Source organism: Palaemon carinicauda, unplaced genomic scaffold (assembly GCF_036898095.1).
Source record: "Palaemon carinicauda isolate YSFRI2023 unplaced genomic scaffold, ASM3689809v2 scaffold234, whole genome shotgun sequence".
Classification (NCBI taxonomy): Eukaryota; Metazoa; Arthropoda; class Malacostraca; order Decapoda; family Palaemonidae; genus Palaemon; species Palaemon carinicauda.
The window spans coordinates 95,022-210,000 of NW_027169965.1; the positions used below are offsets into that span (position 1 = coordinate 95,022).

Genomic DNA, 114,979 nt, shown 5'->3' on the forward strand with positions numbered 1-114,979 from the left:
CTTATGTCAGCTTATTCATCATAAAAACATTTGCTACAAGTTTAATAATTTGAAGTAGTGGGAGAAGAGTCACTAAGAAGGGACTGATACATAGGTAATAAAAGTACACATCCTTCAAATCTACTGAAAGCAAGAAGTCTTCCTCTGATAGAATTCTTTGAGTGTGATCCACTCCAACATTCCTCCTCCCTTTGTCTGAAAGGCCAGGGTCCTCGATGTTTAAAAAATGGATAAGTACTCTATATCCAAGATGGGGGGGGGGGAAGCAAAGGCCTGAAAATGTTGGTAAGTAACTATCCTGAAGGAATCACACAACCCAATGCTTCTGCTGGATTGTCCAAGGAAATACAAGGAATTCCCCAACTCTTGGATGTAAGATGGGGGAGAATGCTGCAAAGCGTAACCCTCTTCTTCACTTCTTCAGCCGCCCCACTGCCTGGAAGAAACAGGTAGGGTAACACAAAGAGCTGCATGCCCCAGTTCCTTCCAAGAAGTTGCGGGTGGTTCCACCAGTCTGGTACCTAGGCCCCCGGGGAGGGGCAATCACTGCAGACATCATCGGGGACACACTGACTACGTCCTTCACTACTATCGGCGCCAATGGAGACAATGAAAGACCTAAGGACGTCAATACTTTCCTTCATTCACACTTGTCATCAGCAGTAGCACAAATGGAGAAGAGCCTCCAACCTCCAATGGGGTGTGACAAAAACAAGAGGAACCCGACATCCACCGGGAAAGATCGCCAACTTAGGACAGAGGGCGACTTGCTCCTGACACATACTCCCAGGGGATTGAGCAGGAAAAGTAAGCACGGGAGTAGCGATAGCAATTGCACCTAACGAACGAAAGGAAGAAGCAAAGCTCTCTTTCTTCCCCCTAAAGCATACGCCTGACACCACAAAGGAGGCCAGGACCTATAGCCGGAAACCAAAGACGATTGCAATCAATCCTCCCCCTAGCAGGAGCAGTGAGAATGTTTATATATAGCCGGTTAAGTTCATCCTCTCATGATTGAGTGTCTTGCTTCACCTTCTAAGGATCAACAGCCAGAATGCACTTTCTGAAAAAGAAAATGAAAAGTTCTCTTACGGGTACACTAGTATTACTGTACTTGATGTGGCCAAAAACATAAGTGAAGAGACTTTGATAGGTAAGGAGGCAGGGCTCCACACCCTCGCTTTCACCCTTGGCTTAACTGCTTGTTAAATTATTCAACGGCCGTCAAGCTTTGCGCTGAAAACATACTGCCTCCCTAAAGGACTCTTAAGTTTGTATTCGCATAGGAACAAACACTCCCGATGAGTAGCTATGATCCAAGATTAAAACTTGCAAATTCCTGACTAAATAATTTTACAATGGTTGCAAAGGAGTTTGGAAATAGCAAGAGAATTTGAGAGATTTTGACTTCTTAAACTTAATAACTATCAAAATGACATGTTATTTTCATTAGTAAAATAAATTTTTGAATATACTTACCCGATGATCATGTAGCTGTCAACTCTGTTGCCCGACAGAAATCTACGGTCGGGATACGCCAGCGATCGCTATACAGGTGGGGGTGTACACAACAGCGCCATCTGTGAGCAGGTACTCAAGTACTTCTTGTCAACAAGAACTCAATTTTTTCCTCGGTCCACTGGTTCTCTATGGGGAGGAAGGGCGGGTCCTTAAATTCATGATCATCGGGTAAGTATATTCAAAAATTTATTTTACTAATGAAAATAACATTTTTCAATATTAATCTTACCCGATGATCATGTAGCTGATTCACACCCAGGGTGGTGGGTGGAGACCAGCATACATGTTAACAAAGAAGCTAAGTATCCCGTATTTCATTTTATTAGTTATTCAAAAATAACATAAAATAAATAAGTACCTGGTAAGGAAGACGACTTGAACCATTACTCTGCCTTTATTAAGTACGTCTTCCTTACTGAGCGTAGCGGTCCTCTTAGGATGCTGAACGACTCTTAGGTGCTGAAGTATAAAGGGCTGCAACCCATACTAAAGGACCTCATCACAACCTCTAACCTCGGCGCTTCTCAAGAAAGAATTGACCACCCGCCAAATCAACAAGGATGCGGAAGGCTTCTTAGCCGACCGTACAACCCATAAAAAGTATTCAAGAGAAAGGTTAAAAAGGTTATGGGATTATGTGAATGTAGTGGCTGAGCCCTCACCTACTACTGCACTCGCTGCTACGAATGGTCCCAGGGTGTAGCAGTTCTCGTAAAGAGACTGGACATCTTTGAGATAGAATGATGCGAACACTGACTTGCTTCTCCAATAGGTTGCATCCATAACACTCTGCAGAGAACGGTTCTGTTTGAAGGCCACTGAAGTAGCCACAGCTCTCACTTCATGTGTCCTTACCTTCAGCAAAGCAAGGTCTTCTTCCTTCAGATGAGAATGTGCTTCCCTAATCAGAAGCCTGATGTAGTAAGAAACTGAGTTCTTAGACATTGGAAGAGAAGGCTTCTTGATAGCACACCATAAGGCTTCTGATTGTCCTCGTAAAGGTTTTGACCTTTTTAGATAGTACCTAAGAGCTCTAACTGGGCAAAGTACTCTCTCCAGTTCGTTCCCCACCAAGTTGGACAGGCTTGGGATCTCGAACGACTTAGGCCAAGGACGTGAAGGAAGCTCGTTTTTAGCAAAAAACCGAGCTGCAAGGAACATGTAGCCGTTTCAGATGTGAAAACTATGTTCCTGCTGAAGGCGTGGATCTCACTTACTCTTTTAGCTGTTGCCAAGCACACGAGGAAAAGAGTTTTTAATGTGAGGTCCTTAAAAGAGGCTGATTGGAGAGGTTCAAATCTTGATGACATAAGGAACCTTAGGACCACGTCTAGATTCCAGCCTGGAGTGGACAACCGACGTTCCTTTGAGGTCTCAAAAGACCTAAGGAGGTCCTGTAGATCTTTGTTGGTGGAAAGATCCAAGCCTCTGTGGCGGAAAACCGCTGCCAACATACTTCTGTAACCCTTGATCGTAGGAGCTGAAAGGGATCTTACGTTCCTTAGATGTAACAGGAAGTCAGCAATCTGGGTTACAGTGGTACTGGTTGAGGAAACTGCATTGGCCTTGCACCAGCTTCGGAAGACTTCCCATTTAGACTGATAGACTCTGAGAGTGGATGTCCTCCTTGCTCTGGCAATCGCTCTGGCTGCCTCCTTCGAAAAGCCTCTAGCTCTTGAGAGTCTTTCGATAGTCTGAAGGCAGTCAGACGAAGAGCGTGGAGGTTTGGGTGTACCTTCTTTACGTGAGGTTGACGTAGAAGGTCCACTCTTAGAGGAAGAGTCCTGGGAACGTCGACCAGCCATTGCAGTACCTCTGTGAACCATTCTCTCGCGGGCCAGAGGGGAGCAACCAACGTCAGCCGTGTCCCTTTGTGAGAGGCGAACTTCTGAAGTACCCTGTTGACAATCTTGAACGGCGGGAATGCATACAGGTCGAGATGGGACCAATCCAGCAGAAAAGCATCCACGTGAACTGCTGCTGGGTCTGGAATCGGAGAACAATACAACGGGAGCCTCTAGGTCATCGAGGTAGCAAACAGATCTATGGTTGGCTGACCCCACAGGGCCCAAAGTCTGCTGCAAACATTCTTGTGAAGGGTCCACTCTGTGGGGATGACCTGACCCTTCCGGCTGAGGCGATCTGCCATGACATTCATATCGCCCTGAATGAACCTCGTTACCAGCGTGAGCTTTCGATCTTTTGACCAGATGAGGAGGTCCCTTGCGATCTCGAACAACTTCCTCGAATGAGTCCCTCCCTGCTTGGAGATGTAAGCCAAGGCTGTGGTGTTGTCGGAGTTCACCTCCACCACCTTGTTTAGCTGGAGGGACTTGAAGTTTATCAAGGCCAGATGAACCGCCAACAACTCCTTGCAATTGATGTGAAGTGTCCTTTGCTCCTGATTCCATGTTCCCGAGCATTCCTGTCCGTCCAATGTCGCACCCCAGCCCGTGTCTGATGCGTCCGAGAAGAGACGGCGGACGGGGTTCTGAACAGCCAAAGGTAGACCTTCCTTGAGAAGAAAGCTGTTCTTCCACCACGTTAGAGTAGACCTCATCTCTTCGGAAACAGGAACTGAGACCGTCTCTAGCGTCATGTCCTTTATCCAGTGAGCAGCTAGATGATACTGAAGGGGGCGGAGGTGGAGTCTCCCTAACTCGATGAACAGGGCCAGCGATGAAAGTGTCCCTGTTAGACTCATCCACTGCCTGACTGAGCATCGGTTCCTTCTCAGCATGCTCTGGATGCATTCTAGGGCTTGGTTGATCCTTGGGGCCGACGGAAAAGCCCGAAAAGCTCGACTCTGAATCTCCATACCCAGGTAGACAAAGGTCTGGGATGGGACGAGCTGGGACTTCTCTAAATTGACCAGGAGGCCCAGTTCCTTGGTCAGATCCATAGTCCATCTGAGATTCTCCAGACAGCGACGACTTGTGGGAGCTCTTAAAAGCCAGTCGTCTGACGGAGCCGGACACAAGATCATGGTACTGCTGCACAGTCTGTGAACTGTCAACCATGGGGAAGCGAGGAAGTACAGCGACAACCCGAAACTGTCTAGACTGTCTGGGTAGTACAGACAACTCCTTATCGGGTTGCTGAGGTTGCCGCACTGCGTCACAACAAGTCACCTCTGCTGGTTGTTGAACGTCTTCCCAGTGACACACTGACTCCGTAAAAAAATCCTCTATCAAGGACTAAGCTTGGACTGCATGTCTTGCAACAAAGCTCAAGGTCTATGGGAGCAGGTGTGGCAACAGACGGGGTTAGCGACTGAAGCGGAACCATTTACCCTCCCTGGAAGCATGTTATGCTTAAATAAAAGTCCATAGGAGGCTAAGCAGCTTAAGGCTCCTCTCCAAATGACAGAGTCCTCAAGGGAATATCAGAAGGAGGGAGAACAGCACTTTCTCATCTACAGGAACCATATCCGAGAAAAGCTAAGTTCTCTCAGTGAGGGTTTCACTGGTGCAAAAGCAGCAGACCAGAAGGCAACGTTATGAAACTGCTTGACAGTCTGTGAACTGTCAAAAACTGAACTGTCAACCACAACAGGAGCGTGAGGACATACAGCACTGGTGTATAAGTAGCAGACCAGAAGGCAACGTCATGTAACTGCTTGACAGTTTGTGAGTTGGCAACAACCAAAGTTGTGTGGGGAAGCCTCAACTCCTGCCTGACTAGTTTGCTGCTGGCGAGTGGCGGTAACCACAGTGTGTTGCGGAGGCTGACACACCGTGTCAAAACACGGCAGCTTGTGGTAGCTCCCGCACGGCAACGGAGTGCTCTGTGTGTGGGAGTCATCATACATCTGGCAGGGTTGACTGTGCATGGGTGGAGGAGCTCTCACAACAAGAGTGTGAGAGCAGGAAGCCATGCCGGGCGCACAACCGTGGGAGGTGTAGGCCCACGGGTGCATCGTCAACCTTCTCCGCAGTCGGAGTGTGGGAGCTGGCAACAACATAAGCAGAGTGCTGGTGAGTGGGAGGGGCTGCGGTGGGTTGAGGAGCATGCGGTATGGTATGCAGAGCATGCTGTAAGGTATGCAGAGCATGCTGTAAGGTATGCAGAGCATGCTGTAAGGTATGCAGAGCATGCTGTAAGGAATGCAGAGCATGCTGTAAGGTATGCAGAGCATGCTGTAAGGTATGCAGAGCATGCTGTAAGGTATGCAGAGCATGCTGCATGGGCTGCGGAGAATGCCGCATAGTGCTGGAACCCGGCAGCTCTACAGAACCTTCCCACTGCTGATGCGGTAGCTCACGCATGTTAGCAGATGGTGCAGCAAGAACATGCGTCTGGCAGGGTGGACTGCGCATCGGTGGTGGAGCTCTCACAGGTGGAGGGTGGGAGCAGGCAGCCGCAGTATCTGCTGAGCGCACAACCTCGGCGGGTTGTAGGTTAACAGGCTGCATTGTCAACCTTCCAGCATGATACTCCTGCATGAAGGAGCAAGCTGAGACTGTATAGTCTGCAGCATGGACCACTAGGGTCTATGAAAGACAACAACAAACGGAGCTACTGTCCGTTGTGACTGAGGGTCTAAAACAGCTGGTGCGGCAACAGACGGAGTTACTGCCTGTTGCGGTACCACCTAGCCTCTTAGGAGGTGTGCAGTTGTCGTACTGCAGCGAGTCCGAACTGACCCAGTGGCTACACCTAGGCCGTTGGACTTGCGCGGAAGGGACCGACTTGCACTTAAAAGCTGCAAGATTTGGTCCATGGTTTCTGCGAGAAACCTCTTCCGCAGACGAGGAATAAATGGGCTCTCTCGTCTTTGTGTGGGTGGGGTGATCACGTCGGCAACGTGTGTAGATACACCCGAAACCACAGAGGGAAACGTCTGTTCGTCGATCAAGGCCTGAGGAACCCATAAGTCCTTCGACATTACTTCTCCCCTGGGCTTGGGAGCTTGTAAGAGGTATCGGACTAGGTGAACAACTGGCACGAACAGACGAACCCTCGAACGCAACACTGTAACACTTTGCGCATATCACTTTATCACTTTTGATTTTCTGTTTGCACTTATTTCACTGAACTCGAAACTTTAAGTGGTTTGTACCTGAAACACGCAATCCTATCCTTCATTAAAAGGTAGTAATTGCGAAAACAGTATTACAATGTAACAGAAAAATATAATGAAAGATAAAGAATTCAGTGGCTGGAAAAGAGACTAAACACTAGATCAAATAAACTACGTTTAAAATCTCTCACCGCATAAAGCCTGGGAACAAGAATAAAACTCTAGAAACGTTTTACCTTCTTCCCCTATATCGACTAGGGAGAAGAGCAAAAAAAACGAGAACAACGTTACCTGCTTGAACGAAACGTTTATCCTCCTCTCTCTCCCTCCGTCTCTATCTCTCTCTCTCTCTCTCTTGACTTAGAACCTGAGAGATGAGCCCAATTATATATATCGTTAAAACATATTATTTGTTAAAGGAAAAAAACTGAAAGGTTTCCCAAATAAAAAGTTCCTTTATAGAATTAAAACCATTTAAGCTAAGAAAGAATGAACGAAACGCTAGAATCGGTTTACTCTTACTGCAACGTGAAACCGTGAAATACTCTCTCTCTATCGTAACGATAGAGCGCAAGTTGAACGTTCTGAACGTCAACAACTGCGGAGACTAAACAAAACGTTAGTTCAACTTTGAAAACAGTACGAGACTTATCAAAGAAATTCTTTCAAAAACATTAAAATTAAAATAGCATAAATTCTTAACAGGAAAAACGATATGACGAGCTCAATGTTAATTAACTTCGGTTCCAAGTAAGGACCGCCTACTATTAGGAAAGGTCGCATATAAACAAACATAAAAAAAAATAATTTTTATAAGTTTATAATAAAAGGAAAGTTAATCGAAGAGGCCTATAAATGGCGGAGAGATATAAAATAAAAAATGAAAGAGAGTCTATACTCTCTTCGACACCAACACTTCCGTCTAAGGGAAGGGTCGGCCATTTAAAAGTGAAAGAGAGTCCATACTCTCTTCGTCACCATAATTAAATCAAATTAATTCCAAAAGCTTGCTAAGCTAATGATAAAGCTTCCTGAATAGCGAAGGCTAAACTCTAGAGCAAATACATCACCAAATCGTGAACAATAACTCCAGAATCAACAGCGTATCCAAGTAGGTCTAGCCGGAGGCACGACAGAGGAAAAATTGAGTTTTTGTTGACAAGAAGTACTTGAGTACCTGCTCACAGATGGCGCTGTTGTGTACACCCCCACCTGTATAGCGATCGCTGGCGTATCCCGACCGTAGATTTCTGTCGGGCAACAGAGTTGACAGCTACATGATCATCGGGTAAGATTAATATTGAAAAATTGTAATTTCAACAAATGTTCACCTAACTTTTTTGTTAATACATGAAATTATGCTATGCAAAAGGAAACTCCCACCCATAAATATGTTATTTTCCTTAGTAAAATAAATTTTTGAATATACTTACCCGTTGATCATGTAGCTGCAGCTCTGCTGCCCGACAGAAAAAACCTACGGGCGGAATACGCCAGCGATCGCTATACAGGTGGGGGTGTACATCAACAGCGCCATCTGTCTAGTAGGTACTCAAGTACTTCTTGTCAACAAAGAACCAATTTTCTCCTCGGTCCACTGGGTCTCTATGGGGAGGAAGGGCGGGTCCTTTAATTCATGATCAACGGGTAAGTATATTCAAAAATTTATTTTACTAAGGAAAATAACATTTTTCAATATTAATCTTACCCGTTGATCATGTAGCTGATTCACACCCAGGGGGGTGGGTGGAGACCAGCATACATGTTAACATTAGAAGCTAAGTATTCCGTATTTCATTTTAGCAGTTATTCAAAATAACAAACATAAAATTAATAAGTACCTGGTAAGGAAGTCGACTTGAACAATTACTCTGCCTTTTTAAGTACGTCTTCCTTACTGAGCCTCGCGATCCTCTTAGGATGCTGAGCGACTCCTAGGTGCTGAAGTATGAAGGGCTGCAACCCATACTAAAGGACCTCATCACAACCTCTAATCTAGGCGCTTCTCAAGAAAAGAATTTGACCACCCGCCAAATCAACCAGGATGCGAAAGGCTTCTTAGCCTTCCGTACAACCCAAAAACAACAATAAAAAGCATTTCAAGAGAAAGATTAAAAAAGGTTATGGGATTATGGGAATGTAGTGGTTGAGCCCTCACCTACTACTGCACTCGCTGCTACGAATGGTCCCAGGGTGTAGCAGTTCTCGTAAAGAGACTGGACATCTTTAAGGTAAAATGATGCGAACACTGACTTGCTTCTCCAATAGGTTGCATCCATTACACTCTGCAGAGATCTGTTTTGTTTGAAGGCCACTGAAGTTGCGACAGCTCTAACTTCATGTGTCCTTACCTTCAGCAAAGCATGGTCTTCCTCATTCAGATGAGAATGAGCTTCTCTAATCAAAAGTCTGATGTAATAAGAAACTGCGTTCTTCGACATCGGTAAAGCAGGTTTCTTAATAGAGCACCATAAAGCTTCTGATTGTCCTCGTAATGGCTTCGTACGTCTTAAATAGTACTTAAGAGCTCTTACTGGGCATAGTACTCTCTCTTGTTCGTTTCCAACCAAACTGGACAGACTTGGAATCTCGAACGATTTGGGCCAAGGACGAGAAGGGAGTTCGTTTTTAGCTAAAAAAACCAAGCTGTAAGGAACATGTAGGCCGTTTCAGATGTAAATCCTATGTTCCTGCTGAAGGCGTGTATCTCACTGACTCTTTTAGCTGTTGCTAAGCAGACGAGGAAAAGAGTCTTTAAAGTGAGATCTTTAAAAGAGGCTGATTGAAGCGGTTCGAACCTTGCTGACATCAGGAACCTTAAAACCACGTCTAAGTTCCAACCTGGTGTGGCCAACCGACGTTCCTTCGAGGTCTCAAAAGACTTAAGGAGGTCCTGTAGATCTTTGTTGTTGGAAAGATCTAAGCCTCTGTGGCGGAAGACTGCTGCCAACATGCTTCTGTAACCTTTGATCGTAGGAGCTGAAAGGGATCTTACCTTCCTTAGGTCTAAAAGGAAGTCAGCTATCTGAGTTACAGAGGTACTGGTTGAGGATACTGAATTCGCCTTGCACCAGCTTCGGAAGACTTCCCATTTTGACTGGTAGACCTTGAGAGTGGATGTCCTCCTTGCTCTGGCAATCGCTCTGGCTGCCTCCTTCGAAAGCCTCTAGCTCTTGAGAGTCTTTCGATAGTCTGAAGGCAGTCAGACGAAGAGCGTGGAGGCTTGGGTGTACCTTCTTTACATGCGGCTGACGCAGAAGGTCCACTCTTAGAGGAAGAGTCCTGGGAACGTCTACTAGCCATTGCAGTACCCTCGGTGAACCATTCTCTCGCGGGCCAGAGGGGAGCAACCAACGTCAACCTTGTCCCTTCGTGAGAGGCGAACTTCTGCAGTACCTTGTTGACAATCTTGAACGGGGGGAACGCATAAAGGTCTAGATGGGACCAATCCAGAAGAAAGGCATCTATGTGAACTGCTGCTGGGTCCGGAATCGGTGAGCAATAAATTGGGAGCCTCTTGGTCATCGAGGTAGCGAACAGATCTATGGTGGGCTGACCCCACAAGGCCCAAAGTCTGCTGCAAACATTCTTGTGAAGGGTCCATTCTGTTGGGATGATCTGACCCTTCCGGCTGAGGCGGTCTGCCATGACATTCATGTCGCCTTGAATGAACCTCGTTACTAGAGATATTTTTCGATCTCTTGACCAGGTGAGGAGGTCCCTTGCGATCTCGAACAACGTCATCGAATGAGTCCCTCCTTGCTTGGAGATGTACGCCAAGGCTGTGGTGTTGTCGGAATTCACTTCCACCACCTTGCCTAGAAGGAGGGACTTGAAGCTTCTCAAGGCCAGATGAACTGCCAGTAGCTCCTTGCAGTTGATGTGCAGTGCTCTTTGATCCGAATTCCACGTGCCCGAGCATTCCCGACCGTCCAGTGTCCGCACCCCAGCCCGTGTCCGATGCGTCCGAGAAGAGAAGGTGGTCGGGGGTCTGAACAGCCAGTGGTAGACCTTCCCTGAGCAGAATGTTGTTCTTCCACCAAGTCAGTGCAGACTTCATCTTCTCGGAGATAGGAACTGAGACCGCTTCTAACGTCATGTCCTTTCTCCAGTGAGCAGCCAGGTGATACTGAAGGAGTTGGAGGTGGAGTCTCCCTAACGCGATGAACTGGTCCAGCGATGAAAGCGTCCCTATCAGACTCATCCACTGTCTGACTGAACATCGGTTCCTCTTCAGCATGCTCTGGATGCATTCTTGGGCTTGACTGATTCTGGGGGCCGACGGAAAAGCCCGAAAAGCTTGACTCTGAATCTCCATACCTAGATATACTATAGTTTGGGATGGGACGAGTTGGGACTTTTCCATATTGACCAGGAGACCCAATTCCTTGGTCAGATCCAAAGTCCATTTGAGATTCTCCAGACAGCGACGACTTGACGCAGCTCTTAAAAGCCAGTCGTCCAAATAGAGGGAGGCTCTAATGTCTGCTAAATGCAGGAATTTGGCAATATTCCTCATCAGTTTGGTAAAAAACTAGAGGTGCCGTGCTTAGGCCAAAGCACAGGGCTTGGAACTGGTATACCTCCTTCCCGAAAACGAACCTTAGAAAAGGTTGGGAATCTGGGTGGATGGGGACGTGAAAGTACGCGTCCTTTAGGTCTAACGAGACCATCCAGTCTTCCTTCCTGACCGATGCTAGAACCGACTTCGTCGTCTCCATGGTGAACGTCTGCTTGGTGACAAAGACATTCAGAGCACTGACGTCTAGCACCGGTCTCCACCCTCCTGTCTTCTTCGCCACTAAGAAGAGACGGTTGTAGAAGCCCGGGGATTGATGGTCCCGGACTATGACTACCGCTCCCTTTTGTAGCAAGAGAGACACCTCTTGCTGTAAAGCTAGCCTCTTGTCCTCCTCTCTGTACCTGGGAGAGAGGTCGATGGGAGTTGTTGCTAGAGGGGGCTTGCGCAAGAATGGAATCCTGTACCCCTCTCTGAGTAACTTCACAGACTGTGCGTCTGCACCCCTGTTCTCCCAGGCCTGCCAGTAGTTCTTGAGCCTGGCTCCCACTGCTGTCTGAAGAAGGTGGCAGTCAGACTCTGCCTTTTGAGGACTTGGAACCCTTCTTCTTGTTGCCACGTTGACTAACGGCACGAGTACCTCCTCTGCTGGAGGTTCTGCCACGAAAGGGCGGAATGAACCTAGACGCTGGTGTGTCCATCCTAGGTCTAGGCACGGAAGGTAAAGCTGTGACTTTACGTGCGGATGACGCCACCAGGTCATGAGTGTCTTTCTGGATCAACGAGGCAGCAATCCCCTTGATCAGCTCTTCAGGAAAGAGACACTTCGATAGCGGAGCAAACATCAGTTCTGACTTCTGACATGGGGTGACTCCCGCCGACAAGAAGGAGCAAAGGTGATCCCGCTTCTTGATAACTCCAGACACGAAAGAAGCCGCAAGCTCGCCAGACCCATCCCGTATGGCTTTGTCCATGCAGGACATGATGAGCATGGCAGAGTCCTTATCCGAAGGTGAGGTCTTCCTGCTCAAGGCTCCCAAACACCAGTCCAGGAAGTTAAAGATCTCGAACGCACGGAAAACTCCCTTCAAAAGATGGTCCATGTCCGAAGAGGTCCAGCAAATCTTGGAGCGTCTCATAGCCAGTCTGCGGGGAGAGTCTACCAGACTTGAGAAGTCGCCCTGGGCAGAGGCAGGAACTCCCAAGCCGAGAACTTCTCCCGTGGCATACCAGACGCTAGATTTGGAAGCAAGCTTGGTCGGGGGAAACATGAAGGATGTCTTCCCAAGTTGCTTCTTGGCCTGCAACCACTCTCCCAGTACCCTTAAAGCTCTCTTAGATGAGCGAGCGAGTACGAGCTTCGTAAAGGCAGGAGCTGCTGACTGCATGCCTAAAGCGAACTCAGAGGGAGGTGAGCGTGGAGCTGCAGACACAAACTGGTCCGGATACAACTCCTTAAACAGGGCAAGGACTTTCCTAAAGTCTAAGGAGGGAGGCGTAGTCTTGGGTTCATCTATGTCGGAGTGTTGATCGTCCAAATGCGCAGCTTCGTTGTCATCAGAGATTCCTTCATCCGAATGCTGAGGAGGAAGTGGCAAAGGAGGAGAAGAAAGCTGAACGGCTGAATCCGGCAGCACGGGTGCATGCGTAGCTGCACTGGATCCAACGTCATGCCGCTGTTGGTCAGTCTGAGAGCTGGCAACAACCAAAGCGGAGTGGTGGTGCGTGGTGGGGACTGCCGTGGGTTGCGGAGACTGACGCATCGCGTCAAAACACGGCAGCTTGACTCCACCTTCCTGCTGATGCGGTAGCTCACGCATGTCAACGGAAGGTGCCGCACGTCGGCTAACGTCAACATGCGTCTGGCAGGGTCGACTGCGCATCGGTGGTGGAGCTCTCACAGCCGGAGTGTGGGAGCAGGCAGCCGCAGTGTCAGCTGAGCGCACAACCGTGGCAGGTTGTAGGTTAACGGGTGCAGCGTCAACCTTCTCAGCACGATACTCCTGCATGAAGGAAGCTAGCTGAGTCTGCATAGACTGCAGCAAAGACCACTTAGGGTCTACAGCGGTTGGTGCGGCAACAGACGGAGTGATTGCCTGCTGCGGAACCACTCTACCTCTCTTGGGAGGTGTGCAGTCTTCGGAAGACTGCGGCGAGTCCGAACTGACCCAGTGGCTACACCTGGGCCGTTGGACTCGCTCGGAAGGGACCTTGCGCTTGAGAGGTCGTGAGACCTTGGTCCAGCGTTTCTGTCGAGAAACCTCTTCCGCAGACGAGGAATGAATGGGCTCACTCGTCTGTTTGTGGGTGGGACGATCTCTGCAAGATACGTCCTCAACCACGGAGGGTACGTCTGTACGCTGATCAAGGCCTGTCGAACCCTTTGGTCGTACGACATTGCTTCTCCCCTGGGCTTGGGAGCTTGCAAGAGGTCCCGGACTGGGAGGACGACAGGCACGAACAGACGCACCCTCATGCGTGACACTGACACTTTTCACTGCACTGACACTCACTACACTTCCCACTGCACTTTTCTCCTTCAACTCTTTGACGTCAGCCAAGAGTTGATTGCGGTCATTCGCTAATGACTCAACTCTGTCACCAAGAGCCTGAATGGCACGCATCATATCCGCCATCGAAGGTTGATGAGAGCTAGTAGAAGGGTCGGGTGTAACCACTACAGGGGAAGGAATAGGTTGTGGGGCATGGGGAGAGGAAAAATCAAAAGAGCGAGACGAACTCCTCCTGATCCTATCCTTCTCTAGCCTACGTGCATTCTTAAGGAATTCTTGAAAATCGAATTCCGAAAGCCCAGCGCATTCCTCACATCGATCTTCCAATTGACAGGCTTTACCCCTACAATTGGAACAAACGGTGTGAGGATTTATAGAGGCCTTCGGAAGACGCCTAGAACAGTCCCTAGCGCTACACTGCCTGTACTTGGGGACTTGAGTAGGGTCAGACATCTTGAATTAGTCAAAGGGGGAAATCCAAAATCTATCCAAGTCGTCAACAAATAATCCAAAATCTAATCAATGAAAGTGATAAAGTATTGATGATAACTTCTGTACAGCGAAAGCTAATAACTAGAGAGAATACTTCACCAAATAGCGTGAAAATCAACTCCAGAAACAACAGCGTATCAAGTAGGTCTTGCCGGTGGCACGACAGAGAGAAAATTGGTTCTTTGTTGACAAGAAGTACTTGAGTACCTACTAGACAGATGGCGCTGTTGATGTACACCCCCACCTGTATAGCGATCGCTGGCGTATTCCGCCCGTAGGTTTTTTCTGTCGGGCAGCAGAGCTGCAGCTACATGATCAACGGGTAAGATTAATATTGAAAAAGTAAAGTTAATTCTTTAAAATTCTACAAAATTAAGCGTAAAGTAAAAATGAAATGTATACCCAAGTTTCTATAGATGTATCTCAAAAAATGCTTAATGTTCCCAACATCATATCTTTTTTAGCATCTGTTTGAAAGATAGATAATGTTGCATAAACTAAAATTAAAATACGTTTATCTTAGTTAATAGAAAAAACAATATCTATGCAGGAGCAATGCTGAGAATGTGCAAGAACTCTAGTTACTGCAAGGAACATAAAAAACTACCTAAATTTCAAGCATCGAGCAGAAGCAAAAAACGTATTTAGTCAATGAAATATGAAATGATTCACTGAAATAAGAGGAGCTGGATTTAGGGAACAAATCTAACTGCAGATGAACTAAAAATATTTAAGAATTGTAAACCTTGAAGAGTCAATTACCACAGTTACAACTAACCAAGTCAAGAGATCTCGCTACATAAAAAGTAAGAAGCCCAATAAGAACTATCAAACAGCACTTTGGCAACCATACCAAAACTAACTTATCCCAAGAGATTAAATATGCATGGCATTATCATTCAGATTATGATACAATAATCTATTTTTGTACTCTAAACTATTAGTGACCGACAATTGATTTAAATTTAAGTGAATATCCTTCACTGAAGCAGTGATAAGAAGAAATACAAAACGTAATAGATTTTACAAAAGTAATTTCCGTGACCGTGAAAATCTGTTTGGAAACCTGAAGGGTTCTCAACTACACATAGTAAAGGAGGAAGCTCCATGTTAATAATCCTTGCACTGATAACCCTAAAGGGAAGCCTTTCTGACTTACAGGGCCCGGGTGATACCTGTACCTACACGGAAACTATTAAAATCAAACGCATTATCAATCGCAATCATGAATTCTTAGAAAACGTACCCTCTATAACTGTCATGAAATCTTAAACTATTCAATTCTCCATCAAATAATAAGGGGCAGTAATGTCTTCTACCTGTTTCCTCCATAAACTAAACAAGAAAAAACAGTCATAACATAAACATCAAGAGCTGACATAAAGAATATTGTGCAGTAAAAGCCACAATGCATGATTTATCTTAATCCTGTTTAAAATAAAACTGAAGGACTCAGCCCGTAACTATTTCCTAGAATTGTTTACAGAAATAACCTGTCAAACACGATAATGGAAACAGACAACAATACTAATACAGTATCAAAATAATCGAATACTGTCGGGCAAAAATAGGACCTACTTTTCTTTTAAATAACAAAGTGATGATGATATGTGTCATATGAAACCAATTCTACCACTTAATTTACATTAAGGAACATCCTGTACTGTACAGCATATCATTAACCTTGACCTGATATCTAAAATTAGAATTTTAATGATAAAATCTGTTATTTCTATACTCATCTGATGTTCATATTACTTCTCCGGAAGCCAGGGTTTATCAACACTTAGCCGTAAAATCTTTAAACTATTAACATTTTTCCTTTTTTTTCAAACAATACATGACCCTAACAAAGGAACAGAGACCCCTAATATAAGGATAGGATTAGAAAATTTTGGCCTCAAGCCAAGCACTGGGGCATCAAAGGCCATTCAGCGCTATATGATACAAATTAATGAACTGTATCTCTGTCGCACATAATTTCTCAGGAACAAGGCAAACTGCGGATGACGTTTCATAAAGACACACTGTAAAAAGAAAAAAGAGGCAAGTAAAAAGAATATAATATAATATAAACAATTAAACAAAAGAAGGTAAATGAAAAAAAGCATGTTAATGATGATATCTTTCAGCAAATACTTATTCTTTCTCCCACACATACGCTCACACACATGCGCCTACATGCATCACATAAGTATTGCAGTTCAACCTAGCTTAATTAAGCGAGTATCTTGAAGATTAATTCTCTATTCCAGACTCAATTTCAAATAGCACTTTAATTAAAAATTTAAAACTGCAGTTTCCAATACATGTAATGTACATTTAAATTTTGAAAATCACAAATTCTTAAAGATATAATTCTCTGTTCCAGATTCAATTTCAATTACAATTTAAAATTAAAAAATATTTAAAATTTGTGAATACAGTACCAGTAGTGTACTGTACCTTTAAATTTCAATTAGCATTGGAAATTAATACATTTAAAACTCCAATTTCTAGTACTGTACGTTTAAATTTTGAAAAATCACAAATTTTAAAAGATGTAATTCTGTTCCAGATAAAATTTTATTTAACATTGGAAGTTTTAAAATACTTGAAACTGCAATTTCCGGTAGAACATTTAAATAGTGAAAAATCACAATTTTTTAAAGATGTAATTCTGTTCCAGATAAAATTCTAATCAGCATTGGAAATTAAATTTTAAAATACTTAAAACTGCGATTTGTGCACTACTGTACTATACGTTTCTATAAAAAATTACAAATTTGTAAAGTAATTTATATTTTTCCTTACTATACCAACCTGAGCCCTTCAATAGGAGTATAATATCAGCAAAGATAGATGCGGCTATTATTAACGAGGTGGCGGTAGTTAGCTGGAGGGTGAAGGGTAAGCCCCGCCCACCTCATAGTCTAATTAGTTCCCACTTTGACCTTAAACCTAGGACTCGCAACTCGCAAGGTGGTTAAAGGATCCAAGTTTGTATACTTAGGAACAAGTAAAAAGAGCAACCAGAGATTTCAGACTTTCGCCAATGAAGATTGTCAACATTTTACTCACGTTTACAACCCAAGCTCTTCCTCTTCCATATGGTGACTGTGAATTAATCTACTGTATATTAGCAATCATGAATCCGGATGCAAAAATCTAATCAATTCTAAGCTAGGCCATTTCTGACATATACAATTTTCATCAAAATTCAGTTGTAACTTTTTGGGTCAGGCTGGCAACAAACAGACATAGGTAAAATCACAAATTACTTCAAACTTTGTGATTTGTTCCTACACAAATGCAAACCTTCCTTTAATAGGAGATTTAATCTTAGGAGGGAAAAACTCCCTATAACCAAATTAACTGATTTACTTTCCTTGGAAATATCAAAGTAGTTCAATCATGTACAAGAGCGAAATTCAAGACTCCTGTTCCATGAAGTCATGAAGAAACAGTATGCTTTCTGTAGGGAAGAGATGAAGATGCACTTGAACTCACGGACAGCTGGCTTTTAGGTATTTACCCCGAACCTATGAAGATAATATATCCTCAAGAATGACATATGACACAGGCCAAAATATGCAATCTCCTACCTACTTAGTCAAGGCTAAGATAGTCATGAGGCAAGAAGTCTTATCTACCGCTCATCACCTGGGCTCGAGAAGGATAGATTGAGGAGCTTCCCTGGTGGAGGAAAGAAAAAAGCTGATCTGGATGACATCGGTAAGTGGCCGGTCGGAAAAGATCAGTCATGCTAAGCTTCAATGTTGTTTACCAAATGCTGAGTAATCGGCAAAACAGGAAAATTGGCACAAAGGAGTAAACGTCTAGAATTCCAATGGATGTTGGATGGCATCCTTAAATGCTGCCGACAAACGGAGACTGGGGAATACGGGAAAATGTTATTTTCATTAGTAAAATAAATTTTTGAGTATACTTACCCGGTGATCATATAGCTGTCAGCTCTGCTGCCCGACAGAAAAAACCTACGGACGAAATACGCCAGCGATCGCTATACAGGTGGGGGTGTACATCAACAGCGCCATCTGTCGAGCAGGTACTCAAGTACTCCATGTCAACACAGAACCAATTTTCTCCTCGGCCCACTGGGTCTCTATTGGGGAGGAAGGGTGGGTCCTTTAATTTATGATCACCGGGTAAGTATATTCAAAAATTTATTTTACTAATGAAAATAACATTTTTCAATATTAAACTTACCCGGTGATCATATAGCTGATTCACACCCAGGGGGGTGGGTAGAGACCAGCATATATGTTAACAATAAGAGCTAAGTATTTCGTATTTCATTTTAGCAGTTATTCAAAATAACAAACATAAAATTAATAAGTACCTGGTAAGGAAGTCGACTTGAACAATTACTCTGCCTTTTTTAAGTACGTCTTCCTTACTGAGCCTCGCAATCCTCATAGGATGCTGAGCGACTCCTAGGAGCTGAAGTATGAAGGGTTGCAACCCATACTAAAGGACCTCATCAAAACCTCTAATCTAGCCGCTTCTCAAGAAAGAATTTGACCACCCGCCAAATCAACCAGGATGCGAAAGGCTTCTTAGCCTTCCGGACAACCCAAAAAACAACAATAAAAAGCATTTCAAGAGAAAGATTAAAAAGGTTATGGAATTAGGGGAATGTAGTGGTTGAGCCCTCACCCACTACTGCACTCGCTGCTACGAATGGTCCCAGGGTGTAGCAGTTCTCGTAAAGAGACTGGACATCTTTAAGGTAAAATGATGCGAACACTGACTTGCTTCTCCAATAGGTTGCATCCATTACACTCTGCAGAGATCTGTTTTGTTTGAAGGCCACTGAAGTCGCGACAGCTCTAACTTCATGTGTCCTTACCTTCAGCAAAGCATGGTCCTCCTCATTCAGATGGGAATGAGCTTCTCGAATCAAAAGTCTGATATAATAAGAAACTGCATTCTTCGACATGGGTAAAGAAGGTTTCTTAATGGCGCACCATAAAGCTTCTGAATGTCCACGTAATGGCTTAGTACGTCTCAAATAGTACTTAAGAGCTCTTACAGGGCATAGTACTCTTTCTTGTTCATTTCCAACCAAATTAGCAAGGCTTGGAATATCGAACGATTTGGGCCAAGGATGAGAAGGAAGTTCGTTTTTGGCTAAAAAACCAAGCTGTAAGGAACATGTAGCCGTTTCAGATGTAAATCCAATGTTCCTGCTGAAGGCGTGTATCTCACTGACTCTTTTAGCTGTTGCTAAGCAGACGAGGAAAAGAGTTTTCAAAGTGAGATCTTTAAAAGAGGCTGATTGAAGTGGTTCGAACCTTGCTGACATAAGGAATCTTAGTACCACGTCTAAGTTCCAACCTGGTGTGGCCAACCGACGCTCCTTCGTGGTCTCAAAAGACTTAAGGAGGTCTTGTAGATCCTTGTTGTTGGACAGATCTAAGCCTCTGTGACGGAAGACTGCTGCCAACATGCTTCTGTAACCCTTGATCGTGGGAGCTGAAAGGGATCTTTCCTTCCTTAGGTATAAAAGGAAGTCAGCTATCTGAGTTACAGAGGTACTGGTTGAGGATACTGATTTCGACTTGCACCAGCTTCGGAAGACTTCCCACTTCGACTGGTAGACTTTGAGAGTGGATGTCCTCCTTGCTCTAGCAATCGCTCTGGCTGCCTCCTTCGAAAAGCCTCTAGCTCTCGAGAGTCTTTCGATAGTCTGAAGGCAGTCAGACGAAGAGCGTGGAGGCTTGGGTGTACCTTCTTTACATGCGGCTGACGCAGAAGGTCCACTCTTAGAGGAAGTGTTCTGGGAACGTCTACTAGCCATTGCAGTACCTCGGTGAACCATTCTCTCGCGGGCCAGAGGGGAGCAACCAACGTCAACCTTGTCCCTTCGTGAGAGGCGAACTTCTGCAGTACCTTGTTGACAATCTTGAACGGGGGGAACGCATAAAGGTCTAGATGGGACCAATCCAGAAGAAAGGCATCTATGTGAACTGCTGCTGGGTCCGGAATCGGTGAGCAATAAATTGGGAGCCTCTTGGTCATCGAGGTTGCGAACAGATCTATGGTAGGCTGACCCCACAAGGCCCATAGTCTGTTGCATACATTCTTGTGAAGGGTCCACTCTGTTGGGATGATTTGACCCTTCCGGCTGAGGCGGTCTGCCATGACATTCATGTCGCCTTGAATGAACCTCGTTACTAGGGATACGTTTCGATCTCTTGACCAGGTGAGGAGGTCCCTTGCGATCTCGTACAACGTCATCGAATGAGTCCCTCCTTGCTTGGAGATGTACGCCAAGGCTGTGGTGTTGTCGGAGTTCACCTCCACCACCTTGCCTAGAAGGAGGGACTTGAAGCTTCTCAAGGCCAGATGAACTGCCAGTAGCTCCTTGCAGTTGATGTGCAACGTTCTTTGATCCGTATTCCACGTGCCCGAGCATTCCCGACCGTCCAATGTCGCACCCCAGCCCGTGTCCGATGCGTCCGAGAAGAGAAGGTGGTCGGGGGTCTGAACAGCCAGTGGCAGACCCTCCCTGAGCAGAATGTTGTTCTTCCACCAAGTCAGTGAAGACTTCATCTTCTCGGAAATAGGAACCGAGACCGCTTCTAGCGTCTTGTCCTTTCTCCAGTGAACAGCTAGGTGAAATTGAAGGGGTCGGAGGTGGAGTCTCCCTAACGCGATGAACTGGTCCAGTGATGAAAGCGTCCCTATCAGACTCATCCACTGTCTGACTGAACATCGGTCCTTCTTCAGCATGTTCTGGATGCATTCTTGGGCTTGACTGATTCTGGGGGCCGACGGAAAAGCCCGAAAAGCTTGACTCTGAATCTCCATTCCTAGGTATACTATAGTTTGGGATGGGACGAGTTGGGACTTTTCCATATTGACCAGGAGACCCAATTCCTCGGTCAGATCCAGAGTCCACTTGAGATTCTCCAGACAGCGACGACTTGACGCAGCTCTTAAAAGCCAGTCGTCCAAATAGAGGGAGGCTCTGATGTCTGCTAAATGCAGGAATTTGGCAATATTCCTCATCAGTTTGGTAAAAACTAGAGGTGCCGTGCTTAGGCCAAAGCACAGGGCTTGGAACTGGTATACAACCTTCCCGAAAACGAACCTTAGAAAAGGTTGGGAATCTGGGTGGATGGGGACGTGAAAGTAAGCGTCCTTTAGGTCTAACGAGACCATCCAGTCTTCCTTCCTGACCGATGCTAGAACCGACTTTGTCGTCTCCATGGTGAACGTCTGCTTTGTGACAAAGACATTCAGAGCACTGACGTCTAGCACCGGTCTCCACCCTCCTGTCTTCTTCGCCACTAGGAAGAGACGGTTGTAGAAGCCCGGGGATTGATGGTCCCGGACTATGACTACCGCTCCCTTTTGAAGTAAGAGAGACACCTCTTGCTGTAAAGCTAGCCTCTTGTCCTCCTCTCTGTACCTGGGAGAGAGGTCGATGGGAGTTGTTACTAGAGGGGGCTTGCGCAAGAATGGAATCCTGTACCCCTCTCTGAGTAACTTCACAGACTGTGCGTCTGCACCCCTGTTCTCCCAGGCCTGCCAGTAGTTCTTGAGCCTGGCTCCCACTGCTGCCTGAAGAAGGTGGCAGTCAGACTCTGCCTCTAGAGGACTTGGAACCCTTCTTCTTGCTCCCACGTTGTCTTTCGGCACGAGCACCTCCTCTGCTGGAGGCTCTGCCACGAAAGGGCGGAATGAACCTTGACGCTGGAGTGTCCATCCTGGGTCTAGGCACGGATGGCAAAGGGGTGGCTTTGCGTGCGGATGACGCCACCAGGTCATGAGTGTCTTTCTGGATCAAGGAGGCGGCAATCTCCTTGATCAACTCTTCAGGGAAGAGACACTTCGAGAGCGGAGCAAACATAAGTTCCGACTTTTGACATGGGGTGACTCCAGTAGACAAGAAGGAGCAAAGGTGATCCCGCTTCTTGAGGACCCCGGACACGAAAGAAGCCGCAAGCTCACTAGAACCATCCCGTATGGCTTTGTCCATGCAGGACATAATGAGCATGGAAGTTTCCTTATCAGAAGGTGAGGTCTTCCTGCTCAACGCTCCCAAACACCAGTCCAAGAAGTTAAAGACTTCGAAAGCACGGAAAACTCCTTTCATAAGATGGTCCATATCCGAAGGAGTCCAGCAAATCTTGGAGCGTCTCATAGCCAGCCTGCGGGGAGAGTCTACCAGACTTGAGAAGTCGCCCTGGGCAGAGGCAGGAACTCCCAAGCCGAGAACTTCTCCCGTGGCATACCAGACGCTAGATCTGGAAGCAATCTTGGCCGGGGGAAACATGAAGGTTGTCTTCCCAAGTTGCTTTTTGGACTGCAACCACTCTCCCAGTACCCTGAAAGCTCTCTTGGACGAGCGAGCGAGTACGAGCTTCGTAAAGGCAGGTGCTGCTGACTGCATGCCTAAAGCGAACTCAGAGGGAGGCGAGCGTGGTGCTGCAGACACAAACTGATCCGGATATAAATCCTTGAACAGCGCAAGCACTTTCCTAAAGTCTAAGGAGGGAGGCGTGGTCTTGGGTTCGTCGATGTCCGAGTGTTGGTCGTCAAGATGTGCAGCTTCGTCATCATCAGAGAGTCCATCGTCTGAATGTTGAGGAGGAAGCGGCAAAGGAGTAGGTAAAAGCTGGACGGCTGAGTCCGGCAGCAGGGGTGCATGCGTGGCTGCACTGGACCCAACGTCATGGAACCGTTGGTCAGTCTGAGAACTGGCCACAACCATAGCTGAGTGGGGACGCAAAGCATCTACTCCTGACTGTGGTCGGATAGCGGAGACCACCGTGGGTTGCGGAGGCTGACGCACCGCGTCAAAACACGGCAACTGAACTCCACACTCCTGTTGTTGTGGTAGCACACGCACGTCAACGGAGGGTTCCGTGCGTCTGTGAACGTCAACATGCGTCTGGCAGGGTCGACTGCGCATGGGTGGTGGAGCTCTCACAGCTGGAGTGTGGGAGCACGCAGCCTCATCGTCTGCTGGGCGCACAACCGTGGTTGGTTGTAGGCTAACGGGTGCAGCGTCAACCTTCTCCGCACGATACTCCTGCATAAAGGAAGCTAACTGAGTCTGCATAGACTGTAGCAAAGACCACTTAGGGTCTACAGCAGCTGGTGCGGCAACAGACGGAGTTACTGCCTGTTGCGGTACCACTTTGCCTCTCTTAGGAGGTGTGCAGTCGTCGGAGGACTGCAGCAAGTCCGAACTGACCCAGTGGCTACACCTGGGCCGTTGGACTTGCTCGGAAGGGACCTTGCGTTTAAGAGGCCGTGAGACCTTGGTCCATCGTTTCTGGCGAGAAACCTCTTCCGCAGACGAGGAATGAACGGGCTCACTCGTCTTCTTGTGGGTGGGACGATCTAGGCAAGATACGTCCGAAACCACGGAGGGAACGTCTGTCCGCTGATTAAAGCCTGTCGAACCCTTTGGTCGTACGACATTGCTTCTCCCCTGGGCTTGGGAGCTTGCAAGAGGTCCCGGACTGGGAGGACGACAGGCACGAACAGACGCACCCTCATGCGTAACACTGACACTTTTCACTGCACTAACACTCACTTCACTTCCCACTGCACTCTTACCTTTCAACTCCCTGACGTCAGCCATGAGTTGATTGCGGTCATTCGCCAATGACTCGACTCTCTCACCTAGAGCCTGGATGGCACGCATCATATCTGCCATCGAAGGTTGATGAGAGCTAGCAGGGGGGTCGGGTGCAACCACTACAGGGGAAGGAATAGGTTGAGGGGCATGGGGAGAGGAAAAATCTACTGAGCGAGACGAACTCCTCCTGATTCTATCCTTCTCTAGCCTACGTGCATATTTCAGGAATTCTTGAAAATCGAATTCCGAAAGCCCAACGCATTCCTCACATCGATCTTCCAATTGACAGGCTTTACCCCTACAATTGGAACAAACGGTGTGCGGATCGATAGAGGCCTTCGGAAGACGCCTTGAACAGTCCCTAGCGCTACACTTCCTGTACTTGGGGACTTGAGAAGGGTCAGACATCTTGAATTAGTCAAAGGGGGGAATTCAAAATCTATCCAAGTCGTCAACAAATAATCCAAAATTCTACAAAAGAATGCAAGGAAGTATTGAAGATAACTTCTGCACAGCGATAGCTAATAACCAGAAATGAATACTTCACCAAATAACGTGAAAATCAATCCAGAAAACAACAGCGTATTTAGTAGGTCTTGCCGGTGGCACGACAGAGAGAAAATTGGTTCTGTGTTGACATGGAGTACTTGAGTACCTGCTCGACAGATGGCGCTGTTGATGTACACCCCCACCTGTATAGCGATCGCTGGCGTATTTCGTCCGTAGGTTTTTTCTGTCGGGCAGCAGAGCTGACAGCTATATGATCACCGGGTAAGTTTAATATTGAAAATTTCTTTTTCAGCTGAATGGCAAGCCGAACGATCGATGGTGAAGACCTAACGTAAGAAGCCTCTCTGCCACACAGTGATGTAGGAATCACAACTAACTAACTAACTGGGATTGACATAATAAAATCAAGTATGTACTGTATGTGTCTCTGGAAATGTTAAAATAAAAAGAAATTATATGAACTTGGGGAAATCATTTTTAAAACCCAAAAATGGCCCTTCAACTAACACTTGAACTTAAAAAACTACCAAAAACAAGCTGTTTGTACATACGCTTTTCTGTTGACCACGTTGATATGTATAGTTCTATATTGTATATATGACTAATATACTTTAAATGTTGTTACTGATCTTAAAACATCAATTATATCCAGCTGATTTTTCCCTCTTGGACGTGAGGCATTTTGCCAGGGTTGTACCTTGCCTAGACTCTTCCACCACAGACTAGGACTTAACAGCCACATCAGGCATAAGCACCCACCCCACAGATAGGAGGCTGATGGCTAACGACAGAACCCAATACTCGGACACGAGTGGGCGCCGACGACGAGTAGTAATAATGAATAATGATATTGACAGAACAGTTTAGGTCAAACAGACTTAGATCTTTGGAAAGGAAGAATAAATTAATATCGAACATATAAATGCACCTATCAATCAATAGTGGCTGTCTGCTAAAGAAGGTGATGAATGCAAGAGTTGATGGGAGAAGTACAAGAGGAAGGCCAAGGTTTGGGTGGATGGATGGTGTGAAGAAAGCTCTGGGTGATAGGAGGATAGATGTGAGAGAGGCAAGAGAGCGTGCTAGAAATAGGAATGAATGGCGAGAGATTGTGACGCAGTTCCGGTAGGCCCTGCTGCTTCCTCCGGTGCCTTAGATGACCGCGGAGGTAGCAGCAGTAGGGGACTCAGCAGTATGAAGCTTCATCTGTGGTGGAAATGTGGGAGGTTGGGCTGTGGCACCCTAGCAGTACCAGCTGAACTCGGTTGAGTCCCTGGTTAGGCTGGAGGAACGTAGAGACTAGAGGTCCCCTTTTTTGTTTTGTTTCTTGTTGATGTCGGCTACCCCCCAAAATTGGGGGAAGTGCCTTTGGTATATGTATGTATGTATGTATCAATCAATATCAAGACCCAGTTCAGTTAATACACCCACTCAGTCACTGAGAAGCATGAGACCACTTTCAAGTAAGAACGTATAAATTCCTCAACATAATCATCGATCATCAGTGAACTAACTAACATTCAGACGATCATGCATCGATCATACACATATAAATTACAGAATTAGTCGTTATAATGTGCCAAAAAGCAATGGCGTTCCTTGTAAACGAGCAGTAGTTATTTCCATGAAACAATTCTTCAGCGGTGAACTTCGTGCGGAAGTCAATACTGTAATCTGAAAAAGAAAATTAAATATTCTAATCATGTTTTTGAAAACATTTTAAAATAGATATGGGAAATTTTTGTAATAAGCATCTCTATGAACCTCCCTGGAAATTTATATTGTTTTATAAATATTTTTGTTATTGTTGCTGTATCAGCTAAAGATGGCCGATTGAATCACATTCCAGATAATAAAAGTAAGTGTTAGTATTTACCCAAAGTAAATAAGTAATGAGCTACTAACTGAGCTTGCAAGCGAGCAGAAATGTAGTCATCCGGAACATGATGCAATCACCAATACATAACCAACAATTAACCCTTTTACCCCCAGGCTCTTTGGAAATTTCCAACCCTTAACCCCCAGGGGATTATTTTTTTCCCCAGCACATTTTGCAGTATATTTTTTTTAAATTGCTCTAACAGCCTTAATTTTTGTCATAGAGAGGTCAGGTTGGTCTCATTCTCTTGGAAAATGCCTGAATTTTTTCAAAAAATTATCAAAAATATGACAAAAAAAATTTTTAAAGCATTTTTTTGCAAGGACGTACTGGTACGTCCATGGGGGTAAAGGGATGGGTTTTGTGAAACGTACCAGTACGTCCTTTGGGGGTAAAAGGGTTAAAATATTTATAAAGCATTATGAACATCAGGTGAGTATAGAAATTTCAAATTTTATCATTAAAATTGTTTTTTTAAATCTCTCAAGTTCCATTCAAGACTTTTATTTTATAAATGAATAAGCAATATGCATTACTTAACTTGTCTATCTTCCACATATTATCTCGATTATTTACGAAGCCTATCTGTATAATTCATCTTCAAAAAACAGATTATCTAAACTTTTAAAGTTTATCTCGCTAGCTATTCCCTCTTTAATTAACATGAAATCTATCGTGTGAGGCATTTTAAAGTCCGGAAATAATAACAACACTTGAAATAATAATTTTCTGGAACTAAGCAATACATTCCCAAATCAAAGGTAATACTATCCTACGAAGTCCATTACACTTCTCTGTATCTTTGATATGATATTTTGTAATAAAGTCATAATGATTTTAATAACATACAGCAATAATAATAAAATAGTGTTTCATATCATAAAAACCATTTTCTTCGTGTGTGTTTAGTCAATAATAGTTAGGACGAAAACACATGACAAGAATTATAAGCTAATATATACCCAACCAAATTGGGATGAATACAAATAAGGCCTGAGCAAGAACTTCAGATGCCAATCTGAAGTGGGTCTGACTGAAAAGCTTGAATAACTGTGGGAGTTCCCTAATGGAAAGATATAAAAGGGATTTTGACATAGGAAAAATCTATTTTTGGGTGAGATAGCCATGTCGTCCTGATGGAAGTTCCCTCCAGTAACTTTCTACTGTATAATATTTCTGCGATTGATATTAAAAGAGAATTACCGTCAGGTATCACAGGGTTCTAACCCCCGGAACCACTATCTGAAGATATCGTGCATAATCAGGGACGTATCCTAAGATAACCATAGGTATCTGTACCCCTAATAAACCTTTCCCTGTCTAATCCTCTAACGGGAAGGATAAGTGAGGAGCCATTACATATCTTATCACTTTTCAGTGCTCCCATACGACCCTGCCGCTTCATTCCTTCTCCGCAACTTGTTTGCTTCTGTGTGATATTTTGTGTCTGCTCTTTTCACCTTTTTTCGTAGATTTTCTTTGTATGTCGGCTTCCTCCTCACAAACATTTTTAGGGTGAAATGAAGTAACTATGGCAAACTTTTCATAGAGGGGAAACTCCCTCCATCCTGCTAGATTAAGAAGAGGTTCCTGTTATAACACCTATGACTAATCCGAACAAGAACTTCGCAATGCTTAATGTATGGACTTTGGTGAAGCAATTACTGTACTTGGAGGAAAGACCTCCTTGTCTATCACTACTTTAGATATGGGAAACTATTTTGCATTTACCTTACACAAATCTTCAGCAACACCTTACAAAATGATATAATGCTCTATTCCCCCCCTCCCCCCACGAACAAAACCGCATATGAATCGTCTAACATGAAGCTAGCATTAGTTCATATCCTGGAGAACTTTAATCCACTTTTTACACCAATGAATTCATGGTTATTTATGTGGAATTTCTATTTCTGTTCCATCTCAGTTCCCAATATCATCTTGCACTCGTGGCAGCTTCCTGGTAGCCTGGCAAATATATGTTCACCTTACTTCTGATGACAAAATTTCCAAAGGTATTACTTTTGAGAAACATATAAGGTCTGTGTCTTCTTCAATTGCACAAAAAATAGGCTTACTGAGAAAGTCTAAAGATTTTTGGTGATCAATCTATTCTGAAGAATTGTTTTAATTCTTTTACTCTACTTTGTTTTGAGTATTGTTCTCCTATCTGGTCTTCAGCTATTGATTCTCATCTTAATTTGTTGGACAGAAACTTACGGTCTATTAAATTTCTTATTCCTGATCTAGATATTAATCTCTGGCACCGTCATTCAATTAGTTCATTATGCATGTTGCATAAGATTTTTCATAACTCTGACCATCCTTTACATTCAGATCTCCCAGGACAATTCTATCCTGTTCGTAATACTAGGCAGGCAAACAGTTCTAATAGCCAGGCCTTCTCCATCATGAGGCTCAATACTACACAGTATTCTAGAAGTTTTATTCCAGCTGTTACCAAGTTGTGGAATGATCTTCCTAATCGGGTGGTTGAATCAGTAGAACTTCAAAAGTTCAAAGTTGGAGCAAATTCTTTTTTGTTGACCAGGCGGACATGAGTCTTTTATAGTTTATTTATGACATATTTGTTTTTTATGTTGTTAATAGTTTATATATGACATGTCTGTTTTGACGTTGTTACTTATTTTAGAATAATTTATTGTTAATTTGTTCTCTTCATTTATTTATTTCCTTATTTCCTTTCCTCACTGGGCTATTTTTCCCTGTTGGAGCCCCTAGGCTTGTAGCATCTTGCTTTTCCAACTAGGGTTGTAGCTTGGATAGTAATAATAATAATAATGATGAAAGGTTTACTAGAACTTTTCACCATGACTTCTCCTCTGTAAACTTTATTAAGAATAAAACATATTTACACTACTTACCAGGAGATATTGAAATTCTGATGAACTGCAAGTCCATATATTCAATTTGGCTCTCTTCAAATCTAACCAAAGTTCTGTGGATAAAAAGGACTCCATAAATCTATGCTCATGTATAAAGTAAAGTCCAAAATCAAATAAGGTAAAAAAATAATAATACAAAACAAGTCCAGTAAATCGATGCTACACAGGTTAGAAAATATTACAAAACACTTTACACGTTTTCAGAGATGAAAATCCTGAGAACAATAATGCACAAAACAAGAAGAGATAGAATAAGAAATGTAGATTTTAGAAGGATGGTAGGGGTATCTCCTATGTTGAACAAGATTGAGAAGGGACAGGTGAGATGGCTGGGACATTTAATGAGAATGGATGGAAATAGAATTGCAAGGAAGAGATGGGACTGGACGCCTGGTGGGAGGAGATCAAGAGGTAGACCACGTAAATGCTGGAGGGATGGAATTGAAGAGATTTTGACAAAGAACAACATGCCAACAATTGAACAGCAGAGAAGAGAGGGAATTTTTTAAAACAGAATTGAGTGGAGAAGACAACTGATTCCACTGACAGGCTGAAAGCCTACCTGGGAGTGGAAGTAAAGTGAAGTGAATGATTATGAAAGCAATTAGGAAAACTCGCACATCTTCAAGTAATTTGCTTTTTTCTTTACAAACCTGAGTATTATAATAGGAGTGTGGTTTCAGTGGAGCTGGATACGGCCATTAAAAACTTAACGAGAGAGCGTTTGTGAGTTAGCGGGATCACGGGTAAGCCCCGCCCACCTGCCAGCACACTGAGCTCTTACTTTAACCTTAAAGCTATGGGGTTGCAGGTAAGCCCCGCCCACTAGACAGGCCGCTGAGGTCCCACTTGGACTTTGAACCTAGGACTTTCGGAGTGGTTGAGACAGGAGAGTTGATGTGGGAAATGTAACTTAACCCTTTTACCTCCAGGCTCTTTGGAAATTTCAAACTCTTAACCCCCAAGGGGTTATTTTTTCCCCCAACACATTTTGCAGTATATTTTTTTAAAATTGCTCTAACAGCCTTAATTTTTGTCATAGAGAGGTCAGGTTGGTCTCATTCTCTTGGAAAATGCCTGAATTTTCTCAAAAAATTATCAAAAATATAAAAAAAAAATATTATAGAATTTTTTTGTAAGGACATACCGGTACGTCCATGGGGGTAAAGGGATGAGTTTTGTGAAACGTACCAGTAAGTCCTTTTGCGGGTAAAAGGGTTAAAAGAACTAAGCTCTGTATAGTGAGGATAAATGCAAATGACTTCAAAAGAAGCATTGCTATTCATCACTAATACCGAGCACTTTGCCAAACTCCTTTGGAAAACTTTCAAAGTAGCAACAGGTAGGTTAAAAAGCAGGTGAGTTTCTTCTGTGTATCATATCCCACAGACGGATTGGATACTCAGGTGGGCGTCCCATACCTCCCCGATACGTCTATGGATAACAGATTTCCCCAAGGTGAGGAGTTCCCAAGTTGAGGATCGTTATGCAGCTATCAGGGTAGATCATTTATTTATTTATTTTCATGGTAGAATCACTGTACAGTTTTCAATTCCACATAGTTTCAGGTTCCGAGTTAGTAAGCAGGCTAACAATTATCCTGATACTGTACTGGAAAAACGGTTATGGCATTCAAGCACTTACCCACGCTAGTTCATTTAGGTTTCCAACACACACAAGATGCTGAACTTAAGACGACTTTATTCAGACAAGTCCAGGGCACTTACAAATACTGATGGGGGCATTAGCATGTTGCAAATACACTCTAATTAGTTAAAAACAGTCGACAACTGCAAATAAGGTTGAACAATTTACAAGAGTGACACTCTTGGAGTTGCTTCCGTGAGCTCGTGACTCCAACTGACTTCCTAACTTGCAGCTCGAACCTCAACATATTTTTGTTTAAATTTTACAAGTGTTTGATTTGAAAAGAAATCACATTCAGAATCACTTCCATGATATTAAATCGTAAAAAATAAAATCACTTCTATGAAATTAAATCGTAAAAAATAAAATCACTTCCATGAAATTAAATCATAAAAAATAAACACTTACACATAAAATAAAAATTTCCTTTCCTCTTTAAAATTTTCATAATTATATTTGTAATTTTAACTGAAACTACGAATTCTCTACATCCAGTATTCTTGTTCCAATGGAGCCAGAATAAAAGGGAATGCTAGTTGCTGGATAATAATACCCTGCAGTCCCATTCTGTGGTGGTATGCTCAGTCTGTAAGTTGTGAGAACAGATGTTTTTTCCCATTATGGGACAACTCTCAACCTTCACTACTGGCACTAAACCAAGCACAAGAAATTGGTGTGAAAACACCTCCACCGAGTATCCAGACACTTCTTAATGTTGTGTAAACCAATGTTTTTTCCCGCCATTAGACAACACTTAGAACTCACTCAAGAAGGGAGGTTTCTGAAACTACTGCAACCAGCAATGTCTCTCCAACAGGAGAGAAACGGTAGGGCATAACTCCTGTTGGTCGGACTTCCTGGACTACTTCTACTCGTTTTCCTTCAGAATTACGGCAAATACTCAGCAAAGATGACACGGGAGAAGGGAGAACTTGAAGACCTTCTCTGAATCGTGCAAGCTGATAATAACACACTCACAGGGGAGAGGCCACAACAGCACAATGACACCGAAAAGTACGTCTTAATCTTCAGTGGCTTAAGTCAAAGCAAATGTTATGCTACCTTGGGGGTGGCCTACTCGCCACCCGCCAACTACAACAGTATTACCTCGTTAGAAGTTTAACCGGCCGTTTCCAGCCTTGCCGAAGTCGAACGTTTGTATTGTGTGTAGGAATAAAAAAGGGTTTATGAAGCACAAAATATTCAAAGCTTTTTGAAAACTAACAAAAGATTAGAAAACAGAAAAGGGAACACAGTGTTTGCTTACGGCTTGTTTAAGTCATATCCACACTACTTACCACAGCATATTCATCTGAATATGATTTTTGTTGTCCATTGGGATTTCCATTGGTAATCTCTTATAGAGTGGACAGCTGCTCGATTAAGGATGACAATTTGATCCCGCCATTATGTCAGTTGAACCAATTCCTCTTCTGTATCGATGACCATTCCCAGGTACTTGGCTCTCATCACAGGTACTGTGATTCAGGGCTGCTTGACAAAAAGGGACACTAGGCTAGAATGTTGTTTAAGCTCTTCCAACTGTTTCATCTCTTATCAGCCAGTCACGTTGTATATTAAGGGCCTCAATAAACCTGGGCCCCCACGCTGCCACTGGCACAAAGTTATTTTGGAAGGGAAAATGAGTGTGGAACAGCCATGGGCTGGTCATACCCTTTGCTATTCTTCCATCAGCTGAGATAACAGTGGCCATGAGTAGATTGAACTCAAGAGTTGGCAGAGTTGTACTTATCTTGGCATGAGAGAAAACCATTCTCATTTTGGGGCTTAGGATCAAAGACCGCTGCTCATCAACCTCAGCTTCCTGTTCACGCAAATGGTTATTCTTTGCTTGTAGAAATCTGGAATTAAAAAAAGAATAATTAAAATAATTAAAATATGCTCTGAATGCTCAAGTAAAGCAAGCATTGAATTTTCCTTTCAAAAGGAATTAGTATTAGCTATTGATTACATTTGCAAGTTTAGACTTTTACCGAGCCCTCAGTTAGTCTTATCAAAGCTATGCAAACTAGTTTTGAACAGATGAATAAAAAAACTAAAGAATTGAAAACAAGACCAAAAATTCAGGGGATATAATTTACAATCTCAGTATTAGTAACCCAAATATGAAAGAAAATTAATAACTACGCAATACTGTATTCCAACTGATACAAAAAAAGAAATATAAATTTTTTTTAAAAAGTATTATGTATTTTTCCTAACCTGAGACCTGAGACCTTTAATAGAAACATAGCATCAGCTAGCACAACTTGTCTCCTAGATGATAGCACGAGTGCTAATATAGGACCTGAGATGTCGCCTGTTCTAACCCTCATTGCTCAAACAAGCGTGTTAACCCTTTTACCCCCAAGCTATTTGGAAATTTTCAACCCTTAACCCCCAGGGGGTTATTTTTTTCCAGGCACATTTTGCAGTATATTTTTTTTAAATTGCTCTAACAGCCCTAATTTTTGTCATAGAGAGGTCAGGTTGGTCTCATTCTCTTGGAAAATGCCTGAATTTTCTCAAAAAATTATCAAAAATTTGAAAAAACAAAATTTTATTGCATTTTTTTGCAAGGACGTACCGGTACGTCCATGGGGGTAAAGGGATGGCTTTTGTGAAACGTACCAGAACGTCCTTTGGGGGTAACAGGGTTAAGATCTCATGTCCCGGAATGGACTCTGAGCGCAGGAAGATCTAGTTCGGGAAACGTTCTCAGCGCATCCAAAGACCTAGAGTTGGAAGATCTCTGGACTGGGAGCACTGGGAAGAAACAGATAAGTGGAGACCAGTGCATTTGTTCTCTGGCGACTCAAGGTAATTTTCACCTTAACCCTTTTACACCCAGGCTCTTTGGAAATTTCCAACCCTTAACCCCCAGGGGGTTATTTTTTTCCAGGTACATTTTGCAGTATATATTTTTTTAAATTGCTCTAACAACCTTAATTTTTGTCATAGAGAGGTCAGGTTGGTCTCATTCTCTTGGAAAATGCCTAAATTTTCTCAAAAAAAAATATCAAAAATTTGAAAAATAAATAAATTTTTATAGCATTTTTTTGCAAGGACGTACCGGTACGTCCATGGGGGTAAGGGGATGGCTTTTGTGAAACGTACCAGTACGTCCTTTGGGGGTAAAAGGGTTAAGATCTCACATCCCGGGCTGGACTCTGAGCGCAGGAAGATCTACAGTAGTACGGGAAACGTCCTCAGCGCATCCAAAGATCTCAAAAGGTGGAAGATCTCTGGACTGGGAGCACTGGGAAGGAACAGATAAGTGGAGACCAGTTTGTTCTCTGGCGACTCAAAGTAACTTTCACTTGAAGAATGAGCATAAATTCCGTTCATGTGGCTTTAAGTACTGTGGTTTCAAATTGCAAGGCCTTCAATCATGTTTTCAAATCATGTGGTTTAAAATTGCAAGGTTTTCAATTTCTCTTCTTGTTTTGTTAAAGTTTTTTTATAGTTTATATAGGAAATATTTATTCTAATATTACTGTTCTTAAAATATTTTACTTTTCCTTGTTTCCTTTCCTCACTGGGCTATTTTCCCTGTTGGAGCCCCTCTGCTTATAGCATCCTGCTTGTCCAACTAGGGTTGTAGCTTAGAAATTAATAATAATAATAATAATAATAATAATAATAATAATAATAATCGTGTTACTGCTGATACGTTCCCGATCGCTGTATGAGGTCAATCCCATGGCAAACGACGATCACAGAGAAAAAGCGTAAGGAATCCTGTCTTGAGGGGAGAGAACGCAGACAGAACGTTCTTATGAAGACAGGATACTGTACACAGGAAAAACTATAAGGAAACCTAGGCGCTTGTGATGGGAAAATCTTGTATTCCGTACAAGCAATGAAAACGATCATAGGTTTTTCTTTCAACGATATCATAGAATGGAAATTCTAGAAAGAAGCAGTAATCAGAATGTACAAAGATTTTCTTGGTAATCCCGGTGATTCTCTCGACGTTCTTCTAAACGTTGGCGTCACCGAAGTGTCCTGGGAATCTTCTGGGGTAGGTAAGGAACGAGGAGGTCCTAAATAAGGGATTTTGACGTAGGAAAAATCTATTTCTGGGCGAGGGACCTGTGCCGCCCAGTGAATAAGCTCCATTTAAGCACTTATTCTTAGGTAATTTACTGCTAAATATACCAGAGAAAAAATGTAAAGGAGTGCTAGGTTAACTAGCTCGCTCACCTATTGGTGTCGGTATAAAATTGGGCGTATATTCCAGAGGTCCCGCACTATTTAGATTAATCCACGACAGAGAACCCCAATAGAGGAGAGCCGTTCAACCTCACTCGGTACTACTACAATGCATCCGCTCAGAACCCAACTCCTTAGCACCCAAAGTTTGGGGACTCCAAGGGAGAGGAGCTGGGAGGGTTCACTGGGCGGCACAGGTCCCTCGCCCAGAAATAGATTTTTCCTACGTCAAAATCCCTTTTCTGGGCTCGAACCTGTGCCGCCCAGTGAATCTATACAAGAGAAAAATGTCACCAAACTTGCAAAATAAAGGAAAAAACATAAGCGTAAGAGAAATACAGGATGCTTTAATCAGAGATGAGTACCAAAAAACAATTATAAGGGTATCTTAAATATGAACATAAATCCAATAAGGTAGGTATAATAATGCCGTGAGTGATAATATATACAGATACTCAGGAGCATAAAAATTTACAAATATAATAACAGTATTCAGGTGCGAGACCAACGAATACAATAGGGTATAAATGAGGCAGGTAAGAGGGAGAGATAAAGAGTCAAGGCATTAACCTGTGAGTTACTCGGGAGTAACTACGCTCCCTGCGGCTACTGTAGAAAATTTTAGGGCTTCCAAATGTTTAAGGTAGTGTTTCTTGAACACTGACGGTGATTTCCACCCTGTATACCTGGAAAGGTCTGTAAAATTCATGTGGTGAAAGAAGTTCACCGAGGTGGCAACCGCCCTGATATCATGTGCAAGAGGAAAAGAGTCAGGGTTAGCTTGTTTAATAAAATACAAAATTTGTTGCCTGATCCCTTTAATAGTAATGGTACCGCCTTGTTCTCTAACGAATAGAGGCCCCGAGGAGTTAGAGGAGGTCCGGGATAGATAAGACCTAAGAGTAGTGACAGGGCACAGCGACGGATCTTGCGTGAGGGGAACAATTTTCCAGGAGGTCCATCTGTTTTGAGGGTCTTCATTCTTAGCCAAAAAGAATTTGTTAGGAGAAAGAAGGACCTCTCCTGAAGGCAGAAAGTCAATATGACCCGGGTCTCTCGACAAGGCTGCCAATTCAGAAATTCTTGCCCCGGAAGCCAAGCTCACTAGGAAAAGTGTTTTCCTGAGAAGGGGCATGTAATCACAAGAACTGTTAATGGTATCAGAAGCCAATTTGAGTACGTCATTAAGGAACCAGGTCACCGGGGTAGGACGAGTAACCGGTTTCAGTCTGGCACAAGCTTTCGGAATTGAAGCTAACAAAGAGTCGGTTAAGTCTATGTTAAAACCCACTAGGAAGATCTTTTTCAGAGCCGATTTAATAGTGGTGATAGTATTGGCTGCCAGACCTGATTCTAATAAAGATCTAAAGAAAGTGACTGTAAGGTTCAAGTTCATACAGTTCACGTCTGAGTCTATTAAAAATTTTGCCAACTTTTTAACTGCAGAGTCATACTGACGGATGGTGGAATCCCGTTTATCTGATTCTAGGAACAAGGTGTTTTGAGGATCAATATTGGCACCATGCATAGCCGCAAACTTCATAAAGTCCATAAAGTTAGGGCGCTCTGAATGTTTGAGAAAGCGTACACAACGCGTGTTTGTACTATCTGAGACAGAACCGGATTGGGTATCGGGTGAGGGTATAGTCTCAACTCCCGCAGGAGAGGATACCAGTTGCTCTTGGGCCAGTTGGGTGCGACCAAGGCTACTTGTCCCTTGAAGGATCTCAGTTTGTCTAGAACTTTCAGCAAAAGATTCACCGGGGGAAAGAGATAAATCTTTTCCCAGTTGTCCCAATTCTGTGACATGGCGTCTGTGGCGTAAGCCTGAGGGTCTAGATTGGGAGCCACATATACTCTCAATTTGTGGTTGGATTCCGTGGCGAAGAGGTCCACTTGGAGACCGGGAACCTGAGAGAGAATCCACCGAAATGACTTTAGATCGAGTGACCATTCCGATTCTAGAGGGGAGGTCCGGGACAGGGCGTCTGCCACTACATTCCGGACTCCCGCCAGGTGGACAGCTGAAAGATGCCAACGGTTCGAGGCTGCTAGGGAGAATATGGCTATTAGAACATGGTTCAGAGGCCCTGACTTTGACCCGCCTCTGTTGAGGCAGCGGACCACCACTTCGCTGTCGAGGACCAGACGAAGGTGTTGTTTCTTGGGAAGAGCGAGACGTTTCAGGGTTAGAAGAACTGCCATGGCCTCTAGCACATTGATGTGAAAATGGCGGAACAAGGGAGTCCAAAGACCTTGAACTTTCTTGAGCTGAGAATAGCCGCCCCAACCTGATAGGGATGCGTCTGTGTGAATGATTAATTCCGGGGGCGGAAATCGAAGGGGAACTGACTTTGACAGACTGTTTGCTCTTGTCCAAGGAAGAAGTCTTTCCCGTAGAATGGGAGGAAGGCGGACTTTCCTGTCCCGGAGCTTCCGGTTCGCCCTCGAACGCCAGACACGATTGATATCTTTCAATTTTGCCTTCAGAAGAAGATCCGTCACTGAGGCAAACTGAAGGGAACCCAGAATCTTCTCTTGAAGCCGTCTGGAACTTACTTTGTCTTTGAGAAAGCGTTTGGTGTTTCTTGCAATCTCTAACCTCTTGGGTCTGGGAAGACACAGAGTATGAGATATAAGATCCCATTGCAGGCCGAGCCATTGGAACTTCGATTTTGGAAGAAGACGGGACTTCTTGAAGTTGATCTGGAAGCCTAGAGATTGAAGATAATGGATGACTTTGTGAGTGGCTTTTAGGCAATTTTGGGAGGTGTCTGACCAAATGAGCCAGTCGTCCAGATAGGCTACTACTTGAATCCCTTGATTCCTGAGTTCCTGAACAGCGACTTCTGCTAGCTTTGTGAAGATCCTTGGGGCAATGTTGAGCCCGAAAGGCATCACCTTGAAGGAGTAACTTTTGTCCCCTAAGCGAAAGCCTAGGTACGGACGGAAGTGTCTCGCTATCGGGACGTGATAGTAGGCGTCTGTAAGATCGATAGAGGTGGTGACGGCCCCACGGGGAAGTAAGGTCCGCACCTGCGAGACGGTAAGCATTCGAAACTTGTCGCATTGAATGGACAAGTTGAGAAGGGATAGATCTAGAATCACTCTTCTCTTGTCTGAATCCTTCTTCGGAACACTGAACAGCCGACCTTGAAACTTCAGATGTTTCGTTTCTTGTATGGCATTCTTTTGTAAAAGTTCCTGGACAAATTCGACCAGGTCCGGAGTGGAATGTTGACGAAATTTGTTCGGAGGAGGAGGTCCTTGAATCCAACTCCACCCTAGTCCCTTGGAGATGATACTGAACGCCCAGGGACTGAACCTCCATTTGTTGCGGAAGGCATAGAGCCTCCCCCCTACCTGCTGCACCTCAGTATTGGTTTGAGGAGTTGCCTCCACGTCCGCCTCGGAAGTTCTTTCCTCTGCGAAAGGCTCTTCCCCTGCCTTTGTTCTGGTTAGAGCCACGGTGGTAGCCTCTACCTCTACCATAACTCTGGGAAGAGCTATGAGCCTCGTAGGACTGGTTAAAGGCAGGGGAAGTGGCGGAGGCACCAGAAAGCTGGCTCTTAGGTAGCAGAACGGTGACATAGTCATCCGAAGGAGCCCGAGAGGTGGAAGGCTGTGCAGGGGCAACAGAAGATGGAAGAAGAGGCAGCCGGAAGTTGGATGAAGCACTCTGTTGTTGCCTGAACTGGGTGGAGGTATATGGTCTAAGCTTCTTCCTACCCCGGGCTTGATAATTTGCGGGGTCATACTTGCGTTTAGGGGTCAAACCCCAACGGGCTTTAAGGCTCTGATTAACCCTAGTGGCCTCCGCCAAGACTTCCTCTACGAGATCCTCGGGGAAGAGATTTGAACCCCAACAGGAGGACCGGATGAGTTTATTAGGTTCATGCCTAATCGTCGCCTCAGCTAGAACATGCTTGCGACATCTGCGTTTAGCAGTAGCAAAGTCATATAAGTCATAATATAACGACTGTAGCGTAGCCTTGTTGAGAGACTTAAAAATACTCTCCGTATCGTAAGTCAAGGCTATCGACTCCGTGGATGTGGCCAGGTTTAGAGTACGGCCCACACGTAGGCGGGAATCATATTCCTGTTTAATGAGAGATTCCGGGAGACGGGGAAGCTTCTCACTAAACAAGACTGAGGCACAGTCTGCTGCAAGCTTGCCGGAGGTAAAGGTGGTATGGACGTTGTCCCAACACTCAATACCTGAGGGAAGAAGGAGGGAGATTGGATCCACCTCTCGGATGGGAGGCAAGGGCTTCTCCTCCAGAGCATATTGAAAGGCAAGCTCTGCCACCTTATTGACGCATGGAGTCAAGGTGTTCTTGTCCATTAAGAACATCGTAAAGGAGCTTTTATGAGGCGTCAGCATGGTGTTAGTGCAGCCGATGTCATTCAAAAATCTGGCCCAAACAGATTGGGCTTGCTCCTTCGGGAAGATGACCGTCTCTTTGGGGACCTTGTCTAATCGGACTAAAGCTTCCTCGGTAAGTCTGGCATAACCATGAAATGGAAATGCCAGACCCGGAGGAAAGAATTCAAAGTCCTCTAGAGGGCGAGTGCCAAGGCCCTCCAGAGTCAACATTCCGTCTGAGAACGGGGAATGAAGAGCCATCCGCCAGGGGTTGTTCTTGGCAAACGGCGGGAGCTTAGAGGCATCCGGTATGAGAGAGCTTTGGACTCTCTCCGGAGCTCCTTGCTCTAAAGCCCCAATTCTCTGACCGAAGTTAGAGAACATCGTGTCCATCCTCGACTGCATCTCCGAAACCAACTTTTCCTGCATCTCCGACACGATGCGAAGCATAGCTGATTCGGAAAGGCCCGGGCTAGCAGCAGGAGGGGCGGAAGGAACTCCCGGGTCGTGAGACTTAGAGGAGGAACCAGAGGTCTTTGAAGACGGGTTTGTACCAGGTTTAGAGCCATGAGAAGTCTTGTGAGGCTTGCGAGCTTTGGGTAAGGTCCTTGAAGTAGACTTATCCTTAGGGGGAACCGGGTATGAACGTTGAGACGAATCACGGTCCCCAGAAAATCCAAGAAAGGAAGAGCGATCAGAAGAAGAAGAAAGAGCGGGGCTGAGGATAGGAATCTCAGCGCCGGACACACCTGCCTCACTTACCACCCTACCTGTATCCGGCTCGTCTAGCAACATTGGTTCGACGTCCAGGTTCATGGAGGCAACATTGTCCTCCAGACCTCCGGGGGCGTCCGATGGATCTTGCTCTGGGTCGATGAGACCCGTTATAGTGGCATCAATGTGGGCAATGATGGGAGCTGCCACATGCCTAGCCACAGCAGCTGAAGACTTGGCGTTGGGGTAAACCATGGTGCAGTAGTCCTCAGATAGGACGTACGGCCGCTTAGACTTTACATTCCGGGCAAAACCACCAACCCACACCTTCAGTGTGGCCCGAGCCGCAGACTTTTGCTCCGGGGATGCCTGAAATAATAGTGGGAATTATAAAAGGGAAACTCCCAATGGTCCTTCAAGACCATAGATATCTTACTAATAGTAAATAAAATAAGAAGGCAATATAGCCAACGGGACTCACCGAGTCAGAACCAAGGGTAGTGATGAGGTCGAAGCAAATCACACAGTTATCCGGGTGCCATACCACAACGTCTTCCAGTTGAACCCCACAAGGGGCGTGAGATCGGCAGACGGAGTGGCCACAAGGCTGGTGCAGAACAGCTGCACAGGCCGGCGTCAGACAATGCACCATCTGTAAAAAGAATAGTATATGAGAAACTGTAATTCTCTTAATTAGGGGCGGGTCTGGAGGACCCGGGCCTAACATAGGTCTAACACAAGATTAGAGCCTAACTACTATTCTATAAGTGGCCTAACATAGGTCTAACACAAGAATAGAGTTTAACTATACTATTCTTTTAAGTAGGGCCTAAAATAGGTCTAACACAAGATTAGACTGTAAAAAATAAAATAATTTTTTTTTTTTTTTTTTTTTTTTTTTTTTTTTTTTTTTTTAGGGGCGGGTCCGGAGGACCCGGGCCTAACATAGGTCTAACGCAAGGTTAGAGCTTAACTATAATATTCTTACATAGGGGCGGGACCGGGGGTCCCGGGCCTAAACATAAGTCTAACTTGAAACTAAAGTATAGCCATCCATTCCGGTCAAGCCGGGAGCATAAAAAAGGATGCAAAAACAAGGAATTAAGACACATAGTGTCTGATTTCCCGGGGTGGGGTAGACCCCGGGCCGGGAAATAAAGGTATATTCAATACCAATTCCTTTAGGGACTCCGGGGTAGTGATCTGTCATATATAATCATCATAGGAAATGTTATAAAATAATAGGGGGGCGGAACTGTAACTAAGAACTGCCAATCGAACCCGGAGGGTTTCGTATAACATAAGCCAGAATGAAAAGTGAATATAAAATAGGGTACACCGGGATCCAACTCTGTAGACCGGTGGCCAACCAGACTAGACAGAGACTAAACCGCCGGGCCACCCGGAGGACAAAGTCCATAAACACTTAACTACCCCCTCTAAAAGGAGGGAAGGCAACGGTCCCTTAGTGGAGGGGGGAGAAGTCTAGCCTCCCACCTAGCTAGAGGGGGAGCGTGGGGGAGGATCACGTGATACGAGGCAGCAGGGCTACCAACTGACGATCCCCAATCAGACAGATCAAACGGAGTAATGGCACAAATATTCATTATAATAATAATAATAGCGTTAAATATATGAATAAACACATTGAAAATTTTTGGGCAAGGCATGCAACATAAATAATTAAATCACAAAAGACACACCTGATGGCTAAAATAACATTGCCGCCTTAGCACGGTCGGCAGCCATAGCGATACGTAAATGATATCGGCCCAAAATTTGAACCACGAGGATTCTAAACGCTAAATAATGAATATTCACAATAACAAATAATATTTGATAATAAAAATAATACACATAGTAACACCGCAAGTGAAAATTAAAAGCTCTCAAAAACAGGAGTACCAACTGTAGTGAAATCAAGCAAGATCGGTGTGAACGAAGAGAATAACTCCTATAATATAAATATTAAACGATCTAGGTTGCTCAAAACACAGTAAAATCCAGCTTGGTACTTAACTTAGACGGTGTCTCCTGGGAAACCGACGAAGAAGCCATAATTCACTAGAAAATATCCAAAATCGAGAGCACCAGAAAAATGCGGGTTACTTTGATCGTTGTGCTAAAAGGAGTTGGGTTCTGAGCGGATGCATTGTAGTAGTACCGAGTGAGGTTGAACGGCTCTCCTCTATTGGGGTTCTCTGTCGTGGATTAATCTAAATAGTGCGGGACCTCTGGAATATACGCCCAATTTTATACCGACACCAATAGGTGAGCGAGCTAGTTAACCTAGCACTCCTTTACATTTTTTCTCTGGTATATTTAGCAGTAAATTACCTAAGAATAAGTGCTTAAATGGAGCTTATTCACTGGGCGGCACAGGTTCGAGCCCAGAAATAAAAATTTAGAATGTCCCAGGAAGCTGTTTGTATATCAAATTGTTTTCAAATAAAACTGTTAAATTTGGGCCTAGGGTAAGCCTAACCTGACTCCAATCCCTAAGATTTCCAACTACAAAAGTCAACAATTAGTCCGTTTCGTATGAAATAAACACCAGGCTATTCCAAAAGTCATTTTGCTTATTGTGTTAAATGATATATTGTTTTATTACAGTATTCTTTTACTTTATTATCTTATCCTGCCCATGGGATCACTCAACTGAGATGACGCAGTCTGTTAACATCAATGCGCTTGCGACGCTCACTGATTGAACACTTCTCCTGAAGGAAAAGCCCGAGGACAGCTCTCAGCATCCTACAGAACGGTGCCCGTGATCAGTTTTATACGAGTGCAAGCAGTGATAGCAATTGTGAGAACACCAGTACCATATATCAAAACGTATTCTCTTGGAAGAAAACTTTCCCAATAAGAAACCTCTTCGTGCGTACAAGGTGGGAATGTCTTCCCAAGTGGTAATGTTCTTGATACTCCTTGCGATTCTGTCAATGTGTTCCAAAACGGAGTCCCCGAAATGTCCTGAGAATATAGTGGGCTAGAAGAAGAATGAGGGTTGCTTCTTTCTTAATATCCCTCTTACAGCAGCTAAAATCAAAATAGAAGCCCAGTGGCTTGTAGGGTGAGCAGTAACTACCGCCATCTCATTGAAATTTTAATACAGTAGCTGTATCCAGCTCCGCTAATAACGGAGGTTTGTAACAAAATAAATCTGCATTTTGGTGTTCTTTAAGATCCTACGTCATATAAAATCATATACAGTATTCAAGGGTTGTAAGGATATCGCTCCCTCCGACATCCAGCATTCTCACCGAATTCTCCATTTCATTTAAATTCTCCTTTCGCCCCACTGTGGCTAACTGTATATATTTGTTCCGCTCAATCAGAGCTACAATTTCATGCATTTATCATTTCGCTACATATTTCTATTGACTTGTATTTCAAGTATTTGTACGTGTGAAAAAACACACATTTTGTGGCGGTTGCTTCAAGCCAGATTGGCGCCAGCGCGCATGCTACATTGCCGTCCGCACCTTGTATTATATTCTCGCACCTGTTTGAATAAACCGTCAGTTGTTGTTGGTGATAGCTCGTCTCACTGTCCTTACAACTGGTGACACCGGAGTTGAAGTAGCATCAGCGGTTTTGGCTTTGCCATTAACGGACTTATTACGGCCGTGCTACCTTCTTTCACTCCGTTACCTTAGGCGTGAGCTTCGGCCTTTGGTGTTCCCACACCTCGGTGCGTTTGTAAGGCAGTAGGATGAGCTTAACCGACATCTCAACTTCCCATCACACCCAGCAGCCTTGCCTCCACGCCCAAAGTCAAACTGTCGCCGTTTTCTCAACACAACACCGCTTCCTGGTTCCTGAGAGCAGACGTACTCTTCCGAGTCGCAAGGCTCAGCGACTCTGCGCCAAGGCCGACATCGTGTCTCACCTCCATCCCAGAGGAGGTATTCGACAACATTTCCCCATGGCTCGACGCCCACGCTGGCCAAGTTTCCTACGACGACCTGAGAACGAAACTCATCGGTATCTACTCACTCTCCGTTTCAGCAAGGGCACAGAAAGTCCTGGATCTCGCCGGCAAACCCATGGGTGACACCTCTCCTGTCGAGGCGTGGGACGAGTTGACCGGCCTGCTAATGCTTCCCGAGACCGACAGCAACGGCTGATGGCGCGAGATTAGCCTATCTCGCGAGATTTTCCTTTGACGCCTGCCGTAGGACGTAAGGGCCCAATTGACGGACGCCGACAAACTTCTGATGAACAAACTCCTGTCGAAGGCTCAGAAGCTCCACGAGGCCTCCAAAGCATCCCACCTCGGGGCATCATCAGTATCATCTTCATTCTCCTCCTTCAGCTGCTCTTCCATAGACTCTTCAGCAAAGCCTCCTGACGACGAGGACGAGATCAACGCTCTGGCAAGGAGGAAACCACCACAACCGACACGTCCGAGCCCTAGGCCTAATCCAGCGTGATGTTTCTACCATAAGCAGTTCGGCAGCGATGCCAAGAAATGTGGGGCACCATGCAATTTCCCTAGAAGATGACGCCAGAAGAAACCACCTACCACCATCGCAGCTGCAGGAAACCAAAGCAAGAATGGTTTCTATATCCTCGACACCGTCTCCAACCATAGACTCATGGTCGACACCGGCGCTATGCAGTCAACGTTCCCGCCGTCACAAGCCGACCTAGACCGTGGTCCCAGCAAAGACGCCCCCTCGCTCGTCGCCGCCAACGGGTCTCCCATGCGGTGTTATGGGACTAGGGTCCTCAGGATATCTATCATGGGCCGTTCGTATTCCTGGCCCTTCGCCATCGCTGACGTCAGTCAGATTTCCTCGCTCCCCACGGACTACTCGTCGACGTTGCTGGGAAACGCCTCATCGACACAGGAACCTACCGGTCCCGCGCCCTAAGAGCCACCCCTGCCACAATGTCCGTATCTGCTGTTAAGACGCAGCCCTATGCCGACCTTCTGCAAGAATTTCCTGACGTTTTCAAGCCCGAGCTCTGCCAATCGCCGGGATCCCCCTCCAAGCACGGGATCTACCACCACATCACGACGACGGGACCTCCTACACACGCCAAATTCCACCGCCTCCCGCCCCAGAAGCTGAGGGACGCCAAACGCGCCTTTGAGGACATGGAACGCATGGGTATCTGTAGGAAAGCATCGAGCCCCTGGGCATCTCCCCTACATATGGTAAAGAAGCCTGACGGGACCTGGAGACCTTGCGGCGACTACAGGCGCCTCAACCTCATCACAACACCCGACCACTACCCTCTGCCCAACATGCAAGACCTGACGAATGCATTGCATGGCGCGAAATACTTCACCAAGATGGACCTTCTCAAGTCTTACTTCCAGGTCCCCGTATTTCCAGAGGACATTCCGAAAACTGCCATTGTGACACCGTTCGGATCCTACACCTTCGCATACTCAACCTTCGGCCTACGCAATGCGGGGGCGACCTTCCAACGCCTAATGGATAGCATCCTGGGTGACCTACCATTCTGCGTCTGCTATGTCGACGACATCCTGATATTCTCAAGGACCAAGGAGGAACACCAGAGGCAAGTCCGCGCCGTCCTCAAACGCCTGCAGGAGAATGGCCTGGTTGTACGTTTCGACAAATGCACGTTCAGCGCCGAAGGAGTGGACTTTCTCGGTCATCGCGTGTCCTCGAGTGGGGTAAAACCCAAGACAACCAAGGTGGACATCATCAGAAAGTTCCCGATACCTACGACCACCCGCTAACTTCAGAAGTTCTTGGGGATGGTCAATTACTACAGGCACTTCATCCCCAACATCGCACAGACCCTGACACCCTTCGACGAAGTCCTGAAGGGAAAGGAGAAGAAACTTGAGTGGGGTTCCCCACAACAAGACGCATTCACCCGGACAAAGGACGCCCTCGCAAACGCCACCACCCTGGCTTACTTCGACGACAACGCCCCTCTGCGACTGACGACCGACGCCAGCAACGTCGCCTGTGGGACTGTGCTGGAACAGCTCGTCGATGGTTCTCCTTCACCATGGGCATTCTTCAGCAGAAAACTGAAACCCGCTGAAACAAAATACAGCACCTTCGACAGGGAGCTCCTCGCCGTCCGACACTTCAGGCACATCCTGGAGGGCACACCCTTCACCATCGCGACGGACCATCAACCCCTCGTACACACCTTCACAAAATCGACAGACGCATGGTCCTCCCGACAACAACGTCATCTAGCAGCAATCGCCGAATTCGAATGCACCATAAGCTACGTTCCCAGAAAGAAAAACCCAGACGCAGACGTCCTTTCAAGGATTGAAATCGACGCAATCCACCTGAGAATTGACTACGCCAACCTCGCATCCGAGCAGCACACCAACCTAGAGGCACAGAATCACCTGACGGGGCCATCTGTGCTCAAGATAACTGCAATTCCCCTCGGGCCGGCAGGAGTAACTATCCTCTGCGACACCAGCACCGGCCGCCCACATCCCTGGATTCTGGCTTCCTGCAGAAGAAAAATATTCGACTTCATCCATGGACTTTCACACCCCTTGGGACGCACCACTGCTCGCCTCCTGTCTGAAAAGTTCATCTGGCCAGGGATCAAAAAGGATGCCCGGGAATGGGCGAAGACATGCATCAATTGCCAGACAAGCAAGATCGGCCATCACACCGAATCGGGGATAGGTGATTTTCCCCAACCGAAAAGACGTTTCGGTCACATCCACATCGACGTCGTGGGACCTTTGCCGCCCTCGGGATCTGCTCGCTACCTGCTGACAATCATCGATCGCTCCATGAGGTGGTTGGAAGCATTACCGATGACCGAAGCTACAACCCAAGCATGCGGAGAAGCCCTTTTGTCGAGCTGGGTGAGCAGATTTGACATTCCTGACGACATCACGACGGACAGAGGCCCCGCTTTCCTGTCAGAGATATGGCTCGCTCTGGCAAACCTGATGGGAACGACACTCCACCGCACCACAGCATACAACCCCGCAGCAAACGGCATAGTCGAACAAACTCGTCGCGCCCTCAAGGCGTCCCTGATGGCGAGCTACACCGACGGAGAATGGAAATCATGACTTCCTTGGGTACTTCTCAGCCTTCGGACCGCCCCTCGCGCAGATGGCGAGCCATCACCCGCTGAAAAGGTTTACGGAGAGGCACTCGCAGTTCCCGGCGAATTCTTTCCCACATCACCCGACAACACGCAGCTGGAACATCTTAGGGATATCGCCAGGAAGTTCAGGCCATGTCTTGAAACTTACCAGGTCAGAATTAAGTATTTCAAGCTGAGAAACCTGGACGACTGTGGCTATGTTTTCGTCCGTGTCGACGCACATCGACAGCCGCTAACGAGACCCTATCGAGGCCCCTACCAAGTAATAAAGAAAATGACGAAAGCCTTCCTTCTCGACGTGCATGGCCAAGAGGACTGGGTCTCAATAGACCGCGTGAAACCGGCGTTTCTCGAAGGAAGCGACACTGCCTCCGCGGGACCTGGCAGATCCAGAGTGCCACCTCAAAACAAGGCGCCCAATGAGAAGAAAAGCAACAAACGACGACGAGAGGTAGCGATCCATATGCCGACCGCTGACGCGCCCTTCGTTCAAGAACAAGAGGAACCCTACGGCGCCCGAAACGATACGAAGACTAACCTCATCAGCCTTCTACGCCGCCTGATGTCTTGGGGGGGGGGGAGTACTTGTAAGGACATCGCTCCCTCCGTTGTCCAGCATTCCCATCGAATTCTCCATTTCATTTAAATTCCCCTTTCGCCCCACTGTGGCTAACTGTATATATTTGTTCCGCTCCCTCAGAGCTACAATTTCAGGTATTTATCATTTCACTACATATTTCTATTGACTTGTATTTCAAGTATTTGTACGTGTGAAAAAACACATTTTGTGGCAGTTGGTTCAAGCCAGATTGGCGCCAGCGCGCATGCTACATTGCCATCCGCACCTTGTATTATATTCTCGCACCTGTTTGAATAAACTGTCAGTTGTTGTTGGAGATAGCTCGTCTCACTGTCCTTACAGTGTCTATTTTGCACCAAGAAATACTCTATTGTTTATTATTGATGCCACTTTGCCTATATATCTCCTTCATGCTAAAACTTTACATCCAAAAGAAACAGACTTAAGAAGTTCTTTCATTTTGTAAATAATTTATTTACCATGATGTGTAAAAGTAATTTTCATTACCACGGCTACTGTGTAACAATATACGAGTCAAAACAAACTTACAGTACTTTATTGACAGTCCGCCCGTCAGGTAACCCATCGTAAATGTTCAAAATGTTTGTTTTTCTCATTGATACCTCAGATCAAATATACTATTATGACCAAGCTGACACAAGTATTGCTCAAAAACAGTATACTGTCCGTACAAACGAAGTAAGTTTATAAGAAGCAATACTGTACAGTATTTACTAAAACCTATTCTTAACTTTGATAGTAATGAAAGGATTTATGCCTGCTGTTGTTGCTTTATAAAAAGCATTACTGTATGAGAAAACAGTAGCAATAGAGCACATTTTGCTATGAAGAAAAAGGCTTGGATTGTTATGAATTTCTTTCAATTCTTCAATTTGAAATATGTAGAGCAGCCACCATACAAAACTTTACACTGGGTATCATAAAACCATGCAATATTATTGACGAGGTTTCAATTTCATACCATAGGCCTGTAGTTGAATGATACTGCCACAGCACATTAAACATGTAAAAATTTTCAGGTGCGAATGCCAGTAGCCAGACACTTACCTTACCTGGCTAATAGAATTGACTGTCATATTCCCAGTAGGCTACACAATACTGCAAAAGGTCTGGCTACTATTCCCCACATCTACCTTTAGATATAACCTTCATCCTCGATCTAACACATCTTCAATTCTATACTTTTATAAGTTACTAAAACAATCTTTACATATGAACAACTGAAATCTCATGGTAAACTTCTAACCCAACCTAGGGGAGCAACACCACTTGCCTAACCTGACTAGGATGGGTGCCCCATTCTTACACATTGTTCATTAAACTCTGCACAGTGAAGTTAGACCAATGTTCTTAGTTCTATGATAATCTTTGATAGCGTCTCCTTTCATATATAGATTGGCTGGTGACAATTACAGCATAGTTTATTGCTACGTAAACAGATAACAGGTGGTAACAACTCCCTAAGTAACTCTTTCTTACCTACACTACACATAATAAGCATAAATGGTCAGTTATATTAAGACAAAATTTAAAATAGGTAACAAAATATTCAAACATAGCCCACCACGTACATTAGTAACCGTGACTAATACACTTATGTGCGATGTGAAATTCGGGATATAGGACCTGGCATTGGGGCCAAGGGAAGTTATTTGGTGGTAACATCTCACATCAGTTTATCCAAGCACCTTTTTTAGATAGTTTGTGGTGTATGTATGATGGCCACAAGCCACTTAACTCCCTTATTTTCAACCCTATCACAAACTCGTATCTAATAAAAACTGTTCAGAATGTTTTAAATACCGTAAGTAAGTACTTACCAGATAGATAGAACTTAAAACGACCCAATCAGACCACACTTGACGGGAAATTGCCAAAGGGTTTTTTCTTACAGGTAGTAGGTTGGCCAGGGCACCAGCCACCCGTTAAGATACTACCGCTAGAGAGTTATGGGGTCCTTTGACTGGCCAGACAGTACTACATTGGATCCTTCTCTCTGGTTACGGTTCATTTTCCCTTTTGTCTACACACACACACACCGAATAGTCTGGCCTATTCTTTAGACATTCTCCTCTGTCCTCATACACCTGACAACACTGAGATTACCAAACAATTCTTCTTCACTCAAGGGGTTAACTACTGCACTGTAATTGGTCAGTGGCTACTTTCCTCTTGGTAAGGGTAGAAGGGACTCTTTAGCTACGGTAAGCAGCTCTACTAGGAGAAGGACACTCCGAAATCAAACCATTGTTCTCTAGTCTTGGGTAGTGACATAACCTCTGTACCATGGTCTTCCACTGACTTGGCTTAGAGTTCTCTTGCTTGAGGGTACACTCGGGCACAATATTCTCTCTTGTTTCTCCTCCTCCTTGTTTTGTTAAAGTTTTTATAGTTTATATAGGAAATATTTATTTCAAGATTGTTGCTGTTCTTAAAACAATTAATTTTTTCCTTGTTCCCTTTACTCACTGGGCTGTTTTCCCTGTTGGAGCCCCTGGGCTTATAGCATCCTGCTTTTCCAACTAAGGTTGCAGCTTAGCAAATAATAATAATAATAATAATAATAATAATAATAATAATCATAATAATTAGAATTCAGTATTTCAAAAATTTGAACAGGGTACTGAGAGCATCAAGCATGAGTCGGAGATGTCCGTTCTTAGCCCTTAAGACGCAAGGATGGCAACGCATCACTCCAAGAGCGACGAAGTTCGGCCTGATACTTGTGAATGATTTTCTAAACCAATCAATCTAAAACTATCGAGTGTTACGGACTTTACCCAGCAAAAGGAATTTGCATAAGACAAGGCTTGTAGGTTAGGTTGGGAAGTTTAAATCAGGTGGTGATCTTGTGTAGAGTTTTTACACAACAAGGAGCAGTTTTTATAGCATAGCGGTCATGCCTTAAGCGGGATTTACACAGTCGAACGGTTTGTCGAACCCCATTGTTGCACCTGCCTGATAAAAACGGTTCAAAGAGGTGGTCAAAGCCATAAATGCATAAGGTTTGTGGACAATAAAACCCTGCCCACAAAAATCAGGGGAGAACAGGCTTTCTTTGAACACCCAAATACGCCATTCACATGTTCGAACATCACTCCAAACAAATGTCGATGAACGACTGGAAAACGTGAAGAAAATTCTCCCATTTTCTATGCATGCGGGAGGAAATGGCCGCTGATATACAAAGGCTCCTAAATCTTTACCCATGGACTGTTTAAGGTACTTCAAGGTATCAGGAGTTGGAATACATTAAACTGGAGGAATTTAGGTTAATAGAGGTGTTAGGTTAGGTAGGCAACCCTCCTTGTGCATAATGATTCCTTTAAGAGGTCCATGGTTCAGCCTACTAGCAGCTATTGATGATGCACATTCAATATCACTTATTGCATAGGATCTATGGGCTATCTCAGTTAAGGAATGACGTAAAATGTCTATAATAAATGTCTAAATCTCTAAAAATCTTACGTAATGAGGTAAATGTTATTTATCTCCCAAAGGCTTCCACGCGCCCAGTCTAGCCTTAGAAATGAAGCGATTATTAGCCTAATGGCTTCATTGGTTATAACATCCCTTACAATTCCTATTTACAATATATCCTACGTTATTATGCATGTCATTTTATCAATAAAAACGACAGGTTAACCATAAAATAAGTTAAATAACGCTTACCGAGTTACCGTCACTTTTTTCACTTTTCATATTCAAAACGTGACTTTGTTTACATTATTAAAGAAGCTTTGCGCTTGTGCGGTTCTTCTTCTTCTTGAGTGGCCGCAAACTTATTTTGCGGAGTGAGCAGTTATTCTTTACTTTTTATATATTTCTTCCTTAGATAAGATATTTCACATTGTTTTCTTATTTCCCTCTTCATGTGGCAGTTAAAATTCTTTTATCTTTCTTTTAAAATGATAAAGTTAAGGTTTATGAATGGTAATGTTAGAAGAGATACGTGAGCTTAACACTTTTAGGAAGAAGTCATAGTAATAAAAACAAAGTTGCTTATGATAAAACTAAAATAAAATTATAGAAATGGGAAAGAAAATTATAGAAATGGGAAAGAAAATGATAGAAATGGGAAAGAAAATGATAGAAATGGGAAAGAAAATTATACAAATGGGAAAGAAAATTATAGAAATGGGAAAAAAAATTATAGAAATGGGAAAGAAAATTATAGAAATGGGAAAGAAAATGATATAAATGGGAAAAAAATTATAGAAATGGGAAAGAAAATTATACAAATGGGAAAGAAAATTATACAAATGGGAAAGAAAATGATATGCTTTGTGGGTTGTGTAGTGAAGCATATGATACGACAGAGCATTTATTTCTCTGTAAAGAACTAAGAAAATTTAGATGCAATAGCACAGAATTCAGAAAATTTAGAAGCAGTAGCATAGAATTAAAGAATTTAGCATTAAAAACAGATATATAGCCTAATATCTTATTATCATTAACATTATTACTTGCCAAGCTACAACCCTATTTGAAAAAGCAGAATGCTATAAGCCCAAGGGCTCCAATAGGGAAAATATCCCAGTGAGGAGAGGAAATAAGGAAACTACACGAAAAATAATTGAAAATTAAAATGAAATAGTTTAAGAACAGTAACAGCATGAGAATGAATATTTCATATATAAACCAGAAAAAAAACTAAAACTTTAAAAAAAAACTAGAGGAAGAGAAATAAGATGAAATAGAGTGACTGAGTGTACCCTCAAGCAAGAGAACTCTACTCCAAAAGTAAGACAGTGAAAGACCATGGTACAGAGGCTAAGGTACTGTCCAATTCAAAGAACAATGGTTTGATTTTATGGAATGTCCTTCTCCTAGAAGAGCTGCTATGAGAATACACAAGTTGTGCTCTCTGTACAACTTGTGACAGTGAACTTTCTGCAGAGTAAAGCTCTTTGCACCTACACATCTAATACTCTGGTCAAAGTCATGGTTCCTGATTCCTAATTGCTCACTTTGCAAAATAAGTTTGACAGGAGCAAAGCCTCTAAACTTATATTCAGTAATCCAATCGAGATATTTTCCTGTAAAGTAAGCAAATCTTAGTAAAGATCTTTAGTTTTAATCTTATCCTAATGTACCTTGAAATCAGCTGGGATATATTTTGTCAGTTTTAGCCATAATTATGGTACTTTAAGTTCTTCTTTCAGATTCATGGCCCAGATTATTTAGGTTTATATTGTATCCTGTTCCTTTAACTTTACTCAATTTTGGATGCAAATAAATGTTCTGCAATATTTATTTTGTCTTTGCATAGGTCACAAACATCATCTATGTATTTTTCCCATGATTTATCTTAATTTGGGCATTTTAACTTTGTTTTCCCAATTCTTTATTATCAGGATTGCCTTATCCATATCGATTTCTCTACTATATGGATGAGGGCCATTCCTTTGTATGAATCTCAGTTTTTTAAATTATGCATTTTCCAAAATCAAAGCCACGTCCCAAAGCATTTTAATTCTCGTTTACTCTAAGAACAAGGAATTTCCAAACACCTGCTATAGATGTTGCCCTGTATATTAGACAGGCCCTTGAAATTAGAAGTAAAAGTATGTAAGCTGTGCAGCTTGTGTATAGATGTTGCCCTGTATATTAGACAGGCCCTTGAAATTAGAAGTAAAAGTATGTAAGCTGTGCAGCTTGTGTATAGATGTTGCCCTGTATATTAGACAGGCCCTTGAAATTAGAAGTAAAAGTATGTAAGCTGTGCAGCTTGTGTATAGATGTTGCCCTGTATATTAGACAGGCCCTTGAAATTAGAAGTAAAAGTATGTAAGCTGTGCAGCTTGTGTATAGATGTTGCCCTGTATATTAGACAGACTCTAGAAATTAGAAGTAAAAGTATGTAAGCTGTGCAGCTTGTGTATAGATGTTGCCCTGTATATTAGACAGGCCCTTGAAATTAGAAGTAAAAGTATGTAAGCTGTGCAGCTTGTGTATAGATGTTGCCCTGTATATTAGACAGGCCCTTGAAATTAGAAGTAAAAGTATGTAAGCTGTGCAGCTTGTGTATAGATGTTGCCCTGTATATTAGACAGGCCCTTGAAATTAGAAGTAAAAGTATGTAAGCTGTGCAGCCTGTGTAGGAGTTTATCTCAATTTTATAACTTGATTGAGTAAAATATCAAAACCAAATCAAGCCAAGTATTGTGTACCTTAATAAAGTATCACCTATGAATACAAATGTGTTATACTTTAAAGGATACGACACATTAACCGATATGAAATCGAAATCCAAAGTAATTTACAATAGTTTATGATTACATGATAAAGAAAACGGAGAATATGGAGGGAGAGAAAACTTTTCATTGGGGGACTAAATTATATTTGCTACATATTGCCGGAGTTTCTCCATTACATTATATGGGTCTCCTAACTACTTTTAGACGTCAATGACTGCGAAAATATTATGATTTTTAGATTTTTTATCGTTAAAAAATAATTTGAACAACACCAAGTACTCAAACCAAAGCAGTCACAGTAGACTTTACCTTACCTAACCTAGGTGACAGGTCGGTAATATTGTAGTGTATTACATGGCAATGTAACCTTGGAAAAGCACGATGCTATAAGCCAAAGGGCTCCAATAGGGAAAAATAGCCCAGTGAAGAAAGGAAACAAGGAAATTAATACATTACAAGAGAAGAATATAATCAAAATAAACTATCTTGAGAACAGTAACAGCATTAAATCAATCTTTCATATATAAAAACAAAAATAAAAGGAAGATAAATATGATAGAAAGGCGTGCCCCAGTGTACCCTGGAGTAAGAGAACTCTAATCCCAGACGGTGGAAGGTCATGGTACAGAGGCTATGGCAATATCCAAAGACAAGAGAACACTGGTTTGATTTTGGAAATTTGTTGTGTCCTTCTCTTAGAAGAACTACTTACCACAGCTAAAGAATATCTTCTGGCCTCCATCTGGAACTATCTCTATAGTCCATTTCTTTTAGCGATGCAGATTTGCAACGACTCGCAGCGGTGCCCTTTTAGCTCGGACAAGTGTCCTGATCGCTGATTGGTTGGACAAGATAATTCTAACCAATCAGCGACCAGGAAACTTTTCCGAGCTAAAAGGACACCGCTGCAAGTCGGTGCAAATCTGCATCGCTAAAAGAAATGGACTACAGTTCTATGTATAAATTTCCAGCTATTACATTCCCATTTACAACCTCCATTAAGCTGTGCAGGAACTTTCTTCTTTGCAGGATTCTTGCTCTTTTCCTATCTCTCCATTAAGGCACAAAAGTTTCATCTTTTCTCTTTTAATATGTCCTAGAAATTCCATTTGCCTCTGTATAACTTTTATAATTGACCTTTTCTTGAGTCACTCTCCTCAATACCTACTCATCTTCCACTTTCTCAGTTCATCTGACCTTCGACAATCTTGTGTAAATCACAACTCAGCTGTATTTATTTAATTATTTAAAGTTCTTGTTTAATGTCCACATCTCCCACCTATAAGTGTGGACCATACCTAGCTTATTAGTGCTCTAACTCTTGTCTGAATGCCTCTCCTGTTGTTTGTCAATAAGGTCTTCATACTGTTAAGAGCAACTTTTGCTATTAAGTATTCTTTTCTTTATTATTATTATTACATCTTGCATTGTGTTATTATTTACTGTACATAAATATAAAAAGATATGTTTGGTTTATTGTTCCTGGGTCCATGATGATGATACAATTTGGAGGTTCCAGGTTTTTTAATTCTACAACCACCAGTTTTTTTTTTTTTTTTTTTTTAGTCGCAAGCTTTCACAGTCGCGTTTTACAGTAGACCAAATGATTAAAAAAAATCACAAAAAAGTTTGGAGCTAAAGAGGAAAGAGGAAGAACTATTTGAAATAAAAAGATGGGGATGGTGAGAAGGATTGCTGAAATATCACTACTAGAAATGAGGGATATTCAAGATCTAAGCAGAATGTAAAGTAGAACTTCAGAAGTTCAAACTTGCAGAAAATGTTATGTTGAACAGGTTGTCATAAGTCTTTTTATAGTTTTTACATGAAATATCTTTTAATGTTGTTACTGTTCTTAAAACATATGTTAATTGTTCATTACTTCTCATACAGTTTACTTATTTCCTTTCCTCACTGGGCTATTTTTCCCCGTTGGAACCCTTGGGCAAGCACTGCTTTACCAACTAGGGTTGTAGCTTAGCTAGTAATAATAATCATTATTTCCTCCTACGGTTATTGATGCAAAGAGACTCAAGAATAAAAATGATGATGATAATGTAATGTAGAATGGAATGGAAGCCTGTCTGAGTTATGGAAATGATCAAAAGTACTAAGAACATGCCAGTGTTGGGGAGGAGGAGTGTGGGGCGTCAGCAGATCAGATGGATGAATATGGTGAGGTAGGATTAGGGAGATACAAGGAACAAAAGTATTTAGATGGAAAAAGTCGACACAAGCACCCTCACAAGGGCAGCCGTGACAGTAACTTACTGTATTTACATAACTCTTTAGAGCAATTAGCCTTTAGATATCATATTAGAAATATAAAATCATTATGTAACAAATTTTAAAAAAGATTTTAAGCATTATCTAGGAGGTACTGTACCATAGATTTAACTATGAAATTTGGGCTACATACATAGCCTGCCCCAGGGGTCTGGGAGGGCCTTCAGTGCCCAAGTTAAACTGAAATAAAACTCAGCAGGTGAACTATGAAGGAAAAGTTAAGAAGTTGAATAGCAATGCAAATATAAGAAAGTGGAACCCAGAGGTCAAAACATGGATCCATTTAGAAGACAAAGGGATGCTGCATTCACTCGTTTCCGATTACCTGGAGGTTATCTCTAGGCTGCGGCTGTTAGACTATAAGTTATAGCCCACAAGAGTAGTTTGGTTCTTGTCTGATGTGTGGTCATAGCTTTGCAGGAGGTACTCAGCCCAAGAGTACATTATTATTTGGCAGTCTATTTAGGAAGTCCTTGGCAAGCTAATGCCAGTTAAAAAAAAAAAAAAAGTGTACTTGACCCCAGGTACTATTTGTCTTTTCTTAAATTGCCTTTTTATATACTACATGCCCTAAGCAGCAACCCCTATACACTGTAGGAGGTATACTAACCGCAATAGTCCCTTACAACACCTTCAACAATGATGCATTTTCCCTTGATGGCAGTAGACTCTGATGAAGATATTGCATCACTAAATTCTTATAACAAGGAACTTACCTTAAATGTCTCCTTCTTATTATGATCAAGAACCAAAATAACCTAAGTAAAAAATTCTTTAAACCTTACAATAAACCAAGAATATGGACAACCCCTGCTTTTCCCTTGGACTATGATTCGTAGTATTGGCCATATTACCGAGCAATTTTAGAAGAATTACAGGTAAAGTTCTTTTTTTAGATTGTTGTACCTTACACAATACACTGGCTCTTGCATTCTTCTTCTTCTTTGTCTACATCTTTTCCCTCTTCGATGTGGGGTCGATGTTTCTGGTCAGCTTTCTCCATCTACCTCTGTCCCACACCTCATCACCGGTTAATCCCTTTGATCAAAGGTCATCCTTGATTCAGTTCACCCACCTTCGCTTTGGTCTCCCTCTCCTTCTCGTTCCCTTGCATTAGCAGCCCTAAATCTGATTCAAAGGGAAGGGACAAACTTGGCAGCCAGGTTTCACATTTATCTCCAAATACCTCTTATTTGGAAACTTCAATTTTGGTAACGTAAAAGACGAACCAAGCTTATATATCTTTCTACTCCAAAAACCATAATTTCTATATCTTGGTAGAATCCTTTGTATCATTTCTGAGAACACATGTTTTTCTGCATCACGGAGTTACAGGAGTGGCGTTTCTTTAGTTTTTGGCACAGATGACAAGACCTTCCAAGTAGAATTGAACTGGATGGTTGAAGAACAAAATTACTGCAGGTCATGAATGGGTATCGATGACGGAATGGAGCTGTCGGAAATATTCATTCCATGCAAATAGTCAATTGTCTAAATTTACATCAATAATAACAGTTCCGTAAGAGGAATTCAGGTTCAAGACAAAGCTGCTAAGTTTTATCTATAATGATAGCAGTACTTGTCTATATTTACATCAACAGTCACAGTCTGCTAAGAAAAATTCAGGTCCAAGAGATAAAGCTGCAAAGACTTACCTACAATGATAGCAGTCGTGTACCTCTGTACCGGGTCACTGGTAGGAGTGAAAATATAATAATCTAGCCCCGTATAAGATGAATTATTGCATACCATGGTCTGCTGTAAGCGCAGGAGGGTCATTAAATTTTGTCATCGATTCAAAAGGGACAACTTAATAAGTAGGCACAGAATTAGAGGATTTTGATCACGAAGATTACCTTGAGCTGTTCAGCTTTAGCTGAGAAATATCCGACTTGAATGCAAAACATTAATTAGATTTCTTACCAGATATACTTTTCCCAAAAGAGGAAATAATTTATCATTACCATCATCATTAGCGTGCGTGCTAGAAATAGGAATGAATGGCGAGCGATTGTGACGCAGTTCCGGTAGGCCCTGCTGCTGCCCCCGATGCCTTAGATGACCACGGAGGTAGCAGCAGTAGGGGATTCAGCATTATGAAGCTTCATCTGTGGTGGATAATGTGGGAGGGTGGGCTGTGGCACCCTAGCAGTACCAGCTGAACTCGGTTGAGTCCCTTGTTAGGCTGGGAGGAACGTAGAGAATAGGGGTTCCCTTTTTGTTTTTGTTTCTTTGTTGATGTCGGCTACCCTCCTAAATTGGGGGAAGTTCCTTGGTATATGTATGTATGTATGTATGTATCATCATTAGCCAAGCTACAACCCTAGTTGGAACAGCAGGATGATATAAGCCCAAGGGTACCAACAATGTAAAATAGCCAAGTGAGGAAAGAAAATAAGGAAATAAACTATACGAGAAATAATTAATAGAGAATTTAAATCATCTTAAGATCAGTAGGATCTGTCATATATTAACTATGAAAAGAGATAAAATCATTCGCTGCAAGTGTGAACTTTTGAAGTTCCACCAATTCAAATGCCTGAATAGGAAGATCATTTCACAATCTGGTCACAGCTGGAATAAAACTCCTAGATTATTGTGTATTGTTGAATCTTATGATGGAGGCACGACTGTTAGAATTAACTGCATACCCACCCACTACTACATACAGGAAGGTATTATTGGGTCCTTTGACTGGCCAAACAGTACTACATTGGATACCTCTCTCTCTCTCGTTACAGCTCATTTGGTCTTTGCCTACACATACACCGAATAGCCTATTCTTTCTATATTCTCCTCCGACATCATACACCTGACAACACTAAGATTACCAAACAATTCTTCTTTGCTCCAGGAGTTAACTTCTGTATTGTAGTTATTCAGTGATTACTTTACTCTTGATAAGGGTAGAAGAGACTCTTTTGCTATGGTAAGCAGCTCCTCTAGGACACTCCAAAATCAAACCATAGTTCTCTGGTCTTGGACAGTGCCATGGGTTCTGTACCATGGTCTTTCACTGTCTTGGGGTAGTGTTCTCTTGCTTGAGGGTACACTAGGGCACACTATTCTATCTTATTTCTCTTCCTCTTGTTTTTTAAAGCTTTTAGTCTATATACAAACTATTTATTCTAATGCTGTTACTGATCTTAAACTATTTTATTTAATTGATTACTTTAATTATAGCTTCTTTATTTTCTTTCCTCACTGGGCTATTTTCCCTGTTGGAGCCCTTGGGCTTATAGCACTGCTTTTCCAACTAGGGTTGTAGCTTAGCAAGTAATAATATGATTCCTTTGAATGGGAAGGAATCTCCTTGTGATGTGGAAAACTATGATAAGGGATCTTCTACCCTTACATTATGAGCAGCATTTTGAGTCAAATTTGATTAAAACAAATTCTTCAGGTTTTTACACCTGAAGTTTCCGTCATGGCCTTAAGTGGCCCACAAGATGAAGAGATTTTCCAAATTGAGTTACTATAATTTGTTATAATTGAAGAAAATGTAACTAAGCTGTTAAGATGAACCCAAATAATGTATTTTTGGTAAACCAGTATGACTAGTAATATAAGTTAACCCTTTTACCCTCAAAGGACGTACTGGTATGTTTCACAAAACCCATCCCTTTACCCCCATGGACGTACCGGTACGTCCTCGCAAAAAAATGCTATAAATTTTTTTTTGTTTTCATATTTTTGATAATTTTTTGAGAAAATTCAGACATTTTCCAAGAGAATGAGACCAACCTGACCTCTCTATGACCAGAATATTGGCTGTTAGAGCAATTTAAAAAATATATACTGCAAAATGTGCTGGGAAAAAAATAACCCCCTCGGGGTTAAGGGTTGGAAATTTCCAAATACTCCGGGGGTAAAAGGGTTAAAAGCTTCAGTCTTGCCAAAAAGTACATAACCAATATTTTATGTCCCTCGAGACCAGAACTAAGTGCATAATTGGTCCTCGAAAAGGTTAGAGTTTGACACCTCTAGTTGAGCACTATCGATTATTATTATCAATATTACTAAGCTACAACCCTAGCAGTACCAGCTGAACTCGGCTGAGTCCCTGGTTAGGCTGGAGGAACGTAGAGAGTAGAGGTCCCCTTTTTGTTTTGTTTCTTTGTTGATGTTGGCTACCCCCCAAAATTGGGAGAAGTGCTATGGTATATGTATGTATGTACAACCTTGGTTGGAAAAGCAGGATGCTATAAGCACAAGGGCTCTAAGAGGAAAAAAATAGCCCAGTGAGGAAAGGAAATACATAAACTACAGAAGTAGTAATGAACAATTTGGAACTTTCCAACCCTTAACCCCCGGCCTTTTTTTTTTAAGCACATTTTGCAATATATATATTTTTAAATTGCTCTAACAGCCTTAATTTTCATCATAAAGAGGTCAGGTTGGTCTCATTCTTTTGGAAAATGCCTGAAGTTTCTCAAAGTTATCAAAAAGATGCAAAATAAAAATGTGAATAGCAGTTTTTCGCAAAGACGTACCAGTACGTCCATGGGGGTAAAGAGATGAGTTTTGTGAAACGTACCAGTATGTCCATTGGGGGTAAAAGGGTTAAAATAAAATACTTCAAGAAAAGTTACCACATTAAAACAGATCTTTCTTATATAAACTAAAAAGAGACATGTCAACCTGTTCAACATGACATTCACTGCAAGTTTGAACTTTTAAAAGTTCCATCAGTTCAACTACCTGATTAGGAAGATCCTTCCACAACTTACAGTCTGTGTTTGGTATCTTTAAAATTTATCCAGTTCAAACCCCCTACTCACAAATTATTGAAGTTGAGCAATGCTCATTTTTACAATGACAATAAAACTTACCAATAGGACATTGACCAATCGGATCATGGTCTGTTAAACAGACAAGCACAAGTAATGTAAACATCAAAGTACTCAATTTGGAAGAAATTTTAAGCTTAACTTTATGCCGATACATAAGATTTCATTATCCCGAACACGAAGACTGAAATACTGTATATACATGTAAAATGCAGACAAAATATTTCCATTTACTCCACCCGCAATTTTATAAACCTTACAACCAAGTGATTTGCTTTGGCTGAAATCAACAGGAGAGTCCATACCAAACCTAATATTGCTTGGAGAACGTACGGAGGGATCTTGATTATGATGGATCCACAATAACTTGAAAAAAAAAAAAGGAATCACATCCTCTGCAAAGAACACATTTCAAGAGTTAACTTTCCAAAGATAAACTCAAGAATAAAGAAAAGTTTGAATGCAACCTTAAGAAAGACCTTTAGAACTCAAGATACTTATTGTATATTTTATCATTTTTCTCAAGTGATTATTAATTACAGTATATTGATTTATAATTTTGTAAAAAAATTAAGTTCACATCTGTATTTTGGTAATGGAATAATTACGAAAAGAATGTAAATCAATAAAAAGTAGTATTTTTATGATAAGAAAAAAAGTTACAACAGATGCTCCAACTTTGATTGGTAGGTTTCATAAATAGATGGCTGGTCCTACTTTATGAAATCCGCTGAAATTTCCCCATAAACGATCAGCAACTGAACATCAAATGCTATGGAAAATATATTGCAGTTGAGACGTAATGATCGCCCAAGTAGTTTACTGATGACGGTTCTCGTCCTAAGTGATGTTCGGTATAAGAATAAAATGGCAAACCAATGTTCCAAATTGGATGTTAAGTAGATGTTACCTGTTGTACATCCTTCAACTTTCCACAAAGGATAGTGTTCAGTAGATGTTACCTGTTGTGCATCCTTCACCTCTCCATAAAGGATAGTGTTCAGTAGATGTTACCTGTCGTACATCCTTCACCTCTCCATAAAGGATAGTGTTCAGTAGATGTTACCTGTCGTACATCCTTCACCTCTCCATAAAGGATAGTGTTCAGTAGATGTTACCTGTCGTACATCCTTCACCTCTCCATAAAGGATAGTGTTCAGTAGAAGCTGTTACCTGTTGTACCTCCTTCAACTCACCCTGAAGGATAGTGTTCAGTAGATGTTACCTGTCGTACATCCTTCACCTCTCAATAAAGGATAGTGTTCAATAAAGACATTCTACATTTTCTGATGAAATTTAAGATAGATGCCCTCACACATATGTCTAACTGTGCTGAACCTGTTAGATATCAGTTGATTACACCGAAAAAATATATAGAAATCCAGCATGTCCAGTACTTCCAGTGTTTTGAATAGACTACATAATTAAGGTATGTGCAATTGGAGATGCTATCTCTGCTTAACCCTTTTACCCCCAGGCTATTTGGAAATTTCCAACCCTTAACCCCCAAGGAGTTATTTTTTTCCCCGCACATTTTGCAGTATATTTTCTTTAAATTGTTCTAACAGCCTTAATTTTTGTCATAGAGAGGTCATGTTGGTCTCATTCTCTTGGAAAATGCCTGAATTTTCTTAAAAAATTATCAAAAATATGAAAACAAAAATTTAAATAGTAGTTTTTTGCAAGGACGTACCGGTACGTCCATGGGGGTAAAGGGATGGCTTTTGTGAAACGTACCAGTACGTCCTTTGGGGGTAAAAGGGTTAACTACTGAGTGTACATTGACTTTGGAGTTTCCTAGTCCTCTAGAGATTAAGAAATTGAACACAAATAATGAATTTAATGGCTTTCAAAACTCTAAATTCTTTATTCTTTTAACAGAAGATATATTTTGTAAATTACCTTTAGACTGTACCTATATGTCGTTAGTTTAATATAAAGGCCCGGAAATATTAATCTGTAGTGTGGCTTGGCCCCGCAACTGGGCCCCATTCATCATCGGATTCCATCTTTTGGGGATATCCGAAAAAGAAATCGCAGTGGTTCCGCCGTTTTGAGGATTCAAGGTTGAATCCCTTGTCGTGCTTCTTGTGGCCCTGAAAAAAACAATGGCATGAAATGCTTACAAATTCAACTCTACATGTAACTGTTAACCCTTTTACCCCAAAAAGGACGTACTGGTACGTTTCACAAAACTCATCCCTTTACCCCCATGGACGTACCGGTACGTCCTTGCAAAAAAATGCTATAAAAATTTTTTTTGAATATTTTTGATAATTTTTTGAAAAAAATCAGGCATTTTCCAAGAGAATGAGACCAACCTGACCTCTCTATGACAAAAATTAAGGCTGTTAGAACAATTAAAAAAAAATATACTGCAAAATGTGCTGGGGGAAAAATAACCCCTTGGGGGTTAAGGGTTGGAAATTTCCAAAGAGCCTGGGGGTAAAAGGGTTAATGATTCCCTAACGTCAAGTTTCGAACGTAGTGCTGTGAAATATAAAATTACCAAAACAACAATACTATTTATAGCATGGAAGGAATTATCAAAATTTTGAAACAAGTCTTAATAAAATATTAACTCATGGCTGCCAATCCAAAAAGCACTGTATTACAAACCCACCATAATTCTATAAATCAAGCTCTTTATATTCACAAATGTTAAACTATTAAAACTTCAAAAGTTCAAAGTTGGAGCAAATGTTTCTATGCTGACCAGGCTGACATGAGTCTTTTTATAGTTTATATATGACATATCTATTATGACGTTGTTACAGTTTTTAGAATGATTTACTGTTAATTTGTTCTCACCATCTATTTATTTCCTTATTTCCTTTCCTCACTGGGCTATTTCTCCATTGGAGCCCTTGGGCTTATAGCCTCTTGCTTTTCCAACTAAGGTTGTAGCTTGGCTAGTAATAATAATAATCATGTAAAAAAGCATCCAGGATTGCAAGTATACTCGAATCCTAAATCATAATCCTCCAATAAATTTTACATGACATATTGTATATTGTACAGTACTAGAGAATATATATATATATATATATATATATATATATATATATATATATATATATATATATATATATATATATATATATATATATATATATATATATATATATATATATATATATATATATATTTTACCATGGAAAAATTCTGGTGGATATGAATGTGTTGAGGTGGTTTGGCCATGTTGAGAGAATGGAAAATGGCTGTCTGCTAAAGAAGGTGATGAATGCAAGAGTTGATGGGAGAAGTACAAGAGGAAGGCCAAGGTTTGGGTGGATGGATGGTGTGAAGAAAGCTCTGGGTGATAGGAGGATAGATGTGAGAGAGGCAAGAGAGCGTGCTAGAAATAGGAATGAATGGCGAGCGATTGTGACGCAGTTCCGGTATGCCCTGCTGCTTCCTCCGGTGCCTTTGATGACCGCGGAGGTAGCAGCAGTAGGGGATTCGGCATTATGAAGCTTCATCTGTGGTGGATAATGTGGGAGGTTGGGCTGTGGCACCCTAGCAGTACCAGCTGAACTCGGCTGAGTCCCTGGTTAGGCTGGAGGAACGTAGAGAGTAGAGGTCCCCTTTTTGTTTTGTTTCATTGTTGATGTCGGCTACCCCCCAAAATTGGGGGAAGTGTCTTTGGTATATGTATGTATGTACCAAAAGACATGACAACAAAGGTACACCAGCACTTAGGATATGGAAGCACCTACATTCAAAGTAAAAGTTACTTTGAACCACAAGGTTTAAAGGTCACTCATGGATAGCAGAGGCAAGGGACAGTGACAATTCCCTAGAGACGGACCGTATGTAATATGATCAGCGCCCAAGCCTCCTCTCCACCCAAGCTCAGACCAGGGAGGGCCAGGCAGTGGCTGCTGATGACTCAGCAGATAGACCTATAGGCTCCCCAAACGCCCCCAACCTTAGCTCACAAGGATGGTAAGATCGCAGACACTAATGACACTAACGAGTCCAAGCGGGACTCGAACCCCCGACTGGCAAACACCAGGCAGAGACGTTACCTATCAGGCGACAGCAACTCAACAAGATGCCAGTTATTATTATTATTATTATTATTATTATTATTATTATTATTATTATTATTACTAGCTAGGCTACAACCCTAGTTGGAAAAGCAAGATGCTATAAACCAAGGGGTCCAACAGGGAAAAATAGCCCGGCGAGGAAAGGAAACAAATAAACAAACAACCTGAGAAATAATGAACAATTGAAATAAAATATCTTAAAAACAGTAACAACATTTAAAAAGATATTTCATATATAAACTATAAAAAAAAACCTTATGTCAGCCTGTTCAAAATAAAAAGATTTGCTTCAAGTTTGAACTTTTGTTCTCCCGAAAATGTATGCAAGAGCCCTAGTAACCTTCATATGAAAATGGAAAATACGAAAAGGCAAGAGAAGACTGTTCTATGACAGAATTTCAGCTTGATTTTACTGGTTCCCTTGCTATGTTTATAGTACAAGTGTGGCGAGAAGACACTAAAGAAATAATGTAAGTGGGCATTCAGATTACTAAAACGTAAGACTGGCATTCAGACTTTACAATACACAGCTGGTAAGAGAATTAATGAGGAACACTTCCTAAAAATAACTGGAGAAAAGTATGGCGAGAAGATTTACTACAGTAATAATGTAAGTGGACATTCAGATTACTAAAACGTAAGACTGGCATTCAGACTTTATAATACACAGTTGGTAAAAGAATCAATGAAGAACACTTCCTAATAATTAATGGAGAACAAGAGAACCTACTTTTAAGGTTGGTTATAACATTTACTAATAAAACAAGGTTTGAAAAAGGATGAATTGAATTTTTTATTAAATCACGTCACCCAGAGGGCTACCACTTACAAGCAGCGCACACTGCATGATAACCTTCCAAGAATTAGATTGGATTTATGAATTTAGGGAAAGTGCTGGAGTTTGTGAGACCCTTCCGTACCCAAATGCAACTGGGGAAAAACCCTTCGGTTATTATTATCATTTCTAGCAAAGCTACAACCACAGTTGGAAAAGCAGAATGCTTGCAAGCCCAAGGGCTTCAACAGGGAAAATAGCAAGAAAGAAAGGAAATAAGGAAATAAACTATATGTGAGAAGTAATGAATAAGAAATATTTTCTTAAAATCAGTAGCAACGTTAAAATATATCTGTCATTTATAAACTCTGAAGAAAAACTTTTGTTAATCTCTTCATCATAAAAATCTTTGCTGTAAGTTTGAACTTCTGAAGTTCACAGAATCAACTGCCAGATTAGAAAGTTCATTCTACAGTCAAGTAATACCTGGAATGAAATTTCTAGAATACCCTTTTGATGAACAATTAGAATTACTATGAGATACAAGTTTGAAGAGTTGGAAGACCCAGGCCTACTTGGCTGAGGGTTATGAAACGTGAAGTAGGAGATGATGAAAGGAGAAGTATTGATTAAAAGCTCAAGATAGAGACGACTGGCAAAATCCAACCGAGGCCCTTTGCATTAACACTTTTACCCCCGGGGTATTTGGAAATTTCCAACCCTTAACCCCCAGGGGGTTGTTTTTTTCCCAGCACATTTTGCAGTGTATTTGTTTTAAATTGCTCTAAAAGCCTTAATTTTTGTCATAGAAATTTTTATAGCATTTTTTTGCAAGGACGTACCGGTACGTCCATGGGGGTAAAGGGATGGCTTTTGTGAAATGTACCAGTACGTCCTTTGGGGGTAAAAGGGTTAATAGGGAGGAAGATATACATCCATATTTTCAGATAGATACCCAGATTTCAGTAGGAAAAATATCTATATTTCAGGATGAAACACCATTAGGTTTCAGGATGAAAAACCGCCTATTTTGGAATGATAAATACCCAAATCTCAAGATGTTATGTAGCCAAATTTTAGAGTACATACATCATCATATACCAAAGGCACTTCCCCCAATTTTGGGGGGTAGCCGACATCAACAAAGAAACAAAAACAAAAAGGGGACCTCTACTCTCTACATTCCTCCCAGCCTAACAAGGGACTCAACCGAGTTCAGCTGGTACTGCTAGGGTGCCACAGCCCACCCTCCCACATTATCCACCACAGATGAAGCTTCATAATGCTGAATCCCTTACTGCTGCTACCTCCGTGGTCATCTAAGGCATCGGAGACAGCAGCAGTAGAGTAATATAACAAATTTGTCGGAGGGTTTGTATCCACGCCGGAACAAAACTAATTTCAGAAGACAAACAGCCAGGTTTCAGGCTACATAGCCATATTTTAGGACAGTTTGCCAAACTTAAAACAGACAGATATCTGAAACTATGATGATTACTTAAAAAATTATCGTTACCTTCAATGTACCATCCACTTCGACATCATACAGGTAACTAATGTTCCAAAATCGTATCACGTCATCCATGGCACAGGAAGCCAAAAAGATGCCGTCATGCCATGAGACCGATATATTCTCAACACCGAATCTCTTGTGCTGCCCAACAATGCCGACAAATCTATGAGCGTAGAGGTGCACAGCTCTGAGGGGAGAAAAATCAAACAAGTTTACAATTAAAAGTCATCTTATGTCCCAAGAATTTACTCCATTAAAATTAAACTTATAAACATAATCTTAACAAAATAATCTGTATTTCCATATTCATAGACATAAAGAGGTTTCATAATTCAAATTTTTTTCTTATAAGATAAGCTATTACATCTTCAAGTTGCAAGATGAGTTATGAGTGCTCTTAACCATCTGCTTAAAGTCTAAATACACTGGATTGAAAAATTATCGGTGCCAATTCGCATGAAATATTTTGGACCACAGTACGAAAGTCACTGAAATATAAGTGTCTGACATCCCAAACTTTGGTAGGTCTAATGTCGAGGGGTGCCCATAAAACGACTGCTGCTAATATCCCCTTACTAACATATAGTATATGGCAGTGTTTCAACAATGACTTCGAGTACTGACTGTGATGTTTCCATCATACCAGACAGACATATGCACCTGTTATCCGACATTAACTTTTAGTAACTACATTCGGTCCTTCCGAAGCACCCACAGCCAGGCATACTAACCGTTCCCTCCCACGACACCTGCACTTAAATGAATTCTTTCAGTACACATCAAATCCCTTAGCACCAATACTTTTACGATCCAGTGTACCTATATAAGCTAATAGGTTCCAACAGGGAAAAATACCCCAGTGGTGAAAGAAAATTAAGAAATAAATGAAGCTACTGCTTTTCCAACTAGGGATATAGTTTAGCTTGTAATAATAATAATAATAACAATAATAAAATGTATATTCACAATAATATTTGAGGTATAAAATATGCTCAAGCAGTACCTAGTGGGTCATCTACGCCATTCAGTGACAGTTAGCATTCTGTAGGAACTAGCATTGACTAAAAGCGGAGTGAATCACAGATGTAGATTATGGTAAGCTTTGGAGAACATAATATGATCTAGTCTCTTTCAACTTTCTTCGAGTCCAAAATGTTTTTAAGACTTCGGTCCAACATGTTTTTAAGACTAAGAGTCTAATTCAATTTTTGATTAACCCTTCACTAAAATTAGGTGAAGACAGTTCAGTAGAGAATAGATTGTTGTCCAGCAAGAGACGTACAGCCTCGTTAGTGCCATTAGTGTCTGCAACCTTACCATCCTTGTGACCTAAGGTTGGGGGGTTTGGGGGAGCCTATAGGCTTATCTGCTGAGCCATCAGTAGCCACTGCCTGGCCCTCCCTGGTCCTAGCTTGGGTGGAGAGGAGGCTTGGGCACTGATCATATAATATATGGTCAGTCTCTAGGGCATTGTCCTGATTGCTAGGGCAATGTCAATATCCCTTGCCTCTGCCATTCATGAGCGACCTTTAAACTTTTAAACTGATGTAGTGTCCCTACTTTGTTCAGGGAGCTGAGGGTCCATAATCGCTTGCTATCCAAAAATTTTTGGACATGCCTTGTTAAAATTTGATCACAGAAGTGCACAAGGAATTAGATCCAAAAATCAATGCTTGAGAGTGAATGTAAATATTAGGAGTGTAGCACGTACTGATTTTCTTTTAAGGACATTTTTCTTTGGAAAGATTCTAGCAGCATAAAGACGTATTAAATAGGTATATACAAGACATTAACTTAAAACCAATCTACACTACAGCAATTTATTCTTATTTACTTTAGTAAACAACCTGGAACTCTGTATTCCAAACCATAGTTTGAATGGTTTATCAAAATATTCTAGGCAAGTAACCTAAGCCTTACTTGTGCTTAAAATTAGCCTTCCCTTTCCTTCAATTGAGTCCCACCTCCAACAGTGTGTGTTAGTCAACAATATAAACATCACTGGAGATTCATGGAAATAATCGGAATTTTAACCCATTTACCCCCAGGCTCTTTGGAAATTTCCAACCCTTAACCCCCAAAGGGTTATTTTTTCCCCAGCACATTTTGCAGTATATTTTTTTTAAATTGCTCTAACAGCCTTAATTTTTGTCATAGAGAGGTCAGGTTGGTCTCATTCTCTTGGAAAATGCCTGAATTTACTCAAAAAATTATCAAAAATATGAAAAAAAATATTTTTATAGCATTTTTTTGCAAGGACGTATCGGTACGTCCATGGGGGTAAAGGGATGAGTTTTGTGAAACGTACCAGTACATCCTTTGGGGGTAAAAGGGTTAATAATGACATTTTTTATTTCCACAGTCAACTGAAGTTCAAATACATGTCCCTCCTCTCCACCACTGACTCATAGTATCAAGAAAAGGGTTAAAGAGAACTTCAAAACTGAAGAAAAGATTAACAGCCTGGGGTTTTCAGGAAACTGGAAAATTTTTTAATTCTATTATCAATATCTAATAACCCAATTTTTGTTTTTTAACACTGACGGCCTCATTTTGCTGGCTTATGGATTCAGCAACGATATACTTTAATACCAACTTACTTGTAGTATAAGTTACACTGCAGAGGTACAGAGAAACACATTGAAATAAATACCGTACGCATTCGACACGTTAATTACTGACGATCGTACGTACACCGGAAAAGAACTCAAACTGCAGATCATTACCTGATGTTTCCATCTTTGCATCGCGTCACCAACATCCGGTCGCCGATTGGAACGAGCCACTTCATCTGTCCAGGATGGCCGGCATACCGATCGATGTGAAAACTGAAGTCTCACCACTTGAAGATGAACATGACCCCTTCGCCGGATCCCACCACAAGGCGGGAATCGTCGCGAACGAGGGTCATGGCAGTTAGCTCGCTTTCGTACATTTCTGACTGAAAAGAAAAATGTTTATGAATACATACATACATATATCAAGACACTTCCCCCAATTTTGGAGGGTAGCCCACATCAAACAAATGAAAAAAGGGGACCTTTCCTCTCTTACGTTCCTCCCAGCCTGACAAGCTCCATAAGTGGTGGATAAAAATGAATTTATGAATAAAAATAAGGTACTCAACTTACAAAACATTCGTCATACAAACACAAGATAAGATAAAGAAATGCTGAAATAAAACAGTATATCATTTAACCCTTTTGCCCCCAGGCTATTTGGAAATTTCCAACCCTTAACCCCCAGGGATAATTTTTTTTCAAGCACATTTTGCAGTATATTTTTTTCAAATTGCTCTAACAGCCTTAATTTTCATCACAGAGAGGTCAGGTTGGTCTCATTCTCTTGGAAAATGCCTGAAGTTTCTCAAAAAATTATCAAAAATATGCACAAAAAAAATTAAAAACCAGCTTTTTGCAAGGACGTACCAGTACGTCCTTGGGGGTAAATGGATGATTTTGTGAAACGTACCAGTACGTCCTTTGGGGTAAAAGGGTTAATACAGTAAGCAAACAATCATTTGTAATAACTTGATATCTATTTTATTTGAAACCTGACTATTTGTTGACTTTTGTAGCTGAAAATCATAGGCATGAGATTCAGGTTAGGCTTAACCTAAGACGTAATTTTACAAAATTCTGACCTACACACAGCTTCATGATCATAAACTCTCTAAGCAACAGATCTTAGCTAATTATAGTTATTCCAAGTCAAATCTGATCTGTTGCCTTTCCAAAGATGATAGACTTCCCGTTTCTCCAAATACTGTATTTGCATCAGTCCACCTTCACCATGATAATCAGTAGGTTAGTTTGTAAAGCATAGTTGTATAATGTAGTTTCCTCACTATCATTCATGATTACCATCCATCCATCCATATACCAAGGCACTTCCCCCAATTTTGGGGGGTAGCCGACATCAACAAGAAACAAAACAAAAAAGGGGACCTCTACTCTCTACGTTCCTCCAGCCTAACCAGGGACTCAGCCGAGTTCAGCTGGTACTGCTAGGGTGCCACAGCCCAACCTCCCACATTTTCCACCACAGATGAAGCTTCATACTGCTGAGTCCCCTACTGCTGCTACCTCCGCGGTCATCTAAGGCACCATACTTTCAAATAATGATATGATACAAAAGTTTGTTGATATCAAAAAGCATATTCTGTAGTGCATCACACTTAGTATACCCTCAAAAATGATGGCAGATTGCCTACCTGTATCCTAACCACCAACTTAGTGAGCAATTTATTAAGATCTGTTTGTCCATAACCCTAAATTGTTGTCTTTTTGAATTCCATCCCTAATACAAAAGTATTCATTCTTCCAAATAACTTTGGCATTTTGAATTATGCTTCATCATCATGTGCTAATTTTCCATGTTTTGTCTTTTATAGTCAGTGTATCCATCATTCTTGATTTTGTGACTGGTAACAATCTATTAATCATGAAATCTGCCTATTCTCCTTCAAAATAGAAATATTCTCAGCCTCATTACAGGACCAGTCAGTGACAACAACTAAAACAAGACTATCAAACACTCACTGACATAAGGAAACTGTTGTCAAGAAAGTTCATAATCAAATATGCAACAGAATTTATGTTATATAATAGAGGAAGATGGGAGAAATACAAGAAAAAGGCCAAGGTTTGGGTGGATGGATGGAGTGAAGAAAGCTCTGGGTGAGAGATTCAAGAGGGCGTGCTAGAAATAGGAATGAATGGCGAGCGACTGTGACACAGTTCCGGTAGGCCCTGCCGCTTCCTCCGGTCGCCTTGGATGACCGCGACGGTAGCAGCAGTAGGGGATTCAGCGTTGTAAAGCTTCATCTGTGGTGGATAACGGGCTGTAGCACCCTAGCAGTACCAGTTGAACTCGGTTGAGTCCCTTGTCAGGCTGGGAGGAATGTAGAGAGGAAAGGTCCCCTTTTTTTCATTTGTTTGATGTTGTCTACTCCCAAAATTAGGGAAGTGCCTTGGTATAGGTATGTATGTATAATAGACTATGGTATTACTAAACATGATCATTCATTTACCACTCATTAGGGCCCTTTCCCAAACTATTAAAAAGACAATACAAAAGAATAAATGTAACTCTTCTCAAAAAATGAAAGGAGACCGTATCACAGTACTGGACAGGCAGATATGCACCTTGTGGGACTGCTCTGACGGCTCAAAAAAGCCACCCGACCAACCTCCTTCACATTTCTGGCTGGTCTCTAAGCCTACAAGCGTGGCAGTTTTAGTTCTACTGCATAACAAAACAAGTGCAGGTGCTGCCCACTCATCAGGGAGGGTTGGCCTAGATAGAGCAAACATTTTTATTCCCAGAATATATAAAATACATTGGTAAGACCCATAGTCATTTTGGTACATAAGGCATCTTGTAATTAACCCTTTTACCCCCAAAGGACGTACTGGTACGTTTCACAAAACCCATCCTTTTACCCCCATGGACGTACCGGTACGTCCTTGCAAAAAAATGCTATAAAAATTTGTTTTTCATATTTTTTGATAATTTTTTGAGGAAATTCAGGCATTTTACAAGAGAATGAGACCAACCTGACCTCTCTATGACAAAAATTAAGGCTGTTGGAGCAATTTAAAAAAATATACTGCAAAATGTGCTGGAAAAAAAAACCCCCTTGGGGTTAAGAGTTGGAAATTTCCAAATACCCCGGGGGTAAAAGGGTTAATAGGTTGTCATAAACAAATTGTAGTTTCAAGTCTGGCCATAGAATTTGTATTTGCATTTTGACACCCAAAGGGGAAGAAACTGTTCAGCTTAAAGTGATTATTATGGACCTCTGTATTTTTTTGGGTTTCAACTATACGTACATACTGTTCAGTCAAGATTTCTCAAGAGCCTGGATTATGTACCTACAGGTATTTAAGACATCTTATTTGTTCGCATTGAAAATATGTATCCTTTTACATGATGCTTTAGACTATAATTTATAAAAAATAATTGGAAATAAACAATTATTATTATCATACACCCAAACATAACGCATACAAGACCTTACCTGGGCCTCCAGCCTCTTTACCCGTACGTTGATGCCCGACAGCGACCCGTCACAGTACTTTTCGTCACCATACAGAGAATGGACCGTCTGTTCGCCGCATTTGTAACTAAATATGGAATTGTCGTCCCCTGTGGCACATGCATTTTCGTCGATTTCCACGAAGCTGTATATACACTAGCTTCGTGAGCTTCTTTGTAGTGTGACTTCAAGGAAGAGTTTTGTATGTCTACTAAGGCTAAGGACTGGTCCTTACTGACACTGTAGAGAACTTTTCCGTCAGAACTATGGCACACGGTGCGGCACGGTTTGTCGTGGTGGGAGAACTTCGTCGCTTCTTCGGTTGAATCCCGACTGTACCGATATCTAAAATATAAACAGCAGAATAATGCAAACTGTAAACTAATGACTCACTAATGAAAACAATTGATATAACAACAAATTATTTACTTTATCTTGAACATAAAACTTTACTGTCTTCTTAAAAATTAACATTAATAAAAAAGTAATATACTGTAATAATAAACCTCTCATGAAGCAGTGACTTTAAGCCCAATTTATTCGTTGTTAAACCACTTAACTAACAATTTTAAACCTCATAGGACCTATCAAACAAACTGAATTTCATTTATTATTATTATCATCATCACAGTTATTATCATTATTACTAGCTATACTACAACTCTAGTTGGAAAAAACAGGATGCTATAAGGCCAAGGAACACAACTAGGAAAAATAGCCCAGTGAGAAAAGTAAATAAGGAAATAAACTACAAGTAATGAATAACCAATATATAATAATTCATTATATATAATATTTCAAGATCATTAACAATGTGAAAATAGATTTGTTATATAAAAACTAGTCTAAAGAGAGACTTATGTCAGCCTGTTCAACATAAAAGCATTCCCTGCAAGTATGAACTTCTGAAAGTTTCACAGATTCAACTGCCAGATTAGGAAGATCATTCCACAATCTAGTTATAGTTCCTACACATCCCAGGAACACAGATGTTATAAAGGAAAATAATAGTAATATTCCTCCCAAAATCCACATCACTTACATAATATTTTCTCCATCCATGGTGGCAGCTGACAGCAGTTCTAGCTCGGGGTGAAAGCATATGTCGACTGCGCTTCGATTGAAGGTTTAATACCAAAGACCTCCTCGACGGTGGCGTCGGGCACTGAAGAGTCGCTGTCGGTCTGCGGGTATAGCACAGTGCCCCACGTGATTACACGATACTATTACCATTTCAGCGGCTTCAAATGATAGAAGCTTCTAGATGCATCATTACCTCAAGTAAAATTATTCATGCTTCCTTCCCAGGGTTACAACTTGCATCAGTTTCATTCCACCAAAATTAAACTTGCTAAAGAAGAGTATCTTTTAAATCAACATGTTACAGCAATGAATTACATTTCAAGGAAATGAGCCTGAATGTCATTTCCTTGCATACCAAAAGGTAACATAATAATGTTATACGAAAAATGGAGAGGAAGAACCAGGAAATAAATGTAAACCAAATAAATATAGTTATGAAAAAACCAAAACTATAACAATCAAATATTTGAATACAGATTATTACCTATAATTCTGAAGATATAACGATGAAAAAACTTAGTAATGTTCTCAATAAATGTGAATATTACTATTATTGCCTCTGCAAAACAAATGTGAATATGTAAATCAAAATATTCTTAAAAGTAATTTGTATTTTTCCTAACTACAAAATAGTCCTTTAAAATGGGGAATATTTTCAGCAGTACTGGAACGGCCATTAAATTCATTAACGAGATAGCACAGGTGATTAGACACGCCCATCTTCCCATCAGACTTCGCTCTGATAGGGCTGTTTGAAGTGAAAAGTTCAACTTTAAAGGACGCAGGTTTGTATAGCTATGAAAAATAGAAGTTATTTATCTTTTATTGGTTCCTACTAGCATACAAACCTTTTGTTCTTCAAAAGAGAGAGACTCACTTATTGGTGGGAGAAGGTCCCGCTGGAACCAAACTGATTGGCTTTTCTCTTCCCTGATATATATACTGTATACCAATCACTTGGTTCCCTACACGAGCCAGGGAGTTGACTCCAGCAACTCCCTAGAAGCCCATCTTAGGAATAAATAGGCTTACTTCCTACTTGGTTATGTACCTGGTACTCAGTAATCAAGGAATCCTTCTGAGCCGAAGGGAAGATATAGTTGGGGAGGAAATACCAGGTGCATAATGACCAATTGGTTTGGTATTCATTTCACGATACTTCTTACAAATCTGGTCTAATAACAATGGAGATCAGAATTGTAGCTTACCAGCTTCAATGTCATATCAAGCCTGCAAAAGTATAATCTCTTCACCCACAGTAGATGGCAAGGAAGGAACCAACAGAAGCACCAGTTATTTTACCTTTCATCCAGACTTACATTGACACATTACTAAAGACAAGATGTTTTCTATTGCGTCAGTTAAGATACACAACTACTTCAGTGGCCTGCATGGGGTAAAGAACAAATGTGTCCCAAGCTTCTGGCTTCATCACCTGGAGGACTGCTAGATTTTTACCCAAAGTGAGACCGATATCCCGGACTTAGTGAGCTCTCGTCAGAGTCAGTACCTCGACCCCTCAATAGTCGAGACACATGCTCTATTAATCATTTCACGAATGCATAAAGAGTGTTCTTCGACATCTCCTTTTTGGTTCCAACTGAGATGTCAAGTCCTCTTCAGGTAACACTGCAGAGCCCTCACCAGACACAAAAGCATATCCTCTTACCCAACCCCCAATGCTTCATTCAATACGGAATGGCAGAGGTTACGTACAGACAGGTCTTGGATTTTGCTACAAATTCAAGCACTATAACAATATTTACCAAAACCACGTAAACCTTCATCAGGACCTACCAATCACATATTCATACCTACTTATGTTATCACCAAGTACTGTAAAACTATTAAAATCAAGAATTACTTCTCAAAAATTATCAATTACTTACATCTGATTCATTTACTGTTAGGTCTGCTTCACAGGGACGTACTGGTACGTTTCATAAAAGACATCCCTTTACCCCCATGGACGTACTGGTACGTCCTTGCAAAAAAATGCTATAAATTTTTTTTTTTCATATTTTTGATAATTTTTTGAGAAAATTCAGACATTTTCCAAGAGAATGAGACCAACCTGACCTCTCTATGACAAAAATTAAGGCTGTTAGAGCAATTTAAAAAAAATATACTGCAAAATGTGCTGGGGAAAAAATAACCCCCTGGGGATTAAGGGTTGGAAATTTCCAAATAGCCTGGGGGTAAAAGGGTTAATATTTAGGCCACAACGCAGGGTTTTTTCCTTCTTATTCTTAAGTTAAACATAAGGTACAAGTTACTTTTATAGTATATTTATAAACAGATATAGAGTATATATTATCTAGTAACATACTCGAATATTTCCGCCAACCGAAGAGGATTTCTTTCTATGACAACCCTTGTCACCACTGACAAGTACTTTAACCATGAAATTGGGGACTACTGCCCATTCATTGTATGGTACAAAAGTATTTCCATTGAACATCACTGCATTATCAAGTTCATTAGTCTATTTGCATAAAAAAAAACTATCAGAAAACAATGGAATACTGTATGGGACTTTGAAAATGACAAATTCGAAGATAATTTGTATTTTTCCTAACCATACAAACCTTAGCTATTTACAAAGGGTTATTACTTTTAGCGTAGCTGAAATGGCGAGCCATTAGAATTTAACGAGGGTGTATTACCCCCGCGCTAGTTAGCGGGGGGGTAGGGGAGTGGTAGCTAGCTACCCCTCCTCCCCCTCACACACAGGTGAATACTCACTTTCACTTAGAGGTAGGACTTGTCTTGGGGGACAGGGCTGGCGGGCAAATATGTGTAAATAGCTAAGGTTTGTATGGTTAGGAAAAATACAAATTATCTTCGAATTTGTCATTTGTTCCGTAACCGAAATACAAACCACGCTATTTACAAAGGGTGACTTATCCCTTAGGAAGGGTGGAAAGTCCCCAGCCATACTGGCTTTGGCTTTACCCGGGGACTCAGAATCCGAGTGAGTCGCACTCGAGAAAAGGAGTCCCTGCACCTCACAAGTTCCTTGCACCGCAAGGAACCATGTGGCCTACGTAAGCTTGTGTGTGAAGGAAGAAGTGTGACCCGTCCTAGGCAGTTGACCTGGAGTTCCAGAAGGAACCCTGGGTTAGGACGTTCCCAATACCACCTCGTCAGGGTATGGGGGACGCGACAGTATTGACTCAATACTCGGAACACAAGGAAGCATGGTTTACCTGCAGAGGTTCGAGGTCAGCTATGCAGAGACCAGGATGCTGCTTCCCCGTAGAGGGGATGATGAAGAAAGAAGTTAGGGCCAGACATACTTCTTTCGTTCATGCAGACTAAAACCTGATAACAATGCCCTCAACCTTCTGCTACCTGTCCAAAAAGGAGCCTGAGGTTAGACCAGCTGTTGTGTAGCCACCACAGAGCGATAGAAAACGTATCGAGACTCTTGTGGGTCACGCCCTGCAGGAAGCGGGCTGCGAAGGTCATCAGACGCTTCCAGACTCCAGCTTGTAGCACCTGCGTCACAGAGTAGTATTACTCGAAGGCGAGGGACGTTGCGATGTATCCAACATCGTGCTGTAGGGCGACGTGACGGGGGAGGGTCTGAAGACAGGTCAAGATGAATGTCCTTGAGTCCGGGCTGAAGAGGTATACTGGTGACTCTCCCCCCATGTCCTCCTTGTGTTCCCAAATCGGCTGCAACTGAGGCCAAACTGCAGCTGTTCCCAGCGCTAACCTCTCGATTCCTGTACTGGCAAGAAAGAGAAGGTCTTGGGACATCAGACACAGAATGGAGACTCAAAATCTTGAATGAATCGGACCGAAGGGTCGGGACCCTCAGATTCTGAGTCTAGCCAACAACTCAGGAGCGAGCCTGAATGTTGCCTTCCCCTCTTCCTTAGAAAGGGGGGGAGTAGTAAGAGACCAAGAAGATTGCTTACACACTGGCCGTGGCCAGAGTGAGCAGAAGACCCAAGGCGGAATACAATCCGAGGCCTGTCGTAAAAGGGTCTTGAGAAGATCTCTTAAAGGACTAAAAGTCCGAGCCATGCTCCAAGTTGGAGGTCTTCCTCCGACTAGGGCAGGGACGATCGTAGCTTCGCATGAGCGAGGATAGATCCAGCGGGCAGGAAAAAGTTATTCCTTTAAGCCTGAAGGTCAGGGAAAGGCTGAGCGACAGGCTTCATTGCCAAGAGCGGAAAGGAGTTTCCTCCCGCCGAAAGGCAATAAGACCGTTATTGCTGGAGAAGAGGCCTCACGGGAAGAGGTATATCTCCCACGGCACCAACCACCTTAGACTCTTCACTTTGCCTGGGAGACCCCTGTGGATGACTATCGCAGATGACGCGACCTCCGTACCGCGACTGTAGCGGGTTGTCTCTTCTAGAGGAGGAAGCGTAGTGTCTCCAGGCATGAAGCCGAAGCGACGCCCCGGTTCGGGAGAGATGTCGCAGTGTGGTTGCTTGAGTAGTCTGCGCCGTGGGAGAAGCTCTCCCGGGAGTTCCGTCAGGGGAAGCAGAGGGTCCAGAAACCGTTCTGCGCATAGTCCCAGTGGAGCTCTCCCATTGAAAGGTTGACAGACAACCTGGTTTTGTTGAGACCCATTGTCCGCAGACAAAAAGGAGGGAAGACGCAGGCGTCGAAGTTGTCCCACCATCACCGGAATGCATCTTGCCAGAGTCTCGGGGTCTGAGACTGGGGGGAAAACTAGCGGAAGCTTGAGGTTCCAAGCTGTCGCGATCAGGTCCCCCAGACCAGCACTTGCTGGTTACCCAAGGTCAAAGACCCCTAGGTACACTCTCTCTATGAGGCTCTGCTCGGATAGTCTGAGAGAAACATTCCCCTGCCTGGAATGAGAGAGCCGATGGTGGAATTGAGAGAATCTCAATCATCCCGGTATCTCTACTGCAAGATGTGAAGGTGTGAAAATGCGTCCCCTGCTGGTTAGCATGAAGTCGACACGCAACGGGGCGATTTGGCAGGAGCGGTAGGATCTGAAGAGGGGCCAGACTAAGGCCCTTGAGCCTGCCTGAATGATGGAGAGGTATCCTTCAGGTCTTGACCATAGGCCTGGACCGGAACATGCCCCCCCCCCCTTTCCTTTGACGAGTCCGAGAACCGCATCAAGAATGTGGGGAAAGGACGAGAATATCCACTACCATCAAGAGGCTCCATAGGTCAACACCCATTGCAGGTTTAATAGTTCCGCTGGTCCCATAGGGCCAGGGAGTCCGGTTAAACATTGCCTGAAGCCACCGGAACTTGGATCGCCCCAAATGGAACTTATCCTGAGGCGACCGTTCGGACTATAAACGGGTCAATGAGGAAAGAACTAGGAAACGTTCCAAGGTAGGGCTGAAAACTCTGCTTGACTGAAAACAGGTACTGCGACTCTCCTCAGTCTTGCCACAGTCAACCGAAAGGAAGGCTCGGAGGATGTGGTAACAGAATCTGGCGTCCCCAGGTGGTCACCCATCCAAGTACCGACGTTGCTTAACCTCGCTGGACGGACGAGAAGCGGGGTTTCCAACGTGGTAAGGCGGTTGACTCAATATCATGGCCAGATACTCCAGATGTTGAGGCAGAGGAAGAGAAGGCTCCAAGCAAAATACCATGAGCCCACACTCATGGTCAGCATTCGGAAGCTTTTCCCGGCGCTGAAGAAGGTCGAAACCCGAGCCTACCGGAGTTGACCAGCCCTCCAAACAGCAGAGGAGGCGGAAGTCTGCACCTGAGCGGCCAAGAGGAAGGCAGGGAGAGTTCTCTGGGGAAACAAACCTGCTATGCCACGGCGGGATAGCCACACTGCATCATAAGCAGGAATACTTGCAGTTTAGGCTGAATTCGACGAGCACCCTGGAAGATGGATGGAATGGAAACTGAAAGTACCCGTCCTTCCGATCCAGGGTTAAAGGAGTCCTGTCGCCTCGTTACCAGTCTGATCGATTCTGCTGGTCTACGCTGGCCGAAGTTTGTTCGACAAACTTGATCAGGGCTGAGAGGTCGACTATGGACATCCCCTCTCAGATCCTTCCTTACAAGAAAGGATCGACTGAGGGGGCCGGGGGTGAAGCCGTCGATGATCCTAAGGAAGACCTTCGCCTAAGGTATGGATCATTCTGCCCAACCGGGCAACTCTGCTGATGCTATGGCATAGAGGTTCAGAGACACTGAATTCGCTGACAGAGACGGCAGGCGCGATATCCTTGGCTACTCACAGAGATTGTGCGGGAATGGGCATCGGGAAGCTGTCATTCGGATGAGTAACCTTAAGCATCCTCCCAGCGAAAAAACCTGCAATCCTAGAGTTCGTGAACTCCTTTTAGGACTATGCCCCCCCGGGGGAGTCTCCCGTGCCATCTGTTCCTGACAGGAGGAAACTGCAATTGGACACCTTGTCCCAGTTGTCGTAGCCGATAACTTAGGCCGACGTGGTTGAAAGAAAAGGGAGCTGGAGCCCTGCAGAGTCTGGAAGAAAGCGCCTTGGAGGAGTGAAACCGGAAGTCGATTTACTCCGCACAGCAGATGTCTAAGTCTCTGTCCTTGGGCAAAGACAAAACTCTTCTCAAGGATGGAAGGGTGTCTGAGGTCGTTGACCTCCACAGATGAGACACCCGAAGGAAGCCTTCAGTCAGCGCGTCCAGATGGTACAACATCGAGCTTGTCCGCAAGTAGATACTTAACGACGAAAGGCCAAGGTGCCTGAGCTCGAGAGGAGGAAAGTACCCTTGATCTTCCTGTAGCTTCCTTGAACCAAACCTCGGGCCGTAACCGAGGAGGGAAAGAACCTGGTAAGCTCCCAGAGGAAGAGGTAAGCAGTCATCCCTTGTCCGATGGAGAAATCTTGAACGGAAAGCCCCCCCGCCAAAAATCCTTCCAGGGCGGGAGAAGGAGAGAGTACTCGTGCAGGAGAGGGGACCCTCGAGACCGACCTCTTGGGAACCAACTTCGCCCTGGGGGAAGTCACCACGAAGTCCACTCCTCTCTTTCTCTTCAGCGTAGGAGAGACAGCCGCTGGTTTGTTACCCTGGCCGGTGAGTGCTGGTTTCATAACCCTCATTAACGCCCGTGCCAGCGGATCAAACCATGTCTGCTGCTCCAAGGACACAGAGTCCGAAATCCTCACTAAGGTGAAAGGGATCGGGCGATCCTTTGGAGAGGACGCGACGGTTCCTGCCTGAAAAGAAGGTGGGAAGAATGCTGTACTGACCTGTCTTCGTCCTGCACTACCAACCTGTGCTTGGATGGAGGTGATCCCGAGTGCCGCCTAGGAGCACGCGTCCCTGCTGCTACCACCGGCTGTGGAATTCGCCGCGAACTATGGTCGCGCGAGGGCGAACGGTCGCGCAAAGGCGAAGGGTCGCGCGGGCGCACAGGCGAGTGGTCGCGCGGGCGCGCAGGCGAGCGGTCGCGCGGGCGCGCAGGCGAGCGGTCGCGCGGGCGCGCAGGCGAGCGATCGCGCGGGCGCGCAGGCGAGCGATCGCGCGGGCGCGCCGAGGGATCGTGCTGCCGCGTAGGTGAAGAAGATCGCTGGCGGTAAGCGATGGCGAGCAGCATGTGTAGGTGAATGATCGCGTGATAGGGTGCGATGGTGATCAGCATCCGCAAGAGGGCGAGCGTTCAGGGTTGTGCGATGAGGAGCAGCATGCGTAAGCGGGCAATCGTGCAGGGTTGTGCGATGGCGAGCAGCATGCGCAGGTGAATGATCGCGTGAAAGGGTGCGATGGTGATCAGCATCTGCAGGAGGGCGATCGTTCAGGGTGGTGCGATGAGCAGCATGCGTAAGCGGGCAATCGTTCAGGGTTGTGTGATGACGAGCAGCATGCGCAGGTGAATGATCGCGTGAAAGGGTGCGATGGTGAGCAGCATCCGCAAGAGGGCGATCGTTCAGGGTTGTGCGATGGTGATCAGCATCCGCAAGAGGGCGATCGTTCAGGGTTGTGCGATGAGGAGCAGCATGCGTAAGCGGGCAATCGTTCAGGGTTGTGCGATGGCGAGCAGCATGCGCAGGTGAATGATCGCGTGAAAGGGTGCGATGGTGATCAGCATCTGCAGGAGGGCGATCGTTCCAGTTGAGGGTCGCGCGATGGCGATCAGCACCCGCAGTTGAGGGTCGCGCGATGGCGATCAGCATCCGCAGTTGAGGGTCGCGCGATGGCGATCAGCATCCGCAGTTGAGGGTCGCGCGATGGCGATCAGCATCCGCAGTTGAGGGTCGCGCGATGGCGATCAGCATCCGCAGTTGAGGGTCGCGCGATGGCGATCAGCATCCGCAGTTGAGGGTCGCGCGATGGCGATCAGCATCTGCAGTTGAGGGTCGCGCGATGGCGATCAGCATCCGCAGTTGAGCTAGTAGCTGGCGAACCATGTTCCTTCAGAAGTGTTGGAGAACGTTGGCGTGCCAGCTGTAACACACGTGGGCGATCCGGAGATCGCTGGCGAGCTGATGATCGCTGACGAGCTGACGATCGCTGGCGAGCTGATGATAGCTGACGAGCTGATGATCGCTGACGAGCTGATGATCGCTGACGAGCAGAAGGCTACGCGTGGAAGCCTGCGCAAAGAAGAAGAGTCCTTGACCCCGACCTGAACCGAAGTTCTAGATCGCGAGGGCGAACGTGGGCGCACAGGGCACGTAACAGGAACCGCAGGGAAGATCATCTTGAAAGCGCTGACGAACAGGAGAGCGCTGACGAACAGAAGGGCGCGCAGGGAAACCCTGACACGCAAGGGAAGAACCCCCGTGGGGGCAACCCTTTGCCCCGAAGGGATCGTTGTCCGCCGGGAGACTGATGTCCGTCGGAAGACCGCTGTCCGTCGGGAAGACCGTTGTCCGTCGGGAAGACCGTTGCCCGTCGGAAGACGAGATTAGACTGCTGTCCATCTGCACCAAGACGGAAGATCGAGAAAAAGAAGTTGTAGGCTGCAAACGGAGATTCAAAAAGGCGCCTCAAGCACCCTTATAGGGAGATGAGAGGCCCTTACGACGAGGCCTTACGGCGAGGGAGGCCAACAGCAACAGCAACAGAAGAAACCTCCGAAGAGGAGTCTCTATGAGTGTACTCTCTCGCGAACGAAAGAGAAACACTTCGTGGAAGAGACTGGTCAGCCAGTGACCTAAAAGGGGCAATCCTCCGAAGAGGAGCTCCTGCAGTTGCCCAGCCCCTTGAGCGAAACTGCAGGTGCGACCGCTCAGCACCAAGAGCATAGTCGCACGAAAAAAGGCAAGAGAAGAACCCCCCAAAAGAGGAAAAGCTCAAGCCTGGACCGGAAAAAACTTCCCTCGGAAGGAAAGTTATCCGCCCAAGGAGGCAAGCCTCCTGACTGTTCTAAAATGAACTGGAGAGCTGTCCGTCGACACGGGAGTACTACCAGTAGAAGGAGACACGCCCCTGACGACAATACAAGGGGGGAGGCAGCCACAGCCGAATCCCCAGGACTCAACCAGACAGCTCACACCGTTGCTATATTACAGAAACGAACTAGATCGGTAACTGTAAAAAAATAAAACAAATAATATTAGTACACATTCATTCCCCCGGGAAGGCTCCGAAGAGGAATCCCGAGGAAAAGGAACAAGAATTACACAACAGGCACGTGCCCTCACAACCACTTACACTCGCTGAAGGAGAGCTGTAACCAAAACAGAATTATAACAATTATAATTATGTAACTATGTAATTATGTAATTTAAAAATGAATGAACACTAAGGAAAAAAACGAAAACCCCGAAAGGAATCGTTCTACAAGCTGAAAAATAACAACTACAATTAGATTCATAAACTAATTGAGACAAAATGTACGGCGTAGCAACCCCACCCACACGGGAAGGAAGCTACAAGGGCGTAGTAAAACATAGTAAAAGGGTGAACGACCTCAAGAGAGAGAGAGAGAGAAAGACCGAAGTCAAACTCGATCGCAACCCATAAAATTAGGCCGTGGTGGCCTAACTGCCGAGGCCTCCACGTAGATATCGTACACTACACACACACATCTGAAAAGGAAACTTACTTATTTCTATACTCAAATATATATACAAACATGAAAACATGTTTACATATATATTGAGTAAAAGAAAAGTAAGCGATTAAGTAAAGACAAAACAGACAATGGCTGCCAAGCGAGGACCAAGACAGAGACGTCTGTCACAGTCCGAGCCAAAAGTGAAAGTGAGTATTCACCTGTGTGTGAGGGGGAGGAGGGGTAGCTAGCTACCACTCCCCTACCCCCCCGCTAACTAGCGCGGGGGTAATACACCCTCGTTAAATTCTAATGGCTCGCCATTTCAGCTACGCTAAAAGTAATAACCCTTTGTAAATAGCGTGGTTTGTATTTCGGTTACGGAACAACTTATAATTCAATTTCGTTTCAAAGCATTTCTGGTGCATCCCACTGAACGTTTTCCATGTTCTATCATTGTCTCTAATAATTCCCCTTACATTATGTGAGACCAAAAAACCTACTGTGAATGCTCCATGTGACATCTCTGTCGAGTTGACCTAACGACACTTCATTTTTACCATTCTAAGTGTCAAAAATACCATATATACTGGACATCCTTTCTAAAATCTATATCTACATGAGTTATTCTAAAATGACAAATTCGAAGATAATTTGTATTTTTCCTAACCATACAAACCTTAGCTATTTACAAAGGGTATTACTTTTAGCGTAGCTGAAATGACGAGCCAATAGTTTTTAACGAGGGTTAATTACCCCCGCGCTAGTTAGCGGGGGGGTGGGGAAGGGTAGCTTGCTACCCCTCCCCCCTCCACACACCGGTGACTTGCTTCACTTCACTTGGAGGTAGGACTTGACTTGGGGGTCAGGGATGGCGGGCACATATGTGTAAATAGCTAAGGTTTGATTGGTTAGGAAAAATACAAATTATCTTCGAATTTGTCATTTGTTCCGTAACCGAAATACAAACCACGCTATTTACAAAGGGTGACTTACCCCTTAGGAAGGGTGGAAAGTCCCCAGCCTTACTGACTTCGGCTTGCCCGGGGGCTCGATCCCTCAGTGAGCAGCACTAGAGAGAGGGAGCCCCTGTACCTCACAGGTTCCTAGCATCGCTAGGAACGAGTGGCCTACATAAGCAGTGTGAGGAGGAGAGTGTGACTCGTCCTATGAAGTTGACCTTGAGACCTTCAGATAGGAATTCTAGGATAGGACGTTCCCCATACCACTTCGTCAGGGTATGGGAGACGCAACAGTATTAACCTTAATACTAGGAGCACAAAGAAGCATGGGTTACCTGCAGAGGTCGAGGTCAGCTATGCGAGGACCAGGATGCTGCTTCCCCAAGAGAGGGGAGAATGAAGAAAGAAGTAAGGGTCAGACATACTCTTTCATTCACACAGACTAAGACCGGGTAACAATGCCCTCAACCTACTGCTACTTATCCAAAAAGGAGCCTGAGGTTAGACCAGCTGTTGTGCAGCCACCACAGGGCCGATAGAGAACGTATCGAGGCTCCTGTGGGTTACGTCTTGCAGGTAGTGGGCTGTGAAGGTCGTTTGGCGCTTCCAGACCCCAGCTTGAAGTACCTGCGTCACAGAGAAGTTTCTCTTGAAGGCCAGGGATGTAGCAATACCCCTGACATCGTGGGCCCGAGGGCGACGTGACGGAGGAGGGTCAGGATTCAGGGCATGGTGGATAACCCTTTCAAATCCAAGCAGAGATGGTGTTCCTGGTGACCCTCCTCTTTGTCCTGCCTGTGCTCACAAACAAAGCTCGCACATGAGGACGGACTGCAGCCGTTCTCTTCAAGTAGTACCTCAGACACCTCACTGGGCATAGTAGCAGCTGGTCTGGGTCGTTTGTTACTGAACGGAGACTCGCGATACTGAAAGAGTCGAACCGAGGATCCGGCACTCCAGGATTCTGAGTCTTGGCCACAAACTCAGGGACGAACCTGAACGTTACCTCCCCCCATCCCCTTGAATGGGCGATGTCGTACGAGAGACAATGAAGTTCACTAACTCGCTTGGCCGAGGCCAAGGCGAGTAGGAAAGCCGTCTTCCAAGACAGGTGGCGATCGGAGGCCTGGCGTAATGGCTCGAAGGGAGGTCTCTTGAGAGACCTGAGGACTCGAACCACGTTCCAAGGAGGGGGTCTCACTTCCGACTGGGGGCAGGTAAGCTCATAGCTACGTATGAGTAAAGAGAGTTCTAGCGATGAAGAAATATCCACGCCCTTCAATCTGAAGGCCAAGCTTAAGGCTGAGCGATAGCCTTTCCCTGCCGAGACAGAAAGGCGCATTTCTTCTCGCAGATACACGAGGAAGTCCGCTATTGCTGGAATAGTGGCATCGAGTGGAGAGATACCCCTTCCACGACACCAACCACAAAAGACTCTCCACTTCGCTTGGTAGACTCCCTCAGAGGACCTTCGCAGGTGCCGAGACATTCTCTCCGCAACCTGTTGCGAAAAGCCTTTCTCCGCGAGGAGACGCTGGATAGTCTCCAGGCGTGAAGCCGAAGCGAGGCTACGGCCCTGTGAGGGACACCGGAGTGGGGTTGTCTGAGAAGCTCGTGTCGTGGAGGAAGCTCCCTTGGGAGTTCCGTCAGGAGTTGCAGAAGGTCCGGAAACCATTCCGCGTGATGCCATAGCGGAGCTACTAGAGTCATGGAACAGTTGACCGATAGTCTGGTCCTGTTGAGCACCCTTCTCATCAGACAGAATGGTGGGAAGGCGTACACGTCGATGTCGTCCCACCGTTGCTGGAAAGCATCTTGCCAGAGTGCCTTGGGGTCCGGGACTGGTGAGCAGTACAGGGGCAGCTTGAAGTTCAAGGCTGTCGCGAACAAGTCCACCGTCGGGGAACCCCACAAAGTCAGGACTTTGTTCGCTATCTGAGGATCCAAAGACCACTCGGTACTCACTATCTGCGAAGCCCTGCTCAGACTGTCGGCGAGCACATTCCTCTTGCCAGGAATGAAGCGAGCTGATAGTGTTATCAAGTGGGTTTCGGTCCACCTCAGAGTCTCTACTGCAAGATGGGATAGCTGTTGCGAAAAAATGCCTCCCTGCTTGTTGATATAAGCCACTACCGTGGTGTTGTCGCTCATCACCACCACATAGTGACCCGCCAGGAACCGTTGGAACTGTTGAAGGGCCAGAAAAATGGCCTTCAATTCTAGCAGATTGATGTGTAGGCACTTTTCTGATTCTGACCAAAGGCCTGAGGCCCTCTGGTTCAGAACGTGCGGCCCCCACCCTTCTTTTGACGCGTCCGAAAACAGAGTCAATTCCGGGGGGAGGACGAGAAGACTCACTCCCTTTCGCAGGTTCTCGTCGGCCAGCCACCACCGCAAGTCCGTCTGTTCCGGAGACCCCATTGGGATCAGAATGTCCGGGGAATCGGATCCTTGATTCCACCGGGACTTGAGCCGCCATTGAAGGGATCTCATCCTGAGGCGGCTGTTTGGAACCAGACGGGCCAGGGAGGATAGGTGGCCTAAGAGACGCAACCACGATTGGGCGTGGAGTTCTTTTCGCCTGAGGAAAGGTTCCGCCACCCTCCTCAGCCTTGCTATCCGGTCGTCTGATGGAAAGGCTTTGTGGAGATTGGTGTCTATTAGCATGCCTAGATAAACCAGTCGTTGGGACGGCTACAGAGAGGACTTCTCGAGGTTTACCACAATCCCCAGATCCTGGCAAAGATCTAGAAGCCTGTCTCGGTGCCGAAGAAGGGTCGACTCCGAGTCTGCTAGGATCAGCCAATCGTCTAGGTAACGAAGGAGACAAATGCCGTTCCTGTGCGCCCAAGTCGAAATCAGGGTGAACACTCTGGTGAACACCTGAGGAGCTGTGGAGAGACCGAAACACAGCACCTTGAACTGGTAGATCTTGTTGTCTAGGCAGAATCTCAGGTACTTCCTGGAAGATGGATGGATTGGGATCTGGAAGTACGCATCCTTTAGATCCAGTTTACACATGAAGTCTTGTGGTCTCACCGCAAGTCTGACCGTGTCTGGTGTCTCCATGCTGAACCGGGTTTGTTTGACAAACCTGTTCAGAGCCAAGAGATCAATGACGGGTCTCCAGCCTCCAGTAGCCTTCTTTATAAGAAAGAGTCAACTGAAGAAGCCTGGAGAGCCGTCCACGACCTCCTGGAGAGCACCCTTCTCGAACATGGTCTCGACTTCGGCCTGAAGGGCCAGCCCCTTTGCCGATCCCATGGCATAGGAGCTCAACGACACTGGATTCGCTGTCAGGGGAGGTTGAGATGACGTGAACGGGACGCGATAACCTTGGCCGATCACTGAGACCGTCCAAGCATCGGCCCCGTGATGTTGCCACCTGCGGACGCAACGCTGAAGGCATCCCCCCACAGGTGGACATGCAGGGGGACTGCCACCCCTAGGGCTTGCGGCAGCGGCCGCCACCCCTAGAAGTCTTGCCTCCCCTGGAAGACTTACCTTCCCTCTTGACCTTGGCTGGAAAGGGCTGGGGCTTAGACACCACTTTCTTAGCTGCCGGTGCCTGTTTGGGAGCCTTACGAGGCTGTTGCTGCTGTTGTGGCGGGGCTGGAGGCTTATAGGGCCGAGTTGTAAGGGCCCTGTGGAGGAGGGAGTCCGTGCTGGATTTCCTCCACCTCTCAGCCGTTCGCTCCAAGTCTTGAGGCTCAAACAGGCTCTCCCCCAGGAGGGAGGCATGTCGGAGCCTACACACATCTACGGCGGGGACCTTCGGATGGAATCTCTCGGACACAGCATCGCGACGCTTCAACACCGAGTTGGCCCACAGGGTGGTAACCTGGTGCGCCAAAAACTCGATGGAGCGGGTGCCCGAGAGCAAGAAAGTCTCTAAGGCCTTCCTATTGGTCTCCTTGGACAAGTCCTCCGATCGCAATAGGATGCCCAGAGATCCTAACCAGAAGTCCAGCCACGAAGTGGCCTGCATGGCACATTTAGCGACCTTCTCGTGGTTAAGGGTCTCTGCCGCCGAGAACGACACCTGCCAGGCAGAGAGTTTCTCCTAGGGAACTCCCTTCGCCAGCTCCTCCACAGAGTGATGGAGAGGAAGAGCGAGGTTGTGCTCACCCAGGATCTCGAAATACCTCCTCTGCTGAAGGCGAGGAGGAGGGATGAGCTTGTTCCCGGCAGTGGAACGACTGGAGGAGGCAAGAAGTGCGAGCTGAGCATTAGCCCTAGCTCTGGCACTCTTCATCCCCCGAGACCAGGGCAGAGCTGCACTGGTCTTAGGGGCCTTCCGAGCGTCAAACACTTCATCCAGAATCGTGTCTTTGCCTTCACGGGGGGGATGACTGGATCCGTAAGTCTGTTAAGTTGCCTTATCAGGCTTAGGACCTGCCAGAAGGCATGTTCAGACTCTTGCTGTTCTCCTCCCTGAGGGCTGGCAGCTAAGTCTCCTGCCCCAGGAATCTCTTCCTGGGGTGATACGTGGACATTCCCCTGGGTAGTCGTGGGTTCCTGACGAATCCTTGCAGAGGATTTAGGGATGGTCTTGGAATCCTTGGGTTCCCTCCTGGGAGGGATACAGGATCCCAACAACGAGGTTCGAGGGGCCCCTTCCTCACGAGACGATTCTCCTGCCTGAAGCGAAGTCTCCCCTCCTGGTGCCGAGGGGAAGACTACCGCCCCACTGAACTCACCTGAGGACGGAAAGGCCTCGTCCACGGGAGAAGGTGAGAGTACTCGTGCAGGAGAGGGGACCTTCGAGACCGACCTCTTGGGAACCAACTTTGCCCTGGGGGAAGTCACCACGAAGTCCACTCCTCTCTTTCTCTTCAGCGTAGGAGAGACAGCCGCTGGTCTGTTACCCTGGCCGGCAAGTGCTGGTTTCATAACCCTCACTAACGCCCGTGCCAGCGGACCAAACCAAGTCTGCTGCTCCAAGGACACAGAGTCCGAAATCCTCGCTAAGGTGAAAGGGATCGGGCGATCCTTTGGAGTGGACACGACGGTACCTGCCTGAAAAGAAGGTGGGGAAGAATGCTGTACTGACCTGTCTTCGTCCTGCACTACCAACCTGTGCTTGGATGGAGGTGATCCCGAGTGCCGTCTAGGAGCACGCGTCCCTGCTGCTACCACCGGCTGTGGACTATGGTCGCGCGGGAGTGCGGGCGAGCGATCGCGTGGGCGCGCAGGTGGATGATCGCGCGGGCGCACAGGCAAGCGGTCGCGCGGGCTCGCAGGCGAGCGATCGCGCGGGCGCGTAGGCGAGTGGGCGTGAGGGTGGGCAGGTAAATGAACACGTGTCCGAGGCGACGAACGCAAGCGATGGCGCGATGGCGCGATGGCGAGGGATCGTGCTGCCGCGTAGGTGAAGAAGATCGCTGGCGATGTAGATCCACAGGCGATCGATGACGAGCTGTGGTATGTCGACGCACTGATGTGCGATGGTGAGCAGCATGTGCAGGTGAATGACCGCGTAATGGTAAGCGATGGCGAGCAGCATGCGTAGGTGAATGATCGCGTGATAGTGTGCGATGGTGATCAGCATCCGCAGGAGGGCGATCGTTCAGGGTTGTGCGATGAGGAGCAGCATGCGTAAGCTGGCGATCGTGCAGGGTTGTGCGATGGCAAGCAGCATGTGCAGGTGAATGATCGCGTGAAGGGGTGCGATGGTGATCAGCATCCGCAGGAGGGCGATCGTTCAGGGTTGTGCGATGAGGAGCAGCATGCGTAAGCGGGCGATCATGCAGGGTCGTGCGATGGCGAGCAGCATGCGCAGGAGGGCGATCGTGCAATGGCGAGCGATGGCGAGCAGCATATGCAGGCGGGCGATCGCGCGATGGCGAGCTAGAAGCTGGCGAATCATGTTCCTTCAGGGGCGTTGGCGAACGTCGTCGCACTAGTTGTCGCTGTTGAATGGGCGATACTAAGATCGCCTGTGCGCGCTGGCAAGCAGGTGAACGCTGGCGAGGAGGTAATCGCTGGCGTGTAGGTGATCGCTGGCGAGCAGAAGGTCGACGCGTGTCCTGTGAGAGGACAGGCGGTGCGGCGCGTTCATGAGCAGGAACGGGAAGATCGCTGGCGCGTTGGCGAACATGTGTTTCTGACACACGCGCAGCACGATGTTGCGTAGCCACAGGACCAGGCGGATGGTGAGCAGGGAGTTCAGCAGGAACTAAAGGGTGGTCAGAGACCGCAGGGCGATGGTCCTCAAATGAGCGCTGACGCTCGGAAGAGAGCTGACGAGGGGGGCGAACATCAGGAGAGAGCCGACGAGCAGGAGAGTCTTGGCAAGCAGGAGATCGTCGACGAGCAGGAGAGCGTTGGCGAGCAGGAGAGCGCTTGTGCGCTAGCCCTGCTCGCGTAAGGGAAGAATCCCTTAGCCCCGAAGGGACCGTTGCCCGTCGGGTGACGAGTTCTCCAGAAGGCGAAGATCCGGCAGGAGATGGTGAGCGGTCTGCAGAGAGGTTCAAGGAGGGCGGAGCAGTCGGTTGAGGCTGACGAGGAGAGTCCCCCCCGGAGGACGAAGACCCAAAAAGGCGCCTCTTAGTCCCCCTGTAAGGGGAAGGGAGGCCCTTGTGGCGTAGAGGGCGGTGAGCCTTACGGCGGAGGCGGCCTCGGGGGAGATCGTCGGGACCATCGGTCCTCCGAAGGGGAGTCTCCGTCAAAACACTTCCCTCAGAAGGAGGCTGGGCAGCAGTCGAGACCGAAGGACTCACTTCCCCCTTCGAAGGATGCACGGAAGGAGGAGGAGAGCCTTGAGCACCATCACCAGCAACAGCACCTGCGGCAGAAGGCCCAGCCACGTCGGAGGCCTCTGTCACCACGACGTCGACAATAGACAGAGGGTCTACCTCCGCTACCACCGGCGACTGTTTAACAGCGGCCCCCAACAAGACAAGGTCAATAAGAGCGACCCTGGAGGGCAAGCCCTTAAGCCCCAGGGACGACCAAATCTCTAAAAGACCATCACTGGATAAAGCATTATTATCAATAACCTCCCCCGGAGGAGGAGGGGGAACCGCCTCGCTATGGGAGGCGACGCCCTCTCCCCCCACCGAAGGTAGGGAAACAGAACAAGGGCCTGCGCTCCCACTTCGACGACTCTCCTTAGGAGGCGGACGAGGGGGAGCTTCGGAGGAGGTTTGGGCGGCGGAAGAAGAGTCCCGAGAACCTTCCTCCTTCAAGGCTAACCCCGGAGGAGAACGGTCTCTCTTGGACTTCTTCTTACGCCGACAGCCAAACCTCTCCCACTGGGAGGCAGACCACTCCCTGCACTCACGGCACATGTTATCCTGGTCGCACCGTCGGCCCTGACATTGAGGACAGAGGGTGTGTGGATCCGTAATAACGTCCGACATGAAAGTCCCACAAGGACGGCCGGCAACTCCAGGGCATGTACGCATAGTAAAGAAAATAACTGAAGGTCAACTTCCAACCAATCACACAAGCTGAAAAGAAAAAGCAGAAAATTAAAGGCTGTCACGAAGGCGATGAGCAGACACGTCTGATCACCGCCGAGCCAAAAGTGAAGTGAAGCAAGTCACCGGTGTGTGGAGGGGGGAGGGGTAGCAAGCTACCCTTCCCCACCCCCCGCTAACTAGCGCGGGGGTAATTAACCCTCGTTAAAAACTATTGGCTCGTCATTTCAGCTGCGCTAAAAGTAATACCCTTTGTAAATAGCGTGGATTGTATTTCGGTTACGGAACAATTGGAAATTAGGGTTTTCATATGGATTTCAACATAGAAAAGGCAACCCCTTACAATTGTTACATAAAAACAAGGGTTTTCTTGTTACTTATATGTAGGGTGACGTGGCGAAGACTTGGGCATTGAGTCGTCTTGCTTTGCGGTAGAGCCGCTTGGGCGTTGAGTCGTCTCGCCTTGCGGTAGAGCCGCTTGGGCGTCGCGTCGTCTCGCCTTTGCGGTAGAGCCCCTTGGGCGTCGCGTCGTCTCGCCTTTGCGGTAGAGCCGCTTGGGCGTCGCGTCGCCTCGCCTTTGCGGTAGAGCCGCTTGGGCGTCGGGTCGCCTCGCCTTTGCGGTAGAGCCGCTTGGGCGTCGCGTCGCCTTTGCGGTAGAGCCGCTTGGGCGTCGGGTCGCCTCGCCTTTGCGGTAGAGCCGCTTGGGCGTCGCCTCGCCTCGCCTTTGCGGTAGAGCCGCTTGGGCGTCGCGTCGCCTCGCCTTTGCGGTAGAGCCGCTTGGGCGTCGCGTCGTCTCGCCTTTGCGGTAGAGCCGCTTGGGCGTCGCGTCGCCTCGCCTTAGCGGTAGAGCCGCTTGGGCATCGCGTCGTCTCGCCTTTGCAGTAGAGCCGCTTGGGCGTCACGTCGTCTCGCCTTGCAGTAGAGCCGCTTGGGCGTCAAGTCGTCTCGCCTTGCAGTATAACAATATTTTTTTAATATACACTTAAGGGTCTGGTGAAATCTCTCCACCACACCCTGACTCTCAGGATGGTAGGGTACACTGGTAATGTGCTGAATGGCCAGTTCAGCACACTTACTCTTAAATACCCTGCTTGTAAAATTCGAGCCACAATCTGACTGAATTTTACGAGGCAGTCCATACCTGGAGAAAAACTCCACTTATTTGTCAAACACAGCTTTTGAGGTTATTTTCTTCATTGGAAAGGCCTCAGGAAAACGTGATGCTCTATCCATTATGGTCAGGAGATGCGTAAACCCTAACTTCGTCCTAGGCAGCGGTCCTACCACATCAATTACCAATTCTGCAAAGGGTTCTCCAATTGAAGGAATTGGGTTAAGAGGAGCCTTGGGAATAGGTTGATTGGGTTTACCCATCACCTGACACACTTCACAAGTTCTTACAAATTTCTTCACCGAAGACTTCATTCCTGGCCACCAAAAACCTTTACTCAACCTACTTAAGCCTAAGTGGCCAGAAAAGGAGTCCTCATGTGCAAGGCTTAACACAGCCTCCCTAAACTTGGTAGGTACGACAATTTGTCTTAAACAAGAAGTCACATTTAGTTGATGAGTTGGGGGACGACTGACCCTATACCACAATCCTTTCAAAACCACAAACCTGGGCTTGGTCAAATCGTCAGTATTACCTAACTCAAATGAAAATTCATCTTTTTGAGCCTGTAGGAAAGAGAGACGGTCACAATCGGATTTCAATAATTTAAACACTCCAAAACTAGAACTACTGCTACTACTACTACCTTCTACTAGCCTGGGCTTCTCTACCTCTACTTCTAAATTACTTAAATCTAGGTCATCATCATTATCAGCTTCTGCTGCACGCTTAGCAGAGGCTCGAGTAGTTATTGCCACAGGGCAAGCCGTGACCGAAACAATAGGAAATAATTCCTGCCCCTCTGCACTCAACATATCATTCCCAAGGATTCCGTCTATTCCTGGTATCGGCAGGCTCTCAACTACCGCCAGCTCAGTAACCTTGTGATACCCTGGGAAGGACAGCTCCACCCTTACTAAAGGAGCAGATACCACCGTATCGGGAAATCCTCCCAGGACCACGTATTCTCCAGTATAGGGAACTAAGTTAGACAAGGACCCTGCTAACACCAAAGATCTAGCGGATCCTGTGTCCCTCAAGAACTTAACATAAAGTGTAGAGGTTTCAGATTTCAATTTTCCGGGGTAGACATATTTGTTAAATGGTCATAAATTACCAGTGGACTCACACAATACAGGTTTTACTTTACCTACATCTGGTTCACTACTAACCTGGGGATCAACAGTTTTACCATTCTTACTCTCTGAAATAGAATTATTTGAAATTAGTGAGATTGGCGTAGGCTGATTAACATTATTTTGATTCTTTTGGAGGTAACGGCTCCTGGCTCTACATTCAGCTTGTCGATGCCCTGGCTTATTACACCAAAAGCAATTACCTCTAATTTGATTAGTTTTACCCGAATTGCCACGGTTAGAAAAAACCAGAGTGTGCCCACCACTCAAGTCCTTTCTGAAGCCACTACCAACATGATTACTCATGCTACTATTTGGGGTACTAGATTGGTTTTTAAAGGGATTATTTGACTTAGAAGACAAATTACTATTATTATTAGGGTATGAGGACGAGAAGTTACCTGACCCAGCCCGATGGGTCAGGACAAACTCATCAGCTACCTGAGCCGCCTTGGACAAAGTTAAAATTTTAGTGTCCTCCAGATGAACCCTCAATTCTTTACTACACACCTTCTTAAACTCCTCCAGTACCATCAGTTCCCTCAAGGAAGAGAAGGAAGCAACTTGACAACTTTCCAGCCAGTTGTTAAACTGCTCCTCCTTGAGACGAGCGTACTCAACATAAGACATAGAATTGGGCTTGCCAGTGGTTCGGAATCTCTGGCGATAGGCCTCAGGGACCAAATCATAGGCCCTGAGAAACAAAGCCTTTACTTTGTCATAATCTCTGGCAAGGCCCTCTTCCAATGCATTACACACCCGCAGTGCCTTGCCCGTCAATCTACACTGTATGAGTACCGTCCACATTTCTGTGGGCCAAGGCAACCGGGTGGCAACTCTCTCAAAAGCTTTAAAAAATTCTGGTACGCTCCCCTCATCAAAAACTGGAATTAACTTTAGTGCACCCGAAATATTAAATTTGTCTGATGATGAGCTATAGGGAGAACTAACATGATTAGGGGACCCTTGCACCTTGGCCAGCTCAAGCTTAAGCTTGAGCAACTCAATCTCATGTTTCCGGGCCCTCACGTCCTCCTCAAACTGCAGCTTCAATAACTCAATTCTCTTACAAATTACATGGAACTCCTCCTGCCCCATTACATGAGCAGGTGTTACATGGTTGGGAACAGCCTCCTCAGCTAAAAAGGGGTTAGTTGATATAATGACATTTTTAACAGCCCTGGCCGGAGTAGGAAAATTGGCCAGACCTTCATACATAACCTTTACTGCAGGGGAATCAGCGAACAGGGACAAACCAGGATTTATGCTCACATCATCGACTATGGATCCTTCTTGGTCCGACCCAAAATCAGTGCCACTCTCAAAATCACTGGCTAGGCCGCTAGCTACCTCATTACCCTCAGCCAAATCTTGGGACACTTTTTCCTTAACCAGTTTTAACAAATTGGCCCGAGTGTCAGAGGACTTATGAGGGATCTCCAACCACCGGGCACACTGTACCAAATAAGCCCTTGTCAAAACTCCTAAATATTTCAAACAGTCAGCCAAACCCAAGAATTCCGACGGGTCAAAAGTAAAGTCCTTCATTTTAATGAAAATAATATCCTATGGGGAAGGAAAGCAACTAAACCAAAAATAAAATATCAACAATAAATACTGTCAAATCCCTCCAGAGCTGAACTGCTCCCCCAAACACCGAGTACACCTGCGTACGATCCTGTCACGGTCGCCACTTGTTACGACCTGTGTAGGCCGTAGTTCTGGTTCTTTAAACTTTGATTTTTTTAAAGGAATCGTAGGCAGTACATTATTTATGTAACACGGTGAACTGGGGGAAGACAGAACAAAAACACTGGAAAAATCTAACAATATTTATTACAATACACTTAAATAAATTCAACCTTGCACCAGGAGTAACAAAAAGCTCCTAAGACAAACAACAATGAGTAAACAAAAATGTCCTGGAGGACTAATATACAGTCCTCTAAATACACAAGGTTGACCTATATCTAATAATCTTAACCCTAACAAAGAAAAACTAAACAGATCAAAAGTATGGCTCATATATTAAGCCGGGCCCACAAATATCAACAAACCATTACCCTATTACTAAACAGATAGGAATAAGGAAGACAGGAGATATGAAAAGGCAGAAAAACCTTAAAATTACTTACCTACACACACAAACATTAAAGGCTAAACCAAATACCCAATTATAAAACATAACTCAAGGCAGCATACAAATACACATACCACATTAAATTAAAGGCATAAATACTTATACATTTACATAAAAGAATTATGCTGAGAGTCATAATTTAAAGATATATGTACATATCTCAACACTGTATTACCTATCCGTGGAAATACTTATAACCGTACTTATCCACACATGGATTAGATGACAGATAGGGGACGAACGTTCATCAGCATCAGAGGGAGTATCATTAACACCAGGAAAACGGGCTGGGAATATCCGTAACGATAATAAAAAGATCGTAACTTTACCTGGGTAGCCTAATGACTCCCTACTTTCCTCCTCACGGACCCTTGGTCCACACACGAGCAGCGTAACAGATGTGATGACGCTCTTGGATCACGGCAATAGTACCTCCAACAGTGCCGGGACGGAACGACGGCACCGCCTTCCCGCAGAATCCTCAGGCGGGGAAAATAACGCCAAGCGAAGGTCGCAAGTGACACATACACTTGCAGGACGTAACAAGCGAGGTGGCTATCGCAGGTGACAAAACCCCTGCATACGTAGAGCGTGATCCAACGAAGTGTACAATTTACCGCGGGTGGCTCAAAGACACCAGCGAAATAATCCTCCAAAGGCACAATTCCTTATGAGGGAATAAAAGAGGCGTCTACCAATGGCTGCTGAATTAGGATATACGTCTGTGATCAAGGCACGGTCCGAACTGAACATTCCAGGCAGCAGTAGTCTCGTCCACGGCTCTCACTAAACACCAAACACTCGGAAAGAAAAATAAACAAAAGAGTTAATGGCAATTCACTAATTAACGACGAGGAGGAGCGAAGGTTATCACCGAACTCTTATGAAAAGGGCAGTTAACTTTTACTCCTGCCGAAGACCGAATTTATTTATAAACAATTAAATAACCTACTTTAACATAACACCTTCCTCCCCCAAGAAAAATAATTTTCATTCACTAAATGCAAAATTTTTCTTTTAATGATAAGCCACAAGGCTGGACAAAACATCAGAAAATGCAGGGCCACAAAAATAAAGAAAATTCAGGGAAAACACTAAAGCTACTACAAACCACTGATAAGATAAAATATCTTAAACCAAAACAAAACAAAGTCTTAAACGTAGTATCTACAGTAATAAACCAATCACAAGGTAAAAACATCTTAAACCTAAGCAAAAGGACAAGAACATAGCAAGTTTTAATTACATCATCAAACATTTGGACAGACATTCAATCCTATACCTGTCAACAATAAATTTTAGTAGGCACACAGAGAGAAAAAAAAATATGATATAGAATTATCCACACCAACCTAGGTCCTGGAACAATTTACAAGAGTACAAACCTTATACCTGAGCTCAATATATACATACCTCGAAACATGGATGTAACCTCAACACATGCAACCAGGCGAACCGAGAGGGTCCCAAAAAAACAAAGGGAGAGATCAAAATTTAAACACGTGAGAGAGCATCCGGGATGCAATTATCCACCCCTTTAATGTGTTTTATAATTAAATTGAACTCTTGTAGCTGAAGGGCCCAACGCAGAATCCTCTGGTTTGATCCCTTCATACGTTCAATGAATACCAACGGATTATGGTCGGTCCAAATTTCTATAGGGAATTAAAAGTTAGTTACATAAGGTTTAAAATGTACCAATGTCCGCACCAATGCCAGAGCCTCTTTCTCAATGGTGGAGTACTTTCTTTCCGCCTCTAGTAACTTACGGCTGTAGTAAGATACGGGGCGTACTTCACCATCATCACTCCTTTGAAAGAGGACTCCCCCAATTCCTATGTCACTGGCATCCACGGCTATGATGAATGGCTTCTGAAAATTGGGAGAAACCAATATTGGATTAGACACGAGTAACATCTTAAGTTTTAAAATTGCTTCTTCGCATCGAGAAGACCAAATGAATATCTGCCCTTTTTTCAATAAATTAGTTAGAGGCTGTGCAAGGTCAGAGAAGTTTCGGACAAACCTACGGTAATATCCCAACATACCCAGCACCTTACGAACCTCTCTGACATTACACGGTCTTTTCAAAGCATCTATGGCCTCGAGATTGGCTTGCTTAGGAGCAACTTTACCCAAGCCAATCTCGTGACCCAAATAACTAACCTTAGCTTTCCCAAAGTTACATTTACCCAGATTCACAACAAGACCGGCGGCCCTAAGTGCCTCAAAAACTTTCCTTAATCTTACCAGGTGGGTCCGCCAGTCATTGCTGTGTACCACCAAGTCATCTATATAGATTTCTGTACCTTCCAGGCCACAAATTACCCTGTTCATCAGACGCTGGAAAGTACAGGCAGCGTTCTTCATCCCAAAGGGCATTACTTTGCATTCGTAAAGCCCTGAGGGCGTCACAAATGCTGAAATTTCACGGGCACGGCCCGATAGGGGGACCTGCCAATAACCCTTTAACAGATCCAATTTTGTAATAAACCTAGCAGGACCTATCAGGTCCAGACAATCCTCAATACGGGGAAGAGGAAAGGAATCATTTTTAGTAACCGAGTTTACCCTCCTATAGTCAAAACACATACGATATTTACCATCAGGCTTCTTCACTAAGACTATAGGGGAACTCCATGGACTTACTGATGGTTGTATGAGATTGTGCTCCAGCATGTATTTAATTTCGTCTTCAACAATGGCACGCTTCTCTGGACTGAGGCGATACGGGCTTTGCTTAACCGGAGAAGCGTCCCCAACATCAACATCATGCTGGAGCAACCTAGTCCTTCCTGGAGAGTCCTGAAACAAGTCAGAAAATTCCATAATTAGGCTTAGTATATCTTGTTTCTGAGGTGCCTCCAGATGCTCTAACCCCTCTTTTAATACACCTAAATTTTGCAAGTTATTACCTAGAGCATCTGAAGGCACGTGGTCCAAAACATCTTCCAAGTTTTCCTCAACAGGTGCAACCACACTCATAACTGGCTCAAAAACAATGGCCAACGGATCCCGTCTATCAGAAGAGTAAGATTTCAACCTGTTTATGTGGAAAATTTTACATTTACGACTAGTTCCAGGGGCTTCAACTTCATAATTGACCTCTGACAACTTTCTCAACACCTTCCAGGGGCCCTTGTACCTGGGTTCAAGGAAGTTGTCTGGGTCTGTGCTTAAAACTAATACTAAGTCCCCGGACTCAAATGAGCGTACCTTACACTTCTGATCAAATTTGGTTTTCATTGTAGCTTGGGAAGCAGACAAATTATCTTTGGCATACTTCCAAGCTACGGCTAACTTGGACTTAAGTTCACTAACAACTTCTCCCACCGTACGCTCTCCCCTCTGATTTACTTCGAGCAATTCATGGAAGATTTCCAAAGGTCCTCGAACCTTGTGCCCAAATATTAATTCAAAGGGAGCAACGCCAGTAGAAGAATTGGGAAAATTCCTTATGGCAAAGAGAGCAAAGGGAAGCCCTTTATCCCAATCCTCTCCTTGCTCATAACAATATTTTTTTTAATATACACTTAAGGGTCTGGTGAAATCTTTCCACCACACATTGACTCTCAGGATGGTAGGGTACACTGGTAATGTGCTGAATGGCCAGTTCAGCACACTTACTCTTAAATACCCTGCTTGTAAAATTCGAGCCGCAATCTGACTGAATTTTACGAGGCAGTCCATACCTGGAGAAAAACTCCACTAATTTGTCAAACACAGCTTTTGAGGTTATTTTCTTCATTGGAAAGGCCTCAGGAAAACGTGATGCTCTATCCATTATGGTCAGGAGATGCGTAAACCCTAACTTCGTCCTAGGCAGCGGTCCTACCACATCAATTACCAATTCTGCAAAGGGTTCTCCAATTGAAGGAATTGGGTTAAGAGGAGCCTTGGGAATAGGTTGATTGGGTTTACCCATCACCTGACACACTTCACAAGTTCTTACAAATTTCTTCACCGAAGACTTCGTTCCTGGCCACCAAAAACATTTACTCAACCTACAAAAAGTTTTACTTAAGCCTAAGTGGCCAGAAAAGGAGTCCTCATGTGCAAGGCTTAACACAGCCTCCCTAAACTTGGTAGGTATGACAATTTGTCTTAAACAAGAAGTCACATTTAGTTGATGAGTTGGGGGACGACTGACCCTATACCACAATCCTTTCAAAACCACAAACCTGGGCCTGGTCAAATCGTCAGTATTACCTAACTCAAATGAAAATTCATCTTTTTGAGCCTGTAGGAAAGAGAGACGGTCACAATCGGATTTCAATAATTTAAACACTCCAAAACTAGAACTACTGCTACTACTACTACCTTCTACTAGCCCGGGCTTCTCTACCTCTACTTCTAAATTACTGTACTTAAATCTAGGTCATCATCATTATCAGCTTCTGCTGCACGCTTAGCAGAGGCTCGAGTAGTTATTGCCACAGGGCAAGCCGTGACCGAAACAATAGGAAATAATTCCTGCCCCTCTGCACTCAACATATCATTCCCAAGGATTCCGTCTATTCCTGGTATCGGCAGGCTCTCAACTACCGCCAGCTCAGTAACCTTGTGATACCCTGGGAAGGACAGCTCCACCCTTACTAAAGGAGCAGATACCACCGTATCGGGAAATCCTCCCAGGACCACGTATTCTCCAGTATAGGGAACTAAGTTAGACAAGGACCCTGCCAACACCAAAGATCTAGCGGATCCTGTGTCCCTCAAGAACTTAACATAAAGTGTAGAGGTTTCAGATTTCAATTTTCCGGGGTAGACATATTTGTTAAATGGTCATAAATTACCAGTGGACTCACACAATACAGGTTTTACTTTACCTACATCTGGTTCACTACTAACCTGGGGATCAACAGTTTTACCATTCTTACTCTCTGAAATATGTTATTTTTATTAGTAAAATAAATTTTTGAATATACTTACCCGATAATCATGTAGCTGTCAACTCCGTTGCCCGACAGAATTCTATGGAGGGATACGCCAGCTATCACAATACTAGAAGGGGGTGTACTTACCAGCGCCACCTGTGGCCAGGTACTCAAGTACTTCTTGTTGACACCTCCTCAATTATTCCTCGGTCCACTGGTTCTCTATGGGGAGGAAGGGAGGGTCGATTAAATCATGATTATCGGGTAAGTATATTCAAAAATTTATTTTACTAATAAAAATAACATTTTTCAATATTAAACTTACCCGATAATCATGTAGCTGATTCACACCCAGGGGGGTGGGTGAAAAACCAGTGTACAAGACTAAAGGATAGCTAAGTATCCCGTATTTCATATAATCAGTTATCCACAATAACAATGAAATAATAAGTACCTGGTAAGGAAGTCGACTTGAACCGTTACTCTGCCTTTAATAAGATCGTCTTCCTTACTGAGCGCAGCGTTCCTCTTGGGAGGCTGAATCAACTCAAAGGTGCTAAAGTATACAGGGCTGCAACCCATACTAAAGGACCTCATCACAACCTTTAACCTCGGCGCTTCTCAAGAAAGAATTGACCACCCGCCAAATCAACAAGGATGTGGAAGGCTTCTTAGCCGACCGTACAACCCATAAAAAGTATTCAAGAGAAAGGTTAAAAGGTTATGGGATTATGGGAATGTAGTGGCTGAGCCCTCGCCTACTACTGCATTCGTTGCTACGAATGGTCCCAGGGTGTAGCAGTACTCGTAAAGAGACTGGACATCTTTGAGATAGAATGATGCGAACACTGACTTGCTTCTCCAATAGGTTGCATCCATAACACTCTGCAGAGAATGGTTCTGTTTGAAGGCCACTGAAGTAGCCACAGCTCCCACTTCATGTGTCCTTACCTTCAGCAAAGCAAGGTCTTCTTCCTTCAGATGAGAATGTGTTTCTCTAATCAGAAGCCTGAATAGTAAGAAACTGAGTTCTTAGAACTTGGAAAAGAAGGTTTCTTGATAGCACACTATAAGGCTTCTGATTGTCCTTGTAAAGGTTAAGACCTTTTTAGATAGTACCTAAGAGCTCTAACTTGGCAAAGTACTCTCTTCAGATCATTCCCCACCAAGTTGGACAGGCTTGGGATCTCGAACGACTTAGGCCAAGGACGTGAAGGAAGCTCGTTAAGCAAAAACCGAGCTGCAAGGAACATGTAGCCATTTCAGATGTGAAAACAATGATCCTGCTGAAGGCGTGGATCTCACTTACTCTTTTAGCTGTTGTCAAGCACACGAGGAAAAGAGTTTTTAATGTGAGGTCCTAAAAAGAGGCTGATTGGAGAGGTTCAAATCTTGATGACATAAGGAACCTTAGGACCACGTCTAGATTCCAGCCTGGAGTGGACAACCGACGTTCCTTTGAGGTCTCAAAAGACCTAGGGAGGTCCTGTAGATCTTTGTTGGTGGAAAGATCCAAGCCTCTGTGGCGGAAAACCGCTGCCAACATACTTCTGTAACCCTTGATCGTAGGAGCTGAAAGGGATCTTACTTTCCTTAGATATAACAGGAAGTCAGCAATCTGGGTTACAGTGGTACTGGTTGAGGAAACTGCATTGGTCTTGTACCAGCTACGGAAGACTTCCCCTTGAGACTGATAGATTCTGAGAGTGGATGTTCTCCTTGCTTTGGCAATCGCTCTGGCTGCCTCCTTCGAAAAGCCCCTAGCTCTTGAGAGTCTTTCGAAAGTCTGAAGGCAGTCAGACGAAGAGCGTGGAGGATTGGGTGTACCTTCTTTACGTGAGGTAGACTTAGAAGGTTCACTCCTAGAGGAAGAGTCCTGGGAATGTCGACCAGCCATTGCAGTACCTCTAAGAACCATTCTCTCGCGGACCAGAGCGGAGCCAACCAACGTCAGCCGTGTCCCTTTGTGAGAGGAGAACTTCTGAAGTACCCTGTTGACAATCTTGAACGGCGGGAATGCATACAGGTCGAGATGGAACCAATCCAGCAGAAAAGCATCCACGTGAACTGCTGCTGGGTCTGGAATCGGAGAACAATACAACAGGAGTCTCTAGGTTATCGAGGTAGTGAACAGATCTATGGTTGGCTGACCCCACAGGGCCCAAAGTCTGTTGCAAACATTCTTGAGAAGGGTCCACTCTGTGGGGATGACCTGACCCCTCCGTCTGAGGTGATCTGCCATGACATTCATACCGCCCTGAATGAACCTCGTTACCAGTTAGCTTTCGATCTTTAGACCAGATGAGTAGGTCCCTTGCGATCTAGAACAACTTCCACGAAAGAGTCCCTCCCTGCTTGAAGATGTAAGCCAGGGCTGTGGTGTTGTCAGAGTCCACCTCCACTACTTTGTTAAGCTGGAGGGACTTGAAGTTTATCAAGGCCAGAATAACCGCCAACAACTCCTTGCAATTGATGTGAAGTGTCCTTTGCTCCTGATTCCATGTTCCCGAGCATTCTTGTCCGTCCAAAGTCGCACCCCAGCCCGTGTCTGATGCGTCCGAGAGGAGACGGCGGTCGTGTTTCTGAACAGCCAAAGGTAGACTTCCTTGAGAAGAAAGCTGTTCTTACACCACGCGAGAGAAGACCTCCTCTCTTCGGAAACAGGAACTGAGACCGTCTCTAGCGTCATGTCCTTTATCCAGTGAGCAGCTAGATGATACTGAAGGGGGGGGAGGTGGAGTCTCCCTAACACGATGAACAGGGCCAGCGATGAAAGTGTCCCTGTTAGACTCATCCACTACCTGACTGAGCATCGGTTCCTTCTCAGCATGCTCTGGATGCATTCTAGGGCTTGGAAGATCCTTGGGGCCGACGGAAAAGTCCGAAAAGCTCGACTCTGAAGATCCATACCCAAGGAGACAATGGTCTGGGATGGAACGAGCTGAGACTCCTCAAAATTGACCAGGAGGCCCAGTTCCTTGGTCAGATCCATAGTCCATTTGAAAATCTCCAGACAGCGACGACTTGTGGGAGCTCTTAAAAGCCAGTCGTCTGACGGAGCCGGACACAAGATCATGGTACTGCTGCACAGTCTGTGAACTGTCAATCATGGGCAAGCGAGGAAGTACAGTGACAACCCGAATCTGTCTAGACTGTCTGGGTCGTACAGACAACTCCTTATCGGGTTGCTGAGGTTGCCGCACTGCGTCACAACAAGTCACTTCTGTTGGTTGTTGAACGTCTTCCCCGTGACACATTGACTCCGTAAACAAAAAATCCTCTAACAAGGACTAAGCTTGGACTGCATGTCTTGCAACACAGCTCAAGGTCTATGGGAGCAGGTGTGGTAACAGACGGGATTAGCGACTGAAGTGGAACCATTACCTTCCCTGGAAGCATGTTATGCTTAAATAAAAGTCCATAAGAGGCTATGCAGCTAAAGGCTCCCTCCAAATGACAGAGTCCTCAAGGGAATATCAGAAGGAGGGAGAAAAGAACTTTCTCATCTACAGGGACCATATCCTAAAAAAGCTAAGTTCTCTCAGTGAGGGTTCACTGGTGCAAAAGCAGCAGACTAGAAGGCAACGTTATGAAACTGCTTGACAGTCTAGTGAGTTGGCAACAACCAAAGATGTGTGACTGAGAAGCATGCGGTAAGGTATGCAGAGCATGTTGAATGCAGAGTATGCTGTATGCAGAGCATGCTGTATGTAGAGCATGTTGTATGCAGAGCCTGCTGAATGCAGAGCATGCTGTATGCAGAGCATGTTGTATGCAGAGCATGCTGAATGCAGAGCATGCTGTATGCAGAGCATGTTGTATGCAGAGCATGCTGTATGCAGAGCATGCTGTATGTAGAGCATGTTGTATGCAGAGAATGCTGAATGCAGAGCATGCTGTATGCAGAGCATGTAGTATGCAGAGCATGCTGTAAGCAGAGCATGCTGTATGTAGAGCATGCTGTAAGGTAAGCAGAGCGTGTGCATGGCGTTTAACATTTCTCAGAAATTCCATGACCAGTGCTAGAGTGCTTTATGCATGCTTGCATGGGGTTTAAATATCAACATAATATTTACCTTACATTCATAACTCATGATTCATATTTTTTGCCATATTCTGCGATATTGTTAAAAATATATTGCAAGGAATACAAATATATTTTTATAAGTAATACAAATAACCTCCATTATCATAAGGTTTGAAAATGGAGGTAAGGTATGCTGAACAGCAGAGTCAGAACGAGCTGGAACAACAATAGTTGTGGTTTCCTCTTCAAGACTCTGTTGAGGGAACACCTGAGGCTCAGTCTGCAAAGGCTGATCAAAGGAAGTAGCAGAAGGTAGGCGCATGGGTGGAGGAGGCTGACTCCTGGCATGAGTGGCTGAACCCAAGGGTTGCGCTTGCTGAGCGGTTGGCGGAAGCGGAGTAGCAAGTTCCTGTTCCTGTGGTGTGAGCGGAGCGCGATGAGGTAGAGGCTGCGCAGAACAAGGTAAATGTCTCGCAAGCTGAGGCTCCTGAGGCGCAAGGCTAAGGTGTAGTGGTGCTTGCCTTGTGGAGGGTTGAGCTCGCTGCAGCGAGAGCTGAGGAGACTGACTCAAGGACGGGAGAGGTTGTTGTACCTCAACCGAGTGTTGCATCACTGGTGGAGCAGCAAGTGGAGGCGGAGGAAGAGAGGTATAATCCTCCTGATCCCATTGTAAAGGTTGCCTTAAAGAAGGCGGAGGCTGAACACCACTGGGAACAGCAAACTCAGAACGTGGCTCAACATCGTACGCCTGGCAGGTGGTACTGCGATCAGGCGGAGCGAGCGCAGGCGGAGGGAGTGTAGGTGGAGGCGGAGGCGCAACACTTTCAGCCCGACACTCACGCATCAAGACCGAAAGTTGTGACTGCATGGACTGCAGTGGAGTCAACTTGGGGTCGGCAGACACTAAGGTCTGCTGAGGTAAAGCCTTAACAGCAGAGATCTGTTGCGGCAGAACCTTACTCCTCTTAGGCGGAGTGCATTCAACTGATGACTGAGGAGAGTCAGAGCTAACCCAATGACTGCATCCGGGTTGTTGAATTCTAACTTCGTACGTCTGGCATAGGTCTGGACTTTACGTTTAAGAGGTCTTGAGACCTGAGACCAGCGTTTTCTCCCCTAAATTTCTTCTGCAGACGAGCAAAATAAGGGCTCAATCGTCTGCGGGTGGGAGTGACGGTCTCGGTAAGACACGCCCACAACCACCGAGGATACTTCTGTGCGCCGATCAAGGCCTGCTGAACCCTTATGCCCTTCGACATTGCTTCTCCCCTGGGCTTGGGAGCTTGCAAGAGGTCCCGGACTGGGAGGACGACTGGCGCGCACAGAAGTACCCTCACGCACAACACTGACACACTTTGCGCTAATCACTTATCACTTTGATTTTCTGTTTGCACTTATTTCACTGAACTCGAAACTTTAAGTGGTTAGTAACTGAAACACGCAATTCTATCCTTTCTCAAAAGTTAGTAATTGCGAAAACAGAATTACAATGTAACAGAAAAATCTAAAGAAAGATAAATAATTCAGTGGCTGGAAAGAGACTAAACACTAGAACACTCTAGAAACATTTACTTTCTTCCCCTAAAGAGACTAGGGAGAAGAGCAAAAACGATAACAACGTTACTCGTACGCCTGGCAGGCTTGAATGAAACGTTTATCCTCCTCTTTCTCCCTCCGTCTCTATCTCTCTCTCTCTCTCTCTCTCTCTTGACTTAGAACCTGAGAGAAGAGCCCAATCATATATATCGTTAAAACATATTATTGTTAAAGGAAAAAACTGAAATATTTCCCAAAATGAAAAGTTCCTTTATTAGGATCAAAACCATTAAGTTAAGAAAGAATTAACAAAACGCTAGACACGGTTACTCTTACTGCAACGTGAAACCGTGAAAATTCTTTCTCTATCGTAACGATAGAGTGCAAGTTGAACGTTCTGAACGTCAACAACTGCAGAGACAAAACAAAACGTTAGTTCAACTTTGAAAACAGTACTAGACTATCAAAGAAATTCTTTCAAAGACATTAAAATAGCATAATATGTTAACAGGTAAAACCGAAATGACGGGCTCAATGTTAATTAACTTCGGTACCAAGAAAAGACCGCCTACTATAGGAAGGTCGAATATAAACAAATATAAAAATTAATTTTAATAAGTTTATAATAAAAGGAAGTTAATCGAAGAGGCCTATAAGAGGCGGAGAGATATAAAATAAATCTATAACTTTTGTTAAGCAAAATTAAGAAAGAGAGTCTATACTCTCTTAGACACCAACACTTCCGTCTAAGGGAAGGGTCGGCCATTGAAAGGTGAAAGAGAGTTCATACTCTCTTAGTCACCATAATTAATCAAATTAATTCCAAAAGCTAACTAAGCTAATATAGAAGTTTCCAGTAAAGCGACAGCCGAAATCAAAGAGAAATACTTCACCAAAGTCGTGAAAATACTCCAAGAACATAAGCGTATCCCAGAACGTCTTGCCGGAAGCACGACAGAGGAATAATTGAGGAGGTGTCAACAAGAAGTACTTGAGTACCTGGCCACAGGTGGCGCTGGTAAGTACACCCCCTTCTAGTATTGTGATAGCTGGCGTATCCCTCCATAGAATTCTGTCGGGCAACGGAGTTGACAGCTACATGATTATCGGGTAAGTTTAATATTGAAAAAGAATTATTTGAAATTAGTGAGATTGGCGTAGACTGATTAACATTATTTTGATTCTTTTGGAGGTAACGGCTCCTGGCTCTACATTCAGCTTGTCGATGCCCTGGCTTATTACACCAAAAGCAATTACCTCTAATTTGATTAGTTTTACCCGAATTGCCACGGTTAGAAAAAACCAGAGTGTGCCCACCACTCAAGTCCTTTCTGAAGCCACTACCAACATGATTACTCATGCTACTATTTGGGGTACTAGATTGGTTTTTAAAGGGATTATTCGACTTAGAAGACAAATTACTATTATTATTAGGGTATGAGGACGAGAAGTTACCTGACCCAGCCCGATGGGTCAGGACAAACTCATCAGCTACCTGAGCCGCCTTGGACAAAGTTAAAATTTTAGTGTCCTCCAGATGAACCCTCAATTCTTTACTACACACCTTCTTAAACTCCTCCAGTACCATCAGTTCCCTCAAGGAAGAGAAGGAAGCAACTTGACAACTTTCCAGCCAGTATCCCTTCTCGTGTGCTAAGGTACCGAATGAAGGACAAACCATGGTTCAATGATGATTGTAGACGTGCTTATTTGGAGAAGCAGGAGGCCTATCACCTTTGGAAGGGTAACCGATCAGATTTGACCTGGAACAACTATACTCAGCTTCGAGCTTTAGCTCAGAGAGTTTATGCCTCAACTGAGAAGGAGTACAATTTAATCATAAAAGAAACCCTCTCTGGTACAACTCAGGAACATAAATGGTGGTCGACCCTTAAATCTGCACTCTTTGGTGTAGATGCAACAGTTCCTCCTTTACTTAAACCAGATGGCTCAGTCACTCACTGTCCAAAGGAAAAGGCAACCCTTTTGGCTGATGTTTTTGACAGTAAACAGAGTAATGAAAAACTTGAACTTCCTCATTCCTGTTTTCCTGAGGCTAAACTAACTAGTTTAGCTTTTCGATCTCGTGAGATTAAAGCTTTGTTGATGGACCTTGATGCTTATGGAGGTGTAGACCCTAATGGTATTTTTCCTTTGTTTTTTATAAAGACAGCAGATTTCTTGGCTCCAAAGTTATCTGTTATTTTACGCAAGTTAGCAAGAAGAGGAGCTTTTAGCACTTGTTGGAGAATTGGTAATGTTACTCCTCTATGTAAATGTGTTTGTGGTAGCTCAAGTCCCACTGATTACCGCCCAATTTCCATAACTCCCATATTATCTAAAGTTTTTGAACGTCTTCTGGCAAAACGTCTTAATAGGTTTGCTGAAGGTAATCATCTATTCCCTAGTTTGCAATTTGGTTTTCGGAAAGGCCTTGGAGCATGTGATGCCCTTCTTACAATCTCCAATGCAGTACAGAAATCCCTTGATTGTGGTCGGGAAGTTCGTATGATTGGCCTTGATTTTAGTGCTGCCTTTGACCGTGTTAATCATGAGGCCCTTGTTTTCAAACTGAAACAGTTGGGAGTGGGTGGGTCGTTTCTTAGCATTATTATTGATTTTTTAAGTAGTATATCTCAAAGAGTTGTTGTTGATGGGCACCATAGTGAGTATAGGAATGTGATATCCGGTGTTCCACAGGGTAGTGTTCTTGGCCCATTACTTTTCATACTATATACACATGACATGTGGTTTGGCCTAGAAAATAAGCTTGTTGCATATGCAGATGACGCTACTCTCTTTGCATCAATTCAATCCCCTGAATGTAGATCTGGGGTTGGTGAATCCCTTAATAGAGATTTAGCTAAAATTAGTGCATGGTGCAAATTATGGGGTATGAAGTTGAATCCTAACAAAACTCAAAGTATGATTGTAAGTAGGTCAAGGACGGTGGCTCCTCAACATCCGGATCTCAGTATTGATAATGTTTCTTTAAATTTGTATGACTCTTTCAAAATTTTAGGCGTGATTCTTGACAGCAAATTTACTTTTGAGAAACATATAAGGTCTGTGTCTTCTTCAATTGCACAAAAAATTGGCTTATTGAGAAAGTCTTTTAAGATATTCGGTGATCAATCTATTCTGAAGAAGTGTTTTAATTCTTTCATTCTACCTTGTTTTGAGTATTGTTCTCCTGTCTGGTCTTCAGCTGCTGATTCTCATCTTAATTTGTTGGACAGAAACTTACGGTCTATTAAATTTCTTATTCCTGATCTAGATATTAATCTCTGGCACCGTCGATCAATTAGTTCATTATGCATGTTGCATAAGATTTTTCATAACTCTGACCATCCTTTACATTCAGATCTCCCTGGACAATTCTATCCTGTTCGTAATACTAGGCAGGCAGTTAATTCTAATAGCCAGGCCTTCTCCATCATAAGACTCAATACTACGCAGTACTCTAGAAGTTTTATTCCAGCTGTTACCAAGTTGCGGAATGATCTTCCTAATCGGGTTGTTGAATCAGTAGAACTTCAAAAGTTCAAAGTTGGAGCAAATGCTTTTTTGTTGACCAGGCGGACATGAGTCTTTTTATAGTTTATATATGACATATTCGTTGTTGACGTTGTTAATAGTTTATATATGATATATCTCTTTTGACATTACTTTTTTTAGAATGATTTATTGTTAATTTGTTCTCTTCAGTTATTTATTTCCTTATTTCCTTTCCTCACTGGGCTATTTTTCCCTATTGGAGACCCTGGGCTTATAGCATCTTGCTTTTCCAATTAGGGTTGTAGCTTGGATAGTAATAATAATAATAATAATAGTTGTTAAACTGCTCCTCCTTGAGACGAGCGTACTCAACATAAGACATAGAATTGGGCTTGCCAGTGGTTCGGAATCTCTGGCGATAGGCCTCAGGGACCAAATCATAGGCCCTGAGAACCAAAGCCTTTACTTTGTCATAATCTCTGGCAAGGCCCTCTTCCAATGCATTACACACCCGCAGTGCCTTGCCCGTCAATCTACACTGTATGAGTACCGTCCACATTTCTGTGGGCCAAGACAACCGGGTGGCAACTCTCTCAAAAGCTTTAAAAAATTCTGGTACGCTCCCCTCATCAAAAACTGGAATTAACTTTAGTGCACCCGAAATATTAAATTTGTCTGATGATGAGCTATAGGGAGAACTAACATGATTAGGGGACCCTTGCACCTTGGCCAGCTCAAGCTTAAGCTTGAGCAACTCAATCTCATGTTTCCGGGCCCTCACGTCCTCCTCAAACTGCAGCTTCAATAACTCAATTCTCTTACAAATTACATGGAACTCCTCCTGCCCCATTACATGAGCAGAAGGTGTTACATGGTTGGGAACAGCCTCCTCAGCTAAAAAGGGGTTAGTTGATATATTGACATTTTTAACAGCCCTGGCCGGAGTAGGAAAATTGGCCGGACCTTCATACATAACCTTTACTGCAGGGGAATCAGCGAACAGGGACAAACCAGGATTTATGCTCACATCGTCGACTATGGATCCTTCTTGGTCCGACCCAAAATCAGTGCCACTCTCAAAATCACTGGCTAGGCCGCTAGCTACCTCATTACCCTCAGCCAAATCTTGGGACACTTTTTCCTTAACCAGTTTTAACAAATTGGCCCGAGTGTCAGAGGACTTATAAGGGATCTCCAACCACCGGGCACACTGTACCAAATAAGCCCTTGTCAAAACTCCTAAATATTTCAAACAGTCAGCCAAACCCAAGAATTCCGACGGGTCAAAAGTAAAGTCCTTCATTTTAATGAAAATAATATCCTATGGGGGAGGAAAGCAACTAAACCAAAAATAAAATATCAACAATAAATACTGTCAAATCCCTCCAGAGCTGAACTGCTCCCCCAAACACCGAGTACACCTGCGTACGATCCTGTCACGGTCGCCACTTGTTACGACCTGTGTAGGCCGTAGTTCTGGTTCTTTAAACTTTGATTTTTTTTAAAGGAATCGTAGGCAGTACATTATTTATGTAACACGGTGAACTGGGGGAAGACAGAACAAAAACACTGGAAAAATCTAACAATATTTATTACAATACACTTAAATAAATTCAACCTTCCACCAGGAGTAACAAAAAGCTCCTAAGACAAACAACAATGAGTAAACAAAAATGTCCTGGAGGACTAATATACAGTCCTCTAAATACACAAGGTTGACCTATATCTAATAATCTTAACCCTAACAAAGAAAAACTAAACAGATCAAAAGTATGGCTCATATATTAAGCCGGGCCCACAAATATCAACAAACCATTACCCTATTACTAAACAGATAGGAATAAGGAAGACAGGAGATATGAAAAGGCAGAAAAACCTTAAAATTACTTACCTACACACACAAACATTAAAGGCTAAACCAAATACCCAATTATAAAACATAACTCAAGGCAGCATACAAATACACATACCACATTAAATTAAAGGCATAAATACTTATACATTTACATAAAAGAATTATGCTGAGAGTCATAATTTAAAGATATATGTACATATCTCAACACTGTATTACCTATCCGTGGAAATACTTATAACCGTACTTATCCACACATGGATTAGATGACAGATAGGGGACGAACGTTCATCAGCATCAGAGGGAGTATCATTAACACCAGGAAAACGGGCTGGGAATATCCGTAACGATAATAAAAAGATCGTAACTTTACCTGGGTAATGACTCCCTACTTTCCTCCTCACGTACCCTTGGTCCACACACGAGCAGCGTAACAGATGTGATGACGCTCTTGGATCACGGCAATAGTACCTCCAACAGTGCCGGGACGGAACGACGGCACCGCCTTCCCGCAGAATCCTCAGGCGGGGAAAATAACGCCAAGCGAAGGTCGCAAGTGACACATACACTTGCAGGACGTAACAAGCGAGGTGGCTATCGCAGGTGACAAAACCCCTGCATACGTAGTCCGTGATCCAACGAAGTGTACAATTTACCGCGGGTGGCTCAAAGACACCAGCGAAATAATCCTCCAAAGGCACAATTCCTTATGAGGGAATAAAAGAGGCGTCTACCAATGGCTGCTGAATTAGGATATACGTCTGTGATCAAGGCACGGTCCGAACTGAACATTCCAGGCAGCAGTAGTCTCGTCCACGGCTCTTACAAAACACCAAACACTCGGAAAGAAAAATAAACAAAAGAGTTAATGGCAATTCACTAATTAACGACGAGGAGGAGCGAAGGTTATCACCGAACTCTTATGAAAAAGGCAGTTAACTTTTACTCCTGCCGAAGACCGAATTTATTTATAAACAATTAAATAACCTACTTTAACATAACAGCGTTGAGTCGTCTCGCCTTGCAGTAGAGCCGCTTGGGCGTGGAGTCGTCTCGCCCTGCGGTAGAGCCGCTTGGGCGTGGAGTCGTCTCGCCCTGCGGTAGAGCCGCTTGGGCGTGGAGTCGTCTCGCCCAGTGGTAGAGCTGCTTGGGAGTGGAGTCGTCTCGCCCAGTGGTAGAGCCGCTTGGGCGTGGAGTCGTCTCGCCCAGCGGTAAAGCCTCTTGGGCGTGGAGTCGTCTCGCCCAGTGGTAGAGCTGCTTGGGAGTGGAGTCGTCTCGCCCTGCGGTAGAGCCGCTTGGGCGTGGAGTCGTCTCGCCCAGCGGTAGAGCCTCTTGGGCGTGGAGTCGTCTCGCCCTTCGGTAGAGCCGCTTGGGCGTGGAGTGGTCTCGCCCAGCGGTAGAGCCGCTTGGGCGTGGAGTCGTCTCGCCCTGCGGTAGAGCCGCTTGGGCGTGGAGTCGTCTCGCCCAGCGGTAGAGCCGCTTGGGCGTGGAGTCGTCTCGCCCTGCGGTAGAGCCGCTTGGGCGTGGAGTCGTCTCGCCATGCGGTAGAGCCGCTTGGGCGTGGAGTGGTCTCGCCCTGCGGTAGAGCCGCTTGGGCGTGGAGTCGTCTCGCCCTGCGGTAGAGCCGCTTGGGCGTGGAGTCGTCTCGCCCTGCGGTAGAGCCGCTTGGGCGTGGAGTCGTCTCGCCTTGCGGAAGAGCCGCTTGGGCGTGGAGTCGTCTCGCCCTGCGGTAGAGCCGCTTGGGCGTGGAGTCGTCTCGCCCTGCGGTAGAGCCGCTTGGGCGTGGAGTCGTCTCGCCCTGCAGTAGAGCCGCTTGGGCGTGGAGTCGTCTCGCCCTGCGGTAGAGCCGCTTGGGCGTGGAGTCGTCTCGCCCTGCGGTAGAGCCGCTTGGGCGTGGAGTCGTCTCGCCCTGCGGTAGAGCCGCTTGGGCGTGGAGTCGTCTCGCCCTGCGGTAGAGCCGCTTGGGCGTGGAGTCGTCTCGCCCTGCGGTAGAGCCGCTTGGGCGTGGAGTCGTCTCGCCCTGCAGTAGAGCCGCTTGGGCGTGGAGTCGTCTCGCCCAGCAGTAGAGCCGCTTGGGCGTAGAGTCGTCTCGCCCTGCGGTAGAGCCGCTTGGGCGTGGAGTCGTCTCGCCCT

The 114,979-nt window shown here is 44.4% G+C and overlaps 1 long non-coding RNA gene and 1 pseudogene across 2 annotated transcripts; both read right to left on the reverse strand.

Moving 5' to 3' along the window:
* Positions 1 to 14,461: 14,461 nt before the first annotated feature.
* Positions 14,462 to 51,311, reverse strand: LOC137636119 (uncharacterized). 2 transcript variants are annotated; one of them, XR_011042945.1, is made up of 4 exons: positions 51,269 to 51,311; positions 31,910 to 32,473; positions 28,944 to 29,017; positions 14,462 to 16,095 (listed from the first exon to the last, which is right to left on the reverse strand). It is a non-coding gene; the product is annotated as an uncharacterized lncRNA (long non-coding RNA). The 2 variants fall into 2 exon arrangements; XR_011042944.1 differs by lacking the exon at positions 14,462 to 16,095 and adding an exon at positions 25,576 to 25,853.
* A 10,048-nt stretch (positions 51,312 to 61,359) lies between these two features.
* Positions 61,360 to 101,937, reverse strand: LOC137636124 (WD repeat-containing protein 55 homolog; annotated as a pseudogene).
* Positions 101,938 to 114,979: the final 13,042 nt, after the last annotated feature.